Here is a 143,151-nt window from a genome sequence, read left to right as displayed (position 1 = left end):
AGTAGTATTGAACAACTTAAGACCTTCTGCAGGGGCACCTCTAAAAAGAGCATTATGCGGGTCACTCTGTAATTGGGCGAAATCCTGATGAGGGCCCACATCAAGAGAGGAACAATAAATAAATAAATAATCTCCTATTTTGACACAATTAATTCCTTTTTTAAATCTCAATTCTGCATAGAACTCCAGTGGAGACCAGATTCTTGAACATATGGAAGGATTCAAGTTTTACAGCTAGGAACTCTTTAATAAACTAAGCATCATTTCATAAACAAAAAATGTAAAAGCATTTCTATATTTCCAAATTAACAACCGGTCTAGTAAAATGAAATGGTGAGCGGTCTATTATAAAGTACCAACAGTAAGGATATAGTTACTAATGTGGCTTAGAAAGCTTTTCACAGCCACATTTTATGACAGAAAACACCATTTCGCAGTCATCATCAATATGTTCGTATTTCTGGACGCATTGTTTAGTAAGCTTCTTCGAAAATCCGGCTATATGCTCTTCGATTTTCTGATAATTAAATGTTTTTGTCTCTGGATCGTAGAAACCCCATCGTCGCCAAATGCACTCGCCAAAACAGTAGTATTCGTGGGTGTCCGGATAATTCATATTTAAAATTCCGGCGTATCCTTCCTCTACGCTCACATTAGCTTCAACAGAACATTGCTTAATATAAGGAGTTACCATCACAGCCCACGATTTTGCCATGTCGGGCTGCACTTTGAATTTCTGAAAAAAATTGCTTTTCCTCATAGAGAAGATTAATCAACGATACTTACAAATGCAGAACATGCGCAAAATATCGCAAAATACAAGATGGCAGTCTTCATGGTTCGGTCAGTTAACCTTTCGGAACGTACGTTACTAATATCATTGAATATCCAAGATATTCAATGCTAATATTTATACGATTTGCTTTATCTAAACTTCGAAAATTTCCTGGTAAATAATGATAATCGATAATCAATGTTTTTTAAGCTTTGTTCTATTTAATTGTTTATTATTTATTTCACCACACCAGATTTGGGTTTTCATTCAAAGGACTTAAACATTAATTAATTAAAGGCATAACGCATGAATTGATTGTTTATTTCCTCCTAGTGTAATTTCCTTCTAAAGAGGCAGCAGAGCATTATATTTTTATACTGAGGAGCACTACTGCTGCTCTTGATATCATTTTTTAAATGGGGATCTAGTGGCGAATAGGACGACAGGCACCGTGGCCCGTGGGTGCAAAAGAACAGATCTGTGGCGTTTCGGCCTGCAATGGGGCATCATGTCGATTTATCAAGGTTTAAATGGCACGATACGGTCTTTGACGTTTTTCACTTATCTGAATCCCGTTTCAACAACTTCACAATCTCAATCTCTTAATGCTTTCCTCCAAGACGTATCCGAATTAGCTAAGTAAGTGACGACTGACTGACTTGCTGGAAATATCCTTCTGTTATTTTGTCGTATCTTTCCGCAGTAACGGTATCATTGAACACCTATGATACACCTCCGAAACATGGTGACAATCTTCAAGAGTTCCAACCTGGTTTCTTCAAAATGAAGGTGTTTTACAGTTGCCAAGCTGTGGTAGTTTTGACTACTAACGTTTCCTAATAAATGAACCCATGCTTTGTTATAAACGTTGTTGCTGTTTAAGTAATTATTAAACAAGTAGCAATAGTTGCGCCTGCTTTCGTAACCACGTGCATGCAGTTGTTCTTGGTTTGAGCAGGACCGTGTCGAATCTGACCATGTACCACGTTCTAAACGTAGGTATAGTAGCGCTACGATAGTGCGATGAGCTCATCGTCTTTAAATAACGTTTTATGATTTATTATGCACGTACTTCGAAAGGATTGCTATTCTTATTGGGGAAAAGAACAATCACCCATATTTAAAGCGCCCTGATTCCACTGCAATCACTTCTGATTATCCGATATCGTTGATCGTAAACGGGGACGCTGATATGCTACTACAGACGAATCGAACTTGAGTTTGTCGTTTGCGAGGACCACCCTGTATAGTAAAGATTGGTTTGGGCTTCGCTACATAAAAAATCGTAACATTCCGAATTCTAATCAACAGAAATCCTATTGTTTTCACCGTAAGTCCATCTGTAGCGTTTTCCTTTTAATTACCGTTTTATTTTTGGCCTTTTGCACTTCCCCTAACTTTTGCCATCGTTCCGCCTAGCTTTATTTTGGCCTGAAGCTCAAACGTGCCGTTTTTATTTAGCTTTGCATCGGTTTGCCGCTTTCGCAATTAATAACCAACCGTTATTAATTAACGTAAGCGCGTCTTAACTTTCCTTACGTTAATTAAGGGGGGGGGGGGGGGAAATATATCTTTTTCCCACTTTTTCGCTTCTGTTTTCCCCTAGACACCGCTAATTAATTTGTGCTTTGTTGCTTTATTTTATTTAGGAAAATTACAGCCAGGGCCGTAGGCCATCGCCCCTTTGTCCAAGATTTAGGGAATGATTGATTAAACCTTGGTGGCGCCCAAGTGATCCGTTCGTCCCCGATGAGACACTTTGGGTTGTCAAATATTATTTTGGTCTGTAATTAAATGAACTTTAAGTAATTGCTATGCCTCATTGGTTTAGCTACCGGTTATGCGCGAACTCAGGCGGAAGTTCGTCGCAGGGTGTCACCTTTATCGCTTATCCTACGGCGAAGGAAAATTGGTGAGCGAAATTGCAGATTACTTACTGAAAAACAAAATAATAATGGACCCCTATTTCTCGTCTTCTAATCCCAGTTGACTTGTAAAAAAATCAACGCCTTTGCGTTGACTATAGCGCGGTAAACGTTAAAACAATCAAGGACAATTTCCAATTGTCGAGAATTGACAGATTCTGAAAAAATTAAAAGATTACCAACATTTTTTAGCGCATTTCCACAAAAAAAAAAATGCGCTATTGTGGCCACTTTGTCCGTCCGTCCGTCCGTCCGCTAACTTTGCGACGCTACTAGTTTTTTTATCTTAAGAGCTATTGTTCTACTTTTTTCGCTATTTGGTTCGTTATGGTGTCGAGTCTTGTACCAAGGAAGGAATTTTTTCTGTACCGCTTACAAAAAAAGTTATTGTAAAAAAAACAAAAAACCGTTTTTTACATGTTCCATAATTTTACACTTTTGCCGTTTATTAACGATCCTAGAGATCGTTTATAATTTTGCATTGCTATCTGTCGCCTGCCGGTTGGTCTCTCCGTCTGTTCCTTTGTCTGTCTGTCCATCTATCTGTCCGTGTGAACGATAACTTTGTTTTAAAATGTTCGATCGCTTTTACATCTTCGTTAGTTATGAACTGAATTGCATGAAATTCAATATGGGCATAGCTTTAGCCATATAATACGCAATGCCAAAAGTTGAATCGAATCGATTCAAAATTCACAGTGCCCTTTTCGCATCTCGACCATTTATAAACCGAATTGCAAACTTTTTTACTTATAAAAGTATTTGAATGAAATTTGATACATAGGCACTTGGAATAAAGGAAAATCAAACGCCAATTTCAAAATTTGGTTTTGCGCATGCGCAGTGCCAACTTTTTTATTTATGGAAGAATTTAAACGAAATTTGATACATAGGCACTTGGGATAAAGGAAAATCAAACGCCAATTTCAAAATTTGGTTTTGCGCATGCGCAGTGCCAACTTTTTTATTTATGGAAGAATTTAAACGAAATTTGATACATAGGCACTTGGGATAAAGGAAAATCAAACGCCAATTTCAAAATTTGGTTTTGCGCATGCGCAGTGCCAACTTTTTTATTTATGGAAGAATTTAAACGAAATTTGATACATAGGCACTTGGGATAAAGGAAAATCAAACGCCAATTTCAAAATTTGGTTTTGCGCATGCGCAGTGCCAACTTTTTTATTTATGGAAGAATTTAAACGAAATTTGATACATAGGCACTTGGGATAAAGGAAAATCAAACGCCAATTTCAAAATTTGGTTTTGCGCATGCGCAGTGCCAACTTTTTTTATTTATGGAAGAATTTAAACGAAATTTGATACATAAGCACTTCGAATAAAGGAAAATCAAACGCCAATTTCAAAATTTCGTTTTGCGCATGCGCAGTGCCAACTTTTTTATTTATGGAAGAATTTAAACGAAATTTGATACATAGGCACTTGGGATAAAGGAAAATCAAACGCCAATTTCAAAATTTGGTTTTGCGCATGCGCAGTGCCAACTTTTTTATTTATGGAAGAATTTAAACGAAATTTGATACATAGGCACTTGGGATAAAGGAAAATCAAACGCCAATTTCAAAATTTGGTTTTGCGCATGCGCAGTGCCAACTTTTTTATTTATGGAAGAATTTAAACGAAATTTGATACATAGGCACTTGGGAAAAAGGAAAATCAAACGCCAGTTTCAAAATTTGGTTTTGCGCATGCGCAGTGCCAACTTTTTTATTTATGGAAGAATTTAAACGAAATTTGATACATAGGCACTTGGAATAAAGGAAAATCAAACGCCAATTTCAAAATTTGGTTTTGCGCATGCGCAGTGCCAACTTTTTTATTTATGGAAGAATTTAAACGAAATTTGATACATAGCACTTCGAATAAAGGAAAATCAAACGCCAATTTCAAAATTTGGTTTTGCGCATGCGCAGTGCCAACTTTTTTATTTATGGAAGAATTTAAACGAAATTTGATACATAGGCACTTGGGATAAAGGAAAATCAAACGCCAATTTCAAAATTTGGTTTTGCGCATGCGCAGTGCCAACTTTTTTATTTATGGAAGAATTTAAATGAAATGTGATACATAGGCACTTGGAATAAAGAAAATCTAGCGCCAGTTTCAAAATTTTATTTTGCGCATGCGCCGTGCCAACTTTTTTATCTATGGAACTATTTAAGTGAAATTTGATACTTAGGCGCTTGGAACAAAGGAAAATCTTAGTTTATTAGTTAGTTATAGTAAATTAGTTTTAAAATTTAGGTCAGTTCCAACTTTCTTATTTAGAAAAGCATTGAAATGAAATTCTTCTCATAAACTGAAATTGAAGTAGCACGTCAACAATGGATTGCCCATGTGCAACGCTATCTTTCATATTTGTGGCCGGATTTTTACGATTTTAACAGAAGTTGCATCTTACAAATGGGAAATGAATGCAAGTGGAAATGCGCTTTATGTAAATCGTTTACGATTACTTTTTAACTTGACACTTGACACTTTTATATTTTTTTTATGGTTTTACCTCGGGTTTTACTTACCAGGAAATTGTTAAATCAACGGAATAACAATGAAATAATTAAAAAAACTTTAAAAAATCAGAGGAACTCACAGGAACTCCAAAAGAAAATCGAGGGAACTCCAAGGAAGTCAGAGGTATTTCGTGGAAGTTGGAGGAACTCGGAGGAAATTAAGGAAACTCCGAAGAAATCAAATGAACTCTGAAGAACTCGAAGGAACTCAGAGGAAATCTAATATTTATAGGAAATCAGTGTACAAAATTTGGGTTGCGGTTTACCCCTCGGTATAATCGTTAATTGAATATGTTACTGTAGAATTGCAATTTCTCACATTGGTTCGATTTTTAAGTTACAAACGTTTCAAGTAAAATTTAAGTGTGTTGAGTAATTGAAATTTGTACTTGTTTTAAACTCGAAACACCTCTCTGACATCGGAATAACCATGATATGTATAAAATTTGAAAATTTATTTGTTCAATTTAAATAGGAACCGACAGATAAGTCTTTTGACTTCGTCGGACCTTACTTGTGTGTCTGAAATAAATTCAAATTCAATTCAATCATTGAATAAAAACACTATTTTTATTCAATGATTCAATTCAATTAAAATAAATAAACGTTTCAATATAATCAGCCCTGTGTGGTGTATCAGGAACGTCAAACTTAACGTGCAGGTTATATGCCAAAAATGTTTTTTAGGGGCCTAACGTGTGACGATATCGTTATACACCTAGAACGTGGTTTTGCCTCTGCAAACTCTGGTTATAGTTATTAACGTCATAAGCGCCTCGAGATGTAATCTTGGTGCTCAGGCAATAATGCTGTACTTCTCTACCTTGATATATAATGTACTATTATTCAACATCTTCCAAAGTATCTGGATACAAAATAGAAGAGAATAATAATATATTCTTTGTATAGATTAATTATTTTATAGATAGTTAGAAATGTACAGTTATTTTAGAAAATAATCCAGTGGTTTTCCTTTTTCTTAAACCCCACCTAGAAAAATACTTGCCAATCCTGATACCTCATCCTGGTTATGAGTTTGCCGAATCAACATTCAATACTCTCGTATTTAAAAAAATCGGATAGGACTTCACAAAAGCATACTTTCAAATATTTGCCCCTAAGAGGACTTGCCCTATAGGTAAATTAACCCCTTATACGAAAACTTACTGTACCAGTACCAGTCTACCCTCGAAGAGAATGAAAGAAATGAAAAAGAATTTTGTTTACATTCATGTCTAATTCAATTCTGTATGAAACGCCGTTAAATCGCAATTTTTCCTCATATTAAAAGGTAGACTTGAGTAAAATTACATTTTAATACCGTAGCATTAATAGAAAAAATGGGATAGAGCTTCCAGCGACTCGAAATTTATATACAATCCTTGGAATTCATTACAACAAAATTGCGTATACAAAATATTGGAATTTCCACAATTCCTGGAATCGTTCCTGATGTAATCCCTCGATCGTACAACTTTCAATTTCTCATTAACTAGTCCAATTGGTACAACGATTATAGTCTTACTTGGTGATATTAAAATCCCGTCAATTAATTTTTTATATCAAATGATCGGTTGTAAGTCAGATGTCAGATGGATTTCTTGGAACCCAGTTACCATACTTTACGTGTGAAACGATTTTAGGTCATTAATATAATCGCACATTAATAATTCATTATTAAACTGTTTCCATTGTTTGGAGTCTCGCTTCCATTCGACTCAGTCACCATTCATATTTTGTAACATAACAGAAATGCATTTGGTGAAAGTAACTCATACGGTGCTTCGATCTATGTTGGCGGTTACGTAATTTCAGGAACAGAGCAATTAGTTTTGCTATTCGCTTGAAGTTTCAGATTTTTGAGTTACGTGTTCCAGTTTTACTCATCTCATTGTGATTCATTACGACTCTATAACAATGACAGTGTCGCTCTAGCTTATTGAATTAGAATTGGTTTGCTAATTGATCGACAAATCCAAACCGTAAACCCACTATTTGTGGGAACATCGAATTCAATGCGAAACCTTGGATTGCTGAACTTGAGGCGAAACTCTAAGTGCTTTCGTAACTGGAAAACATGGAGATATTAATATTAATTGCATCGGATATTAATAGCAATGTAATTTGAGGTATTGCAGAGAGATTGGGTACTTATGTAATGGATATTACACATCGCAGGTCTCGTCAGTGAAATACTTGTGGTTTAGTGAGTAAATGAAAATATTGCCCTGTACCGTTAAATCTGAGCTAATACTTTCGAAACTCAAATTAAAACAAATATCGCCGGCAGACTGTTCCAAAAATAAAAGCTCATTATAAAACGGAATTCCTGCATTTACCAAAAATGGTGTCATACCTTGAAGCGGCCAACAATTCATTTACGAACAACCTTCAAAGGTCGTGTTTCACGTAGACTTCTTGTAAACCAGTTTAGCTTCGACTGACAAAATAATCCCCGAATTTAACACGCACCCAATCCAAAACTTACGGTTAATGAACTTGAAAATTGATGTAATACGGCATTTTTTACCAGAACCATATATCGACGTTCACTTTCATGGTTAACGACGTGAATTTTAATCGGGTCTTCCAAAAAAAAAGAAATTTCTGTCAGAATTTGGAGAAAATTGTATTCTTAATAAATTATTCAGGAGATGATTTTGTAATCGAAGGTTTTGATCTTGCAAATATATGCAGTGAAAGTGGTATTACATTCTATTATTAACTACAATTTTTCTCTAACGAGTTTAATGCCTTCTAAGCTCCATCTTTATATGGAGGTCATAGCTACCGTTACGTGTTCCTAAGAATTCAGTTGCTTCATGTGCGAGAATTTAAAAAGGTAAAAAAAATGAGAACAAGTCTGTCATTAATAATTCGTTTTAATTAAATATACGTTGATTTAGTAAGGTCACCGATGTACGTAACATTTCCTTATAATGTCTTTGTTTGTTGTCCGATTGAAAAATTTGTACTATTGATCTGAACGCAGTTAATTCGAGTTAGGAGTGGCTGTGTGACAAAAGGTTTAATTTACAACTGAATCGAATTTGGCACAATTACTCTAATGGCGACGTCTTCTTTGGGATATTGTAAAACGTCCAGATTCTCATCAATTGGGTCACGTGCGCAGTTTTCTTTTCCTGCAGCATTTTTGGTTCAAGGTGTAAATGTTAGTGTATGTATATAGAATGAATAAGTATTTAATTAATTTTCGTAGCTTATTACATTTTTATTGCCTATTCAAAGGATTTGTAACAAGATTTCTGATTACATTAAGCGGAAATGTAATCAATTTGAAGGTCGTCAGAAATTTGGTAAATTAATTTCACTTCCTACTTGGATTTGAGTCATACTCCAATTAATCTGGGCAAATCATCTTTAGTTCAAGGAACATACTGGGTAAAATGGCAACCATTACCTCAGTTCCAGTGATTTACTCTGGTGTACTCCAAGAGTTCAAGACTTTTCGAAGGTAAGGCCCAGAAGCGAATCGGCATCGTAGTGGTTTCAGTGTTGTTTTGGTAGAACAACCTTGCGAATTCCTCTTCGCATCTCTTCCTACTGTGATGGCCATTTTCTGCTCGCGTAGTTTTTTCTCTCACAGCGTGTTTGATAAACTCATTGCTCGTGTTCTATCACCTTCAATTGTTGCATCGTAAAAACGCCCATTCATGGTTTTTTGTTTCAGTGCTGCGCCTTGACCTTTAAGTAGTTTTATGTGATTGCCATACACTTCTGTCACTAAACTCGCACTTCTTGCTTCCCTGCTCGTTCTCATTTGTACAAGTAACAAATTTTGCATCACCTTACCCTCAGATAGAATGGGATGATTACAATCTTCTTGGAATCGTATTAGGATCACCTATGAATCTTGGAGTATTCTTGGGGCCTTAGTCGAGTCTTCTTTAGACCATCGTCATAATGAGACAAAGCATTGTGATCGCATTGTTTTTGGAATAATTAACAGCCGTTCGGGATTGGTAGCAAAAAAGAGACTAACCAATGAAAAATCTTCGCCATCTTGAAAGTTAATTGGTGTGGAAAAATTACTCAGTAATTAAGAGGGGATTATTCAGTGAGAATTAATATACAGATGAAGTTTCTCAACCATACGGGAGAGATCGCAAAATTTTAATTAGAAAGGAATTTATATTTTTTGTTGTAAAAAATTGGAATTAGTTAATGTGTTTCGATATAACCAAAATTTGGAGCAAGTGCTTACAAAGAAGTTTTTTCGAATAATAAACTGTAGTAAAATTCATTAAATTGAGTGGATGCAAATCACGGTCTCAGAAATTATTCCTACTCACAAGCAGCGAAATCGACCCATTATAACCAAAGAAAAAATTCCCTAAAATACCCGTTACCAAAAGAATTCTAATAATAAAAGGCCAGCGAATGCACTTTCCCTGATCGAGAGCTGTGGACGGGGAGTCTCCTAAGTGCTCTTCTGACATTTCGTACACCCCAGTACTTCCTAGGAGGTGGATTAAGTTAGCATCCCTAAATCGGCACCCAAATTTGTTGCATCGCACATATTATGCTCATTTTGTGGTGTCCAAGTTAGGGGTCTACCTTAATGGTACACACCATCGACATGACACAAAGTTTTGTACATGCTTTATGTGGTATTAGTGTCATATGGAAACGAGAATGATGGTGTTCCAGCATTAAGTTGGACCTCAAAGGGAAATTTTGATTTTTGCGAAAAAAATTTGGAAATTGACGCACAAATTAGCACAATATTTTAGTTGTAACAAATTAGGGTGCTAACTTAACCCAACCTTTCCCGGGTGCCTTTCATACATTGAGTGCGTAGCCAGTTCTCAAAGGTGCCTACGATGCACTAGGAAAAACTTGAAAATATCCTAGTGCTTTGATCAATCTAGAACGCTTTAGAATGCACCTACATAAAGTTCTGAAGGAGTCCACAAATTTGAAAGGGGGGCAGACCGTTTCGGAAAAACGCTTTTAGAAAGTGTTGAAAATCTGTGGACTTTTGTAATAAATGTGAAAATATTGAAATAGACAATATACGATTAGCGAATCTATAACATTTAAGAGTAAATGATTAAATAAATGCGAAGTCCAAATCAATACCTTAGGGAAGAGGGTTTTGAACCTAAATCTTTAAATTTCTTCTTTTATTGTGGACAATCAAGCATCTAACCTTATGGTTGTTCAAAGAGGACAATGGCCAAAATAGCAAGCAAATTCAAAGCATATTTTAATAATACAACCTATTTCTACAAAGGCATGTTCAAATTACAAGGGATGTCGGATATTTAATGCGAAAGAAATTGGAATGAAAAGCAATATGTACACAAGTGTTTCGCATCAACTTCCAAAATTATTCAAAGGGCAATAAATCGTCTAGTATATATTATACCTTGACACCTTTCGAATTGTCAAATTAGGCGATTAACAAATTTCAAGGTACACCATTTTTGAAGCAGCAATTAATATCATGGGTAATAAACTGATTTAGTGAATGAAAGGTTTCGAGGGTGCTGCCTCCTTCTTGAATACTTCCTTGAAGAAAGGCTATTTGAAAGCAGAAAGATCAACCACAAGAAGAATGTTGTCAATAAATTACCATTTGAAGATGGAAAACTGCGCGTATTCAATTATGCATTTTAGCATTGATGTGGTTAAAATGACCGACAAACACTTTGTAAAGCGGCTTCAATTGTAGGACATAATGTACTCGTAACCGAATCATAAATAAAAACGCAGTATTTTTTCATCTAGAGTTTACAAAATTAGATTCAAATATCCTAAATAGTAATTATTGTGATTTAAGGCTGTGGTAGCAACATTGTAAATTCTAATTAGAAACAGGTTCATGTATTATTCAATTAAAATATTGTGGAGCATTTGACGTAGAACAAATTCCGGACCAGACGAAATTTGAACATGATTTTTCGGAAATTTTCAGCGATTCTCTCGTTTGTTGGGGGGTATGATACCCCCCGATTCTACGTTCTCTGCGGTACGGAGGATAAGATCTCTCAAATACTTCCCCCAACCACCTGAAGCATAAACGGTTTGTAAAAAAAAGTGTTACCGGAGGGTCTAAGGGGTATGGAATAAATAAATAAATAACAGTGCTGGGGGAAGTGTGACCCCAGCTCTACGTTCTCCTCGGTACGGTGAATAGAATCTTATAATACTTCCCCAGCGCTCTTATGGTGGTATTCTAAAAATGGCAATGGAACTATCGTATTCAAAACTGTAGGAACCATTTGGAAGATTTTCAGAAATCTATCCGGAGTTGGCACAAACTTGCTTCAAGCAATTTCTCGAGGTACCCAAATGAGATGGAGGTTGAGGCATCTTATCTGAGGTTGTATCTTTGGAGAAATCTTTTAGTGAAATGCTTAAGAATTGTCGCAAATCATTCAAACCTTGTCAAAGATTCTCAAAAATGGTTAGAGTTCTGTAAAGTTTGAGGAAATGTGGAGATCTTTTCGAGCAATAAAGAAACAAGAATTGTAAGTCACTCAAAATACCCAAATCATAATTTTTCTATTTGAAATATTGGCTCTCTCAGAAACATTTTTTGAATCAATTTTGATAGAATTTAAAAAAGTTCAAAGGGGAAATTCTTCCGGATTTCCCATATAAGATTGCCACTTTTAAGGAATTGTGAAAAGTGAGAAAGAACCCAGAAGGAGTTGCTGAATTGAGGTTTGAAAGCTTCTTCAAGCAATTTTTCAAGGAACTCCCAAAAAGCAGTTGGAATTTTTTTCCAATTCCCATCAAAATCGAGCATCTCAAGAAATTTCAAAAAAATTTGAAGTTCTTAGATTGCAGGACAAGATCAAGTATTGTCGCAAACCCAACCAAATTTGGAATTTCGAAAAATTTCACAAGGAATTCCAAGAAATATTTTGTTGTAGCAATTCTTGTGAAAACCGGTCTTGCAGCTTCCTAAGAAGTTCATGAAATCGCAAATCATTCATAATAACGGCATTCAGATTGTGAAATGGCTATCTTCGTCTATAAAATCGCTCTCACCTGCATAACAGGGTAGCATTGAAGGCAATTTTGTACATGCCCTTTCCTGCCAAAGAAATTTTTTTTCTCGGGCACCTTCATGAATGTCTAATTTTTGGCAAATAAAATGACAACTAAAGTGTCTAAAATCGTACTTGGTTAATCTTCTGCCAACTCGTACCTTGCTCGGAAGTTCTTTATCTACAAGAATGCGTACCGATATCTACGTGACTTATATTCCCTCCGCCATTTGACTCATCGCAATGAATCGAAGTATTCGCGTTGTTTACTTTGCTATTAATAATAATAATCATTGCCGAGCAACTCTTAAACAACACTTTAAGCCATATTCCCATTTTTCGAACATTAACTTTTGAAGAATCGCCTCAAGGCGTTCAAAATCACTGAATTTTTCCAATTGATAACGTTTCAGAAATCCATGGGTTTCGGACATTTCCGTCGTGCAATTTTTAAGGATCCCTAAAGTTCACTTTCAAATCCTAACTTTGTGATGAGCTAAAGAATTATCGAAACGTCATTTAGAGCTTTGCGAATAGCTCGTCCTCAAGTTTTTAATAACAATTTCTCAAGGAATTTCAAAAAAGTGGAAAAGTGGAAGGGTTGTTACAAACCAATCAAAATGCTCCCCTGATCTTTGGGTCCATAGTTTCACCAAATGACTACAAAAACCTATTTAAAATCATACCTTAGTAGTATTCTGGCAAGTGGTACCATGCCCGGGAATTGTTTATCACACACTTAATTTATGCAACCGAAAGGAATTCGCACTGATATCTACAGGCGTTATGTTCTTTCTGCCGTTTGACTCACCACATCGAATCGAAATATCTGCGTTGTTTACTTGCCTATATTATTCATAACAATCGTACACCTATTGACAGCCTTACGTGAATTGCCGAACAGGTCTTCAAAGTCGAGGAACATATCTTGTGAATGTAATGATAACAATAATTGGATTGCTGTTCACAATTTTGTGATGGCGGTTTTGTTTTTTGACCAACCAGGGTGTGTTCGTTAAGAAAACGCGCAAAAAACACATCGTATTGGCATCCGAATAGCAATACTTTATTCGTCGTGACCTCCCCAGTACCCAGCTCTTGTATCTCGCTCTTGTCCGTCCCTGGCGATTATTGCAATGTGCAGTAGCAGCAATGGAACGTAAAATTTTTTATGAAATTGTGAAAACATCGATCGTCATCAGTTGAGGAAGACCCACGCCCAAGAACACCTAGCATTTTAATACTTGTACAGAGAAAATCGAAGATTTGTAAATCGCCGATTGACTGTTAGAAAACTTGCGGGACCCAAAGACGTAAAAAACTTTTTGGTCGAAAAATTGAACGGGCAGCACAATTTGTTTGTCGTTTGATGGCCAAACAGAATGGTCAGAATCCAGATGATCACCAAGTTGTACGATAAACTATTTGTTTCATGGTTAAAAATTCAATTATAAAAATGTTTGGAAACGACCACGTACAATACTCGGAAAAACGCAATGTGTTTGTGGGGAAGTATTAGAGTTCTCCAGTTATAAACCAAAAATCAAATTGGTTTCATCATCGCTCCTTGCGATTTTACGATTTCTTAGCATTAGAAACAATTTTGAAAGGGACGTTGAAGCACATAAGACCAGGTCCCCCCTTCCCACTTCTGTGGAAATGGGGTAGACTATTTCAGAAACAGATCCCGCACGAGAAGCTTGGCAGTACCTCGCGTAGACGTAGACCCCCTGTTCTACGTTCTCTGAGGTACGGAGAAGAGCACCTCATAATCCTTCCCCAAAAAGGGGGTAGAGCTGTGAATTATATGCACAAAAAAATGATAAAATATGCGCATATATATGCAGACAATTAGAGCAAAATATGCAAACAGGTTTGATGTATATGCAAACATATTAAAAATTATATACCTTGCATAATTTCAAAGAAAACACTAATTACAATAAACACAAGATGTTTCTCTATGTTTTCTGCAAGAAATGATTGCTCCTGTCGCTAAGAATTAATTTATAAGCACTGAACAGAGAAACTTTTTTCTACATCAACAAAAGTAGTAGAAAGGGCCGAGAAAATATTGGAAACAATTTCCAAACCTTCCACAATATCACCCATCAACACTTTTTAAAATTTACTAGTTTTAATTACTTTTTTTAAAATTTTTAATTACATTTATAGAGTCAGCTCCAAAAATAGTTTGGAAATGAAGATATTAAAATCAATAAATCTTCCTTCCGGCGACTGTACTATGTGTCATGAAATGATCGCGTCAGTTATGAAAATCCACAAAAATGTATTTAAATTTCAATTTAAAATGTACATACATCTTAAAATATGCAAAATATGCAAGATCATAGTGTTAATGAAAAGAATATCAAAATAAGCAAGACATGCAAAGATAAATAGGGTTTAATCGCTTTTTTGCATATTTACAATTACACAGTGACCCGCGTAATGCTTTTTCACAGCTTTAGATGAGACCTGACGCCTAAACGCGATTCTCTCGTTTATTGGGTGTATGGGTTCTAGGTTCTCTGCGGTACGGGGAATAAGATCTTATAACCATTCTCTAACAACTGTCAGGAGACCTAAAGTCTAAACGGTTTCCAAAAGAAGGTGTTATCTGGAGGGGGTATGGAGTGCCTCCCCTCCTGTAGTGTTAATGAAAAGAATATCAAAATAAGCAAGACATGCAAAGATAAATAGGGTTTAATCGCTTTTTTGCATATTTACAATTACACAGTGACCCGCGTAATGCTTTTTCACAGCTTTAGATGAGACCTTACGCCTAAACGCGATTCTCTCGTTTACTGGGGGTATGGGTTCTAGGTATTACCGGGAGGGGAGGTATAATGGAATACCCCCCAGTAAATGACGTGTTCATTGCCATTTCCAGAATATCAGCATAAGAGTGTTAAGTTTTGAACATTATTTTTCAAAAATAATCGTCGACTCTCTCGTTTGCTGGAAGTATTAGCAAACCCCCCGGTTCATACGTTCTCTGCGGTATGATAGTCCTTTGAGGCCTAAAGCCTAAACGATTTGTAAAATAAGTGTGACCGGGGGGGTCTGGTATGGAATACTCTGCGGTGTGTCGAACTTTTTGAACCTATGTTGTGTAACAGTATGAGTATGGTCTTATCGACAAAATGTTGAGGTCTTCTATCTCCTCGAATGGTACCTCTAAGGTTTCAAGTATTCAATCAAAATCCCAGAAAACCGTTACCATAATTTTTCACATTTAACGTTTTCGCTTTGTTGGTGGTGAGCCTACTGCCTCGATTCTTGATTTTTTGATGACATTATTTGCTTTCGTCATTACACTAATCTACTTTACGGTGCACAGGATCCCAGAAGTAGAAAATTCTCGATATGGCTTAAGAAAATGATTCTGAAAGTAATGCATTTTAAAAAATCCAAATCTCGTTTAGGGATTGGCGCGTCTGCTTAAAATATGAAATGATTATTCGCTTATATTGGAACGAGTAATTCCGAATAAGCTATACTTTTTCATAAAGTACGCGGAACACAATTTTAACACTGTATTGCATCATCAAGTTACAATTCTACGAAGTGACTATGATGTTAATTACCCTTTCAGCTAATCCTTGAACTTTTTTGTAGGTCGATTAATCTTTATCGAACCACCCATGCGCTTCCTTTAGTAATGCTTCAATGATTGATTATAGTCAATTTGGAAAGGGATTTGGTGGTTTTGATAAAGGAAAAGAATAACACTTTTCTGTTGTTTTTTGACAACTGAGGTGTGTTTTGGCGAAAGTTTAATTCGCCGACTTTTAAATTAATTAAATGTAGAGCTTTTGGAAGCAATAATCCAAGTGATGGGATGAGAATTCGATTTGTAGTAAAGGACCTCTGTAAATGTTAAAATTATCATGAGACATCAAATTAATTGCCATTAACATGTTCACTTAGGTCACTGTACGATGCTAACTCGCTAAAATACCAAGATGCAGGTGTTTAAGAAATGGGAATACGCAAAATCGGCGGTTTTACTAAGAAAAACGTATGTTGCATTCCAGTTTCTTTTTTAAATCGGATTTTAGGAAGCGACAAGTTTTTTGTCGTCATCTTGCTTCGGTTATAACCATTTTGAGAACTCAGCGTACGAGGGATATTCCTAGATTTGTTGGAACTTATCTAATTTATTACTGTTACAGCATAATTTATTTACCATACCTTAAATTGGTCCAAAATGGTGTACAAATTGCAATATTTTTTGTAATTTTGGTCGCGGTTTGAATGTTGGGAAATGAACACAGGAAGGAATAAGAAGAATTGAAAAGATGATGTTGATAGATCAAGAATTAAAGTGAGAAAAATTCACTGGTTCTTCACACCTGGATGGCTATTCTTAAGTTCATACAAATAGAATTAGCGAGAGAAAGGAGGCGGAGGCAGAGCATAAAAATTTGGGAGGAAAATTTGGGTGCTTTAAAACAAGATATTTTTTTTTAAGTTATCACTGGCAATCAAACCTGGGTGTATTATTGGGATCGTCCAGTGAAACAAAAGTCGATGCAGTGCAGGCTCCAGCGGGAAAATTAATGCGGTCTCAAACCACGAACACAAACCTTGAGCATACCCCTATATGATAATAGGACAGGTTTTCTCCTGCTCGAAATGGCAGGCGCCTGAACTCTACCCATATTTTTCGTACCATAAGCCCTTGGTGTGAATGTCGGACGTTACATAACAGTCTTAGTAAATAATTTCATGTCCGTAAAAGAGGGTGATGCAATATTTTAAATATCGGTGTAGAGTTGCGATTAAGAGTGAAATAAAATTCTCCGATGCTTTCGTACACGTTGTTAACCGAGTTGAAAACTATTATAATGTAAAATTGTTAAATGCCAATTGGGAAAGCCGTAAGAAAGTAAGTAATCAATGAAGTCCCTAGAGCTATTCTCGTGTGATTAATAGAGGGCAGCCCTGATTTGAATTTGAATTTGATTGTTTGTTATTCACGTTTTAATTAAATTTCACTCTATCCATTTCTTGCGTTTTATGTATGTTGGTTGATCCTTACAGCGATACACATCAGTCATTGTAAGAGTTTCAGTTAAAATTTCTAAAGTTTCAAACCTACAACGTTTTCCAAAAAACATCTTTTAAGAATATTTTCAAAAGGATTTCCCAAATTTTTGAAATAAAAAAAATCTTTCTGGGAAGATGCTTTTACCTTATAAGAGTTGAGGGATGCACTCGGCTCTGATTAATAACATTTTCGATAAAAGCTGCGGCTAAATGCCGCTCTAAGAAAATTATTTCTAAACAGTCATTGAAGGTTTTGAAGCGTTCCAATGACGTATTTCAAAGGAGATCCCTGCCACGTATTCCAAGAGCAAAGAGAAGAATATTTCCAAAAGAGATTTTTCGGAAATCCATTTCTAAGAAGAGGCGTTTACCTTGAAACTTTCATCGAAACCTGCAGAATATTCATATTTTATAAAAGGCGAATGCCGCTAAGAACATTTTTAGCACAATTTTCCAGAAACTCTTCTAGAATGATTCGTAAAGCGTGACCACTCTTAATTATAAGATTTGCAGCAGATTCCTGTCGATTTTTCCTATACGCCTTTGATTTGTAGGTAATTTTTTCCCTAGGAACGTTTAGAAATAGTCTTCTATAGGATTTTTCGATGGAAATCTGTAAGTCAATATCGCTACTACTAAAAATGCGACCCTTAAATGGTTCGTTAAAAGAGACACATAGTTGTTCCAAATCTCCAACCAAAAAAAAAAGTGAAATTTAAAAAATGGTCCACGTCTTCCGTCGGTTTAATCTAATTTTCTCCGTTCCCTGACTGATTTTCCATTGCCGAAATTCTCCCATTGGAATCTACTATGTGTTGTTCATGGTTCATTAGAAAGGAAGGTAACTATTCCTCTGGGATAGTTGAACGATTCACCATAAGGTCGTCGGACTGACGTCAGTTTTATTATTTATAATTACAAAGTTAAGACTTTGAACTTTCAGTGCAGTATTGCAATATGTTAATGCATTAAACCTTGTGGTACCTACACCAGATTTCTCTTGCGATTAATCCAAACTAGATTACATTGTTCAATCGGCACTAATTGTAGTGTATTGTATGGGACCTTGATTATCGTTTCTATTGATCTATACTCGATTCATAATAGCTACATGATTCAAAATGTTTTAAAAACAAAACTCGAAACGTTTTTAATTATTACTCATTACGTAGAACCTTGACTATTTGTCATTCTAGAATTTGTTCCTAAACTACTACTTTTATTATACTTATAATTATTCAACTTTTTTTAGAATTCTAAAATTACCATTATTCCTTTAACTACCGACTTTCAAAGTTTGGATCCAACACCGCGCGTGTCCTACTTTTTGTTTAGTTTTGCTCGCCATTATTTGGGTGACAACAATGTCACAATTTATTGCAAAAGTGCGCATTCACTTTGTGCAATTGTAAGCGGTAGGTATGCGTTAAATGCTCTTGACGTGTTAATGTCCGTCTACCCTCTGCCGTTTCGGACCGTTTTGCAATTGTTTGTATTTGCATAACACTAAACTCATCGTACAACTGTTAATAAATTTCAATTACTTATGCTTTCTAAGAGTTAATGTATAATTATATTCCTAATTGCGTGTCCAAATTTAATGAGTGACCGAAGATGCCAATTGTGACGTATACGTTAATGCTTATTGTGGATTACGCCGTTGAAGAATACTGTGGAACACTGTTTTTCTTTAAAAAAAATAACGGTATATTTTTAAAGGACATTAAATAGATAAATCTCAAAGATATTATTTAAATAATTTCAAATATCTATAGATATTTTAAATGCAGTACGAAACAAAATTTAAAAATCAACTATTTTCGGTCACAGAAACTGTACTAATATTTAAATATTTGTAAATATCGCTTAAGATGTTCTTAATTATATTAAAATATCTTAGATATTGTTGGGTAAACTACACCATGCGGACGTTTCGATTGGCTTTGGCGCCTGTAATAACGATGGGGCACGCTGTAAGTCCATTTCAATTATTATTAAAAGAAGTTTTGTTATCACAGCGTAAGCTAATTAGTTTCAAGATAAAAAACACGGATGCAGTTTATCATTCACGAACGCGTTAATTTGTTAAGGAAGTGGAGGCGGAAGTTAAAAGAAAAAGGAATTGTTTTAAAAAGAGGAGACGGACGTTAGTCGTGGCTAGTTGGAAAAACAGTCAGTCTTTATAATCGTAAAGTTCTTGTTACAGAAGAAAGTTAGTCGAGTGCTACGAACATTCCTCGTGATAAAAGTGAGTGTCAAATTCCCTGCCGTCTGCAGTATTACTCTTAGAGATCTGAAAAACTTCTTTGTTTATCACAAAGAGTGAGTTTATTTGATCCCGTTTTTTTATTTGAAAAGCGCTTCTCCGACTCTAAAATGTTCCTTGGCGTATAGTTTGCCACTCGTAACTAAAAGGCCGTGTGCCGAATCAGGCTGTTACAAAAAGTTTTTCTTCGTCATAATACTCTCCCGTTACCGTACTACCCCTACTCATATAATTCATCAGCAAAATACCCAAAAAATTAGGAATCTTTCTCCTAAATCGACTTTGTGATATTGTCGACGTTTTTGAAAGGGGGACTGATGGTTATTCGAGCTTTAAAAAGGTATTGCATTGATAAGTGTAATACTGATAGGTTCCAAATTGGTCACCAGTATAATTATCTGTAACTTTACTGATATTTAAAAACGGTCGACCTTAATTGCAAGCCTTGAGTGCTTATGAGAAATTCTGGCTAATTGGTGAGAATAAAATTGAAAATTTTTGAATTGCGTGCTGGAACCCGTTTCAGTTGTAATGTTAACAACTGCATGCGTTTAAATTTCACATTTCCACATCGCTCTTTCATTTGCTACTAATTTCCTCAGTGGCACTAGTACATTTTGATTAAGATTTAGTCTGCACTATCAACAAATTAGACGAAAGGACACGATTCCGGAAGTAACGAAGGTAATTTCCGTGCCATTTTAAGTTGCCACCGCTGATGGCGATGCAAGTGATCACATGAGGTTGACATTGGTATAAACATTGAGAGAAAATTAGGGCCATTGATCGGAATCAATTAGCATTGACTGGAGGTAATGACGAGCATTTACCCGCACATACGACAAATCTCTCAAGGCGACTCGCAATCGCACCCTAAAAAATACGTCAACAGAACGGTATTTGTAATACCTCCTCATAAAGTGTTGTAATTTTGGACAACCTCAATTTCGCTATTTATTGCGATAATGTAAGTAGCGATGTTACCTGCCGTGCAATAAAAGAAGCATTCGTGAGCACTTTAAAATCATTTTTAACCAAACGCGTCTAATTTTAGCGGTTTTTGTTAACAATTCTCGAGAAACTTAAACGGTCCCTCGCCTCAAAGATCAAAATTTAACAAATCTTTATTTGGGAGGTCTATAGTAAAACTGACAAACGTTTCAAACGTTCACTTTACTGTCAGAATTAGAATATTTCTGCTTGGGCCTAAGAAAATCACATAAAATGGAAGAAAATTGAAAGCGCATTTCCACGTTAACCGCCTTTTTTGCGAAAAAATAGTTACCCACCAACCTAATTCGTTTTTAGTTCGGGCAAAATCCGCCCGCACTGCATTTTCTGACATAATTTGCTTTTGCGAGTAGTTTCTAATTCAGAAAAAAAGTCAATGCGTTCGTTTTCCTACTATGCGAAGCACCTTTTTTAAACTGTCGGAAAAATTTGGCTACAAATAGGAAAGTTAACACTCTGCGATATAACTAGCAGAAATTTTGCTGATATATCTAAAGTTATACTAGAACCCCCGAATTAAGATATGAAGAGTAGTTTCAATTTTAAATTTATTAATTTTCGTTTATATTAATTTACTGATTTTCCAACTATTACTTTTTCATAATATATTATTCATAAGGTTATAGTTTAACTTGTGTGTATCTTTGTTTAACTATATACATGGATATTCTATTTTTTGAATTTTTTTATTTTAACTGCATTTTATTATTAGGATTTACTATTATTACTTATTAGTCATGATAACTCTTGTTGCTGTTGCCTTGCCAACGTTTGCTATTTTTGTTTGTTTGTTTTTCTTTTTCATTTAGCATGTACTTGATATTGTAGCTATGTACATTCATTGTCATTTTTCTCTTATACATTGTCTTAGATTTATTATAGGGTTTAGATTGGGTGTCTCTATTTCTCTATCTAAGATTAATAAAATAATTAACAGCAGGGGTGTAAAATTGTGATGATTAAAAAACTGGTTTTTGCTATACTCTTTTTAGTAAGCAACCTAGAAAAACTCCTTCCTTGGTGCAAATAGCAAAAAAAGTAGAACAAAATAAAAATCTAGTAGCGACACAGCCGTATGGTTCGTTAAAACCTTTTAAATGTAAAAGGTTGTGTGGCATTAACTAAAAAAATGGATATGGTGATTGTTACTCCGTTACTCATGGAATGTTACTATTTACCTCAAGAACCTTTAGTTTATTTATTTAAAACCCATAACTGCCAGATCTCTGTGTTCTAAAGGTAAGGTCAGATATTAATAAGTTCTAATCCATTTGCTCAATCGTGAAATGTCAACGATCGAGTTTCAAAGGCAATGTATTTGTTAATTAATTCAGTTTTAAATTATGTATTGTGTAATCGTTTTCATTTCAATGATAGGTTTTAATTAGTAAAGGAATCTACAACTTTTAGGAATCCTGATAGAAACATTTTCTTATCTAATTAACGGAAAAGTTGAGTCATTCACTAAATGTAGTACAGCCAAGTTAACGTTGATTAGGTGATAAACTTTACCAATTAGTATAGCTTTACAAAAACTGTGTAAATAGTAGTTTATGCACCAACAGACTTCGCTTCCTGACTCAGTACTTTCGTTAATGACTCGAAGAAACACTTATGTTATCATTATGTGTGATTTCTTTAATGACGTTTCGATTTTCCTGATAGACAATTAATGAGACTTTTTTATTGGAATCGTATCCATAGAGATAACGACCGGAGGTAGCATGCTATACACGGTGTCCATTTTTCGAGTGCCACTATGGGGATCTCACTTATCTTAAGAGATAGAACGTTGGTTAAATGGGGGCAAAGTTGCCAATTTTCGTGCTGAATAAGAATATGAAAAGATATTTCAAATATCTTCAATAGTTTTGAAGATATCTCAAAAAAACAAAAATTTCTGATTTTCGTTTTTATTTTTTTTATGATAAACTAATCGTAGTAGACATTTCTAATTAACACATTATTCGAACACTTTTTAATGGTATTTCAAATATGGCATCCTGATTTTAATAACTCTCCAGATGACGGAGAAACACGTGGCAACTTTAGTTTTTCTTATGGGCGCCATTTTGAATTTTCATATTTTGAGATTACGTCTTTTTTTCTCTTTACAACGATATATCACACATGGTGGTTCAGTATCACATTTCTCCTAAAAATACAATTTTTAATTTTTTGAGAAGCGTGCTTTGGAAAAACAAAACGTTCTTTTGTTGTGAACAAAAGGTTGTTTGTTTGTTGTGAACAAAAGGTTGACTTATTGTAGTGTCATTTAGTTTTATGCTAGTTGTAATGCGAAAATGCCTTTTTCAAGTGCAGATCAAAGAGATATAATCCAAATTTACTACACTTCTCATCGAAATGCCATCATGACTGCTGCAACATACTTGCAGCGTTATCCAGAGGGGCAACAACCTAGTTTGAGGGCGAATATCGTTCTTTTAAAAGATGTAGACAGCAATATGGTGATAGACCCAATTAATATGAGCAGGCAATTTTGCAAGCGGTTGAGATGAAAATCGAATTTCTACTTTTCTCACAACGCTGCAACCAGACAGATGGATCAAACTGTCAAACTTTTGTTGACAACAAAAGAACGTTTTGTTTTTCCAAAGCACTCTTCACAAAAAATGAAAAATTGTATTTTTAGGAAAAATGTGATATATCGTTGTAAAGAGAAAAAAAGACGTATTCCCAAAATGTCAAAATTCAATATGGCGCCCATAAGAAAAACTATAGTTGCCACGTGTTTCTCCGTCATCTTGAACGTAATTAAAAACAGGACGCCATATTTGAAATCTCCATTAAAAAGTGTCCGAATAATGTGCTAATTAGAAATGTCTACTACGACTAGTTTATCATAAAAAAATTAAAAACGAAAATCAGAAATTTTCGTTTTTTGTGATATCTTCAAAAGTATTGAAGATATTTCAAATTTCTTTTCAGATTCTTATTCAGCACGAAAATTTGCAACTTTGCCCCCATTTAACCAACTGTCTATCTCTTAAGATAAGTGAGATCCCATAGTGGCACTCGAAAAATGGACACCGTGTATTTATCGCTGTTCATCTTCTTGGTAGATGATTTAAAGGCCGCCTGGTGCACATTTAAAATCCACGCTATACAGGGTGTATCATTAATATTGCGAAAAAATTCAGGGTGAGATTCCTTGCATAAAACTAAGAATAAAAGTTCATATAAACATGTTTCCAAAAATGCCTCGTTTCCGAGATACAGGGCGTTGAATATTATGCAATTGAAAATAAAACTTTTTTGTTTCCTCTACATCATCACTTGTCGGATCACTCTATCGAGAGTGCCATTGACTTTTTATATGAAAGTCGTTACTTTACAGCGATTTGACAGTTGTTAGGTTTCTTTTTCAAAATGAATTACGCAAATAGTGAAATGTGCGATATGCATTTTTGTTACATGTTTATATGAACTTTTATTCTTATTTTTATGCAAGGAATCTCACCCTGAATTTTTTCGCAATATTAATGATACACCCTGTATAATGCAAGAAGAATCAAGTCCACACTCCATTTTCGAGACATTCAAGTTTTTACATAATGTCTCCTCTACGCTCCAATCACCTTTGGAAAGTACCTTCTTCCGGCACTCTCTTCTGCAGATATTTGCACTGAAAGTTTTTTCACCGATAGTTGTATCTCGTCCCGACATTCCACTTGCCTTTCATGAGTACACTCTTCGGACACTTCGTTTTCGAGATATCCGTTTCGATTTAACGTACAGACGATTCATTTTGCCTTACTAAGTACTCTCCTCTGACAGGCGGTTTTCGAAATATATTTGCTCTTAAAGTTTTGACAGCATTAGATATATTTCTTCAACACGTCCCAATCGCGCTTTGTGTATACTCTCCTCCGACACTCCGCTCTTGAGATGTGAGTAATTACGACCGATCACGATAAGGAGTAGAGGAGGAGAACTGTGGTTGGTAGAAATTAATTCCTTTTGTTGAAACCCTTTATTAGAGTACCATAAAAGACAAAACTAATTTCGTTCCCCAACCATCCTCCCCAGATTTTGATAGGGGTTGAGGAGCAGGACTGTGTACAATGAATGGTACAACGTGTGTTTACTTCTTCCTCCAAATTGATCAACGTATAAAATGTTTCATTTTGTTAAAATATAAAACTGTATGATCTTAAAATGAGCCCCTTTACACCCTTAATGGCCTAATTTTGGCTTTCTACTTGAAGTATGGAGATTCATTTCGGTCTTAAAATAAAAAAAGTTTGATCCCCGTTCAACTCGCGAATTTTGATTATGAAGGCCTTAGCTTGAAAATAGTCTTTTCATGATTCCTGTTTTAAATTAATCTGTGTATATTTTTGTGTAAACAAAGTCATATAGACGTTATTTCGGTTTAAATACCAAACATAATTATGGGACACACTGCATATGAGTATATTTCAATTTTTAACTGTAAATCTGGGGGATTATTATGAATAAGCACAAAGTTGGTTTATTGTACTTGAATTTGTTATCTCAGTGTTTATTTTTCTTTTTAGAATTGTTTCTAATTATGTATTTTCTTGTTTAAATTTTCTCTCTTTTGTAATTTTTCAATTTAGTTAAGATGCTTTAAGTTCAGCCCGTTTTACATGCTCAAACCTATTTCATGAAAGTCGAAAATAAAATAACTTTCCGAAAATTTTTGAAGTGACAGATGCTGCAAATCTATTTCACTTTCAAGTGAAATTTTGCTAATACCAACCTAAAAAATATAGGTTAGATCGACGCTTTTCATAACTTGTGTCCCTTTTATTTCTGTGCAAGTTTCGATCAATAATCAGCCTTTACGCCCAGTTGCGGCGCACGAGCCATCAAGGATAGACTTAGAATGATTATGCGCACAAGCCGAGCGCCTTTCGAAGAGACGATGTCGCAGAACCATTAACAATGAACATGACTGTTAAAAAGTACCATGTCATTTCGCCGAATTTAATTTGTCTATCACCGAGAAAACTTTCGTCGTGCTCTTCATTGCTTGTATCATGCAAGCAAAGGAAAATTCGTCGTTCTTGCCGCTGCACATCATTTTATTTATTTATTTTATTTAGGGACAATTTTTGAAAGAAAAAATCCGACTCTTCGGATCTTGTTTTTAAATGCTACCTACGTACTTGAGTTTTAATAGATGATTTCAAGATCCGTGGATCCCTTAATCTTTAATACTTGCTCATATAAAGTAATCTGCAATTTAAACCAGTGATCTAACATCTAATCAAAAAATCATACCTCTTAAAACGTAGTTAGGGTGAAAATATGCGACGTAGTGTTTCGTAGATTTAGTACAACTTAAAACGTAGTTAAAATAAATTAATGAATTAAGTCACCCAGTAACCATTTCAATTTCGAAACAAAATCATGAATGGTTGGATGATTTTGATTTAAATTCTCAAACCCATAAATCATTGTTGCTCAATTGTCAAAATTATGAAATCACTTAGTTATTCAAGGATTTTGAGATTATAATATTTGATTGGTTTTACGACCTTCTGAAATCAAAAATGAAGGAATTTAGAAAATGAGGGAATAAGTTGAGTTGGACAAAAACTATAGTACTTACATCTTAAGCAAATGGAGGGGAATTCAGAGTTAATTTGGAAAAAAATCGAAAACGTTATTATATGCTTCAAGTATGGAACATGCATCTGCCTTTTGTTGCCGAAGCTGTCAGTAACGGGAAGCAGTAATTTAATTTTAGTAAAGTCTTTCCTTTACACTGAAGTGAAACGAAAAATTGTTTATGCTTTCATGATGGTTTCGCGTATATTTACAACATACCGGCAAAGAACTGTTATTAGAAAACCGCGAACTACGGTTTCCTTGCGGTTATGCGTATATGCAATTGAGGCTTGACAATATGAAGATAAAGGAACACTTAAAACAAATTGAAACTTTAGATTTCGAACAGAACTTTCGAATGTTCGAGCTTCTTCCAGAGGAAGAAGAACTCGTAGAGACTTATTAGATACCAATTAGAAAACTTTCAACCTTTTTTGACCATCGGCAAATTCGCTCAAACGCCGTTCTACTTTTTAATAAACGTATAATTAATACTGGCGCGATTTTTTCCATCGATTTCAGCGGAAGTTAATCGATCTATTCGCATCATCACGTTTTATCAAGCATAAATTATAGTTTCCAAATTATATAACACAATGCGGTGATTTACAATTACAATTTCTAAAACGGGTGCAGCAGAATGAATTGTAGTATATTGTTAAATAAAGAATTCGTCTGGCATTTTAATATCTCGCATACAAAAACCAATAAATTCATTAGGAGAAAGGCTATTCGTATCGAAGGACTTAACTATTGTCTCATTTTTCTAAATCTCTAGTAATAGTTTTGAAAGTGAAAGGTTCACTAATAGTTTTTCTATATTTAAAAAGGTCACTTTTTGAGTGAGCGAACAATGCGTTTCTACTCACTTGCATAAAATTTTCCAAAAACACCCAAAAGTACTTCCATTCGGAACCTCCCCATTATATGTCACAGTCATTATCACAGCAGGGCTAAGCCCAAATATCACACAAGTGCACCATGAAACTCCTTGCAATTGTAACGTACGATAAAAAGTGGAAGCACTGCACACACACCACACGCGTTCACCTGTTACCTGTTTTAAACTTGAACTAACAACTACAATCGCCGTACCTTGTTCCGTTCCATGACCATTGGTTCACATGGATTAGTGGGGTATGATAATTCATTGATAGTAATTCGAACATATCGTGTACTGTTCGAACAATAAGTTTCGAATTTGTCGTTACTCGAGTGCGTCAAATTTTAATTAAAAATTAATTGCTGTAATTAAAATTCTCTAAATTGTGCAGTTTTTTCGTTTAAGCGTTTAACTGAAGGGGTGGAAATTTTGATCGCATGAACCTTATTCGTTGCAAGAAGTGTTTAATTTTGGCTACAAAAGTGAAAAGTAGATAGTACAAAGACATCATTGAGATAAACATCCCCAATGCTGTCTCTCAATTTTGTTACATTTTTATGCGAACAATCCTACTTTCTGCTTACCAACAAAAACATGTTTTACGCAATTTGGGAGACCTACTTTCCATATATTATACTAATACTAAAATCAACAAAATTTTAATTGATGGCAAAAAATGTAGAAGGAGATTGGTTGATGTAAATGTAAAAAGGGCAAATGCTGTCGAAGTAATTCTTTTTTCAATTTTCGCCTGCTTCACATAATTTACTTGCACAATCTATTTTTTTATTTTAGAAAATGTTGTTAGGGTTGCGTTTGAGGTAATTTTAAAAATACAACTTCTGCCATAAATTTAATGCTACTACTCCTGCTAATGATAAAATTATGGGGATGTTATTGCCTAAGCATTAGGCAACAAAAGATACACAGGTGTCGATTCTTCGTATTCGTTCGATTCTTCAGCTTCTTCAGATATGTATTTCTAAATCCATTTCCTCGACTTCTTTTGATGGTCAGATTATTCGAATTTTTCAGGTTCTTTAATTTCTTTGGATACTTCACATCTTTCGATTATTCAATTCCCTTATTAGTTCTTCAAATTCTTAAAATTCCCCAGGTCTATACCGAGGTCTATACACTCTTAAAATTCTTCGTATTCTTTAACTTTAAGTTTAATCAAAACCCCTTAGGGACTTCAGCTGCTTTAGTGTACCTACTTGGACTTATCCTCTACTCAAGTTTCTTAATCGACCATATACCACATATGAATATTCGAAGTAATTATTAGCGAGACGCGTATGCATTCCTTTCTTCCAATCATCCGGGCGCTCGCTCCCTCGATGGCTTCATGACAATCGACTTAAAAGAGAACGGATGATAAAATGAAATTTTGCAGGTGGATTCTTTATCAAATTTGTAGATCGGAGTTAGTGAATTGGCAATGTGGGCCAAAAAATAAGGAACATATCCGTTAGTTATGAGCATAAAATTTATTAGGAAAAAAGGTAGCTTTTTGGCTGGCTGGCTGTGGCCGTGTAATTACCAACTTTAGGGACGGGGCTACCGGCTACATGAGGTGGGGTGGACGACATCTGAGCCTCATCCCGAGCGTGGTTTACTAACGTGGTTTTTTCTTCTAGAATTTTGGTCTGATTGTTTTCAAACTCGTGCGTGACGGAATTTTGTTTTTTCCTAGGGGCGAAATAAACCACCTTTTCAAGGCGCGCGTCCTCGAGGGGTAGTCGACTTCGGGCTGCAGCTAATTTTGTCACACGGTTTCTTAGAGCGGTCTCTCTTTCTCGTGTCGCCAATAAAAGCTCGAGCTATAAGTGCCCCAAAAATTATGTACTATTTTTTTAAGTGTCTTTAGCAAAATCCACCAAAATGTCCCATTTATATGTAAGGGCGTTAGAATAGTGGGTACCGATAAAGGAAGTGTGGTAGCCCCCGACCCGACCTTATCAAAATAAGGTGTGATGCGGAACTGGTACTCTAATAAAAGGTCTAGACGAGAGGAATTAATTTTTACCAAAGGGCAATTCATAAATTATCAACTTCGAAAATAATCTTTTTAGTTTTCGAACTAAGCGCTGTAGAAATACCTCGATAGTAGGTACGAACCTAATGCTGAAATCCCGAAAGCCATGGATGTTCCGTTAGCGAGATCTCGATCGATATATGAATCCTTATATCTCGAGAGCGGATTGTCGGAGGAGGATACTTACAAAGGGCGATTGGGACGTCTGGACTAGGCATAACGAAGCGTGGGAAGATGTTAGGTACTCACAAAGAGCGATTGGGGCGCAGGGGTGTTGAAAATTACGCGTATCTGCACAAAAGTATTGCCCAATTTGTTTTTCGCTTTCGAGGAAAATTCAAGGAAAATTATCGTCCTTACCCCCTTCAAAGAATCGCTCCAAAGAAAAATAGAAGTTTGAGAAAAAGAGTGCCTTGTTCATTTCTTCATAATTTTCTTTAACAAAGCTCTGTCTACAATTCCGAATGACCTTTATAAGGTTAATCCATTATGATTCAAAATTAACCGGAATTTTCGTCAAGAATAAAACTCTTTACAAAAAAATTCATCTCGCTCGCCCGGTGAACTACATACAAATTTAAGGGAGATTCGTAGATTATCGACTTCGGCTTTAAGCTTTCAGACTAAGCGATATAGGAATTAACACGCTAGTACTAATATAATGCTGAAAGCTCGAAAGTTCTACGATATTCCGTTGTCTCTAGATCCCGATCGATTTAGAAAAGGCGCCCAAACAATCGATAGTTAATGAAACAATCTTCGGAGATTGTTAAACACTTAAAAAAATCTTAAGGTTTTTCTCAAAAGATTTAAGAGGATCTTATGTGGCCTCTTGGAAGTGTTTTGAAGCCCTCACAAGGATGTTAGTTATTGTTAAATGCAGTTAGAAATCCTTAGAGATTGCAAAGCTCCTGTTAGAAGCTTTACAGTTTACTAGAAGGATGTGGGCAAAGAATAATTATTAGTTACTCTTTGCTGTGGGGACCATCGAAAACTTTTGGAAAAGAAACATACGACTCTTACAGGCCAATAAAGCCCTCATAAATTCTGGTAAGACTGGTAAGAGGTTTTAATCAAGACTTTGACGTGCTTTTAAGGGCTTCTAAAGTCTCAAGAAAGCTCCAAAGGACTTCTCCAAGAGGCCTTTGTAAACTTTTGATGTTTATTGAAGACTCTCGGACCTTTTGCAATCTCTTAAATTTCTAAAAAGACAAAAGAATATTAATAATTCCCCTTGTAGGCTCTTGGAGATTCCTCGAAATTTTTATTTGCAATTCTTAATCATCCCTAGCGACCTTTAAAGACGCATAAAAGCTTTCATAGGCCACCAAAAAGTCCATAGAAACTCTAAATGATCTTTAATAAACGGTATTAACGTTTGAACGATTTATAAACCTGTGACTCGAAATTTGAAATCAAAACTTGTAGCTTGAGACTTGAAGCAACATGTCGAGTTGAAAGTGTTGAAACGTTAATTTTAATTTTGTTTCAATATTGAGTGAACTGAATCGCCCACATAAATAACAAGTTAAAAAGTAATCGTAAACGATTTACATAAAGCGCATTTCCACTTGCATTCATTTCCCATTTGTAAGATGCAACTTCTATTAAAATCGTAAAAATCCGGCCACAAATATGAAAGATAGCGTTGCACATGGGCAATCCATTTTTGACGTGCTACTTCAATTTCAGTTTATGAGAAGAATTTCATTTCAATGCTTTTCTAAATAAGAAAGTTGGAACTGCGCATGCGCAAACCTAAATTTTGAAACTAATGTTAGATTTTCCTTTGTTCCAAGCGCCTAAGTATCAAATTTCACTTAAATGCTTCCATAGATAAAAAAGTTGGCACTGCGCATGCGCAAAATAAAAGTTTGAAACTGGCGCTAGATTTTCCTTTATTCCAAGTGCCTATGTATCACATTTCATTTAAATTCTTCCATAAATAAAAATGTTGGCACTGCGCATGCGCAAAACCAAATTTTGAAATTGGCGGTTGATTTTCCTTTATTTCAAGTGCCTATGTATCAAATTTCATTCAAATACTTTTATAAGTAAAAAAGTTTGCAATTCGGTTTATAAATGGTCGAGATGCGAAAAGGGCACTGTGAATTTTGAATCGATTCCATTCGATTCAACTTTTGGAATTGCGTATTATATGGCTAAAGCTATGCCCATATTGAATTTCATGCAATTCAGTTTTTAACTAACGGAGATGTAAAAGCGATCTAACATTTCTAAACAAAGTTATCGTTCACACGGACAGATAGATGGACAGACAGACAAAGGAACAGACGGACGGACGGACGGACGGACAGCCGGACGGACAAAGGGGCCACAATAGCGCATTTTTTTTATTTTTGTGGAAATGCGCTAAAAATGGTTTTACGTGGTATCTTAAAGAAGACCTTGTACTGTCCTGTGACACAACAATTTTTCAAATTATTTCGATTCTTTGGATTCGTCCGATTCTTCAGTTTTTTCAGATTCTTTTAAAACTCTCATCTTTAATTCATTTTTAATCCTTCACATTCCGCCCATTCTTCAGTTCTTTCCTAAATCTACGGTTCTTTCAGATACCCCCGGGGTTTTAGCGCATTTTCCAAAAAGAGAAAGAACGCTATTGTCCGCAATTTGTCCGTCTGTACCGCTACTGGTCCTACAGTTTAAACTTTTTCGTTTCTGGCACACACTTTGACGTCCCTGAAGCGGGAAGGACGAGTATAGACTAAACAATTGTTCAATGTTTTATTATTTTAAGCTTTTCAACGGTACCGTTTGCAATTTTTGAGTTCTTATATAGTTAGTTCACAAATCAATTTTGAAGAAATGCTCCGTTAACTTCAATTATAATCTGATCAACCTTTATGAGCTTTTAAACGAGACCATTTTCAATTTTTGAGCTCTCATTGTAATTTCAAATCAAATTGACAAATGACCTGCTAACTTCACGTCAATTTGACAGCTCAAAAATTGTAAATCGGTTAATTTTTATGAGCTTTTTTTGAACTTTAAGACGGCAACAAACCCAATTTTTTGGACTCCAATAGTTCAATGTTGTAAAAATGCACTACTAACTTCACGTGACAAATATGAACTCAAACATTTAAAATAAATTACTATTTGTGACTTTTTTTTAGCATCGACTCTGTGGTTATCTCGTAACTCCAATTTAAAGGTCTCTTGCTGCAGTGCGATCACCGCCTCCTACAAATTAACGAAGTGCCACGACCACGAATAATAATGTTTTAAGTAATTCGTATACAATCGTACCTACAGTAATTTATTTATTTATTTATTGACCCTCTTGTTCTAGGCCCTCAACAGGATTACGCCCAATTACATAGTACAGAGTAATGTTAAGTACTACTTGTTTTAAATAGTATGTCAGGTTCTGCAACAGTGTGTTGGTCTTTGCTAGCCTCGCTCATACTGTGTAAAAAATATAATAAAAAAAAGATTTCTGCAAATGTTTAGGTACTTTCTGGCATTGTTTAATTTTTTATTACCACGGCCTACCCGCTGCATAAACATTTAATTAAATTAGATGTGTCGCTCGACCCAACGTTCAAAATTATTGAAAGGGTGACAACCCTGCTTAGGAAATGTTTAAGTAATATATGCCCTCCTACCAACCAAAATCGACTTGTTTCTGCGTTTATTCCAAAAACTATCTCTTTGCGAGTTATTCAGTCTGTTTCGTTTGCGTTGTGACACTCTGTATATGCTTATATATCTAAGTTGCCCTCTATTTCTGGGACAAACCTCATTCATTAGGCCCAGATCTGAAGTTAATGTGGTATTTTCAATTTAAATATCGATCAGTCATTTGGCTTACTACCAAAACCGTTATTGATAAGGGCGAATCTCCTCTCTTTATGGGTTTTGCTAGCTGCTGGTGGCACTGACGTTTAAAACGGCACAGTAGTCAGTGTAATTTAAATTATATACATAATTTCACTCTTAATAATAAGAATATTTATTGTCACCAACAGATTAACCAATAAGTGACAATGTTAAGTTACAATGTACATTCACTAGGGATAGAAAGAAATATAACATTCTTTAAATAAAATATGATACCAACCAAGTAACAAAGGTAATTGTAGTAGATTATTCCATAATAATAATTAAATGAACATAAACAGAAGCCTTAAAAATTAAATACTTTCATTGATGAATTGTAATTCTTTAAAGTAGTGTTAAAAAGCTCAATAGAGTTACAAGTACTATTATAATAATAACACATCTCATAAATTGGGGAGTTGAACATAACATTCGTTCGATATTTTGGCAACTTAAACACAGTCGCATATCTGAAGTTGAAGGGAGGCACAGAAAATCTTATTACGGCTAGCAGCGATGAGGCAGTCGATATTATTATGTACTAAGTTGTATAGGAAAGAATAGTTGTCTTCTAGTTTTAAGAGCCATCAAGTCAAATTGCTTTAGTAGTAGGGAATACCCTTGGCTGGATAATAACCATTTACCCGAAAGTGTAGATATTTTACAAATCGTCTTTGTACTTTTTCAATATCGTTTACATCTATAGCAGGCAAATCATTAATAAAGACCAAGAAAAGAAAAGGGCCCAATTGACTCCGATTCGTTAAATAGGATCTAATGAGCTGAATAATAAAGGAACTAAGCCCATATATTCTTCAAGCTTCCTTAAAATAATAAGGTGGTAAATTTGGTCAAAAGTTTTACTAAAATCAGTAAATATAACGTCTACTTGTCGTTGTTGATCGACAACAAATTTCTGAACAAATCCATGTTGATACTCTGATAGGTCCGGTTTAAATCCATAATAAAGTTTTTCATACAAGACGATTTCTTAAACCTTCGAAAAATTAGATAATATTGATATTGGCCTATAATTTTCTATATTTGTTGCTACGCCTGATTTTAATATTGGGCAAACTTTACGTTTTTCCAAAGAGTAGGAAACGTACATTGGTTTACACTAAAGCGAATGCGTCTTTGGATTTTGAAATAATTTAGTACATACGCAACTCGCTTTTTTTTAATATTCGGGTTCACAAATATTATCAAACCAATTTGTTTTAATTTGTTGATTCTATTACTTGCCATTGTTGCTACCTACGCCAGACTTGGGCAATGCGCAACGTTTTGCGTCACTATAAAATCATGAGAAAATATTAATAAAAAGACGATTTCGGATAAAATAAGTTTCAGTGTTATAAAAAATCTGGAAGACACGGTTTTACGTAAAACACAAAAGGACCTTGCTTTAATACTATAGGTACTATCGTTGAGTTAAAATGATTTCTTTATTCAATGGTACCTACTATACGAAACTTTTGAATATAAAATTCAAAGACGAAACTACGCATAACAAGTGTTTTGAATGCAAATTTATTTATGCTTTCAAGATACAATGGACAAAGGACCTTGTTCCTTTTGTATAAAGTAGTATAAGGTTGCAAATTAGGCACTACAGCACACAGTCTAAGCTTATGTTTGAAATGGGTCGAGGAGAAGTGTATATACAATATGGGAGCCTACCCGAAAAGACGGCGGTCCAGATTTTGTCGAATTTTAAAGAGGCTGCTTTGTGGAAGGAAGGCTGTAAAGTGCTCGATATTGGTTGTGGACCCGGCAATGTAACGCACGACATCCTCTATCCAATCTTACCAAAATCCACAAGTGAAATAGTGGGTGTGGATAAGTGCCCTGAATTTATCGAATACGCGAGAAATAACTACGAAGAAAAACCAATATTTTCCTTCCGGGTCTTGGACATAGTGAACGATGAAGTACCGGAAGAGTTGGAGCAGAAATTCGATTATGCCGTTTCGTTTCTCTGCTTTCATCAATTCAGCGACCATAAGTAGTGTACGTTCTCAAGGTTTGTGAAAATAAAACGTAATTCTAGGGCCGCTTTCGAAAATGTGAGCAAAATGTTAAAGCCTGGTGGAGAAATTCTGTTTTACTTTGCGGCGAAGGCATCCACTTTTCAGTTATATGAGACTCTTGCAAATAATGAGAAATTGTCGGGGTACTTTCCCGACTGGGAGAAGTACTGTAGTCCTTACAAAGACTCTTTAAACATCAAGAAAGACATTGAAAACTTTGTGAATAAAATGGGATACAAGATACTTTCACTGCGCATTGACAAAAAACACCATTCGTTTCCAATGAAATATTTCCAACGTACGTATGACTTCTAATCTATAAATGTTTATTGGTCTTTTTCAGAGCTTCAGCAGTCATTAGTTCCTCTTCCACTCCCGGATGATTTTTTTAGTGAGATAAGAAATGATATGCTTATTGCGATAAGAAATTTGAAGTTGTCTAAGATTGACGGAAATAGCGAGGAGTACTTCGAATTTATCGGAAATATTGCCATTCTGCACGCTGTAAAAGCATAAAATAGGTTGTCCTTAAATTAAATATCAGCTGAAAGCAAATCACTCGTAAATACTCCTTAGTTGTCCAATTTATATCTTAAACATTACCACTTTGTTCCAAATGGGTAAATTTGTAACCGTGAAAAATTATGTTATCTTTGACCTGAATCAATTGTGACACATCGAGCATATTTACGTACCGAACATCAGCCGGGAATTGACTGGTCACCCAGTCTTTCATCCTGGCTCTGACAACGAAGGAGGGTGGGGTCTGGTCCGACGAAGACTCCACCGCTGCCGTCGCGAGTCAGCTCGTCCGTCCTTTCGTTACCCCAAGTTCTGCAGGGCGCTGGCACCCAGGTCAAGCTTACTCTATTAGATCACCGTATATACCCATGCCCGTTCCCCTTTCCGTTAAGGACCCGTCTGTAAACCATATACCGGTCCCTGAGGAACGGGAGATTTGAGTTTAGCTACTGCTCCCTGTCTGGGAGAGTGATTTTGTAACTCTTTGCTCTTAGTAAGACATCCCCTTTTTGCGAGAAAGGGATCGAACATTCCTTCCACCCGTGCCCAAGGCTGCCTCGATCCTTCCACTCGTCCCAATCGTTTACCCGTATGGAAGCCTTCCGATGCTCTGGTTCCAGAGCTGGGCAGTATTCGATTTTGTAAATATTTTTTAGTATTCAAATCCTTTAAAGTATTCAAATACTTTGTAATTAAATACCTTTATGGAAGCAGTATTTGTATTTGTAACTCAAATACTTTCACAAATATTTAGTATTCGAATACTTCGCAAGGTATTTGAATACTTTGAGAAGTATTCGAATACTTCGCATAGTATTTGAATACTTAACCTTTCTATTTTTATCAAAAATCGACTACTCCAAAATTTCTCGGGAAAACACTTTTTCTTATTAATTTTGGTGCGTAGAATCCAAAACAATTCGTACTTTTTCGATCAGACTTCTCAATCAAAAGTTATAGACAAACCAATTTCGAAAAAAAATTCAAAGGGCTGTAACTTTTGAACTAGTAGCCCAATCTTGGAACTGTTTGAAATTATGGATTCTACAGGCCACATTCTATAAGAAAATTTTTTTTTCCGGGTCGATCTGAGACAATTTTTTTTCGGGGCTCAAAAAAAGGCAGTGTATAACCTTCCTTTTTTACCAAAAATCGACTACACCAAAATTTCTCGGGGAAACACTTTTTCTTATTAATTTGGGTGCGTAGAATCCAAATCAATTCGTACTTTTTCGATCAGACTTCTCAATCAAAGGTTATAGACTAGAAACCAATTTCGAAAAAAAATTCAAAGGGCTGTAACTTTTGAACTAGTAGCCCAATCTGGGAACTGTTTGAAATTATGGATTCTACAGGCCACATTCTATAAGAAAATTTTTTTTCCGGGTCGATCTGAGACAATTTTTTTTTCGGTGCTCAAAAAAAGGCAGTGTATAACCTTCCTTTTTTACCAAAAATCGACTGCACCAAAATTTCTCGGGAAAACACTTTTTCTTATTAATTTTTGTGCGTAGAATCCAAAACAATTCGTACTTTTTCGATCAGACTTCTCAATCAAAAGTTATAGACTAGAAACCAATTCGAAAGAAAATTCAAAGGGCTGTAACTTTTGAACTAGTAGCCCAATCTTGGAACTGTTTGAAATTATGGATTCTACAGGCCACATTCTATAAGAAAAATTTTTTTCTGGGTCGATCTGAGACAATTTTTTCTTCGGGGCTCAAAAAAGGGCAGTGTATAACCTTCCTTTTTCACCAAAAATCGACTACACCAAAATTTCTCGGGAAAACACTTTTTCTTATAAATATTGGTGCGTAGAATCCAAAACAATTCGTACTTTTTCGATCACACTTCTCAATCAAAAGTTATAGACTAGAAACCAATTTCGAAAGAAAATTCAAAGGGCTGTAACTTTTGATCTAGTAGCCCAATATTCAAACTGTTTGAAATTATGGATTCTACGGGCCAAATTCTATAAGAAAATGTTTTTTTCTCCAACCACCTGAATAAGACGCTATTTTGTGACAGTGTTCGGTACGTAAAATTGACGTTTTGCGGATTAATCGCTTTCACCATGGCAACTGTACAAAAAGTGGATACTTTTGGTCCTAGTACCAAAAAGAAATTGACCTTGAAGGTGGGCCAATTAAAAAATTACAATCACGGAGATATGTCCCATTGACATCGTTTTACATTGCAGGTTGTAAGATATTTCTATACATACAAATCAAATATTTTTGCATATTCAATGCAAATAATGATGTTACCTATACGTATTGTACATGTATTGAAAATGATTTACGCTCCCTATTTTTATTTAAACCATGTGTAACGTAATTTACATATTCGATGAACGTAATTTTAATACGTATACAACCCGCCGTCGCGCGTAACGCCATCTACTTCAAACCCATTGCACTATTATCTGTCATTTTGAATTCAAAATTTGAAAAAGTTAATTGCAATTAATTTTAATTAAAAAACTGTATGGTAAGTTTTTTATTTCAATACAAAATATAACAATATTAATTGTGTATACACTAGAAATGACTGAAACTGATAGCGACATGGATTGCACTCCGCCAGAGTGCTAACGCGTCGTCCAGCAACTATCTTCCTCGTCCCGAAAACTGACATTTTTTGTACTAATGAAACAAATAACTATTCTCGGTCGATCTCAGACAATTTTTTTTTCCGGTCTCAAAAACAGGCAGTAGGTACTTTTAAGTTATTCAAAAATTTGGGAACAATTTAGAAATGTTTAGGGAAAGTTTCCATTGTCACAAAATCAAATATAAAAATCCGATACATCTGAATACCGAACTCGATAGTCTACGTACGTAACTTAAAAACAATAAGGACTTTTCTTATATCCTTAAGGCCATATGTACCAATTTTCAAAGCGATCGCACGTTTCTAAACAAGTTATCATGCACACGGACAAACGGATGGTCAAAAATGGATCTGTTCCAAAATCGCTATAGGATTCATTTCAGAAAGGCGTACGTATCATGTGCACGACGTTTTCTTTGTGTGACTTGCCTTATCTATTGTAAAATAGCTACAAAGGTCTAATAAATTATTATTATTACGATCGCTTTGAAAACTGGTACAGAGTGGATACAGTGGACAAACTAAAGTACTTTATAGAAGACTAGGTATATTCTTGCCTCTAGCATTAATACGAGTAGAAAGTCTACTAGTCCTAGATCGATCGAAAGACTATAACTGGAGAGTGGCCAGAAGTAAGAAAAATTGCGATACTTTCATTATAGGTACTTGCCTACCTATAAGTATATTAAAAGATACATTGGCTAAGCTATAAGACCCAGAATAACTGAATAACATTATAAATGTAGACAAATTACAATAATAAGAGACACTTTTGTTAATGTCCATGACGCGCTCGCCGTGAAGAATTTCAATATGAACTGTAGGTATATTATTGTCCGTGGACCAGTGAAGACCATTGAGAATTTAATTAATTGTATTTTATAGATGTTAAATAGGTTTGAATGAGTAAGCTTTAACAGTTAGAGTAGATAAAAGTGGTCACTTTAACGGCAAGTGTAGATAAAGTGGAATAAATCATTCCACATTCCAAATTCCCAGTAACATCTGTCATTCTAATTAAAAATGGGAAGCGGCGCACGAAATAAAATGAAGTGCAGAACAGAATACAATAGTTTCCATAGAAACGACTGGATAACCTAAGCCTGGCTATTTTGGACGTCTAAATTAAATACCTACAGAATTTTCAAGTTTTATAATTTCTATGGCTTCTGCTATACAATAAAGTTTTGTATTCTACACCACAATAATGGGTAACTAACCATCTGGTGAAACTCGATGACTTTACGACCTTGTATAACTATTAAAACTTGAAATGTGTAACTCATTTATTTCGTATTTGACTTTTTCTCAAAATTAATCCAGAACCAGACTATCCTAATTTTATTGTCGTCAGAGAATTTTTGGCCTTTAAAATGTCCCTGCTATCAAAATCGCACATTACATTCAGTGGTTAGTTTTGAAATAAGAGCTCTGGGCATTAAATAAGGAAAGTATCATAAGAAATTTAATCACGTAAAGATAAGAGTGATTACAAAAGAACAGATAAATAAAATACAAATGAAAAATACATTGTGCCATAGCCGTAAAATGTACTTACAAGAAATGTAAAATATCACCTAAACACCATTGCTAAGCAAATTGTGGAGAATGCAATAATTACTCTAATTACAAATAAATGTGAAAATAAGAGCTACCGAAATGTTTAGGTCGCATTGTAATAATAAATAACCAACAAGTTCAAAATCCAAACGTGATCAAGAGATAAAAAATTCTGCTCCTTAGATCCTATTTAATTTATGTACAAATTTTCAATCTTAATGTAAAAATTATCGTTTCTTTTTGTTTCAAAATTGCACACCGCAATCAAAACAATCGCTAACTTAAAAATGTTATAAATCTATCAACTTTCGTAACATAATTCTAGAAAATATCACGTTATCAAATATAAAACTTAATCTACTGTTGCTCGGCACTTTCCACTATTAACATTATCGACTGCTGAGGTGCAGCATCGGATGAGACCCCTCTTACGCACTCCACTTGATGCGAGGCCCAGTCTTTGCGTTGGCAGAATGTCGAACAGTAAGGTGTACGCCTGCAGAGGGAACATTCGGCCAACGCTTCGCGGTTGCAATTGGCACACTGTAAAAAAAAAGAGATTACTACCTTGTCTCTTTTGATTTGTCATTGGTCAATGTGCTGTCCAATGAAAATATAATACTGTCAGTATGCATCAAGCAGGCCGCATGTTTTAAGCACATGTTCAGTATAATTACCTTCTTTTGGTGTTCGTTGTCTAACGCCGGCTGCAAGGTGGAATCCGAGTTGCCATCCGGCTGTAAGGCCGCTACCTGTGCCTCCACTCGAGCGGCGAGAATTGCCGCATCCTTTTCCCGTTGAAATTTATCGGACTGATTCTTCCAGGCCTCTCGAATTTCCTCGATACCTCGCCGGAACTCGGCCGCCTGTCTGTTGATATTGGTGGCGATCTCCTCCAGCCTTTTCAAGATGATGGTGGGATCGACGCTACCGACCGGCTCCATGAGCTGATACTCATTTGAGTCCAAGCCCTCGGCGAGATTCTGCCAGGCCTCCTCTTTCGTTTGTATGTTGATCTGATTGTCCTCGCTGTCGTCGCCGCTGTGCTCGCGCCGCTTCATCGAGCCGTCGTTTTCTTTTCTGCGTTTACGTTTGTAGGGGGTGAAGAGCCGTACCGGGCCTGTTGCGGATTCGTCGTCGCAACATGCCGCACACGTGCAGCTGGTAGCGTGTGGTAAAATTATCGCCTCGTCTATTAGGGTCTGCAAACTCCGTCCGCCGAATCGGATACTGCGTTTCCAGTCTTTACTCGATGCCCGTCCGCACAGCGCCTCGAACTCACTCGGTGTGTACCAGTTGTTTCCTAGTTTGATACAGCGGCCCCTTCCACCCGACCCGAAGCGGTTCTTGTGTAGCTCTGCCGAGGTGTTTTTACAACGAATGGGTAACACGGGCATACTGGCGGCTTCGCTCCACGACCCCGAAGCGGAGGTGGGTGTAACAGTAACGGGGGTAGCCATGGTGCCCCCTCCGGTAACATCCTCCTGTATCACAATGGTCTTCAGCTCACCCCCTGATCCGTCAGTGGCAATGTAGCCATTATTATCCACGCACAGCATCGGTTTAAAATGGGGCAGCTGATCCTGGGTGATGACATTGAACGCACCAGTAATGAGAGAACCCACGGGCAGCGTAACTGGAACCCCTGCATGTCGAACTGTCTGCACGGAAATTCGTGGATTTTTTGTTTCCACAACAGTTTCGCCATTCTCGCCGCCATCGTGCTCACTCGCAAGATGTTCGGCTTCGGAAATGTCCGGTAGGACGACACCGTCCGAGTTTGAGTTCTCCATCGTTAAAAAGAAATGTTACACATCAATTTCCGAATTATTATTTAATTATATTTCGATTATTGCAATCGGCAACTAATTCGAGAGTTTCTACGACGCCAGCTGCTCCATTACTTAACGATGCCGGATGCACTATTGGTTACTGAAATGTCCGAGATCAAGGGCGGCGTGCTTTACCATATAAAGTTATGGCGCCAAATTTAAATTTACGCCAGTTTTACGACCCGAGACGAAACTCGATTACATCACTTTTCTTATTGACACCACATACTGTATATAAATATTTTGATTTTCTACAAAACCATTTCTAGTCCTACGCTACACTAATGTCTGATAGGGCGTTGGAGTATTAAAAACATGAGGATAGGAATCGTAAACCATGCTTCCAGTGACTCTCTAAATGTATTTTCTTCCTTGACGTCCTACTTACTGTCTCTTTAGTTGTAGCATTGAATTTATTCAATGGTTGTAGTCACAATTACCTCTACATACCTACTGTTTGTGTATTTCTTTAACAATACACCGCTTATATTTCCGACTTCTAAAATAGCTTCCCTATCCGCAAAATGCCATCCATCATAGCACACCCTCCCATATTTCGCACTCAAAAGTTGCATGTCCTTCCTCGTTACGTTTTCCACAATCCACGCACCTACCCGAATCCCTAATATGAAAGTTTTTTCCTGACTCTCCCTGATCACATGTATGTGTGGTTCAATATATTCGAGAATACCTGAGACGCAGAAGGGTAAAAAAAACTCGAGCAAAACCGTCATGTAGAGATTGAAAGTTTGGATAATAATTTCCATAATGAATGCGTTGGAAGCCACTTGGCCACTGAAGTAGCAGAAAAACTCATAGAAAGTGTCCCGGTGGCACGAGGGGCTTACTAGGATGTGGTCAAAACAACCACTGAGTAGGAAACATGTACTTCTCCCACAATACAGAACATCTAGGACTAGCATAGGGAGGATTCTGAGGGGAAACAATGAGAGAGAGCGCATCAAAAAGTATGTCTGAAATAAAAAGAACCCAAAGAGGGCTATTTCAATGAAGCGCGAAGGGAAAACGAGGAACTTTCGGAAAAGTAATGGGAGCTACACGGAAACCGGGAATGGTATAGGTGTCGTGACGTATCCTGCACAAAGATTGCCCCCCGTTGTACTAGAGGACTCACCGCGGATGCCCTTTCGCCCTGCATCCTGAGCCTTTGGATTCCTTGAAAAGCGACGGACGTGGGCCCTTCGAAAGAAGGCGTAGATTTCTCCTTCACCTCCCTACCTATCCATCGTGTGAAAGATGTTTTTTTTAGTTTTGGGCAATGTTGAGTGTTTTGGATGAAAGTTTTACGGGGTGGAAATAGCTTTGAACCTGTTGCCAAGGAATCGGCGGAGATTTTATACGCCTACTGTTAGCATGGACGAAACCAGGAATCGACACTATACTCCAAAAACAAAGCTAGAGCTAAACTAGTGTAGACTGAGAGAGGCGAACCGCCTTCGAAGACTGCGAAAACGATTACTTCGGCCTCAAAGGGTAGTAAAAATTGCCAAGAAAGGGTGCATCAATTAATTTTACGAGAAATGGGTGTAATTACAAAGAGCCAAATAAATTGCTTTCCGTGTTTTTGTATCCTGGTACAGGAATTCATTTCGTGAGCTCATTAGAGGCACAAATATAAAAGATGTGTATAATGTGTTGCCTATCCACGAGCAAACTGACAGTAGGTCATTTCTCTGCAAGTAGCTCTACTGCAATATTTATCAAGTAAACGTCACGTAACGGTTTCTTAACTGTTTGAGGTTATGTTTTATGTAAAATTTCGAAAAATTCTCCCGAATGATTGAGGCAATTATACAAGTTTTTAATTTTGTGAAATATGTCGGTTACCTCTGCTTCGCCTTGAGCTTTAAAACGGGACAAACCATCGTGAATGGAATTACTATTTTTTTAGAATACACCGGAAACATCACAACTGGTATACAAACGATAACGAAGATACTGACAGAAGACTTTTCTATCTTTTGGAAGGATATTTCGCACCTCACTCAGTACATCTTTAATGTAATCGGTGCAATATTTGAGTTTGTATTTTGCATTTATGACGTTATAAAAACAGTCATTTCTAACACAATATTGGGAGTTGTGGGAATCTACAATGGTTTCTTCAGTGTTATGGCCAAGCTAATAAGGCTTACTGCGACAGTGTGTGTAACAACAAAGGAGTGGATATTACTGATTGGATCCGGAATATGGTTTGCTCTTACCTTGATTCCTTTATTCGTGGTCTACTTGTGTACGATGACAACTTACTATGTGGGCCTGCTTACCAGTGAAATCTTTAATTTAACGATTCACTCAATTGACAGCACGAAGAATGTGTTGCATTGCGGATATGATTTCATTACTGATGTTCCTATCGATTCCTTAGCTGGATTAGTTTTCGGATTTTTTATTATTGTAGTTTTTATCAAATTGCAAGGGATCATATACCAAAAAGTGCAGCTATTGCTCCAAATGATCGGGAGAAGTTTCTCACGGTTTCAATTACCAGTTAGACGTGCTCAATACAGAAATGCAAATCCTCGACCAGTACCTCCACCATCTGACAAATCGGAAAGCAGCAGTTCGGATGATGAGCTCGATTACCAGTCCAATAGAAACTTGTGCTTAGTTTGTCAGGACAGCAGTAGATGTATGTTACTTTTACCCTGCCGTCACTTGTGTTTGTGCGAGCAGTGTGTCGGTCGTATACGAAATTATGCTTACAACTGTCCGCTATGTCGATCTGCTGTAGAAGAGACAATGAAAGTGTTTGTTTAGTCTTGATCTACTGTAAATAATATTGTATCAATATTTTTACATTTATATCAAAAAAATAAATTATTTAAAACTCGGCAGGGTTCTCCATTATTGTTGCTCTCAAGAAAGCTTATCTTCTGCAAGGAGTGTTTCTTTTGTGGTGCATCAAAATTTTGTCTTCTTTGGTTAATTACCCTTAAAAAGACATATTTTTTGGTAGCTTATCCACTGTACCTCTCAATATAATCAAAGGAGCATAATTTTTTTCACTTCTGACAGCTCTTCAGGCTATAATCTTGGAGAAAAGTCGAGCATTTCTGAATTTTAGAGGGAAGATTATAGTTTTTCAAGCATTTCACAGAAGAGATAACAGCCTGACAGCACCCCACCTTGAGGGAATCCTCTCGCTGCCATGCATCCTAATGTTTCGTCGCCGACGTTGGTATGCAGCCAGCATTAAACCGGCAAGGTCGTGCAGTTCAAGGAAAATATGATAAGTGATAACAGATTAGGCCGCTTGCCCTCACATTCCACAGAAGAAAAGGGCATTGCTGGATTGCCGAATTTGGAGATTTCATTCCGACTATTTGGATAAGTATAATTAACCGTTGTTTAATTAGTTGAATGGATTACAGCCTCAAATTAAGTCTATTAGGTGCTTCTTTAAAAAACGTGAATTTTGACACCGGCACCGTATTTTTAAGACGTCTGGGAAGGACGTAATTAATTAAATTAAATTAAAAAAGACGTAACTTTTGGATGTAGATAACCGAATATGCTGTCAGTTAGAAAAACCGTCGTTCTCCCCATGGCGAGGTGAACGCTTAATTTTAGAAGGATTTTTTCCTTTGGGGGACCACCGCTTGCCCTTTAGAATATCATCAAAATAGAGTAATTTTTCCCACTTCTTATAGTCTCGTCCGGCGCATAGATCTCGATCCCTAATTGGACACCCCTCAAAATCTTTCTTCTGCCTTTTCAGGGCCCCTTTCATCTCCTCAGCTTTGGCACCACCGCCACCAGCACATTTCACCAACTCCTTGAATTAGCGGAGTACAAGCGAGTGCGATGTTCTTCCCCCAAAGGCCCTTAAAAACCGGAAGAGCTGCCAAAACTGGAGCATAAACCCGCAAACACCTCTTTGTTTTGCAGTATTACAATGTATACTGATTACTGACTGTACTGCTTGCTATCAATGTTTTTGGCGCGCTGCGCAATTGGTAGATATCATAATTGATAACTGATTGACCGACTACTTGGTTATTTCGAGACGAGCCTTTTAAGTAAATTTGTATCACTTCCCCGAGTTGACGCAGAAGAGACTTAGATAAGATACGCGCATATAGTACAGACAGACCCGATAGACTGATAGAGTATAGGTACTTTGAAACAATTAATTTTATTGTTTATATATTATTGTTGCCATAGACACGTACGCACCGAATACCTGCAACCTCATTCATCAACTTTGAGCCGCGGCCGAAAATGATAGGCTATCGCATGTTACGCCCATGGTTGGGCAACCAGCTGATAACCGACCTATTTAAAGCAAGACCGGCTTGCGCTCCGTCAAACGCGGAGTTCAGACCGAAAAGTTTAATTCAGTGTTACTGCAACATGGCTTCCTACGATAAGGCTGCAAATCAATTGGTGGATTGGAAAAAGCAAAATGCGGTAAGAATTTCGCTTATTTCAACTCTTGATATTCAATTTGCACGCGAATGATTATTGATACTGATAGGTCATGTCACGTTGTTAGCGTTTGCTTTGTGCCAGTGGCGTACTGATTTTTTTTATGCCGATCCTGCTTTGTCAGCTTAGGGCTTCAATTATATATTGTGCAAGTAGAACGTTGGATTTAAATTAGGAAAATAAGTCACAAAGGTCATAGGTTGTCGCTCTAATCTAACAGCTGAGTAATGCTGCATAATGATAAGCCTCCCCCTTTTCTTTAAATTTCACAAAATCGGAAAGTGAGGCCCCGTATTACATTTTGTTGCACTTTGTGATCAAGCGTCTTGAGAACGGAAACTAATTAACATAGAAATCCAGGTTAATTAATAAAGTAATTACCTGACTTATATGGGCAAAGTAGGCTTTGTGGGAGTCTACCTTCTTTTGGTTTTTGTTAGGGGGACACAAATTAAATCCCAATAGATTTTATCAAAAATATTGCGTCTATCATCGGCTATGTAAATTTAATAAACAAGTTATGGAAGCTACTTAGATATTCAAGGTTTTTTATTTTTAACTTGTTTGTTAAGCGACAGTAAGTATTTGAATGGAACTTTTAGATTCTTTCCGTTTCTTAAACGCCTGATCGGTTTATCTAATTCAAAAATGACTTTCAATTCAAATGCTTACAATACAACATCCTGATGAGGTTGCATTATTAACTAATCATTAGTGATAGGAATGTTGATTCCCTGTATATTCTTTATGTAAAAAGTGTGTTAATTTCGTCCTCCTGAGATCTCTGCTTCGAGATATGATCAAGGAAGAACAGTTTCATTTAAAAATGTCGCGAAAAATTACTGATGCAAGTACACTCGGATGCACAGGAATAGTCCACACTGAATACGCGATACAGGGTGGGCATGAAGTAATTGCCCATTCTTCGAATATTGAAATGTCCCTTTTGATTCATACAAAGTTAATGGGGTGTAAAAACATCACGATCTAAAAAAATAAAAATTCGCAATATGGTCTCCATAAAAAAATAGCATATTCACGCCTTTTAAAATTTTCTTGTGGCGGGTAAATGACACAAACTCGAAATTTTTGCAGAGATTATGCCGACAATCTTGACCTATAAGTATTTTGGTTAGGAAAACGCTTAAACGAGTTGTGTTTGTTTGATTCCTGTTCTGTAAATTCATCCGGGAACAATTGCCCCCCCCCCCCCCCGGAGCCTACCTTGAACGCGAACGTCCCGTAGAACAAGTTCCTAGTGAGTGAGTAGCTCGATGGGGAGCGGCTAATTTTTTTCTTTAGGCAAATTTTGCCCCCGAAGTAGAATTTTGAAAATAATTATTTGAAATTTAAAGAAAATCTACGTAAAGGTGAGAGACTGGAAGCTCTTGAAAATGTGAAGAATTCAATAGGCAATATGTATGGAGCAATAAGAATACTTCAATAAATATGCAAAAATATGCATGTTTATTACAGAAGTTTCATTATAGTGATTGTTAAATAATCTGCCGTTTTCAAAATATGAAAGTATACGGGGTCAGGTAAAAAAGTTATCGGCCTCATTTTTTACCCGGCCCCGTAAACTTATTTTGAAAACTGCAGATTTTTCAACAGTCATAAAGACACTTTTGTATAGTTATTCTGAATTTTTTTTGTTTTCTCCTGTATCTCTTCAGCAAGCGAATATTTTCAAATTTTGATGTTACCATTTTAAGTTTGACTCCAAAAGCAAAATGCCGATTACTTTTTCCATAACAATAACAATTACGGAGATACTCTAGAAATGTGCTGACACCCTGTAGGTAGATAGTAATTATTCTAAAATCGAGAATCGACAAGTTTTTTGGAGGGTTGACGTTTCTTGAACGTGAACGTTGACTCATAATGAGTGAGTTGCTTGATTGCGGCGAATTTTCGTTGGAATTGAAATTCTCAGCGCAATAACAATGTCTCAATAAATATTCAAAAATGTGCATGTTTATGACAGAAGTTTCATTATAATGATTGTCAAATAATCTTCCGTTTTTAGAATAAGTATATGGAGCCAGGTAAAAAGTTATCGGAGTTAATCTCATTTGTTTAAATGGAAACACCCTATATATTTTCATTTAAAAAGATAGCATATTAGATTCTCTTTTAAAACTTACAAAAAATTCAATATTGATTCAAAAAGATAAAAAAATTTAGAAAAATTAAAGAAATTCAACAATCATATTTGTGTATTTTTCGAATCATTGGGCCCTTTTTTACTCTGAATTTTTTTTGGAATGTTTATTTAATATCATCCCGGGTTGCGTTACATTTTTGAATTTAATATCACATATTTTTAGCTGATTAGATATAGAGTGGTCCGTTAAAAAAAGGTCTTTTTTTACTTGGCCCCGTCAACTGGTATTAGTTAATAAAGTATGGGAGTATTAAACGGGTTTAGTGTACAAGATTAAATTAGGATCCTGTCCTCTTTTTAACATGAATAATTTTGAATTAATTTGTACTTTTATAAGTAGAAAACTTTCCAAAATGTCTTGAAGCTTCGCCAATGTGATATAGGGTGTTTTATTTCAAATAACAAAATGAGTGTAAATTTCGTACGATGTTGGTTCAAGACAATTCTTTCCATGTCGATTTTGAGTATTATTGAACCGTAGGATACAACCTCACTTCCATCAAGTGACCTTATTTGCGCGAGAAGAAAAGTCTACCTATTCAATGTTAAATATCGCGAAACTGGTCCACATAAAAACAAAGTAAATATGTTAATTCCCACAGATATATTTAAGCTATATTTAGTCGCTTTTAGTGTGACCTTTATTTTTCTTATCACTGGGCGATTGCAAATGTACTCGTAATAATTATAACGAAAATACTAAATTACGCATTGCATACTTTCATTATGTTCCAGTTTCGAACAAGTTGGAAATTTTGCAATGACAGGCCATGACAACTTTCTCATCTTCCAAATGTGGGCCGTTTTCATTTCGCCTTTATCGCTTCCATTATTTATTTAAAATTTCGCCGACTCATCACGATAACAAAATGGCGGGTTAATTATACGAATTAATATAAGTACCTACTCGTTTAACTTTGAACCCTTTTACATTAATAGGTATTTATTCAAGAGTGGTGAAAATGTCACCGCCACATACTTAGGTCCAAAGTGCCATTATGATTATGCAGAAAATTGTACTTGCGTAGGTACACTTTTAAGTACCTAGGTAAAAAACTAATGGATGGTAGGGACATATTTGTTATCTTCCATGGAAACGTACGATTGAGTAACATTGAAATATTGAACTTCTAGAATGTGTACCACTGATAAGGCGTACACAGTTCAAAAAACTCCGTCGATTAAACAATTTTTCGTTTCTGTATCAACACCAGATAAATTTACACGTGAAAATTTTTGATACCAAACCAACACTTTTTGAGATTCCTTCCTTTTAAGCCCTCTTAAATTAAAGCCCGAATTTATGAATTTGTCATAAAGGATACGTGGCCGGTGGCTGATGCCTGATGGCATTTCTAAAATTGCACTGAAATAAATCTACTTATCTCTTAAATGTCGAGCTGACCCCCCCCCCCCCATGTGCCTGCTCTTGAATCTGAATAATATTCTATACGCAAATTGGACCAAATCAACCAACAAAAATTGCACTCAATTATTAAGTACGAATAACCATTTCCTTTGATTAATTTAATTACTTCCGCTGTGCCGTACTAAAATATTTTCGATTGTTTTAGACTAAGGAATCAGCAACGACGGGAACCGGATGCCCCTTGGCCGTAAAGGACGCCACATTGACGGTGGGCCCGCACGGACCCATCCTTCTGCAAGACGTCCACTTTCTCGATGAAATATCCCATTTCGATCGTGAACGCATTCCCGAACGTGTGGTGCACGCGAAAGGCGCGGGTGCCTTCGGATACTTCGAAGTAACCCACGACATCAGCAAGTACTGTGCCGCGAAGGTTTTCAAGGTCGGCCAGAAGACGAGAATCGGCGTTCGTTTCTCGACCGTCGGCGGTGAGTCGGGTTCGGCCGATACCGTGAGAGATCCGCGTGGTTTCGCGGTAAAATTCTATACGGAAGATGGTATTTGGGATCTTGTCGGAAATAACACCCCGGTCTTCTTCATCCGTGACCCAATCTTGTTCCCGAACTTTATCCATACTCAAAAAAGAAACCCCGCCACCCATCTCAAGGATCCGAATATGTTCTGGGATTTCTTCAGCTTGAGGCCGGAAGCCATGCATCAAATGATGATTATGTTCTCAGATCGCGGTATTCCCGATGGCTACAGACACATGAATGGTTATGGATCACATACATTCAAAATGATTAACGATCAAGGCAAAGCGGTCTACTGCAAATTCCATTACAAAACTGATCAAGGTATCAAATGCGTGGATACACAACGTGTCAATGATTTGATATCGTCTGATCCCGACTACGGCATCAGAGATTTGTACAATGCCATTGCCGATGGACGTTATCCATCATACACAATGCACATTCAGGTGATGACCATGGAGCAGGCTGCCACTTGCAGCTTCAATCCGTTTGATCTAACAAAGGTTTGGCCTCACGCCGACTATCCTCTGATCAAAGTTGGAAAACTAGTCCTCAATGAAAATCCAACCAATTACTTCGCCCAAGTGGAACAGATTGCATTCAGCCCCGCCCACTTGGTGCCCGGAATCGAGCCATCTCCAGACAAGATGTTGCTGGGCCGTCTCTTCTCATACGGAGACACTCACCGTCATCGTTTGGGCCCCAATTATCTACAGTTACCCGTCAACTGCCCCTTCAAAGTTCAAAATTATCAAAGAGATGGACCACAAACAATCCACCACCAAGGCGGTGCGCCTAACTACCACCCCAACAGCTTCGGCGGTCCCACCGATGACGCCCGCGCGAAACGACTTCTTCCACCTTATTCCGTATCTGGAGACGTACAGCGCCACGACGGCGGAGACGAAGATAACTTCTCCCAACCAAGAAACTTCTATCGTAATGTGCTAGATGCGGCACACAAAAAGCGACTAGTCGCCAACATCGCCGATCACCTCAAGGACGCGGCGGATTTCATACAAAAGCGTATGATTGTCCATTTCTCAGAAGTAGACAAAGATTTGGGCAAACAAATTGCGGATGCCTTGCAAGCGAAAACTAAACTTTCAGCCAATTTGTAAATGTGTCTTTTTTACAAAACATTTCTATTTTGTACCAACGATCATTTATTTTATAAGGTACGTTTGGTTATAATCTACCTGGTATGTTATTAATTAGGTAGTTAGTCGTGTATTGTCTGTTTTTTTACACCCTGGCATGGATGGTGAAATAAAAAATTTATAAAAAATCTTTTATTTAGTACTTACACCAAAGAACCATTTAGAACATTACAAAAGTGAGGTTGTAAAGGCCACCATGGTTAACATGTCCCTGTTTTTGGGCTTGTGAAGAAGCACTTGAAGGTCGCTGTTTCATGTCGGACGTAGAGGCTGAGAGCGAGGCCAGGCAATGGAATTCAGTCACATTTATATCAAAACGATTGTGGAAAATTGCATCAAAATACTTCATATGTGCCAGCAGAAGCATAGAGGGCACTTGCCCGATATGCTATTCCATACATACTCCTATATCGTATATAGTTACTACACCCTTTGTATTATAATTCCATAAAACTATTTTGTTATAACCTTTCTTTAGTTAATGTGGTACCTGTATCTATTTTTTCCCGTTCCTGTGGTAATTTCGGGAAGTGTTTTCGAAGTAGACCTTTACGCCTGCGGTCTCATTACTAAATGTCAAGCCTCTATCTGCAGCAATTTCGATTGTGAAACGTAAAACCCCTTTTTTTCCCGTTCCCATGGGGGTTTTGATAAGTGTTTTCCTACATCAGAAAAATTCGCGGGCATACGTCGAACCATTCCTCAAAGTTTCCTTGCAATCTGATAAAAGGTTTAGAAAAGCATAGAGACAGACAGACAAACATTCATTATTATTTGTATAGACTACATCAACGATCATCATTATAGTGGTGAATCGAACCCGCGGGCAGCCCATTTTTTACAAATCATATTCTAATGACATTGCGCATTGTTCACCTGCACTGTAAAGTCAAGGTGAGACGACCTGTATAGCAATAAATAAAGGCAGATCGATTAACTTTTTTTTTTAATTTTCATCTAATCATGCTCGGGAAAATGAAAAAGCTCTAATATTTTTAACCGCTATATGAAGCCTTCTAGGCAATTGACAGAGTTTATTCTATACTTGTTAGAATAAGAGCCTCTGAGCTCTTTATTGCAGTATTTCTAAGCTCACCTAGATTTAAAATGGTCCATTTAGATCAGCCTGCTAACGTCTTACCAGACCTATTTCTATTTGCACCCTTTCCACCAGAGGGTTTTTCTCCATTCCATATAGTTGTTTCTAGACAACAACAGGCCTTTAGGGTTCAGTAATGAAAATTACTGTAAGGTTACATCGTCCATCATATATTAGCCTCCCCCCCCCCCCGTGATATTGCGATTATTACCCTAATGTTCAGAGCCAAAAAAACCGCCACACAAGCCAAAAGTTCGTCGACATCTTCCTCGACCTCTGAAAGCGCGTCGGTAGTAATCCTCGGCGTCCTCTGGAGGTCGACAGCAAAAGGGATTGTGCCCCCTCTGTCGCAAAGTTGCAAATGTAACTTGCGAGACCCCTGCGTGCGCTGGGAATGCCCCATAGTATGCTTCATTGACACCAAATGCAAGGACTCTATCAGGTTCTTCCCTGCAGAAGAATGTCCTCCATACGCTCGTTCTGAATCCAAGGATTAGAGCAACGGTCCGCTCCAACCAGTCCGATATGCATAGCCTTCGCATTCCGCCACAATGGCACTCTGCGGATTTCAGTGGAACCCGTGGCAGCCGGGGGAAGCGTCCCCCCCCCCTTCATCTCGTCAACGACTGCATTCAATGCAACCATAATGCACTTGGACTGCGAAGCTCTATGATGTTTATTTATTTGCCTTTATTTTTGAGTGGGCAGGGTTTCAGCCAAGGATGCTGTACCAACCCAGCTCACTATACATTTACAAATATCCATGCCCGAACCCAGATTCGAACCAGGGAACCCTGGCACCACAGTCCAGGTTCAACTGAACTGCGCCACACGGGCCGACGTCCACCTCCGGGCAAAGAATGTATAATTCTTTGCTCAGGGTCAATCCCGGAGCAATCGGCTATATAACCTACTACCTCCCATTTCCATATTGGTTCATATGGAACTGATTACACAAAGATACTTTCTTATATTAGCACTTAAAATACCAATGTGCAAGAGCAGTTAGAGAGAATAGCCAAAGTCTGCGAGGTGTATTGGACACGAATTCTAATGGCAGACTGTATCTCGGATACGGTATCCCCGTGTAAAAGAGCTCTTATAGTCTAAGATCCCACATAAGATCAAACTTTGCCCATCTGCTTAGGTACCGAATGCAATACATTTTTTAGTAATTTTGATGTGTAAACAAACACATTGCAAATGAGTTGTCTAAAAAAATTACGTCAAGTTGCTCATGGTGTAGGCAACGAATGAAAGAGGTGCGCATCTGCTCTCTCCATGTGATAGAAGCAGACAGAGAAATTAATTTTAATTCAAGCCGGCCCGTGTGGCGCAGTTCAGCTAAAGGTCCCTGGTTCGGGCATGGATATTTGTAAATGTATAGTGGGTTGGTTGGTAGACCAGCCTTCGCTGAAACCGCGCCCACTCAAAAATAAACGCAAAATAAAATAAAATGAATTCATAGTAGTCTTTGACTTATTTTTTAGGCATTTTGCAATAACATACAGATGAGCGAAAATTGACGTTATGTGGCAATCTTGAATTAAAGACCAACCCTAAATCCATTTTTGTCAAACTTCTCTAATTACAGTAATAAAAACAGATTGATTTGAAATAGAATAAATCGAATTCTATTTAAAACAGAAAATGCTTCCACCACCTCACATTTAATTGATCCAAATAAATTTAATCGAAATAGATACACCTTTATTACATGAAACAGAGAAGGATACACACAACGAAGGCAATCTAACAAATTTTTGTTAAAAAAGTTTTAATTTACAATAATTTAATTATGAGCCAATTATACAATACAATTGTCACAGGAATGTCACATTACTTATCAACAAAAAATTTTAAAGTTGCAGTTGCACTTTGCGGAATGCATTGTTTTGTAAGTACAGCTTTTAACGTGGACAAACACGCCTCCGTATTCCATTTCGGTTTAAATTTTTTATCTTCACACTAAAACATATCAATTGCAGTACTTAAAACGCAAATAAAACCACTCGCATGGGAGCTTGCATAGAAACAATATTAGTGAGGAATAATTAGGCATGAGGACATAGAGACTCCCCACCCTTATTTTTAAACATGAGACAAGTACATTTACTATTGATGATATTCTTTTGTTAAAATTCAAAATCTCTGTGCGCGCCCATGACCATACATACCTTAATTAAACCTAAATGAACCAAAAGATTATTGTTAACCAGGGATACTGTATCATTCTTCTCAGCCCATGTGTAAAGTTCGCGATATAATTGTTCACTACATCCAACAGCACATTGCGCTACTTTCTCCTGTTTATCTGCACCCAAAGCACTGACGTGCATTAGAATGGGAATCATTGTACTATGATCCTTCTTCACTTCTCCCAAGATAATATTATTTCGGTCATTACCGAGATTATAAAAGTTAGCGGCATTAGGGACATTAACAAAGTTCTCGTAAGACACACTTTCTTGTACAATTTCTTCCACTTCCTCCGGTTCACTCTCTTCGTCCTCGCTATCGTCCTCTTTTTCCGAGTCGCACTCGTCCAAGCTGTCGAGCGCGTTCAGTTTACCAATCCTCTTAAGTGCGTCGGTAATTTCTGTTTTGCCATTACGATCGAAATGATTCCCATCTAGCACTAGATTTCTTAATTTCGGTTTACCGGCCATCGCTTTGGCAATCTCCGTCCCGCCCGCAATGTTAATCTCGTTAAAACCGAGAATGAGCTCTTCGAGGTTTTCATGTCCGCTACGCAGACTCGCGGCTAAGGCAATTGTGCCTTTGGTTTTGAGTAAACAGTCGCCGAAATTAATCGATTTGAGCCTCTGAAGATGTGGGAGGGCGTTTGCGATAAGCTTGGCGCCCTTAGGCCCGATGGTGTTGTCATTCAAATTTAAAATTTGTAAGTTTTTGTTGTGCACGAAAGCATCTGCAAGCGCTTCAATGCCTTTGTGATAAATACCATTCTGAGGCATCGCTACTTCCTCCAAAGTTCCAATGGTCTGTGAATCGTGCAGTGAATTTAGTTTAGAATAGGTACAGCTTCCCACAGAATTAATGGCCCTTGCATAACAAAACTGTAGCATTTTATATAAATATCCCCACTATCTCTTTTTCGCATTCTAAAATTATGTACATATTACTTTGTGTGAAGGTATATTGGACCAGCCTGCAGAATTTGCTTTGAGAATTCGAATTAGTAAGCACATATCCTCCCCTACACAATTAGCAATATCGAGGTCCTGGGATGTACTGTTATATTGGTTGCCTATGCTACAGTTTTGCTAGTGCCACACAGTATATCTACTTGCCTACCTTAAAAACTTGCGCCAAAGCCTTTGCTCCATCGTTTTCGAGTCGATTCCGTCCAGCAACAAACACCTTTAGAGCCATGGGTTTACCAAGTTTATTGCTACAAGTGTAACATTCAGTTAACGCATCCGCTAAAAGCTTCCCGCCGGTAATTCCCAAACCGTTATTGTTTAACCTCAACTCTTGCAGGGCGTAACAGGACGAACTGCGAAGCAGTGCAGCTAAACCTTGCACACCGATCGGGCCGAACGCGTTGTCACTTAGGTCAAGCTCAGTCAGCCGCGCACCGGCCTTAACGAGCCCGGCTCCGAGATACTCCTAAAATTACACAAAATACAAACCCTAAGTCCCAGTAACCGACTTACCAACGCTTTCGGTATTTCAGACTTCATGCGACCAGTAAACATGTCTTTCCACAGCGCACGGTGCAGTTTACTTTGCCTTTCTAAGGCGGTCGCGATCGCCTTAGCCGCTTCGACTCCAAGCGTGTTACCCTCAAGGTTGAGGCACTCCAGATCTTTACAGCCGGCGATCGCGTCGACAATAACTTTAGCTGGGAAGTCGGAAATGAATGTGAGCCACTTGTGTGTTTGGAAAACGCTTACCATTTTCTTCGGTGTCTAACTTTAGAGATTTGCCCTCGAATGTTATAGTCTTTGGTGTCACCCTCGCTTTTTCTAGCGCGCCGGTTATAGATTCCAGAGTGGACATTATTCAGTAATTAATTAAAGAGATTATAAATAAAACCTTTGAGAATTGTGAAACCTAACCTATACTTTCGATTTGGACCGGTTGAAGAACCATTAGCGGTACCGTAACCACAGACCAACTTCCCGTAAGTGTAAAGGCACGTTTACACGAAATATTTTGGATAATGTCAATATACAGTGAAAATTAAAATTAAATTAATTTTAATCAAATTAATATGTTTAACGCTTTCTTCATGTCAAAATTCGCAGCCCTAATTTCTTAGTCCGCTGCAACACTGACTTTTCCGTAACCTTTACAAGCTGCACCCCTAACTATATGTATTTCGAAAACACGTTTTTGTTGGTCTTTCTCTCGTTGCTAATAGTTTCCTTAGGTCTGACTCTTAAAAAAATATGTAGAGTTCCATTCGCGTCGGAGGCAAACACGGACGGAACCATAAAAAAGGGAAGAGAGGTTATAGTAACAGAAGCTAATAATTTTCTAATATTTAATCCAAAGACAAGGCTTGGTCATATGCGAACCAAAAATTGCCCCAATTGCACTATACGTTGAAGCTAATCCTCCAATTATTCCAACAAGGATCAGCTCCCAGAGATATATTCTAATGTAGAATGGTATATGCCTGAAATGCTGATATCAGGTTACTGGCTCAAGTCTTTGCGCTTTCGTACCTTTCAGGCCAGTCATTGCTTTTCTGACTGCAAAGTCTCATGTAAAAATACGGCGGTAGTACAAACGTTAAAAGAGTAATAGTAGATCCTCCTACTAATGATACAATCTTGCCAAAATCTGGTATGAATTCGCCTATAACAGTCATAATGAGTATCATAACTGTACGCAAAACACATCTTTTCCAATGAAAATCTAAAAGTTAACTATTATATTGCTGAACATTGGACGATGGGCCTACTATGAGGGACATCAAAGATTTCTTCCAATTCCTGGCATACTGGGTTAATGATGATTAAGAAAGCGGCTACCAAATGAATGCCCATGAATATTTCGGCGAAGAATGATAAAGGTGATCTCGACAGGGACAGTATCACATTAGTGTTCACGTGCTCCCCATATACCATATATCCACCAATCGTTACCGGTAAGTACAATGCCATAATTACTGTAACAAATGAAGTTAGCGAGCTAAGTGAATCTTAGTACGTACTTACCGGTAAAAGCAATGCACACGCTTGTCGTGAACTTCTTCTTATCCTTCATGTCATTTTGAATAGTTGGAAAGGTTGACGCGCCTCCATAGGAAAAAAGCAAAATGCCAAATGCGAGAAAAAAATCATGAAAGCTGTGTATTTTATGCGGAACTCGGCTCGTTCCATGCTTTCCGTCTATTATAGATTGCGCAAATATAAAAATGCACGCCAAAACTGTAGTGCTTGTTGCAATAATACCAGCTAAACTGCAACAGTCACATAGAGAAATTCTCCATTACAGTAGGCACTTTACCTAAAATCCTTGGGCGATCCCAACCACATTGCCGGCGTAAGCATTATGGCAATAATTAAAAACCAAAAACAGAAACTGAGATCAGGTAATAAATACTTTAGAAGCTTTTGCAATACTTGCGACGATAGGAGTAGGTAGACGGTTCCGGCTCCAAATAAAGTAATTTGAATACTGCACGAGACTACAACGCTGCAAGCTTGTGTTTAGTTAAATGTTGCCTTTGAGAGATGTAATAGTGAGTACTACCTTCCCCATCTTCCAACTGCTTTGGACGCGATTGTGCTGTAGGGGTTTCGTGTACTGTTGCGACACTCCGAGTATCTTTCCTCGAGTATGGTCCAACAGTGGCCTAGGCATATTCCTCCGTAACACGCGTTGAGGCAGAATACTATGAGCAGCACTACTCCTATCCAACCTATGAGAGAAATTAAAACTTTATTAATGTTCTTTTCGGTGTTATTGGGAGGAGAGTATGTTATTTAATGCGTTGTTATAAGTTTAAATGACTAAAGACATTATGAAAATCTGGACGGACCAAAAAGGCGTGGAAAGGACGTGCAAATGTTTCCAAAAGGCCTTAAAAAGCTCTCAAAAGTATTTAAAAGGCGCACGCCTGTTGAGGGCCCAGGACAAGAGAGGAATAATAAATAATAAATAAATAAATTTCGCCAGCAAAACGACTACCTATATATTTTCGAAAAATTTGTTCTGACTTCAAATTGTTGAAAGACTGTTATAGAACGAAAATCAAATTTTTTTAACATTAAAGGTGGGTCGGCTGCGATTATAACACAAAGGAGGGATGATCATACGCGTGATAGGTACAAAGTATGTACTGTATTCAGTGTAGTAGGATAACAAAATGGGTCATGATCATGAATCACCACATGTATAGAGTGTAAGGTTGTGATGAAGTCAAAGTATATCTTTCTTGTTCTCGATTAAACTAGACAGTTGGGGATGTGATCGCAAGAAAACCCCACGTACACAGTACCTATCAGATTATACACATTTTAGATAGTGATTTTCCCATGTTTTGTTTTTAACAGTTCACAGTTCACACTAACGCAAGGAATAGTTGCTTCTTTCCCAGCAACTTTATCAATTAAAAGATAAAAATAATTAGGAAAATGATACAATTTATACACTATGTCATATTTTTGTAATTTGTTATACGTAAAATTGTGTTGAGTAAAATACTGGTAGCTTCTTCAGCAGACACCATACTCGAGAATGCCCATGGAAAAGGTGCTTATATAAACAGCCTTGAAAATGCAAGGATCTAATTCAGATTTTAAGTACTTTATGGTTAAAAATGCTGATAAGTAAGTGATTTAAAATGAGTTCCTTGGTTCATTGCTAAAGATAAACGTTACGTTTTATGGAATTGCGAAATTTTACAAAAACAATCTTACCGTTGGTTACCCTTTGGTCTTTACCGAAGGGTCTAAGGGTGCCCTTAATTTAATTTTTTGATAGTGCACTTACCTCCGGAATCGACAATGGCTTTTGGAAGTGCCAAAATACCACTTCCTCCCATTTCACCAGTGATAAACAGGGCGGCAGTCAGCGTTCCAATTCCTTTGCGCCCAATTTCCGTAATCGATTCCACCGAGCTCGACGATTCCTTAAACATGAACAGGTATAGTACTTTTCATTTAAAACGCGCACCACTCACAATATCCGTAGATTTTCCACTTTTTGGCTCGTTGTCATTTTGTGTATCAAACGTACTGTAAGACTTCATTTTTGAAAATGTGGAGAGGTATGCCCGAATGGTGTTTCATTCACTTCGTCAATCACAGCGCAAATGCACGCGCTGGCCAAGACAACGTTTTGACGATAACTGATTGCTCTCCACAAAAAAGTGATTTATTTACTCATCAATCGAAATTTTCCATTCTTTATGTTGTTCTGGTCAATGGACCCACATTTTTTCAAAAGTAGGTATGTTATCACTTTCTATAAAAATCTCATAGGACATGGATACATTGAACTGAAAGGTCAGTAACAGCATTTATCTGCAAAATGGTCCATTTTCTCAAGTACGTTATGTAAATTGGTGTCATTGTCTTGAAAAATAATCGCCATGATTGCTCTACATTAATATTATACAAGAAATTAAAATTAATTTCTTGTGGTATAGCTAAGTATACTACCTAAGTTACCTAGCAGGAGATCAGGAAACTCAGATTAACGCTTTAAAAGAAACCATTTGCGAAAAAAGGCGATAATATAAAATTTAATGCTTTTAATTGGAGGACAAATGCTGCATAGCTTGAAGGAATCATAGTGCAGGGTCATTCAATTTTAGAAAACACAACTTTTAGATTTTATTTGCCAACTTGAGATAAGAAGCTTATGCACAAAAGGCTGTGAAAATTCCTTTATCAAACTTTTATTAACAGTTTAGGGCTTTATTTAATTACGAGATTTATTTATTTACAATTACTAACAATAAATTTATAGTAGTCTTGAAAAGGATTAATTTATAGCAGTAATTATTATTTATCACTCACAATATTTATAACATTACAAGAACGCATCGATGTGGGAACTGACTCGAAATAAAATTCGATTTGATTATACAGCAAACAACAATTATTCTCTAACGTTTCAGTGAAAACAACTTAACTTTAAAAACCCTCCTAGAAAATTGTATTCATTTTCTAATATGGCGATCGATTTCGGGCTTTCCCTCATTTTTTTTCTTAGATTGTGGCAGGGATTTACAAATAATGGCACCATCCCAACAAATAACCAAGTGATACCTGTATAATACCGGTACTAGATCCACGTGCACTTTCGGTTATCATATAAGTTCAAGCAGAGGGAGCCACCACGAACCACGATATATTTGTGTTGTGAAATAATCAAAAATAAAAATTCATCAAATTCGACTTTTCTTCACTGCGATAATCTTCAGAATTATTCTTATCACGATATAACTAATTAACTTGAGTGTTGTCCTCCACATTCGGTAGATATCCCATTTTGAATGACCTAACATAAACATAACCTTTATCTTTGTTGAAGGGCAGCACCATGATCATTCCTGTTCGCTGTTTTACGTGTGGAAAAGTTATTGGTAACAAATGGGAGGCATATTTAGGGCTCTTACAGGCGGAATATACAGAGGGTGATGCCTTAGACGCCTTGGGTTTGAAACGTTACTGCTGTCGACGGATGCTCCTCGGACATGTAGATTTAATTGAAAAGTTACTTAATTACGCACCTTTAGAGAAGTAATAGGATTTCATGTTGTGTTAATTTTAATAAATGTATTAATTAAAACGTAATTTATTGTAAAGCTGTGTGGGTATAAATAACGTCTGGTTTAAGCTAGAATTGTGTGGCTAAAACCATAACGTTGCAAATGGAACGCACAAAAAGTCTCGTGTTCAAATGTAGGTATCACGAATGATTGGTTAAAAAAATTCACAAATGAGTGGTTGAATGTTGATTACTTTTATTGTAACATAAATTACTCCAGATCTATCGCTAATAAAATTAAAAAAAGCGATTAGCTTAGAAATTTATTTTAAATTTGGAGAGTAAAAAACAAACATGAGACGAGAACTGGTAAACTACACAAATCAACCTTAATGTTGCATCAATATAAAATACAAAAGGAATATTGAATTAGTCAAAATTTTACGAAAACTTATCTTAACATTACTTTCTAACTAATTGGTATAGTACATAAATATGACATTCTTAGAAACTACAATTAAAGTTCGATAAAAGTAGTTCCTAAAAACAAACGATTCATTCTTAACATACAGATCCCCCGGTTTGCTGTTGGTATACTTCGATGGTGTCGCCCTCCTCCATATCCAAAGTGGTGGGAGTGTCTGTTTCGTTAATTGGACTGCCGTCAAAGCGAAAACGTACCACTTGCATACTTAGACCCTAAAGAAACCAAACGTTAGGTACACCTAATGGAACGGGTCGTCTTGAAACTTACTGCACGGTCACAGTATGCGCTCATCAACTTTCTTAAGGGAGTGTGTTTTTTAATCTTGAATTGTACTACGGCATTATCTTGGCCGAGAACTTTAAGATTGATGTGTTCTGATTCCGTATTCTGCAACAAAACATGCTTTTCAATCACACAAAAAACAAGGGGATTAAATGTACGGTTAGAAACGATAACAAGCGACACTTACCTTCTTTTCATCGCCCATTTTATGTAAAATTTAATTTACGTACGTTTGTTAACACAAAGCACAACTGAGTGGATAATTTGCGACGGTAGTTGCAGCGAAAAATCACCTTTTACGAGACTAACGCCAAAGAGTGATTCGAGCCGTGCTAAAATGGCCGCACCGGTTAGCTGTGAGTGCTACGAAGAGATTTACCGCGCATTCGGTTGCCATTCGGCTTGCGTTCGTAGCGGTTTCGTAGTAAAAATTTAAATATGCGTCATTTATAATTTATTCTTATTTACCAATTTACAATGCATGGGGCATGTTGTCTTTTAGAAGCAAAAACTTATGGAAAATTATATATAATTAAATTTTGTGAATTATTGTCTAATAGTAATTAGTTTCTATTTTTCATGTCCTAAAAAAACTCACTACGAATTCCAGTGGCGGGTCACGAAAATAAAGGAATAAGGATAATTCATTAGGTCATAAGGTCAGTGAGGTACAATACCCGTATTTTTGTGAAATATGATAAATTTTGTGCATTTTTATCAAGGTTAGCATTTTTATGTCTATATAATAAGCCCGTGCGCCTGTTTTTGGGCCACATACTTGGCGTAATAGGCAGAGGCAATTTTTATTAAATTTGTTTTCAATACCAGCGAGAACTAAACATGTTGTCTCTGTTCAATATGCATATAAGACGTTTTAATCTATGAGTCTAAGTCTTTTTCGAAACTTTCCAGAGGCTTGGCCGATCTGTCAAAGTTCTAGTGACTCTTTAAATGACTTAAAAAACGCAAAAAAAGTACAGAAAAGTTATATAGAAGACCTAAAAATCGACAGCATTACACAAAGTTGGAAAACATACAGAAAGGTTTCCAGAGCTATCGAATGCGATCCAGATATACTTTTCAGACCCTTCTATTGGTTTTCCAGTCGTCCCAGTGCTTTTAGAGCCCAGTTAATGTTATAAATGATCCCCTGTAAGCTGTAACGAAGTTTAGCATGTAGAATACTTTTGAGAGCGTAACGCTTTCCAAAATTTCTCGTGCTTTGTAAAAGTTCCGCAAGCCCTTTCTACGGGTTTAGTAATCAGTAAAATTTCGGGGAAGTGCTTAGAAAAAATTAGATAGAATTCTGGACCGTTTCTAGAGCTTTCTAGCACCCTTCCAAACCTCCCTAAATTAGAGAAAGACAATAAAAAGTTTCGGAAAACCTGGAAGGGATTGATATTGTTTTAGAAAGTTATCGAAAAATCTGGACAAAACATTTGTGTGTTGATGAAACTTAAAAAAACTCTTCTTTGTGACTAAACTTTCTGATAAGAAATCCAAATTGCGCACGCTTGCCACGTCTACGCACAAACTCATATAATTGACAACATCGCCTTTTACTGAAAATCTAACCTATAATTTATTATCAATTAAATAATGAAGGTCAGTCTCATTAATTAATTCATTCTCTCACATTTCGCGTAATTGAGTACTTAGCAAACATGCAGTAGTACTTACTTTTGCATTATTTATTTATTTTAGCTCAATTTTTATTTATTATTAGGTAAGAGTTCAACTTCAATAAATGGGATCCTGTGCTTACAACCGCATTGTTTTAGCCTTTTCGATTATTCGACGACTGTAAAACAATGAATTTAAAAATAAACAAGGACCTTCTGCCCATGAAGGGCCACTATTTCTTATGGAACGCTGGTAAAATCCTAACGGAACGATTTAACCTTAGCTTAACATGTGAACTTACAGGTACCGCACCGATAGTACCTTTCATGAGCGTGTACGCGCGACAATTGGGCCTTTCCAGTTTTATAGTCGGCATTATATACACGGTTCTGTCGTTTTCGGGAATGCTCGCAAAGCCACTGATGGGATCGCTCGCCGACAAGTTCCAGTGCAGAAAGTTGATATTTTTAGTAGCTCAGTGCGTGGCGGCTGCCGCTTTTTTCTCGATGATTTTCCTACCCCCGATTCCGCAAACTAAGAGCCTCGCACGGGCTCACTTTGTCTGTGATGCGGCGGAAGCGGGTTTCGAGATATGCCGTGATAATTTAGATAATTACGCGCTGACAAAGATACAGAGCAATGTTAAGGAGAAAGACGTTATTTGTACAGTGAGTATTACATGTGGGAAGCGCAAATTTTCCCAATAAGGATGCTTATACACAGTTGTTTTTGATTATTATTAGTAGACTGATCGTTAACAATGTTGTAAGGTAGTATAAACGGCTTCTGTATTTTGGATTTAAAAAAAAGAATAAGTCTTTGGTCACTTCGAACTATCTCGACTAAGGTCATTTTACAATTTTAAGTGTTTGGAGTAGGGTTTAAGCTGGGAGAAAATTACTTTGGGCAAAAATGCTATAGGCACTTAGAAACTGTTGCAAAAGTAATGTTCTTGTAGCATTTGTATCATTTGATACTTATTTATTAGATGTATAAGTTACTTGTACGTTGCTTTTGTTCAGCAAGATGAAATAAGCTCAAACTCATAAATTTCATTGATTTTCCTTGTCGCAAAAATGCGATAACCGCGACCAGAGCTTAATCCCTGATTTGGAGAATTGTTGGTATTTGCTGATTATTTACCCACCTCTTTAGAGTTTTCTATAATCGAGTCAATCACCACACCGTGTCCAGGGTTGCTCACATAGCCTCACAATTTAGTGGGCACAAAGTGTATTAAGTTTCCACAAATTAATAAAAATTTAAGAGTAAAAACAGTTCTTTTGAATTTGCTTACATATCGAACCAATCTCTTTCAAAGAAAAATACAAAGTTTTAAAAATGGAATGATGACTGTTGAAATATTGCTTTTACCATTTTTTAAAATTTTGTGTAGAATAAAGGCTCATTCTCGGGCTCATTTATTATCCCTTGTGCGTGTGTGCCGATGTTTAATTCAGAGATTGCAATAAAATAAGTAGGTACGAAATTTTCAAATTGTAAGTAGCATTGGTTAATAGCCGCTATTTAAAATTGATCTAAAATTTCTAATTCTTTGATGTGGTTTAAATAGACACTTTTAAATAAAAGGATACAGAGCGAAATTCTACATCAATTGTATATTTTAATAGCGTTTGACCAAGCGTACAAAGATCGGTTATGACTTGACAAATAAATGAATACTATTTTCCATGCCAGAATAGTTAAGACACCTATTGACTTTTGTGTTGTCGTGCCAAGTATCGTAGTTGAACTAAATCTTCAAAATTGAACTTTGGATTTGTTATTTTCAGCTTCTTAAATACCCAGATATATTTCTTTGAGGTCAGAATAGCTTTGTGCACTTCCTTTAAGGGAAGAATGAATTTTTTACAAAATTATGAAGGGCATAAGTAGGATTTTCCTTAATTTGCGCACACGTCATTGATGTATTATGACGTCATGACTAAGTATGTTTACATAGCATCATGAAATCAATATCCATTACATCAACGACTTTTATTGACCAATTACTAACAAAATGTTTCGGTAGTTCTTTGTAACAGGTTGTCTATGTCGCGATCTTTTACTAAGAAGGTGGCCATTATTATTTGGGCATAAAGGAAAAATTAAAAAAAAATCATTGTAATTGTTTTTTTGTAATAAACCACGCCTTTGAATCTGGGTAGCAGTCGGTGTGAAAACTGGCAGTTCTTTCATACACAAATGAGAAAAGAAAACTCATAATTTTGTGCGAAGAAAATAAGAGAACATATAAAATATATTACGCACACAATCAGGCGCTGTCAGGGAAACCTTCAGGAGAAAAACCCTGGCATAGCCCCCACAAATATGAAATACATAAACTAAATTAACAAAGGCAACAAATGAAAAAGAAAATCCATGAAATATTTCAAATTTTGTAACAATAAAAATTAAGTCACGAATTTGTAGGTTCTAGGAACGTCACATTTTTTCAAAAACATCAACGTGCATCGTTCCAGCCTCGGTTCCAGCTGGTCGCAAGGGCGATAAACTTTCGACCTAACATTAGGGATCTTTCTGTTTTTGTCCTGGTAAAAATCGAACCACTGCCTTTTTTACCGAAGACTTGTTTCTTTAGGACTAGGATCTCCATGCATTTTAAACCACCACAGGCGCCGTTTACCGGCCATTTTGGTGACTTCAAATGTTGAGCAGTGGCGTATTTACGGGGGGGATGAAGGAGATATATCCCCCCCAGAAGAATTGAGTTATTATCATAGCTATTAGGTATTTAGGTAATACTCCGCTATCCGCTCCGCCCACTTTAAAATAAAGGTATATACAGGGTGTCCCTAAAAGGTCTGTACAACGCGCTACCAGGAGTTCTTGGTATCAAAATAGGACGATTTAACTCTACTTACCTCTATCCAAAAGTGCTTCGTTAAGGCGCTATCTACCGCCAAAGATTCAAAAAAGAAATCGTTTTTATTTTATCAGAAAATGGTTTTGCCGATTAAAATGAAAGTCGGGATGTGAATGTCTAATGTAAAAAGGGTCTTTGTCATATCATCGTTTTGATTGTAGTTGCTATGTAGGTGGTAAAATACTGACCATCCACATCTGAAGAGGTCTAAAACTTTTTAACTACTATTTTGACGGTTCTGAATTTTTAGACACTGATAGACAGTTTACTTGCAAGCATTTTTTGTCTCTTGATGAATATCGCTATCTGTGATGGTTTACGAAAAAAAAAAAATTTAGGCATGATGAATGGCATGCACCATACATGCGATTGTTCCTCAAAAAATCAGAAGATGGCTGTTAAACCTTAGAGTGGCGTAACGTTTGTTTGTTGTTTCTTAAACTTTAACAATTTACGTTTTGCTTGAAGACTTAAAACTTTAAAAAATAACGTACCAATGTTGCAAAGGGCACAGTTTAATTTATTACGCCGTATAATGCTTTGTATGCGTGAAAATGGTGGTCACTTTGAACATTTAGTACGTTTAAATTAATACATTACATTGACTTACTCTGTTGTGTTCGTTTATTCTACATTACTTGCTTGCACTACGGTTTCATAGCCTACTTCTTGCTTGCACTTATGGTTTTTGAGGAACAATCGCATGTATGGTGCATGCCATTCATCATGCCTAAATTTTTTTTTTTTTCGTAAACCATCACAGATAGCGATATTCATCAAGAGACAAAAAATGCTTGCAAGTAAACTGTCTATCAGTGTCTAAAAATTCAGAACCGTCAAAATAGTAGTTAAAAAGTTTTAGACCTCTTCAGATGTGGATGNAAAGTACGAATTGATTTGGATTCTACGCACCCAAATTAATAAGAAAAAGTGTTTTCCCGAGAAATTTTGGTGCAGTCGATTTTTGGTAAAAAAGGAAGGTTATACGTAATAACTGCCTTTTTTTTGCCCAGAAAAAAAAATTGTCTCAGATCGACCGGAAAAAAATATTTTCTTATAGAATGTGGCCTGTAGAATCCATAATTCCAAACAGTTCCAATATCGGACTACTAGGTCAAAAGTTACAGCCCTTTGAATTTTTTGTCGAAAGTGGTTTTTTGCCCATAAATATACCTATTATTCAGTGTTCGTTGACTAATTAAAGCAAAAGCAATAAAGGGGCCTGTCAGCAGTAAGAAATAAAATACCATTCTAATCTAATCTTTTTCGCCTGTACAATAATAAATAGATAAATGACTACCAGCATCAGCAACCTGCAACCCAATTTCTATTTCTTAGCCCTAGCCCCCTCCCCCCACCTTCTAGTACGCACTGGGTGACTGTATGTGCCACGAACTTGTTTAATCCCCCCCCCCCCCAGAATACATTTCTACGTACGCCACTGATGTTGAGGTTGATATTTGAATAAACCGGGGCAGCACTAATCTGAGTTACAAAAAATGTCATCTTCCAAATTAAGTAATTATTAGTGGGGCCACTTCTCGGTCAAACTGAACTTCTCTCTGCCACTAATCTAAAATAATTTTGTTGGTATGCTTTACAGTGCGTATCTAAACAATTTTTTCTGCCATACACGGTGTCCATTTTTCGAGTGCCACTATGGGGATCTGGCTTATCTTAAGAGATAGAATGTTGGTTAAATGGGGGCAAAGTTGCCAATTTTCGTGCCGAATAAGAATCTGAAAAGAAATTTGAAATATTTTCAATAGTTTTGAAGATATCGCAAAAAAACGAAAATTTCTGATTTTCGTTTTTAATTTTTTTTATCATAAACTAATCGTAGTAGACATTTCTAATTAACACATTATTCGGACACTTTTAATGGATATTTCAAATATGGCATCCTGTTTTTAATAACTTTCAAGATGACGGAGAAACGCGTGGAAACTTTAGTTTTTCTTATGGGCGCCATTTTGAATTTTCGCATTTTGAGATTACGTCTTTTTTTCTCTTTATAACGATATATCACACATGGTGGTTCAGTATCACATTTTTCCTAAAAATACAATTTTTAATTTTTTGAGAAGAGAGAAAATTGGCAACTTTGCCCTCATTTAACCAACTTTCTATCTCTTAAGATAAGTGAGATCCCCATAGTGGCACTCGAAAAATGGACAGCATGTATACTTTTCCTACCAATGTATCGGTTATAGTGTTTGCAATTTCTTCATATATTTTCGTTGGAATTGAAAACGCAATGGTAGGGATGCAACCGTAGTACTGCATGACCATTTTCTAATGTCACCTCATCAGCAGAATACCGCATTGAAGGTTTGTTTCTAAAATAACAAATTTTTTGTTAGGAAACTTTTGGACTCATTAAATACGTCTCTTCTTTTACTTACAAAAAGGATTGAAGCATAAGCTGTTCTAAAATACAAACGTGAATTTCTTATATCTACACAAATATTAATATAATATAGGGTTTTTTAAAAATTTCTTTTTTCGTTGATGTCGCACTGTGACAATTGATTTTACTTTTAAATTCCAGAGGAACGGGTACCTGTTTAAAATTCGAGTACACATTTGTTTAATGGAACTATTTACTAAAAGACCAATGGTGCAATAAGTTATTTCATATATCTATCTTGTTCGAAAATAATGATAGAAAATGCTTACTGGACTTTTATGTCATTTGAATGCATTGGAATAGTAGCCATGTTGATTCAGTAAGATCTAGTTACCTGTGGATGTTTTGTAGCGAAATGAACGTAAAACATTTGATTTTGAAATTTTTCTTGTAAATTTATGTGTGACACGCCATTATTTCTCTTTTGTGGTCCTCTATCTCATTCCGTAAAAATCCAATATGGCGTCCATAAGGAATAATAAAGCAGTAGCCTGTTATAGAAATTCTAAAACAGATTCGGGTTCTCAGAAAAAAAGTGCCTATAGAAGGTGCTAAATGCCTCTTTCCGAACATTTAAGCTGGGGAAAATGAAAACGAAATTTGACATGTTCAGTTTTTCGGTGCGTTTTTTTAAGTCACAAAAAGGGGCAACTCAGTCCCAATGGCGAGTCACGAATTTGAACCACCCTGTATGCTGATTATTTTCTCGAGGCAGGTCTTGATCCCAATTCTCATTTTCAGATGGACTGTCCCTTCAAAGCGAGAGATTGGGACATCGCCTGTAAATATTGGAACATCTCGTCGTCTTGCGAGCGTAAAACATCGCGAATCACGTTCGATGCGCGCGTACCCTTAAACCATTCCTTTCAAATCGACACCTGCATTTATTTCAGAACGCCTAGCGTTACAATCAAGCAAGCGCAAGACATCGAACCATTTTGCCCACTTTACCATCAGATCACTACAGACTGCGACATCAATTGCAATGCCCAAGTCATCGACAACATGATGACGACGACTGAACAAGTCACGAACGTCAGCGATTACCACCAGTTTTGGCTGCTCCTCATGGTCTACCTGATCGCGTGGATCGGACAGGCGGTTACGGTTAGTGTGGCAGACACCCTTTGTTTTCAGCTATTAGGTAAGACCCCCCCGTTTTAAACGTATGATAACTCCTGTTTAGGTCATAAACCGCACAAGTACGGCTACCAAAGGATGTGTGGCGCTTTGGGGTGGGGGATTTTCTCGATTATATCCGGAATCCTAGTTGACCAGTTCAGCAATGCGGATGAGACTGACAAAAACTACGTACCGGTTTTTGGCATGGGCGTCGCGGTGTTATTACTGTGCGTAGTTGTTTCTTACCAAATACAGGTAAGTGTTCGGGTTTTTTTAGAGAAATTTGATTGGCTCGTTTTTTTTTAAGTATTCACATCAGGCGATTTCAAGCAGTATTTTAAAAGATATGTGTAGGCTCTTAACGAATATTCGTATCTTAGTATTTACGTTGTGGTGCATTTGCATGGGTTTGTGCACGGCAATGATGTGGAATTTTTTGTTTTGGCATTTGGAAGATTTGGCGTCCAAACATAGCTACGAAACGCAAGCTTGCATTAAGACAATCGAAGGTTTAGTTATGGGTATTCAGTGTCTTGGAGGAGAACTACCCTTCTTTTTTCTCTCCAGTTGGATACTGAAGCGGATCGGCCATGTGCACGCGATGAGCTTAGTGCTTTTGGTCATGGGAGTGCGATTTATGTTTTATTCCATACTGGTAAACCCATGGTGGACATTACCGATAGAATGTTTAAATGGACTTACGTTTGGACTGTTCTATGCCACCATGGCCTCCTATGCTAGCATTGTGGCGCCACCTGGAACTGAAACAACGACACAGGTTTATCTCCTTCATTAAAGTTGATGTGTAACTTTGTATTTTAGGGAATGGTTGGTGCAGTATTTGAAGGTGTCGGAGTTTCACTGGGAAGTTTCATTGCGGGATTATTACTTGAAGAGATTGGTGGCTCAAAAACGTTTAGAGCGTTTGGCATCTTTGCTCTTGTTGCATGCCTCATCCACGCTTTGGTGCAATACTTAATACAAGGCAGTGAAAAGTTTCGGAAAGGTGCGTCTAAACCCGCTTAAGTGGCATGCTATACAAAGTATTTTCTCGTACTATGCACTGTAAATAGTCATGTATTTCCAAAAAATTAACTGGTGGTGGGATCTTGTTTTAATGAAGGTTCAGGTACATCTATCGCTTTCTTTTCTTAAATTAACAACAATAACATTCCTCTTGGGTTGAATGTAGATGGCGCTAGTACATAAATGCCTGGCAACTGACATTAATTTGATAATTGCTAACATTGAAACGACCAGCGAAGTATTAGTGCTATAACTTCATATGGCATGAGAGCAAAGATTTTTTACATTAGATAGCCAATGTATTGGAGTAGTTTCGTGTTGAGATAGTTTGAAAACATGTAATAGGAGGTATCATGAAGCACAAAATCTTCGAGTGAATATTACCTTACTTATTTACATAGGTAAGTGGGTCGCTAATATTGTATTACATGAGATTGGGTAATTAAAAACATAATTGGAGAGGTTTACGTTTTCTATTCATATTCGTCTATTCGTGTCTCATTTGTTTCAGGCTTTATGCACTATTTAATTCTAGTTACTAATAAACGCCGAGATATGTCAGTTTTAGTTCGACAGGAATACTTTTTCCAATATTTATTTTTTATTTTGCCAATAATTCTTTAAAAAATGAAAAAAAGGTTTTCGCCTTTAGCGCATTTTCCATGAATTGATCAGTACTTCCCGAAAGGTCATGTTACCGACTATTTCTATGTACTATGTGTCCTATTTTAGTGCGGACTGCAGTGTATCTCAGCTGTTAAAGATGGACCCTTGCGGTTTCGCGGCCCTGTGCCACTCTTTTGTGAAACTTTTAATACCACAAACAGTATCGATCTAGTTACGTTTGTTTCTGAGATACAGGGTGAAAGCGAAAAGTTTGACTTTTTGGTGGTATTGTATCTTACTACCCATGTAAGATGTAGATAGATATAGGTTAAAAACTGCCAATTTTAGACATTTTTATTTGGCCGTCTTGAAATTTCTAAAGTTGGTAGTCCAGTAAGGCTCATTGTTAATTGAAATTTCTCAGGTCTACATAAAGGTCGCTTATCAAAACTGATATCGGCGTAAACCTGCATGGCATGGTCTTGTAGTTTTAATGCTCGATTTAAATTACCATATAAAACAAAAACCCGCTAATAATGGCTTAACGTGGCTGAAATTATAAAATATCTATGTGCCCTGGTCTTCTTCTAAAATCTAAATGATACGAGCTTGCAGACGCAACATAAGTAAGTGAAATTACTTGACGGGAATTGTTGCAAATGGCGAATTAATTGCAGCTATATTTACGGTGGCACAGTCGGAAACACAACTCTAGAAATTAAATCATTTATCTTCATTTCGTAGAACCAACACAAATACTCTCAGCATGAAACATTTTGTAACAAACCGCCCAACTTACAACGCTTCTAGATACCGGGTGTTTATCTACAGAGTGATCACTAAAACTGGCAAACGTCAAGGCGAAAAACGTGAAGACGAATAACGGGTGCTTTGTTACACTTTCTTTAAAAAAAAGATAAAAGAAACAGGTTGGTTCGCTGTTTGAAAAATTTTTTGGAAGGTTGATTTTATCGAATATTCACTTTCAAATTATCTACAAATATAATTTGCACATATCACTTAAGAGTCTTTTACTCATTAGTAGGTTTTCAATGTTGTACCTAAAGAACATACAAAGGTAAATTCGTTCAAGGGTGTGCTTCCTTGGGGTAGAAATTTTGGAAACAATTTTCAAAATTTGAAAGGGCATATCCAATAATATCCTATCCACAGATCTGAATTCAGAAACAAATGCAAACAAATCAGAGGTGCTAATTCGAGAAGGGAAGTGATAACAGATGGCGCTACCACAAAACAAAATGGGCGGTGTAAACGGGGTTAAATTGTGTTTTGTATGTATCGTATCATATCCAGTGAAACACTGAGGCACACAACAATAATTCTTGCTCTTATTTTTTTTAAAGAGGACGAATTTAACGTACATTCAGCCATAATGCTTATTATTTATCCCGTTTAGGTTAGTTACATATTTCTCCGCCACGTGTCGCGTCGATCTCTCCCCTTCTCGAATACGCTTTTGTTACCAGTTTGGTACCAGCAGTCACAAAAAAATTTAAAAAAATAGGAGAATACTTTTCGCACGCTGAGGATAAAAGGAGCTCACTTTGTTTTTTATTTGAGGGAGATTAAAGGGTGGGTGGAAATGCTTATTTTCAGTCTGGAGCGCTTGGCTGTTTTAATAAAATTGCATGAACTTCTCTTCTTTTTCTTTGCAGCTCTGATTGAATGTCTTCTTAATTTTCAGAAAATTCGCATGAGCAATACGGCACTTTTGAAAGCACTGCCCACAATTCTTGAGGTGAAGGTCTTAAGTCACTGTAGCTCTGTCTCATTTCTTCATCTTGTATCGTTGCACTTTGCTCGTTGCCCATCTCAGAATTAGTTTATTTAGACAATTACCATTTAATCTTTTCATTACCAGATTCTGTAGCAAGATACGCAGCTCCTCAGGATGCCATGTTTATGTTCACCGAGTTTGACGAAGATCTGCAAGATAGTTGAATTAGAACGTGGTGCAGCAGGGTAGTTTTTTTTCTTAGTGTGATAGCCAAATAGTAAGATGTGTTAGAATTGGTTTTTAGTTTGTGATTTAGGTTAGTCAGTTGAAACGATTTTACAAAACTGTTCTAAATTCGAAATGGCATACTTACGCATACGTCCCAACATTAAATTGATCTCAGCTATACATGTACATTAAGTAATGTTACTTACAGTAATTTACCTGAAACAATAAAAATTAGTCATTATCATTGGATTTATAAAGTGACATTTTATTATCTCTAAAACGTATAACTTATTATTTAGATAAGCCTAAACGTGGATAATTATTGTTGCTATCTTGAAACAATTTTGCATAATGATAATATTAATTTATTTGATACATTGTCACAATATACTCTACAGATACCACTTTTTATAAGTGTATGAGTCTTCTTTATACAGGGTGTGTACAATAGCATAACATTTGCGTGCGGGTATTAGATTCTTAATCGCAGGTAGAGAAGTAGAAATGAGATCATGATTCATCAGTCTAAAATATATGTATGGGGGTCGGCACTGTGATTGAATTGACAGTTATAATTATAAGGTTTTGTTCCTCTTTCGCACTTATAGATATAAGGTCACTATTTTAATTGTTCCAAGCAAAAAACGGTCGAATTTTATATTGTTGAAAATTATGCAAGGTTTGTATAAATGCTAAACTGTTGATGAATGATTTGATAATTATATTTTGTAAAATTTGTTTATAATTTATTCTTTTTTTTTCCTTCCGATCCATAGAGTTATGTAGATCGAACTGCGCATGCTTGAATGGGAATCATTAAACACTTGATGTAGACCTGACTTCACAAAAACTGTGATTTATAATTACATTTATCACTTGTATCGAATCTCCATTTCTCTGGTTCAACAAGGACACGTTTTACTAGGTGGTAAATAGATTGCCATTTATGATGGTATTGCATAAACGAGAAACGCTGCCACTATTTTTCAAATTGATATAAAATATGAACTTTGATAATATTTTACATAATTATACCATTTTAATTAATAGATGAATTTTCGAGGCGCACTGCTTTTACCGACTCATAGATAAGATACCAAAGTGTTCTATTTTGTTACAAGTACTTGCATAAGCTAGGATGTCTATAAATAAATCTATTAAGCCTTTTGTAGAATTTAGCCTACATTCTATTTGCGTAAGCCAAGCACCCCCCCGCATAGCTTTAATTATATTTGAGTAAAACAAAGGAGAATGTAAACAATTTTTGACGCAAAAAGGAAGTTGGAGTCACGCTCAAAATATTTATTCACGGCAAAAATTGCGTATTGAAGGACGCAATGTATTCTTAAAATATCTCATAAAAACCACATTGGGAGATGCATTCTATTTTTAAACTGTAAACACACTTACGCAAGTTGAAATTTTGAACGGAAAACTTACTCATAATCATTCATAAACCAACGCGCAAGTCTTTAGAACGCAGCAGATAATCTCAATCAAAGTGAGAAGAGCAATCGCTCATTAAACTCGAATTCAACATGTTTGAAAACATTTTTGAACAAGTAAGTGAATTGTTATCATAATTCAGCCGGTAATAATTACTTTCGTAGTTTCACAGAGATGGATACGTCCTCATTGACAACTTTTTATCGTCTGAAGAGACTGAGGAGCTCAAGAATGAAATAAATAAAGTAATCGACGAAATGCCACCCCAAACCGAAACGGCGATATTCAGCACAGATGATAACGAAGCGGTAGGTGCGGATTTAAATTATGCTGCCTAAAGTTTTGTTTGGTTCCAGCTTAAAAATCAGTACCTTTTGGATAGTGCGGATAAGGTGAGTTTCTTTTATGAGAAGGGGGCCGTTGGAGGTGACGGTGAGCTGTTGGTGGATCCACATTTGGCTTTTAATAAAATTGGTCACACACTGCATAGGGATAACCAGCTGTTTAGGAAGATTTCCTTCGACGAACGCGTCAAAGAAGTTTGCTTCCAACTCAAAATGGCAGAGCCAGTCATTGTGCAGAGCATGTATATTTTCAAAAACCCAAAAATTGGTGGCGAAGGTACGTGTCGTTCATTATTTTTTAATACTTTAACAAATAGCCTTATCTGCTCTAATTACGATAAGAAGCAGAGGGCAAGGTTTACAACATTGTTTTGGATATAGTTTTACGAAACAATTTATTCAGGAGTGGGTACCTTATAGAATTTTTGGATTGTTTTAGTATTACCCCATCAAGATGCCAGCTACCTATATACGGAACCTTTAAAAACAATCGGTTTTTGGATAGCACTGGACGATGCAACACTCGAAAATGGCTGCTTATGGTTTGCGAGAGGTTCGCACAAAAGCGGCGTACACAGGCGATTCATACGAAATCCGGATCCCGCCGCCGATCCCCCGCTGATGTACACCGGCCCCTCTCCGCACTATCAGAAAAGCAGTTTTACCGCAGTTCCGGTTAAGAAAGGTGTGACACGCTTGTTTCGTGTCATTTAATGTCACCTTCTGTTTCAGGCAGTTGTATCTTAATACACGGGCAGGTGGTTCACTCCAGTGAGAGTAATAAATCGGACAAACAAAGAAATGCGTACACTTTCCACGTCATTGAGCAAAAAAATACCAAGTATTGTAGCAAAAATTGGTGTCAGGCGAAAGATGGGGTCTTCATGAATGTATATAGAAATGTTTAAGCTAACTACTAATTAATAAATATATTTGACGTCCATTTGTTAACTATAAGCAGTAGCTTATTGGGAAGCATTTGCGCTAGGATTTGATGACGAGACTGATTGTCTTGGGACGTATCACTAACGGTACTATAATGAGCCTTAAAAGAGCTTAAAAATTTAGGGAAGGGCTTGATAAGACGCACAGAAAATACGCTAGAAACGTTTTGTAGAAGGTATAGATTGCTATGTAAGATCGTATTAATCTGAAAAGTGTTTCAATGCTTCAGAAGCCATTTATAAGATTCGGGAACGAGAGCTAAGTGTCGATAACCTTACAGACCCACTATAAAACTACCTAAGTCATTTTTAATAATACAATAGCCTAGAGACGTCTGAAATGAAAAGTTGTGGAAGAGATGTACGTAACTTCTGGTTTCAGGAAAGGTCTTTCAGAGTTTTTAAAATTTGTAAATGAGCAAGGGCGTACCTGGACCGTACAAGCTCGCTCACTACCTTGCTATGACCTTGGAAAGTAGCGCAAGGTGAAGTTCAAGTCATCTACCGCAGCGGTCACCTTGGAAAGTAGGTCAAGGTGAATGAACACCCGCTATTCTTCCTTTTTTGGAGCGTGATTTTATTTTCAAGGTCAACTTTTTTATCATATCATTTTCAAGGTGAAGTGTCATATTTAATGTTCAAGGTCAGCTCTTTTTGGTCTCGTTTCATTTCCAAGGAAGTTGAGCAGTTTTATCCTGTAAGTACATATGACGAAGACGATGCACACATTTTGGAAAACTGGAAGCCACGCGACGGGGAAGCGGTACCTGCGGCGCCGTCTCAACAGCGGGAACGCTTTTTTACGTTAGGGCTATCTTGGTTTGAGCTGTCGTTGAGATACCATTGTGCAGTTTGTTGGTTTTTTGTGTTATTCAATACAGGTACAGTAAAACCATCGTAACCTTAGAAAATTTGCGCATACATGTTCGGATTCGTCCGCACTTGATCGGCGTTTCTTACCAGGTTCGGTTATAATGTACATTCGGAACAGAGAACTACAACCAGAACAGAAGTAGTATTTGCACATTACTCATGGTATTAATGTCAATATAATTAAGAAAGTTATCGATTATTTATTACTAGTTAATAACACATTACTCAATTCTACAATAGTCATTTAACTTAACATTAGACTGAGCAATAATCAATAGCGCACTGAGCCTACAAACGAACTACTTCTTACTGGGAATGTAGAATCCCTTTCCATGCCTTCCAGACGCGTATTCAGAGGGGGGGCTGAAGGGGCTGCAGCCCCCCCCCCCCGAAAAGTTGCCAATCATCTTAATATTTTCTGCCAATAAGGAAAGGATATGTAAGAACGGGAAAAAAAGAGTGGGTATTTAAAAAGACATATTTTAACAGTTTGGGTTACGCTTACCTACCTAATTTTCCGAGAAAAATATAGGAATGCACAAAACGGGCTAATGTCAGGTACCTAAGCTTACTGAACTGTTTTTAGGGTTTTTAATCGCTAGTGTATTATGTTTCCATTTCCATAACAAGCAATCAGCGCACTGCGCAATTGCACTGCACTGTTGTACTGCGGTTTCACATTTCACGCCTTCGCAATCCATAGAGATATTGTGATTGCCGATGACATGGTAATTGATAAATTTGTAGAATGTAAAAAAAATAGGAAATTAAATTTCGTCTTGTAAAAATTGTTTTATGTATTTAAAAGTTCGAGCCCTCCCCGAACAAAATTTCTGGATACGCCACTGATGCCTTCTATATTAGCTGCGCAAAGCATACTTTTTCTAAGGTTACCGTGGTTTTACTGTAGTACTCTACATTTATTTATTTATGTTCTTTTTTCATTATTCTTGTTTTTGAAATTTGACATGATTTAACCTCCATTGCATCATGTGTAGGTATAAAAAATGCCGTTGACTTTGATTGTTTGAAATAGTTTTCATTAGTCTATTAGTAGTCTATTAATAAAAGTGAATTTAGATCTTTCCAGTTTTTTTGCCAAAACTGGCCATTTTAAAGAAATACCCTGTACAACATCATTGTAAACGCCCTTTCAAGCTGCAGTTTGTGCGTATCGTTAGACACATCCAAACATAAAAAATATCAACAAAATAATTAAACAATTTTATTTATGGCCCTTTTGGGCTTAATTAAATTATAATTAAACGTAATCATGTAACCGCCTAATTAAACTGTGCATTTAGGAGAATCGAATTTGTGTAAAAGGGAAACGTCCTAGCCAACTTAACCTTAAAATGTCTCTAGCTATATTTAAATATTTATTAACAGGATTATAAGGGAATAGCGATGACTGACAACGGTATTGATTACACAGCAGGACACGACAATGCGACTGGTAAGAGGCTCATGTGCGGTATTACCTCTATCTACTTGTTTTTAGATGTCGCATCAAGTGGTCCCGATTCCGATGTGGATTCCACACAGAGCGGGTCGGATACACACAGCGGTCACACGTCCTTCTCTGAAAAGTCGATCATTTCTACCTATATAAGTTCGTCAACGTTCACGACAGAGTGTGCGAATACTATATTGGTTACAAACATTGGAATGCAAGGTACACATTTCACAGTTATGTGAAGGGGAAACCACTCACTATAGTACTATGAATTAGCTGATTGTTTTTGTATTTATGAGGAATTACAAGTAACTTTGGAGCAAGCCAGTATTGCCAGAACAATGGATTATCCCCTGTGGCATTAAGTGGTAACGAAAGGCTTTAAGGACTCTAAAGGCTCAAAGCTCCATCAACCCCCCTGTTAAAATTATAATATGCACCAATCCAAGACTCGGGATCTGTGTATAATAAAAAAACTACACAGCCGAGAATTTTGGACGAAGTGTGGGAAATTGAGTAATGCATTGTAATGTCAAGATAGTGTGTATCCCTTGAGTGGTTTCCCCCTTGCAGTTATCTGTTAATACTCAAACGCCAATTTGTAGAGGTTGACAAGCTCACGAGCAGCAGCACATCAAGTACGTTCAACATTCGCGGCACGTTTTTACCTTGGGGTACCCACAAAGACCGTTCGCATCAGCCCAGCGGCCTTTCCATCGACATGGAGATTCGTCCCGGCGAGTTCGTCATGCGCAATTTATTCGCCGATTTCACCATACAGGCAGAAAAGAAGATCGAGGGCGTGATGACCGAATCGTCGGTACGTTATACCTTTCACTTCTTTGCCACGGATTTTTTATTGTACGATTAGGAGAAGCCGCTCTCGAAAACTCTGCAGAGAGGCGAGGATTCCCAGTTTGATCAGTTGCTCAGCGCTTTCGGATCGGTCGCCGAACATTGCCTGCCGTCGCTACTCAGAGCTTTGTTCTCGTGGTATGAACGGCAAATGTCCGAGGTTCCGGGTGTCGAGCAGAAAAAAACCGACCAGAAAGCGAAAAGGTTTGCCTTCTAATCATTTAATGTTGTTCAACGTGAGTTTTTAGTATCATGTATATCGTATCAGGGAATGCGCCCGAAACAATTGAGCGTAGCGAGGCCGACATTCAACAGGAGAGGCGAGATTTGGCTGTCGAGTTCATTTTTTGTTTAGTTTTGATAGAAGTTTTAAGGCAGTTGTCTTTCCATCCAGGTCACGAGGACTTGGTGCTTTACATCGAGAACTTAGCTTTCAAACATTTTAAGTACCGCGAAAGGTGAGCTCCTTGCCTTTAGTATTTTTATTATTGAAGCTATTATACAGAGTGAGTCAGAGTTAACGATTTTTACAAAATAAATTTTGACAAATTTATGGGATCATGATATCTGTCCATCAACTGGGGTGCAACACACAAATTGTCCAGATGTCTTGACAAGTTTCTTTATTTTGCAGCAGTCGGTATTGTCTCTTGTAAGTTTCCTTATCAAATCCGGCAAAACATTACATTACAACGTGATTAGATGGCGCAGGCAGTTCTTGTCTTGATGACAAGATTGCTTTAATGCTTTTGTGTTGTAGTCATCTTTGTCTTCTTTATTACAACAGAATTGGGAACTTTGCTTTGGTTAGGGAGATTTTCTTTTTCCTTTTCCTACTAGTCCTTTTTCTTTTTACTTGATTGTATCCAATGTGGTATTAGCCTTTCTTAGAATTGACCGTTCTTACCAGTGGCGACCCGCACTCACCTGGAGCGCCAACTACGCGGAATTCCATTGGCGATATTTTTTGGCCAATTCTAATAAAAAACTGACATTGGGATATGGGTGCAAAGGCATGTTTGTTGGAAAAAACCCGAAAGTGTAGCTCTGCATATTTTTTTATACAAACAACAGATTGCTAACCTTTATGGGTAACACAAATATACTATTAGATATAAAGTCCCTAGATTACAGACATAAATAATAATAAATAATAATAAATTACAATAAACATAAAGTTCCTAGATTAATAATTTAGGTTATATGTACTATTATTACTCTATAACTTGAACGGCATCGAGCGCCAAAGTCGCGTGCCCCTATGATTTTAGGTAACCATCATAACGTAGGTATTGTCATCCTTGTCTGACACGTTGTTTTGTATTGCATGTGTAGGACCAATCACATGTATTTGGTTAAAAATACAGATAAGTAAATATAGTGGGAGGTTGGGGCCTTAGAGAGCAAAAGATAAATGCTTGTCGATGCTTTTATAAGTGCCCATATCTATTTGTTAATGGAATAGATACTTAATAATGTGGTAAACTGACCCATTTCTCACTCGCACACTTGATTCTTGAAGTATACAGTTCAATGGGTTTCACTTAAAAGCGTCCTCTATTGAGTAGCAGCATAAACATGTTTACTAAAATTACGCTTATGGATTGATGCATTAGATGATGATGGCAAAAATTTAAAGCTACAGTGATTCTATACTCTATAAAGACCCTGTATTTAAAGCTACAGTGACTATAGAGACAGAGACGACAATATAAGAGCTCAGCCGCCATGTTGCATCTAAAATTAAGATTCATTGCTCTCCGTTCATAGGTTTCCGTTTGTTCGTTAGCCAATCACAAGACAGTACATTTTTAAATCGTACGTCGTCCGTTTATTCGGAAAAGTTGGTTGAAGTTGAACATTTATGTTTCCGTTGGTCCGTGTTTCACAAGAGTAAGGTTATGTTTGTTACATTTAACAGTACTATGTCGACGGAATGTTAATGTACTATCCGTTTGATTAACGCAACGGATGAATGGAGAGCTATGAACCCACTCTAAGTAGGCAATGCACAATACAAGGTCCCACAAGACAGCAGAGCCATTTTAGAAAAATGAAGGATGAAATACATCAGAATTATAGGCTGATTATAGGCCCTTTTTGGACACTTTAACAAATTTTCAGGCGGCATCCTTTAAAGAGAAAAACTATGCCACTGCTGGCTAAAGACGAAGCTAGCTGACCACTTGTGAGATTTGCTTCGAAGGCGAAAAATTCAGATCACAAAATTATAGGCTATTTATAGGCTTTTTTTAGACACTACAACAAATTTTCAGGCGGCATCCTTTAAACAAAAAAAACTATCATTCAGATCAGTTTGATTTTGCCCCTCTCGGAGATGTAGTGGATAAATAAAAATTATTTATTTATTGGCTATTTATTGTCCCTCTCTTGTTCTGGGCCCTCAACGGGCTTTCGCCCAATTAATATACATATTTATTTAAACTCTAACTTATATTTCAAAAATCCGATACAACTGAATACCAAACGATCCTCGAGATCTTCACACATACCTCATTTTTACAATACACCCTAAGGGGTTGATTCTGTCCCACCTGATCAGCATAGCTTGTAACACAAATTTTTTGAAATGGAATTAGTTTTACTTTTATTTGAGGTGCCTGAATACAACATTTCATTTAAATACCTTAACAAATAAAAGAAAACCGACTGCGCATGCGCAAAACAAATTTTTTGATTTGGCATTAGTTTCAGTTTTATTCGAAGTGCCTAGATACAGAATTTCATTTAACTATATTAACAAGTAAAAAATTAGGATTGCGCAAATACAAAAGTTGTTATGCGCATGCGCAGTATTTGTTTGCATCTGCATAGTTGCCTGAAGTTTAAGGAATATTTACTAACACAGAAAACCGGACATTCTAATGTTCTTTGTAACAAGAGTTAGAAACCCTTTTTGGAGGTTTGCGCAGCTTTTGGTCTGCAACTTTTTGGCCCGTTGGTCTACGTAGCCGAAAAACAATTGCGAACTTTGTTATATCCTGAAGAACATGTGTATATCAATTTTTAAAGCGATCGGACATTTCTACACAAAGTTATCGTACACACTGCCAGACAGACGGACAGACAGACGGACAGACAGGCAGCAATACAAAATTATAAACGATCTCGAGGTTCGTTAATAATATAATGAGACGAATAATTTTAATTTTTTTTGTACTTCTTTCCAATTCAGGAATATCGTTTCAACTTTTCTTCTCCTATAATATAAGAGAAGATGCATAGACAACTAAGACACTTTTAACATTACTTTTTTTAAAACCTGAAACACAACAACTTGCTATATATTTGATTTATTAGTAAAAGAAAATTCAAATTTCAAATACCTACTTGACAGTGATGTCTCCAAACAGGTGGAACAATCCCTAACATTGAAGTTACTAGAATCTGGTAACTTCCGCAATTTTTGGGCAAAAAACATGCGTTCTCTCTCTAACAGGGAAAAACATGGCGGATATAGAGCATATGACCACACTGTCTTTATTCAGTCACTGACTGTTATTGGATCGATATTAATTACAAGGCACAAATTTTGGGCATGCGCATAACGTATCGCACATGTGATCAGCTAGCTTCTTCTTTAGCCAGCAAAATCATAGTTTTTTTGTTTAAAGGATGCCGCCTGAAAACTTGTTGTAGTGTCTAAAAAAAAGCCTATAATCAGCCTATAATTCTGATTTATTTCGTCCTTCATTTTTCTAAAATGGCTCTGCTGGCTTGTGGGACCTCACAATACACGTATGGCATATGTTGCGTACACTACAATACAATTTTACATACAGGGTGTTCGAGATTAGTTATTATTTGTGTTGTATGTACTATACAAATTTATTCATATGTACGCATGCATGGAGCTATCAATTGTAAATAGATAGTTGTCAAGGAAGAAGGCGTCATAGAGATTTTGGAACACAACCGTAAAAGGTTAGTTGCATTTTGTTGTGGTTTTGGAGCGCTATGTATTATGTAAGTTGCCCTTGCGAATACTCGCTTTTAATTATAAATTGGAATTTTCGCTACTGATCTAAAACCTCGTCTAAAACATATTCGAGCCCAATCTGGACGCTGTGTTAGTGTTTGCGTTGGGTGAACATTTTCAATATTTTGTCGTTTAAGGTCAAAACCTTTTTCCATTTTTTTAAAAATTGATACCTTTTACTTTTATAACTGTGGCTTCACACACTGCCAAATAATATGCATGTTACATCTCAGAAATAAAAATATGAAACATGTAACATCTCAGAAACTACCACTGAAATATGTGTCACACATTAAGTACGTCGGGCAGCGTACGCATTTAAGAAATAAAAATAACAATTTAATATTTTGTTTATACTCGAACGTGTCGCCGCCATTGCTTAGGCGCTGACCCATATCACAACCCATTCAAGATGAACCTGAGCCTGAACTGCAAAAGTGCAAAAACGGAAACCAGTGAAAGTGAATCTTTTGCGAACGAATCTTAAAGAACAAGTACATCGGATGAGCTTACGTTAGTAGCTCTAACTTTGGCTACAAGGGTCCTGGGTTCGATTCCCAGGTAAGGCATGGCTGTTTGTGATTGTATAGTGGGTTGAGTGGGAAGACTAGCAAATTGCTAACACTCCGCCCACTATAAAATAAAGGCAATATAAAAAAAAATTTGAGTTCTACGGTTTTGCAAAGAAAGCCGTTTTTTATATTAGATGTAGGATTGAAAAGTGTGTAGTATGTGTTTGGCCGTTAATAAACGTCGTTTGCGACCGTAGATGGAGAGGGGCGAGTTTACGGAAGAGCACGAGTTATGCCGAACGAGCCGAATTGGTGCGTCCTGTATTTTACCTTCATATCCTCCCTCTATTTCACCTTCAAATTTGCCGTCTATTTAACCTTCAATTTTGCCCGCTACTTGACCTTCAAGTTTGATCTTCAAAGACATTGGAATCGTCGGCTGTACGTTTCATTTTCAGGATCCAGTTTAGGAACGAATTCCACTGCCTTCTGTGCAAAAAGCAATTCCAAGGCAATCAAATTCTCACTATTCTATAATTTTACAACAATCTACAACAGAATTTGATTGAAAGCGTGAAAGTATTTTGGAAATCTGTGTGCTCATACACCTAGTCGGACGGACAGACATTATATACAGTCTCTTAATGCACTGAATCTTAAACTTAAATGGGAAACTGGTATAGGAGGAAAATTCACTGGACCCCCTAATCTTGTCTACTTGCAGTACACAAATGGGCCCCAACTCGGCAAATATACACATTATCGCCGACTTATACGCGGAAGTCATAGGTGCGTTGGCCCAGTCGCGATTTATGTCAGTTCGCAAACGATTCATGGTCGAATTGAAGGAGTGGCGATCGAAAGAACCCACAACTCACACCACACAGTCGATAATAAGCCTGCTAATGGGTATGAAGTTTTTTCGCGTCAAAATGGTACCGATCGAGGAATTTGAGGCTTCATTCCAATTTATGCAAGAGTGTGCGCAGTATTTTCTCGAGGTTAAAGATAAAGATATTAAGCACGCGCTTGCCGGTTTATTTGTGGAAATACTTGTACCTGTAGCCGCCGTAAGTATCGATATTTGTGCTCTCGAACTTTATTCTAGGTATCTGTACTTCCAGATCGTCAAAAATGAAGTAAACGTTCCCTGTTTGAAGAATTTTGTCGAAATGCTGTACTCCCAAACGTTGGATGCCAGTACTAAGTCGAAACATCGGCTAGCTCTCTTTCCTCTCGTTACCTGTCTACTGTGCGTCAGTCAGAAGACTTTCTTCTTACAGAGTTGGCACTATTTCTTAGCGATGTGCTTGTCACATCTTAAGAATAGAGATCCTAAAATGTGTCGGGTAGCTTTAGGTAAGTAACCCTAATGGTACAAAAATGATTTAAAATGTTATGTTACTGTTAGCTAATTACTTCAAATAACAGATTTTCCAAATTTTTAATTTGTTTGAGGTGGTGGACTGTAGCTGGCGCATTTTTTAAGCCAAACGGCATGCGGATGTGTTCCAAACACAGTTTTATCTCTGTCTGTGGGTCGCACGAACACATGGTGGTACCTACCTTGATTTTAAGTCTAGGGTTGGCATGTGATTTGTTCTCTTAACTTCTCCACCAGCAAGAGTTATAATGAGATCTTCGGTGTATGGTGCTCCATCGGTCTCTCGCCTAAGATCAAAATCATCGTTTGATTCTTTGTCGGGTTGTTCAAAAAATAATATGATGGTCGTAATACGAGTATAAATATTTTATTTTTACATACACACGTTAAACAAGTGTTGGTAAACAAGCTTGGTAGTAATACAATTTTGACATTAACTTACTAATAAAAAAAATACTAACTGTGTTACGACAAATGAACTGGTAGTCATAATGCGTGTTGATTTGAACCGGAACTAATGGTCCAGACAGAATTTCTGCACGTCGGAACGTATTTGGATATTTTTTCTCAACAGGTGGAGCAGTTGCTTTTCACGTACCCAGAACCACCGCAACCATAGCATGTGATCTGCCGTTTATTTTTGTTGTTGATCGCTTTAGAAGTTGAAGGGACCGCGTTTTTGAACTAGTAGGTTTAGATGTACCCTCACAACTATCGCGTGCTTGGCTATGTTTTGCAAGTTTAGCACTCTTCTTTTAAATGTCCAACATTTTTGCAATACATGCACTTCTTTTTATTGTGAACGGTAGCGGTTTATCGGCCGAAGAATCGAAAGTCTCTCCCTCTTTTGGGATCAAAAGTGATTCTCAGTAAATCGACCGCGTTTTTCCAGTCGTTCAGGGTTGTTCGTACCCCTTGGAACCACGTAGCGGCGAATCCATCTAAAAGCATGGGAAGACAAAAGCGTGTTCGTCCAATCTTTGTATATTTCCACGGGGTCAATAAAAGCCTTTACGTCGCTGTCCTTTGATCCATCAAATCGCGAGGGACATTTTGAAAAGTCGTCAGTCATCTCCGTCACTGGCCTATTTAAAGTCAACTATTTAATAGTTCTCGGAATTGGTCATTTAACGTAATCCAAGCGACGACAGAGTATTGAGCGCATTTCAAGTACAATTAATCACATTTGAATCCCCCATCAAACGATTTTGACAAGTTTAATTAGTGGCAGCCTAATGAATGTGCATGTTACAGCTTCATTGTTTTTTTCAGAATCATTGTATCGACTTTTATGGGTTTACATGATACGAATTAAGTGCGAAAGTAATTCGGCGACCCAATCGCGCCTACAGAGCATCGTCAATTCCCTTTTTCCGAAGGGATCCAAGGCGGTCGTTCCGCGAGACACTCCTTTAAATATATTCGTTAAGATTATTCAGTTCATCGCGCAGGAACGTCTGGATTTTGCGATGAGGGAGATCGTTTTCGATTTGTTATCCGTGGGGCGTCCGATTAAAATAATTTTGACCCCGGAACGTATGAGTATTGGGCTACGTGCGTTTTTGGTCGTCGCCGATAGCTTACAGCAGAAAGAAGGGGAGCCCCCTATGCCCAGATCTATGGGAGTTTTGCCCAGTGGAAATACTTTGAGGGTCCGGAAGACGTTTCTTAATAAAATGTTGACTGAGGATACGGCGCGTAGTATTGGGATGAGCGCGTATTTTCCGCATGTGCGCAGGGTGTTCGTGGATATACTCAGGGCGCTCGATGCGCAGTACGGGCGCCCGCTGATGATGACGAGCACCCAAAATGTAAATAAAGAGCCGGATGAGATGATAACTGGCGAACGTAAGCCACGCATTGACTTGTTCCGGACGTGCGTCGCTGCCGTACCTCGCTTGATTCCCGATGGAATGACCGGCGCTGAGTTAGTCGATCTTTTGGCGCGTCTGACAGTCCACATGGACGAGGAATTGCGAGGGTTGGCGTATCAAAGTCTTCAAACTTTAGTCATCGACTTTCCCGACTGGCGACAGGACGTCGTTTGGGGTTTTACCCAGTTTTTGGCCCGCGACGTTTTGGACACTTTCCCTCAGCTCGTCGACAATGGCCTACGCATGCTTCTTCAGCTGCTAACGGCGTGGAAGAACACTTTCACCGGGAACATCACAAACACTTCCACCATGCGTTTGGGCAAAGACTCCAACAGCAGCGAGCACACGAAACCAGTTTTCCGCGACATGGGCAACCCAAAGAAACCGGACTCGCAGAAATCGGAGCCGATCTCTTCCGTACTCCATCTTGTCGAAGCATACGCGCTGGTTATGCTCTGCAATGTCCGTCTGTCCCCACGCCGACTTTCCGTTCACATTTTAAAGGACGTCAAAATTTTGCTTAAAACCATCAACTGCTCCGAAGACGTTCCCGTTATCGACGTTATTGATCGCTGCTGTCCTCAGATCCTCGAAAAATGCCTACCTCATCTCCCAGCGGCAGAGAAGGCGGCAGCGCAGGCGATGTCATCCATTGACTTACAGTGGCTCGCTGACCGAAGCGCCTGCATCTGGACAGCCGGGCTCCACGAAGATGGCAATCTGAAAAACGGGTCGAGCTTCAACCTCAACGTGTTCGATCCGTGGAGCATTTACTTGTTTGGATTTTTGGAACGAGACAGAATCTTGGGATTATGCCCGACTGTAGTGAATCACAGTTGGCCTATCATATTCACGCGGGTGAACACGCTTTTCCCCGTAATTGACCCAACGTAAGTTTATCGGTGTGTTTTGTAAAATGTCTGTGATTGTATCGTTACAGCCCTGTCAATGATAATAGAGCGTCCCTTTTGCGAAGTTCGGCCGCCGTTCGGAAGCCCACGAACGAACGTGACGTTTACATACACCTCTGGAAGAACTACGTGACGTTTGCATTTCGAGTCGTTCCCCCAGTTCCGAACCCAATCGTGAGATGCGCGAGTCCGGACTTAAGTTTGAGGTAAGTTACAATTGATTTTCGTCGAAGTGCTTTCGGTGCAGATTGTTCGCTTAGTTACATGTATGCGTCCGTGTCTGTGCGCGGTAACCAATTGTAAAATATCTTTACTTTTTGTAAGTTCGCTGGAGAATATAGTTGAATCGAGCGACCTTAGTACGAGTCTCGAAAATTTGGTACAAGCCCAAGGGTTGATTTCTTCCGGAAGATTTACCTTACCACTTTCAGCCATTCGGAAACAGCCTAAACGCATCAGGTGACGAACATTAATACTAGTTTATTGCACCAAATTGCAAATTACACATCATACATTGATCACACACACACACACTGCAACAGGAGCTCCACAGTTTTTAGGTTCATCGTATTTGTAGTGGTAGCTTTAGTTGTAGTGCTAGTTTAGATTCCTAAACCGTTTGTCACTATTCTACAGAAGCATTCAAAGTAAACGACAGTACTTTGGAATGAGGGTTTTCACATCTGTTTGTCATCCTAGAAATTGCGGGGATATTGGAAATTGTACAATTGGAATATTTGGATTTTCCCTCTTAGTTGTCCTTGATGGCCCACACATGGTTTCCTAGTGAACCGTTGCTCATTTTTCATTAAAAAAAAGTACCCCACAGTTTGAGTAATTTGATTTGTGATCGGCTGAGGGTACAAGTTCTTGAGAAAGGTAAGTGGATTTGTGGACAATTATTCAAAAGATTCATTCATACTCGTCGCTTTTGATGAACCTAATCGCGACCTGAAGGTTGTAATTAAAATTACCATATTGCGCCGATATCTCAAACACGGACGTTTTAATAATAGCGTTTTATTTCTTCAATGTAGGAAGTCTGGATTGTTTATGGAATCGATTTCTACTCTGTGCGCTTTTAAATAGCAAAAATTCAATTTTGCATTCTTTCGTGTTGACATTATTCGATTTATGCTGAAATTCGAACTTCTGAGGGTTTGTTTTCAACCCCATTGCTATGTTTAAATTGCGTTTAAATTGCGTTTAAATTCCCTTTGACACGTGAAGTTTAATTAAATATTTATTCGCATGTACGAATAATTACGCTCTTTATTCCTTCTGTCGTAGCTTTTATAGTGGTACTTGTCCATTTTTAGCGTATTTCCACAAAAATAAAAAAAAAATGCGCTATTGTGGCCACTTTGTCCGTCCGTCCGTCCGTCCGCTCGTTTTGCAACGCTACTAGTTCTTTATCTTAAGAGCTATTGTTCTACTTTTTTCGCTATTTGGTTCGTTATGGTGTCGAGTCTTGTACCAAGGAAGGAATTTTTTCTGTACCGCTTACAAAAAAAGTTATTGTAAAAAAAACAAAAAACCGTTTTTTACATGTTCCATAATTTTACACTTTTGCCGTTTATTAACGATCCTAGGATCGTTTATAATTTTGCATTGCTATCTGTCGTCTGCCTGTTGGTCTGTCCGTCTGTTCCTTTGTCTGTCTGTCCATCTATCTGTCCGTATGAACGATAACTTTGTTTAGAAATGTTCGATCACTTTTACATCTCCGTTAGTTATGAACTGAATTGCATGAAATTCAATATGGGCATAGATTTAGCCATATAATACGCAACGCCGAAAGTTGAATCGAATCGATTCAAAATTCACAGTGCCCTTTTCGCATCTCGACCATTTATAAACCGAATTGCAAAATTTTTTACTTATAAAAGTATTTGAATGAAATTTGATACATAGGCACTTGGAATAAAGGAAAGTCTAGCGCCAGTTGCCAATTTCAAAATTTGGTTTTGCGCATGCGCAGTGCCAACTTTTTTATTTATGGAAGAATTTAAACGAAATTTGATACATAAGCACTTCGAATAAAGGAAAATCAAACGCCAATTTCAAAATTTGGTTTTGCGCATGCGCAGTGCCAACTTTTTTATTTATGGAAGAATTTAAACGAAATTTGATACATAGGCACTTGGGATAAAGGAAAATCAAACGCCAATTTCAAAATTTGGTTTTGCGCATGCGCAGTGCCAACTTTTTTATTTATGGAAGAATTTAAACGAAATTTGATACATAGGCATTTGGGATAAAGGAAAATCAAACGCCAATTTCAAAATTTGGTTTTGCGCATGCGCAGTGCCAACTTTTTTATTTATGGAAGAATTTAAATGAAATTTGATACATAGGCACTGGAATAAAGGAAAATCAAACGCCAATTTCAAAATTTGGTTTTGCGCATGCGCAGTGCCAACTTTTTTATTTATGGAAGAATTTAAATGAAATTTGATACATAGGCACTTGGAATAAAGGAAAATCTAGCGCCAGTTTCAAAATTTTATTTTGCGCATGCGCAGTGCCAACTTTTTTATCTATGGAAGCATTTAAGTGAAATTTGATACTTAGGCGCTTGGAACAAAGGAAAATCTAACATTAGTTTTAAAATTTAGGTTTGCGCATGCGCAGTTCCAACTTTCTTATTTAGAAAAGCATTGAAATGAAATTCTTCTCATAAACTGAAATTGAAGTAGCACGTCAAAAATGGATTGCCCATGTGCAACGCTATCTTTCATATTTGTGGCCGGATTTTTACGATTTTAATAGAAGTTGCATCTTACAATAATGGGAAATGAATGCAAATGGAAATGCGCTTTATGTAAATCGTTTACGATTACTTTTTAACTTGTTGTACGCTGTATTCAATTATGTATAATCTATTCATCCCACAGAAATAGTTAAACTCCTCTCAAAAAATTCCTGGAACATTTAAATGAACATTTTTTATTGGTCGAATTTTTAAAACCCGCATTATAGCAAACAATATTGAAATTAGCACAAGATGGGTCCTTCCCTTCATAGTGGGGTGAATAATGTGTTAATTTTCCTTTAAATAAAATGTTGTGAAACTTTTGTTTTTCTTTCCCGCATTCTTCAGTCTATCGTGACGACGTTTGATCTGTACCACGAGAGTGGTTCATGATTAAAGATGTCCGATTTAATTACTTAGCACCTTTTTGTCGGTGACTTTTTAAATTGAAAAGATGAGTAGGGATTAATCCAGGAGAATAAGAGCATTCGTCTCGGAGTTCACTGCGGGTGATCAATAGAAAAGCATTCCGCCTTGAACCACGAGAACGTCATCAAACCGTCTCGAATAAAATTTGGTTGGGGCAATTTTTTAATATTTATTTTGGTAGTAGACGGTTAAAATATCGGAAGCAGATTAATTACGGGTCAATTTAACCAAAAAGAGGTTTGATTGACCCAGTTGCTGAGTGTTTTAAAATCGAGAGAAATTATACGTATAAAAGTAAAACCGTGACAAACCGTTTTTTTATATTTTTTGATTATTGCGAAAAAGGAGGGAAAAATCAACTTTAATCGCCCGGAGGTTTTCCGACGTATCAATTTAAAGCCAGTGTGGCGGTTTTGGAATATTTAAAAATTTCCTCTTTTCAAAGTTTAAAGTTTTAAATTGTTGCTGTTTTGAATTTTTGAATAAATTCGTAATAGATAGTATTGAGCAAGCCAGTTATTTGACGGCAGACCGTAAACGCAGACAGTCAGCCGCATCAATCTTTAAGAGAATGGTGAAATGCCGACTGCGGCCCTCTCTTAGATGCAATTTTGCCTTTACATTGGTCAATTTCGAAGGTAGCATCCCTTTACAAATGGCCGTACTGAGTTTGGATTCTATGAAAACCGTCGTTTCCTCAGGAAGCTCTATATGAGGTACTATGATTTTTTCTTGGTTTGCATAAAATTAATTCTTTAAGAAATTTGCGTTGTTGGCATTGTTAATAATTAGAAATTTGGGTTACATGACATTACACGGACCCCGAGCTGCAAGCATGAAATTGATTAAAAAAAACTGTTGAAAATCGTTAACTGATACTGCAACCAATTTAATTATACTTACTTAATTGGTCGGCTTGAAATTCCGAAATTCGGTAGTTGAATTAACACCGATCGCGTCCCGGAGTTTTGGGATCAAGCGACAGGTTACTTTATCAGGTTTAACTATGTTTAGAACTTAAAACATTATTTTTACCTTCTATTTCTCACTCTTAAAAGAAATAATTAAATCTGGAAGCTATGGGTTCTTAGTAACGAATTACGTCACATATAAATTTATGAATGAGAAATTTTTCGTATCTCGCCAAATAAATGTATATTAAGGTGACCTTTTTATCTTAAACGGATTGTATACTTTGTGGTCATTAAAGCTGGTAGATTTCATATACGAAATAGGCGATTCGTTATACGCTTAGTTACATCGTAATATTTTGAACGCCTAGAATGGCGGGATATCTCCCAAAATGGCGATGTCTAATTTTTAATTGGTTAATGTCCGGTGGAACGGAAGTGCTTCGGGCGCCACCAGAAATGTTCGGTCTTTCTTGCTTCTGGACAATATGCGGTCTGCGATGCTAAGCTCCAGGTAACTCGAATGGAGAATTGCGGCCACAGTCATTGTAAAGAGTAAGCGACCGGCCAGTGGTGAATGCTAAAACAAATTTAAGTGCACGGCAATTTCCATAAGCGGAAACTTTAATAATCGGATTTTGAAGCGGTTTCTACGGGAAAGTAAATGCAGGAAGCGAGACAAAAAGCTTACCTGGCAATTAAGGAGCGGTAGCAATTACTGTTCATGAAAAAGCAAAAGCTATAGATTCGGTACGGTAAATTAAATATGTAAATGCAAAAATTAACCGGTTTGAATGCAAAATAAAATCTACTAGGTAATTTAACGTACTTATGACAAATAAAAATGGCAAAAAGATCCTTAAATTAAGCCTTTACTTTATATAAATTGGGGTTTTCCACCTAGACGATGTCTTAAAAATACGAGATCGGTGTCAAAATTCAATTTTTTAAGGGCGCACCTAACGGATGTAATCTCGACTTAATCGGACGCGGTTACTGTAACCCATTCAACCAATTACGATTAATTATACTTATCCAAATAGTCGAAATGAAATCTCCAAATTTGGCAGTCCAGCAATTCCCTTGTGTTCCTTGGACTAAAGTCGATTAATGGGTAATTAACGGCCTTAAAACCGAATGAGATTGATTCTCTCTCTTCTTCCTGACAAGAGAGCTTTCGGCGGCTGTAAAAACAATTTAAATATTGCTACAGGAACGGTTGCAAACGGCAAATTACATACGGCCTCTTATTTTTGCTTAACGGTGCTTAACGACAAATAATTTCTACCGTATATTTCCAACTCCTACACAGAAATAAATATTTGCGGGGCGACAATCTTTCGTAACTAATCGCCCAACTTAAACGTTTTTCAATACCGGGTGTTGATCTACAGAGTGATCACTAAAACTGGTAATTTTCAAGCGGAGATCGGGTGCTTCGTGACAGCAGGATGGTGCACCTGCACATCATTCTACAGCCACACAGAAATACCTTTGAATGGGATTTCCAGAAAAAGGGATTAGCACGCATTCGGAAACGGCTTGGTCCGGGCGTTCACTCGATACAATCCGCTTGATTTCTTTTTATGGGGGTTTAATTCTAATTATATCTTCTGTTAATTTAATTAGATTTGTTTTTATGTTTTTTTTCCTATTAAATTGTTGTTTTAATCCACTCATTGGATTTCTATTAAATAGGTTGTTGATATAAACCGTTAATTGTCCTAGCTAATTATTTATTTAATCAAAAAGCTAATACAGGTCCGTAATAGGAATTTTTGTAATTAAGCTGGAAAAAAGCTAAACCGCAATAAAATCATAAAGGCTATACATCAAATGAAAAGAAACGAAAAGTAAAGAATTTTACAAATGATTGGAATTAAATCACACCAGCGGGCAAAAGTAGCGGCAGTCGGAGGCAACCTGGATGCGATGTGGCGGAACGGGCGAACTAACTCGAGCGCCACCAGAAGATTAAAGTAATGCTTCCGGGCAAGGTCGGCGGTTTCGGATCGGTCTCGGAGGTTACCGGAAAAGTATTGTCGCAATAAAAAAATAGTGACATTCTGTACAAAAATAGACTGTCTAGGCAATATGCTTTTAGGGATTTCTTTAGCAAAAAAAAAGGGAATATGATGATGAGGTTCCGGATGAAAGTGGATGGAATGGAGTTAGATTAAGTTTTACGAAAATTTCGTTTTTATTCTGCTTCGTAACAGCGGCGCTAAAAGGCGCTCGGGCGTATCTAGCTTGTAGTCTTTCGCTAAATTACATCATTTAATTGATATCATTCATGTGCGAAGAGTTCCGTTTATGATTACCACGAGTTCAACCCCTTATTAAACTTCTAGCTCATCGCCTGATAGCTTAAGCGCCGAACGGAGCGACAATAAAGCACCAGGAGTCAATATATCTCCCGTTTCGCTTTACAAACTTGTCGTTCCACTTTTGCGATGCGAAATTGCTGACGTCAGAGACACCGCGGTTTTGGCTTTAGGAAAGGTGAACAGCGACGCGCTCAAGTATGTATTGTACCTGTGTAATTAGAGGTCGCGTTATCGTGGTAATTTGCAGAGATTTAATGGAGGAACTTTTGATCTATATTAGGGAAGCTGTCGATCGCAAACAGGAGAACGTGAGGCGAAGGCGGCGTAGGGATGCGTTACGATTGCAATTAATACGCGTTTTGGAGTTAATTGCGGAGTACGGAACATTTGGCGATAGTCCTTGCGTGTTGGACAGAGACGCCCAATCTCTTCATCCCACGTTTGTCGAGTACATGGATGGAGCGAGATTATATTTGGAAAGCGAACCTGATAAAAATTCCAGCGCTGTTAAGGAAATTACGCTTCATTTCTGCAACTTTATTAGAAAAATGATTAAGAGCTTCTCCTGTAAGTATAAGCCGATGCGGGAGTTTTTATTACAATTTTCATTTAGTGGAAACCTGTCAGACGCTGCTGAAGAGGGACTTACGAAGGAATTTATTCAATCTTTTTTCGGCGTGGTCCGGTCGTTATGGCACTTTGGTACGGCACGGAAGCGGCGATCTGGAGCAAGCATATAAGAAGTCGACGGATCTCCAGCTGGCCGCTTTGCAAGCAATGAGCGCCTTGCTGTGTTGCGGCCCATGCTTTGACCACCAAGGACTTGCAGAAGATGGACCTTTTTACCACTGGTTGGATGTAATGCTGGAAAGCACAGAGGAGAAGGTAAGTTCTTGCAATGTTAGAGCGAAGTTTCAATCAGATTCGGAAGTTTTTGGCGATAGTTGCATTTGAAATGGAAATTTTTGTCGTACATGTCCGGTGAAAAATTCGAACGCATTCATCCTAGTTAATTGGCCTGCTTTGTAACCAACAGCAATGTACAATATAAAATTAATTTGTGCAAGTACGCATCGACGCAATGAATAATTGCATTATTCGTTGATTTGGTTTTTAAAGGGTAAAGAGAGAGAAAAATTATATTTTCGTTTGGAGAATTTTTTGTTTTCTCTGAAAAGATTTGATTTGAATGCGAGTAAGTAAAAACAGAAAACGAGATTGCAAATGGAATGTATTTTTTAACGAAACTCGTGAATGTGACTCGATGAACGCGGTCTGTGACTGAAAGCGAATCTTTTAAATCATGCGTTTATTTAACAAAAATTTACAGATCTCGCAATTCATGCAACTATCGGAAGGTGTTGAAAACAAACACACTATTACATAATATAATAGATATTGCTGTGTGCGTTACCTCCCAATAGACTTAAATATCTCAAATTACCATTATTTTCTTCTTTCTTTTTAAAATTCCTGTGAAGGCATGACTGGGTTCCGACACATTGCATTGCAAGAAAACTTACTCGTAATACATTTAGCGTAACATTGACATATACTTCTTTTAAACGATCCGCAACACCCGCCTTGCTAGTTAAACCCCGTTTGTTTTTTTCCCCTTCGTACTTAAAGGGCGTAATGGGCAATGCACCTCCACTCATCCGATCCATCTCCTAGTTTCCTGGTGAGACTCGAAACACCGCTTCATTATCTCGCACATGGCGTGGTTAGTAAATAAAGCCAATTAATTTGTCCGATAACGCCTTTACAAAACATCTGACCATTACGATTGATATTCTCTCATTGAAGCGTTCTAAAATATATGATACTTAACGAATAAACTTACACGACTTACACAATTACTAAATTTGTAATTAAAAACAAAAACTAATATTACAATGGCAGTTTAACAAATTTTCCAATTTTTTGTCTTTTTGGTCGAATTTACCCAGGTTCCATTAAATAAATACAAACATTTTACATACTACTATTTCAAAGCGTAAACCGGAAACCACAGAATACGGCCTTCTCAGAATAGAAACAGCAATGCTACAAATTTGTATGGTATTTTGGCGGACCCTGGTGGGTGTACTGTGAACTAAAGCATCAAAATCAGAGTAGCGCCATCTGGTAATCAGCTTCTAAATCCATGAAGTAATTTCCCCAATTCGATCTAAATCACAAATATAGATAAAGAATACACAGTTGTTAAATTGCAAGTATATTTAGATACAATCACATTACATTATTTAACACAAACATCTTAAATTACATGTTTACAAATTACATATAAAACTCAGAAGCGAGTGGAACTTACGTTTTGTAGATGTTAACACTTTGAAGAAAGATCCTTACATAACGATTTGTCGTACGAAATATTTGGTTTTAAAAGCTGTTTGGACTACATATTTTTGTTAAAAAATATCTTTAGAACTAAATTTTTTTTTCCAAGAGGTAATAAAACCGTTTCAGCAAATTGTCACACAAGTTTTTGACAACAAATGTTAACTTGATTCTGGTGCTTACTTGTTACTTGAGAAGCGAGGGTGGAAGTTGTTGAATTATCTAAAACGTATTTTGTATTCATTGTCTAAAAGGAATTACAAAATAAGTATCTACGTCTATATAAATAAACTCAAGTCTACACCCTTTTGCGCCTATACCGTTGGTATTTTATAAATTCCATACCTTGCATAAATAGGAAAGAAATAACAGCACATTTCAATCCTCTTCGCGTTTCAAGCACAAAACAGTCTGTTTCAAAATATGGGAAACGATGCCTTTTTGATATTTTATCACTTATAATTGCACAAGAGGTTTGTATTTTACCGAGTAAATTTGGGTTGTTTAGGTAATGAAAATCTGTTGCCTAGCAATTAGACGAGAAAAACTGTCAACTAATAAAAATGCGACACCGCAGGTGGAGCATTTTTAGGTTGACAGTTTTTCGAGTCCAATTGCTAAAGGAAACAGATTTGAATTGCCACAGCCCAAATTTGCTCGGTTTAAATACAAACCTCGAGTGTAATTCGGCAGGACAATTTAACGAACAAGAAATTCACCAAACTAATCAATTATTGACAGACGTCAAACTATACTCTGTTTTTAAACTAAGAGGAGTAAATTGAAAAGTCTGATTTACATCCGAAAAAGTTACTAAATTTAGTAACTTTTGGGCAATTGTTTTAAGTATCATACATACGTACACATGTGCATTATGGGTTGCCTACTACATAAGGCATACATTATAAAAAAATGCAGTGTTGATCATTTTTATGGCTTTTTAATACACTTTACCCTACACAATTTGGTTGACAAGAAATTTTAATTATTATGTAGACATAAATGCAATCATTTTATAAAATCAAAAGGTGCTAGCTACAATATATTGTAAAGTTACAGCATTTTCAGGAATTTTCACTAAGAAAGATGCAAACCATTCTTCAGACACTTCCGCATTCATTTCTTCGTGATAATGGATGTTTTTCTTCCTTCAAAAAGTAGTAGACCCTCGTTTACGAAACTGTTTTCAGAGCCAACATGTAAAATAATGAGACGTTTCCCTTTTCCAGAAGGATTTTTTAAACCGGTAGACAATCCTTCCTCAAACGCTTGTCGTCGAGTACGAACGTTATCATCAGTCCACACTGTTTTGTATGGCCTTCATTTAACCATGTTTCATCTAAGTAATATATGACTCGTCCTTGGTTCCTATATTGTTTAATAGATTTTAAATGCTTTCGTCTCCATCTTATTATGTCGTCACGTTCAAGTAGATGAAGGACACATTTGTGATAAATCTTCACGACTATTGATTTTGTCCAACGTGGGAAGTTCATTGAGGTAGAAAAAGTTGTGAATAATTTGACGAACTGATGATTTTATGCTTTCGTCAAATTGCGATACCAAAGGTGGGCGACCCCCCGAACGTTTTAGAAGGTGTTACAGCTCCCGTTTTCTTATACTCCTTTATTGTTCGGTAAACCGTGGATTTTGCAATTCCTATATAAAAAAGTGTGTGTGATAAATTAACATTTAATGTGTATTTCGTTTCTTACCTGCGCCTTCATCAATTTTTGCAACAATGGTAACCATCTTTGTGCCAGGGTCGTCATTTAACATCTGTTTATATAAGTCGAGTATGAACTGCTTTTCTGAGATCGATAAATGCGCCAAATTAAGACGCGTACGCTTTTTTACAGGTGAAATGTTCGCTTTACTAAGTACTTGGCATGGAATCCATATTTCGAAGTATTTGCACCAACAAAATCAAGTACAGGTACCCGGTTTAGTTCTAATAAGAACTGACTGTTTAATTGAAATTTGAACAAGAGTTAAAACACACGAAAAGGGCAAAATTAAATAAACTACGAATAACACAATTGTAAATGACACAGCGAATAAAGATGTCAACTGAATTGTCAAGATCCTCAAATTGCGTCTGTGTAAAAACGGCGCCGTATAAGCCAATCACAATGCAGATTTTTCGCGGGAGCTATTTAAATCACTCCTCTTAGTTTAAAAACGGACTATAGTCATATGGCAAAGGATAATGCGATAATTGGATCGAAAATGAATAAGTGAAAAAACCACTAGTGCATTTGTCGCTGGAAAAGGTGCAGGTAACTTTTGCCGCTGTCAAAGTGACAATTTCACTGCGGCTTATGCGATTTTTTATACATGAGTTGAATTGTCGTTACAATCCGCCACACAACACTTTTTACCGTCACATAACTTGTTCATATTTTAAATCTTTCAAAAGTCAAAATTGACATGAAATTGATTGAAATTACAGGTTTTGCAAAAAAATATTTGAGTTTGCGATTAGTTATTTACATATGAGTATGGTAAATCAAGGTTTACGTTAACGAGTGAGATGTTTACTGCCGAAGCGTAGCTGAGGCAGGAATTTCGAAACGAGTAACGTTAACTGATTTGACATACAAATAATGTAAAACATTTTATTTCATACTGCTCTATTTCTATTAAAATACCATTTTGATTAGAATGTTGTAGGTACACATTAAAATAAAAGCAAAAGTCGATCACTTGATTTGTTTGATGACAGTAGTTTGACAAATATCAATGCATACGTTTAGATGGATGTCAGTTGCGGTTGCTAGGCAAAATTTCCAGTCTGGTAAAAATTTTCAGTCTGGTAAAATACGATTTACCAGACTCAAATCAGTCTGGGAAAGCGGCGATTACTAGATAGTATGAAATAAAAATAGTTCTCCGTACAACCACGGGAAACGCTGTAATCATTGACAATTTAAAGTCACTAAATATAGAAAGTACCGCAATCCATTGGGCCCGTGAGTTAGAGAGAGAACGCATGATTTTTGCCCAAAAATGGCGGAAGTTACCAGATTCTAGTAACTTTAATGTTAGGGATTGTTCCACCTGTTTGGAGATATCTGTGTATATTTTTATAAAACATGACAGTACTATGAAGTTAGGTTATAAAAAATTACAGCTATTCAGATTTTATTTGTAAATTTTTTTAAGTTGGCAGCAAATTTGCCCAAAAATGGCGGATGATTGCGGTACTTTCTATATCTAGTGACTTTATGACAATTTAGCGCCATTTATGTTTCTGTTCTGTGAAGGTCTTATTCTGTGCCGGAAACTACGTTGGCAACACGTACATTTACACCACAAGGTGGTTCGCTCTCATCTTCGGTATTATTTCAACCTAGAGAAACGAGACCCCCCTGCAGTTTACACAACAATATACAATTAGCTAATACAAGAAGTTTAAGGTGATAATGTATTTTTTCTTCAGATGTCAAAAACGTCACTGTTCGAGTGAGTAGTAGACGCCAAAGTTTGACATTATCGTTAGAGAAAATTTTACTTTTCTCTTTCCTATCTCCGCAGGGAAAAGTGTTGTTATGGAAACACAACAACTTAATTATTCAATGAGTAGTAATGTTATTTATTGCGTTATCAGAGAAAATCACCTAATTATTCATGAAAACGAAATCAAACTTACCTACTTGACAATGGCGTTTAATTTAACGAACGCTATTAATAGCCCTTTGATACGACTAATTGAGCATTTCCGCACGCAAGTTGCTTTTGAAACATCTTCTTCCAACAATTCATATTCATTTTGAGATATTCGCACTTGAAGCTTTTACATCACCCATACATATGTCTCGTGCAAACGTTCCAATCGCTCTTTGTCAGTAACCTTTTTTCTCGATGTATTTCCATGTAATGGCTATTAAGACACTCGTATTCATTACTCGCCAAGGCTCGTTTCGTAATTCTCATACTCGTGTCTTAATAGTGCTCATTGCATAATATCGTTGAGTGAAGGATTACTCAATGATAATATACTATTAACCACAGATGCTTCTAGTAAAGGCAAACATATCGCACATTGTAAAAATCACGCATGCGCCGACTGCGGTAACTGCGCAATGCCAAGCTTATAGAGATTTCTTTGAATTTTAACCATAGATGACCTTTTGGTAATTACTGATCAATGCATGGAAAATGTGCTAAAGTTACTCACCTTAGGGCGAAAACGTTTTTACTTGTTTTACGTTTCCCACATGCCTTTGATGCATCTCCTTCTACTCTTATTCATTCATTCTTCAAGCGTACACCTTGCTTGCTTTACATCTCCCACCCTGCTTCTTTTACAACGCATCCTTTTTAGCACATTTTTCAAGAAATAAAAAAATGTGCTATTGTTTGCGTTTTGTCCGTCCGTCTGTTTCGAACTACTTCTAGGGGAATGGTCCTAGAGTCCTGGAATTTTTTTGCAGTAGGTAGCCTATACCTTGAACGTGTGGCAGACGGCCATCACATTTCGCTGTCTAAAAGGCCACCTCCCCCACTCCTGAGATGCTGTTTTTGAAAGTAAAACGTGCATAACTTTTACATACGACAACCAATTGGCCTCAGATTTTGATACGAATGCCTTCAGTGGTGCCAAGTTAAACTTTAGAAAATTGGGGGGGGGGGGGAGTAAACACATGTGCTCCGCTTCATGGTAAACTTTTCGAGAATCAGTGAGCGACGGAGCCTGAGGGGGGGGGTGAAAATTAATTTTATCTCTCATTGTATTATAATTAAAGGTCTCAACGAAAGGGACCGTTTTCTACCAACTACTGCCCTTTCTTTCTGTCCTCTTATCAAGTACGGCGAGGAGGGGGGGGGAAGTGGAACTTAGTTTTATCCTTCATGGTACTCTAATGAAAGGTCTCAACGAAAGGAATTAATTTCTACCAACCATAGGTCTCTTCCTCGACCTCTTATCGTGCTCGGGTATATTCCCTTATACCGGATTGTCGGAAGAGGGTACTCACAAAGGGCGATTGCGACGTCTGCAAGAAATATATCCATTGGTGGTGTCAAAACAAAAGCTATTACGGTTTAAAAAATGCGCTTTATCTGCACAAGAGTTGTGCACAATTTATACTTGTTTATTTACTCCTCCTTTAAGCCTTAATAAGGTGTCTTGGCAAGTCTTATGAATGCTTTCAAGTTTTCTTTACGTCCGGGATTTTTCTAGGTCCTCCTTCGGACTTTTTGACGTCGTCTCCGAGCTTTTTGGACATCTCTATCGAGCCTTGTTCGCACCTCCTTCAGTCCTTCGTACCTTCTTCACGTGTCCTTCGCGCTTTCTTCGAGCCTTCGCCGGTCAACCTTTGTCTTTTCTACGCCCGCTTCCGACCGTATCGATGCATGGCTTCGAGCTTTCTCGTGTCCTCCTTTGGGTTTTTCGATGTTCGATGGCTATCGAGCCTTGTTGGTCCCTCCTTCTGACCTTCTTAACGCTTCCTTTGTTGTTTCCTCTAGCGTTCGTTATGAAATCTTTGTCTTTTTTACGCCAACTTCACACCGGCCGTGATCCTTGGGGCCTTATGGGCGCCGTCCCCTCCTGGTGGATGTAGAGCTTTTAGGTTTTAGCAATATGTCCGCACGTACGTCCATTTAACTAGTACAGTTTTCAATATATTTAGTTCATTCTTTTTTAATTTGGTCTCTTATAGCTCTGGCATCTGAGCCATGAAAAATCTCGACGATAGTGCGTATGCGCAGACTACGCAATTTCAACTTTAGTATTTATGGCTATATTTTTTTGAAATTTTAACCAACGAGGGTTGAAGTAAAGGCAAACATATCGCATATTACTAACATCAGGTATGCGCTTGTACAGAATGCGCAATTGCATAACTGGTTCTACTAAAAACAAACACACGAAGCGTCAACTTTCTTATTTATGAGGAAACACTACTCAAAACTTAAAGTACGCATAGGTCTGCAAATTTCAGAGCGCACCAGACGGAAATTTATGTTATCACCTTTTTTTCAAACGTTTTTTACCTCGGATTGTTGATATGGGAAGTCTGCACCTTCGGTTGACCATCCCATGTCATCTCTTTTTCTAACTGTTCAACCGCAAATAACCGTACGCCAGAAATTTCACGTAGTGTAATATATCCCTTTTTTTCAAGGTGTACAATTTCGCTCGCGAAACTGTGGTATTACTATTGGAATGTAACCCGGACATCGGACACCTTCTGGACTGGGTCGTCGATCGTTGTTATACGGGCACGCAGGCCGTCGCCGATGGTTGCTTTTTGGCGTTGGCGACAATATTCAGCGCAAAGTAAGAGCGTAAGTTAGATGCGCAATAATTAATTTTCACTTGCAGAGAATATCCTTGCGATCATTACACCGCTATTATCAACGTAACCCTTATGAACACGGGATGCCCCAGGCCGATCGTTCGCGACACCGCCCTACAACTTCTGCAGCTTTTGGATAAAAGATTTTTTGGCGCTGTTGGACCGTTGGCCGAGGGGGATTTAGGTGAGTGGTTTCAAGTTTTTACCTCTGGGCAATTGAATGTCGGTAAAACTTCTATTTATCTTCTGTTTGCGCATAAATGTAATATTTCATGTTCTACTCGTATTAATAAACCCCCGACAGCGCTGAAGGAAAATCACAGTTGGTTGAACGCGATGTTTGCTGGAGTAATTGGCGCACGTGTGCAGTGCATTTCACGTGTGTACTTTGCGAATAACGTTTTCCAAGCAATGCTCACAATTTTAGTGCTGCACCGATGGGCGACAGCTATCGATATTCTGTAATATTACAATAGGCAGGTACTTTAATGCTATAATCCTTTGCAAAATGAGAACGCGAAATAGGAAAATGTAATTATTTATGGTGCTCTCATTTTGAAATTGCAATTTTTCATTGTATTATAAAAGAGATTAATGATTGTTTCCAAAAGTGGTTGAAACTTTCACAATGTGGAAACCTTTCAATAGATGCTAAATTTGATACACACCGTGCGTGCCTTCTTTTTGTGTTGTACAATATGAAATGCGCAGCTGTCCTGCAATACATATTAAAAGCGTTTACAAAAGAAGCACTCGCTCGTGATCAAAAATAAAGTGCAAAACCATCTTTACTACACGAACCAAGGCGAGTTTCTTCGGTGAAAACGGAAACGTAATAAATAATGCAACTAACGTTGTACATGGTACGAGTATAGGTACCTACCTACTTCGTTTTCTTATTATATGTTTGCCCATTTGTCCGTAGATACCTTTTATTCAAGAATGTATTGCATTTCTCTCTAACATTTTACGTGCTCTTGCATAATATCGGAGCAAGTTTAGTCACTTTTGGAAAACGTGTATATAGAGATTTTCAGCTTTTGATATCTTCGAGGGAGATTCGTCAGCCAATGCGAGAGTGATTTCAATAAAGGTTAGTGCATATTTTTTTGTATTCGCATTTTTCCTAACTTTCACTTCTTATTTAGAGGAATTTTTCGAAAGAAATTCTCCTTATTGAAGTATTCGTAGAACAAGTCAAGAGGAATGATAGTTTATTATAGAATACTTTATTATTTAAGAAAACGAAAAACGTGTGTTTATAAACGTTTGACATAATCCGAACTATCACCCAAAATCAGACCCGCCTGCTTGTATTAGGTGTGTTAAATCACTTATTTGAAGATTTTGTCCGTCCGTCGGTCCGTTGTAACTAGAGAACTAAAAGAAACGGCGATGTCAAACCTCTGTAGATCTTTCCTTATTACAATCAAAGCTATGTGAAATTGGTATTTCAAGGAAAGTAACGGGCGATCAAAAATGAGTTGCTGTCGAGTCGCCTTTGGAAGTTCAACTTAAATACGATTTTCCATGTAAACAAAAATTTCAAAGGCGACTCGACAGCAACTCATTTATGATCGCATAGTATCTTCTACCATTCCTAACATTTTCTCTAATCGAACTATTTATATTAGAGATCACTTAAACCAAATACACGGACCAAGAATATCCCATATAGGCCTACCACAAGGATCGGTTCTAAGCCCCATTCTATTCAACTTATTTTCAGCAAACTTACATTATCTGTTCAGCGACTCTATAAAATGTGTGCAGTATGCGGACGACATTTGTATATACATACAAAAAAAAAGTTATGATGATTGTGTGGAGGCCCTGCAGCACATCATGCGACTTGTCGATACATGGACTATAAATCATGGACTGACCATCTCTCCTGAAAAATCGGCCATTATGATATTTACTAGGCACAGATTGCGTACGCCTAATAATATAATGCTATCAGGATATGTAATTCCTGTAGTCAAAGATTACAAATATCTTGGCATTATCCTCGACTTCTGTGGTCAAAACATGTCCAGTATGTAAAAAGCAAATGTGATGGAGGTATCAATCTTCTCAAATGTATTACAAATAGAAGATGGGGTGCAGACCCCAAAGTCGCCTTGATGTTTTACAGGAGCTACGTACGATCTATATTGGATTACGGTTGCGTGTTTTATGGGGCTGCAAGCAAATGTCATTTACTAGGTGTCGACCGCATAGAGTACAAATGCCTAAGGGCCTTGGATCTATGAAATCCACTCCAACATCTGTTTTGCTTGCTGAAAGTAAGGAAATTCCTTTGCAAAGTCGAAGAGAATCGTTATCGGCCAAATTTGTAATTAAATTAAGGTCTTACGAATCTAAATTAATCCAGCAACTATATGGGTTATTAATCGAAACTTTAACAAACAAGTATTGGAGAATAAAAACCTCCCCCCCCCCCATTAGTAGATGCTTTCCTGGCAACCAACAGTACTCCCAATATCTACCTAAGTAGCAAAAAAATGCCTGCTTACAACATGGATTATAGTTCCTTGATATCAATTACCAAAATCATTACTCCCCAATACTCGGATTGCTCTATACTAAACATTATATTAAAATCCATATTGAGTGACCACTTGGAGAAAACAATATTATATACGGATGGGTCAAAACAGGAAGATGGCAGCACTGGATGTGCAGTATATATGCCTCACACTAATCAGTCCTTGAAGATTAAACTTCCTTCAGTCTGTTCTATATTTACTGCAGAAGCTGTGGCAATTGATAGAGCGCTACATTGGTTGGAGGATAATAATATACAAGAAGCAGTTATTGTATCAGACTCAAAATCCGTTTTAGATGGTTTAAAAAATATTACGGAAAATCCAAAAAGATGTAATCTATTATGTGATATAAAAAACAAAGTAGCAAGTAAAGATATCACATTTATTCGGACCAAAAGTCATACAGGGGCAATGAGATGGTCGACCATCTTGCAAAGGATTCCATTAGAACTGGAAAAACTAAAAACATTTCAACAGCATCTGATTTAATTAGGTGGCATCAGGCAAGCATTGAGGAAAAGTGGCATCAGAAATGGGTGGAAAATTCCCATAGTTCTTATAACCAATACTTCCTCCTTCATCCTTTCTTACCAAAAGACATCCCACATATATTCACCTTCAACTTCTCCAAAAAGTCAGCTGCTACTATATCACGCTTAAAATGTAACCACGGTAGATTCCCAGCTCACCTCGCGAAGCTGCACATTATTCCATCTGCTGTGTGTTCATGCGATAATGCTTCTATATGCGACATGAACCATATCTTCTTTAAGTGCTCAAAAAATAATGATGAAATTGAACTACTTTACAATGGATTATTACTTAATAACGTTCAATTACCGGTTAATGTTGCTCACTTACTTTCTCTTAACCAAAATAATATTTGAGTTACTATGCAACTTCTTGTACAAAGTTGACCAGCTTATATAATCAACTTAAAGTTATATAAATAATATATATAATTATATAATAATAATTATATAAACTTATATAACCTTGTGGCAAATGGATAACCTTCCATGCCATTAAAAAAAAAAATGTCAAACCTTTGCCAATCGATTTCTACGAGTTGGGGAATAAGTGCTTGAATATGAGCCGGATTAAAAGTCGTGTATTCGAATGCGAGCTGAGTGCCTTATCTCGTTTTATAACTTCCATAACTTTTTTGTTAGGGTTTTGTAAATTACCGTAAAATTTTGAAATGTAGTGCAACCGATGTCGTGTTTTTGAATTTTGTATTTATATTTTTTTAAACAAAAGTCAAAAACAAGACTTCAGAACTAAATTTTAAAAAAGTAGTTAACTAAAAAGTATCAGTTTTATTTATATCGTAACTTGAAACCGCTTTTCCACGACTACTTGGAGATCTTGGGCCAGTTTTTATTGTTCTACAGATTTCTTTAATATGGACTTCACTAAAATGAGTTTTATTTCCATGTAATTTATTATGACAATTTTGGTAGTATATCATACTTAGATTATTTCATCACGTTTATAAGTAAGGATAGGCGATAACTGTTTTCACCTCTCGATAAGTATCGGGTACTTACCTATCGATATATTTTACTTATCGATAAGTATTTTATTTCATATTTGTGAAATTCGGAAACTGTCGTTTCTTTTATAGTGTTTGGTTCAGTATAATGGCCAGTGTCCAGATGGTGTGTTGCTGAAGAAGATGTAGTATGATGTTTAATTGCCAACAACTGCTCTTGTACTCTGACATTTAGACTCCTATTAGTCTGACCTATGTATGATCTCATACAATTAGTACAACGAATTTCGTAAACTCCTTGTTTTTTACCTGGGATATTGTCTTTGGGATTTCTAAGGAGATATTGTAGAGAACGGTGAGGTTTAAAACATACGCTAAATTTATCTTTAGGAAATGTGTTGGCGTAGCGCTTCTCTTGAGAAAGGGAGCAAAGTGAAGTCTCCGAAACGTCGAGCAACTAAAAATAGTAACTTTACACGAGAGTAAACCCGAAAATGGATTTTATTAATAAAAATAGTAGCGCTCGTTGAAATCTCAATAATAACATAATCTTATCGTACCAATAGGTATCGATATATCGATATATCAATAGTTATCCACATATCGATATATCAATAGTTATCGACATATCGATATATCAATAGTTATCGACATATCGATATATCAATAGTTATCGATATATCGATATATCAAAAGTTATCGACATATCGATATATCAATAGTTATCGGCATATCGATATATCGATATTTATCGATTAGTATCGATATATCGATAGTTATCGATCTATCGATATATCGATTTTTTAGCTCTACCTATTGTTATTCGATATATCGATAACTATCGATACCTATCGATATATAAAAAAAAATTCCCATGCCTATTTATAAGTACAATGAATCGACTTTTAAGATCTTGCAATAACTATTTTACGGTTTTATTGCTTCAGGGGTTTGCTATCGGTTTTCATTCAACGGACCTGCTCGCAAACTTGGGAAAGTTTTCGGTTTTTCGCTTAGAATTCGAAAAAAAAACTGTAGGTATTGTACAGCTGGTAAGGATTTAGTTTCCTACTTCCCAGATATTCTTTTAATTACTTCTGTAATAGGGGGGGTATTTTATATAACAACTAAGGAAATCGCTAATTAATTGGAGCTAATTGTTGGTCAGAACTCATTATTAAGATGCGACAAATCTACTGTAAACTCACCTTTCATTAGAAACGTCCTTCTGTAATCTACGCATAAGGGGTTGGCATGGCAGCATTCAGTCTGACTGGTCGTCTTCCGCGCTCAAGGGTCATGTAAACAAATATCGCGACTGCTTAACCGCGATCCTCGTTAATTAATTAAGTAACTCACCGGGTGGCGTTAGCCCCGAACTGGCAGTAAGCTCTCCTGGACCTCCGAATACTCCGGTTGGCGATTGGGGTTGAATGCGTCTTTGGAGATGGCTTCCTGACGGGTTAAGATGGAGCTCATACCTATTTGGGAAAGGGTTACGCCGCGCGTACGTGTATTATTTAGGATACACATCCTTGGCCCTCTGACTAGGACCCTCGGCCAATAGATCAGTAACGTCGATCTATGTCACTCATTGCCCTACCTGGGAACGACATCCAGGTCGAGCTCACCCCCGAACTGTTTGTGTTAACAATGAGGCCTTTATGTTTCGTATTGGGTCGACACCATGATCTACTCGAGCGAGTAGATCACTCAGCGGTATAATCAACGGGAGCTACCCGCGGGACCGCGTCATAGGCACATGCACATAATGCACTCTAAAAGCCTCCGGATATCTGCCAGGGGTTTTACCATAGCCCAACAACAATGCACGACCAGCACGATGGCCTGCACAAGACACTCACCACCTACACGTGGGAGACACTCACCATCTACACGTGGGAGACACTCACATTAAAGGGCTATTACACCAAACTCACTAATACGTCCGATGCTCTAATTAGCATCCCTTATACGATCGTGACCAGAGCGCGTACGCAACTTAACTGCCTTAACACGATCCCGTAAGACCCTTGCACCCATCTGTGCAGAATCGCGCATACTTGACCAGCCAGCTGTTAAGGATTACGCCACATTTTACGGTCAGGGGTGTGTTTGCGTCCCGTTAGGGTTATTACTAAAATACGGTTAAAACCAATCAATGTAAAAAGTTAACTAAAAGGATTTCCAAGGCATTAAACCTAATTTCCAGAAAAAAGAGAGAGTATTTCAAATAGTCGGGTTTAAAAATGCATCAAAGAAATCACCTGTTAATTATTGTTTTGTCTATTTGTATTTTTATCGAAAGAAACCCCTGAATTTGTGACCAGTCGTTTCAGACTTTTTATTTTACGGAGTCAAATCGAATTCCAAAGGCAACCAAATTCAGGGGCTATTCACACAGCTTAAAATTGCGTTTGAAGTGTAAATTTTTGATGTTTCAATTCCCAAATTGTTGGGCAATTTAATATTAGAGGAACCAAACTAAAGTAAGAAAGGTAAAGTAAAAAGAGAACCGATTGAGCTAGTCGCCGGCGTAACTAATTCGATTTAATATTTTTTCTGATACAGTTTTCTGGTTGCAATTTCTTCTTCAATCAAAAGCAAGGTAAATTGCCATTCAATTTATTGCCAGATGCACATTGCATATCATAGAAATTTTACAGGTTGTCGAAATTTAGAGGGTTGATTTTCCACGGTTTTAAACCGTGTTGGAAATGAAGTTTGTGCTTGCTGAGTATTTCAGTTCAAGAGACACTCCGTTTTCCAGATATTCGCTCTTAAAGTTTTGACATCAATGGATAAATTTCTTCCAGACGTCCCAATCGGCTTTTGCGAGTACCTCCTCCTACAATCTGTCTGTGATTTGTAAGGAATTATATCCGATCACGATAAGAGGTCGAGGAGGAGGACTGTGATGGGTAGAAATTAATTCCTTTCGTTGAGATCTTTCATTAGAGTACCATCAAGGATACAGCCCCCCAGGAAATTAAAAAAGGCCTCGTACTTCAATCGCCAGCAATGTGTCATTTTCCTGACTTATGTAAATGACTATTTTTATGAAACACCAAACTAAAAACAATTATTCCTTGGTCACCTCACTTATGGCGCCGGCGTCAACAAAAATTATGTTACACTATTGCGAGTACTTACGTCATTTTATTTAAAGGCAACAATTGATGATAACGTTTTCAAAGCGATCAATTAATGAAAAACCTGCAAGTGCTCATTTAGGTCAATTGTTGAATCTGAATTTTTCATCTTTCAGACGCCCAACGTGAAATTGACCTCTAAATAGGCTCTAGCTTTTGAATTCTTTACGAAAGACCCGTCAAGAGAATGTAACTTCTATTTTTATTCCAATGTGATAGTTTAAATTTGGGATAACGAAGTTGAATTTCGGACTGAGCCCTTAAAAACATTAAGAACGAGAAAAATACATAGTTCTATATTTTTTCCGCTTTGACTAAAGGTTACGTTAATTAATACCTACCTACCTCAGTTTGTTCAAGAAAGGTATTTTAAAATCTTTCAAGAGGAAATTATCCATCAAACACAAATGTTGATGATGCTCCCTTTAAATTTTTTACTTTCTTTGTCTGATTAAGCCAACTGCGTAGGGCATTATTAAATCTTGTTTACAATTCACAAAGATACGTGTAATTATGCAATGTTTATGTAAAGGTGCGCATTTATGTTTCTGTGGTAAATATGAGGAAATTGCGTCTACGCTCTCATCGCCTTAGGGAAGGAAAAATTACAGATTCCCGGCGGGTATTTAACAACTAATTAACGTTCACATTTGAATAGAAAATACGATTCAGACCTTTTAATTAAGGTTTAGTTACAGCATACATTAAACATCGAATTTCCATTATTCCTGAAACATTGATTAGTTTTGAATATTGGATTACATTGACGTTTATAATTGTACGTTGGATTTTTATATCGGAACATCTTTCACGTTTGCGTTTCCTGCCTCAACCTGAGAGATACATAGAGGGGACCACTGGGATCATTTAGTTGTACACATGAATCGTCATTAGTTCTTGCTCTATCCCATTATTTGTGGTGTTGGTGTTCTTCCTTTTTTTCGTAATTGATGACGCGCTCGATTGAGTTCGACTTTCTGAAACTGAAAAGGAAACGCATTATCAACTTGTCAGAGCTTTATGAGGCTTTTCCATATCATTAGACGGCGAGTCCAATTTATTAACGAGCTCCTAGCGAGTTTATAATTTTGTTGTGTCCGTCCGTCCGTCCGTTAGCACGATAACTCATAAACGAATGGACCGATTACGATGAAATTTTGCAGGTGGATTCTTTATCAAATTTGTAGATCGGAGTTCGTGAATTGGCAATGTAGCCCAAAAAATAAAGTAGACCCTTTTGACATCTCCGTTAGTTATGAACCGAATTGCATGAAATTCAATATGCGCATAGCTTTAGCCATATAAAACACAATTCCAAAAGTTGAACCTAATCGATCAGCATTCACAGTGCCCTTTGCGCATCTCAACCATTTACAGACCGAATTGCATACATACCCACTTGGAATAAAAGCAAATTTAACGCCAGTTTAAAAATTTGGTTTTGCGCATGCGCAGTGCCAACTTCCTTATTTATGGAGGCAATTAAATAAAATTTGATACATAGGCACTTGGAATAAAACCAAATTTTACGCCAGTTTCAAAATTTCGTTTTGCGCATGCGCAGTGCAAACTTTCTGATTTATAGGGGGATTTAAATGAAATTTGGTACATAACCACTTGGAATAAAAGAAAATTTAACATCAGTGTCAAAATTTGGCTTTGCGCATGCGCAGCTTATTTATGGGGGCATTCAAATGAAATTTCATACATATACACTTTAAATAAAAGCAAAACTAACATCAGGTTTAAAATTTGGTTTTGCACATGCTATAGCCATACCCAGGAGCTCGTTTGCTATATTTGTTTAATTTATTTTTTACCGTTTCGCTTTAAATATCTTTCTTTGGTCTCGTGTTAATAGAGAGCATATTTAATAATTAAAAATTAACTGAAAAATCCTAACAATGACTCCAAAAAATCTACCTAAAATAAATTTCGGGTACAAATAAAAGAAAATCTAAACATGAGAATTCTATTTGGATCGTCAAATGGATTCGAATAAGCACGCAAGTAATTGATTGACAAGGACAAAAGAATTTATTAACTCTTACGCAAAAAATAATCAAGTAAAACCTGAAATAAAGAGCAAATGCCCGTTACATTTACCCCACACTCAGGTGGTCGACAAATAAAACTTCTTAAAATTACTTACAGTAATCTCCATAAATGCCCTAGAATGCTTTTGAAAGCTATTAGAGTTGAGGAGAAGCCTACTACATGACTTCTAGAGTCTTAAAAGTTTTTCAAGGCATTACATCGCGCTGTCGAAGCTTTTAGGTTTTCCCGCAGTCCGGAACACTCTTGGGGGCTGGATTGATTTAAATTTAAAATAAACTTTCAACCTATTTAATTAGTAGACGGGACTATACAAAACAAAAAAAGAACAGAAGTATAGAGGCGGATTAATAAACACTGTGTTATGCAGGTCACGGCCCAGCTTTTATTATTTCGGAGTCGAAACGTACCATTTTGGGTGCGTTAGAAATTGAATGCTAAGCTGGTTTTCGCGAACGGTCACGTACTTCGTTAGGTACGCGAATTTTAATTCTTAGAGAAGGAGCGACTCGTATAAGTAAAATAATAAAATATAACAATTATTTGCAAGAAAGATCTTCGAGTATTTGTGAAGATTCGCGTTTCGATTTCAAGTACTAGAACTCGAAATTAGTTGATAAAATCTATTCCAGTCGCTGTAAAGAAGAGCATTATGACTTCGAGTAAAAAACGTATTAAGTGGCGAGACCTCCTAAATTTCGAGTACGTCGATCGTGGAAATGTTTATTTAAGCAAATTCGGATTTGTGAAAAATTGTGGGTTATCTGCAATGTTATACGTGAGTAAATACTCGACTTGTAGTGGATTTTGAGACGAGAAAAGAATTTTTTAGCAGCCTGAACTTTATCTGGTTTTTAAGTACACATCCAGCGGGAAGTGGTACCAAATTCCTACATTTCAACATTTGACGTTATGTCCAGGTCCGTTTGATATAGTATATCTCAAAATGGCGCCTTCGCTTCAGAATATGAGAAGTGGGTTGGCAAGCATCCATGAATTTAATTGGCAGTTGGTTTAATTTTACGCGAACTTCTTGTTCAAAGCGAAAATGTAATATCAGAATTTAACTTGTAATAAACATGTAAGAAGCAAAAAGTACGCAACAATTTAAAGGGCTTATGTTTGCGAAATTGAGATGCATATGAATATCAATTTTAGCGTGAAGGGCACCTAAGATACTTCAATTTCAAATTAAAATTTTCAATTTGATTAATTTCTTATGTTTGGATCTCATTATAGCATCTAGCGAGAGCGTATAGGATTTCTCCGTATTAATTAAATTTAAGAAAGTTGGCGATTTAGATACACGGTGCGAAACAAGATGTTCAATAGAAAAGGTCACCTCACTCACCTCAGCTTATACTCCTGAATAAGCGTACTACAGACCGAGTTAAATATGACCAAAATAAGATGGTATACCTACACTATGTACAAGATAAGGCGTAATTCCGATTACTTTCGAAGATATACCAGAAAAACCGAAATTTTCCGATTTCGTTTTTAGTTTTTTTCTGGTGATATTTGACCAGATACAAAAAAAATTAAAAACAGCTTCTCATTGCCACTATTTGAGGTCTACAAGATAGCGTTGAGAGATTTTCAATACAACGTTTCGTTTCGGAGAAATACAGTGGATGATGATTTCCCCGAAATGAAACGTTGTATTTAAAGTCTCCCAACGATGTCTTGTAGAGTTCAAAAAATGGAAATAAAAAAGTGTTTTTCCGCGTCTATTTAAATAAATATCGCCAGAAAAAAATAAAAACAAAATCGGCAATCTTCGGAAAGCATCGGAATTTTCTGGTTTTTCTTTACAACATAACTATTTAATTGCGCAAATTTTCCCTAATTTGACCATCGTCGTATCTTCTATGGTTTTGGAGATCACCATGATAGACATTTTTATCATGGACACCGTGTATATATTACTTATGGGTTCTTGAACATTAACCGCTGTTACCATCTTTTGCGAAGCTGTGTAGAAGGGCCGCGTACACATTTTTCGGCTTACAATACCCACCTGTAAATGCCGTGGTTCCTGTTCGTCCGAGTCTTCTTTTGCAAAACAGTGACTGCATGGCCTTCCGGAAATTTTGACCGCTTATGCAGTAAAGAACGAAGTTAATTCCGAAGTTCGTATTAAATAGTTGCAGGCAGCAATGTTGCACTGTAAGAAATAGTGGAATGTTGACGTCTTCGATTACTCTCAGCTGTAAAAAGAGAAAATAGTGTTAAAGGTTACAATTGGATGAAAGTGCTTTTCAAAGATTGTGAATTTGATTTTTTCTATTTTTTACCGTGTGCAGTTGGGTCTTATAGAAATGTAATTTAAAATAATTCATAATTTACAAAACCGGGAACTTTCTTTTAGATAACCGACCTAGATTTCGTCCGTACGGACCTATCACTGTTTGTTTTTGTTAGCAATTGCCGTTTATTATTGTTTTATTTCCATTTTCGATGGGACTATAAGACATCCGACGGCCCAGAACTCAATCCCCATTCCAGTCGATATAGGGTAATTTAAGCTGTATCCGTTGTACAGAAGAGACAGACATCCATTTTTTAGTATCTGTCGGAAGACATCAATTTCAAGAAACACTGTTTAAACAAAAGGCGTCCTTATTGTAAAAAATTAAACGCTCTTTAGTTGGGTTCCTTTAATAAGGTAAATTAAAAGGGAAATGATTTTTCATTGATGTATTTGATAATTGTAAAATTTTACGTATTATTAAGTAAACGACGCCAATATGTGTAGATTTGATATTGGAAGTAATTATTTATTTATATTTATGTGTATTTGGCCATTTAAGGAGAGATATTGACGTAAAATTGTGAAATTCTTCACATATTTTGAGGTTAAAAAAATTATCGTGTACGATTCTGCCCAAAAGCTTTTCAGCTCTTTATATGTCTAACAATATGTATCAAATTTGATCCCAATCGGTTCAGTCCTTTAGCTGGAAATGAGAGTGCAGATGGACCGAGATCATCGAGATTTTGTTTGATTCGGAGTCCTGGTGCTTCAAAACGTTAAAAAAAACGGAGGGTTATTTTTATCCCAATGCAATAGCGCCTTTACTAACGTGCGGGTGATAAAAAATTCATATCCAAGTAGGAAGTTTGAGATCGAGAAAAACTCAACCCTCAAACTCGTTTTGTGTGTCCGCTCTTCTATTCGCTCGTCGTTTACCTCCAGAGCCGAAAGATTTAGCGACCTCAAACCTTTGCCAATTAAGGCTGGACTAGGCGAGTGGGTGCTTAATTAAAGAGGTGATGCACCTCTTTAAAATACAATTGGACAATATGGGGCCCTTAGATCGATTGTGACAAATTATGTTCCAGTAGGAAATAAGCAAATACATGCATACTGCAACGGGACTGGTATTAACTAATAATCAATCGCATAAGGGGTGTTTTTCAATTCTATTACAGTTCATCGCGTGTCATTAGCTACACGACAGAAAGTGACGCCATGCGTTCATCCTCCCCTTAGACGCCTCATTAAGGACGCTTGCGGAAATGTACAGACTCTTAACATCTCTTGCCCGCAATATCGGTCGTAGCAAAGCATAAAAGCAGGATACAGACACATGTCAAAATTATCTGTCTAAGAATTTGATGTAGCGAGTTAGCGACTGAATGAATTCATTCATTCGATAGTGAAGTGTAAAATTCTTTGGACGTGGTTCTCCGTCATGAAGCATTTTATTTACTAATGCATCCTTCGATATTTAGACATGTGCAGCGTAGGTAACTCAAGATTTAATGAATAATTCATTTTATTTAGATATACATTATTGTTTTATTGAAGTGCTTGAAAATTGCGCTTTTGTACTTTTAATTGTTATTTTTACATTTTTGCTGTAGGTATGTACTCATAAAGGCAAGATCTAACGCAACACCAACGTTATAAGTAGGTGTTTAATTAGATACTTGAAAATTAATTTATTCCGCATGACGTTCTTCGGGCAGACAACAAAAGTTCAAGTTATCGATTAATGTTGCTGCCACACCATAGCCCTGATTTAGCACTTTAAAGATTTTTTTAATGATTATGATTTAATTATGTGTTTGTAATAGTTATTTGTACAACTAGAGAAGAAAGTGGAGTTTTTCAATTCGAGTTCAAAGTTTGACACACTCGCTACGCTCGTGTGTCAATTGATCGAGAGTTGAAAAACATTGCGCGCATAGGCCTTTGGGAAATACTGATAAATGCATGTAAAATGTTACTCAAGACCTTTATTTTTATTTTTTGGATATTCCCTTGTAGTATCAACTCTAGAGTCAGGTCTCTATCGTTGAAAAAAATTCAGTTATATTATTTTCCTTTATTAATTGTCTGAATTGGACGTTGCTGAATCAGAAGAATGAGCGTTTTGTCGTTATTTTCCCGAATCATTTTATTTAATTTTCTTCGTTGCCAATCTATTATGTTCAGTGGTGTTTGAAAAGGCTTTAATAATATGTCTATATATACCAATTCATTTATTCGGATGAAAATGAATCCGTGTGTACTATTATTATTATTGTATTTAGAAAATGTTTACAATCGCTTTAGGGATGGAAATCAATACCAGTAAAATAAACAAAATCATATTTTTAGCCAATGACGAACATAACGCAACATTCCAATTCAGGTGACTGTTAGAAATTGGATGCTGAACGAACTTCAATGCGTATTGTCAATATCTCCACAGGAAACAACATATTACAAACGTTTTCCTCGTGTGCAGTTTCGAACTTTTCTTGGAGACGCTTGACTTCTTTACATAACCTCGTTATTCGATCAACTTTCCTGAAATACAAATTTAATTTACTTGGCAATTTGCAAAGAGGTTAAGCATAATACGAGGGTTCGTGTTTCCGACGCGAAGTTGATTAGCATGTTAATGTTGCATTATTTTAATTTAGCCTGCCGGAATCTATTGAAAGTGTCGCAGTAATTTTTTCGCTACTTAACTCTCAATTCAGAATTGTAATACCTACATAAAATTTCCTACAAATGTTATTATTTAGGTTTTTTTCTCACAAGGACCGTTCGGGGTAAAGTGCCAGTTGCAGAATTTTGGATTGTATAATAGGCATATTGTACACTGGTTTGAACTGTTTATTCCATCTCCACCATAGAATTACCAGTGATTATTAATTCTATGACCTCCACTATTAAAAAGAAAAGTATTTTTACAATAACATTATACAAGGGCGACATTTTTATGTAATCTATATACCTGTATGAATATGAATATGAAAAAGGAATGTTTGTGATCGAACTCCTCCGAAACGGCTCGACCGATTTTTATAAATTTTTTTTGCTGTAAAGTATATGTCATCCCGCTAGGTGATCATGCAGTGTGTTCAAGATAAGAATACACAGCATGGGCAATAGGAAACCATAAGAGATACACAGTCTGTTAAACAAAAAAAATTGCGTATTTTAGGGTTTAGTATAATGATATTTTTAAAATCCGGAAATTCCGATCGGTTCCGAAGATATTCGAAAAAAACTTAAATTAACCCTGTTTGAAAAGAACAAAAAACAAATAACAATTCCTCATAGGCACTTTTTAAGCTCTACAAAATGATGTCCACACATTTTCACCGCAACGTTTCGTCTTTGAACAAACCATCATCAACTTTACATGTTATATGTACCGGAAAAAGAAGTACATACTGTATTGAGTAGTATTTTTTATTACGAATCCAACATTATGATTCTTTATTGTCATTTAAAGGAACCGCCATTGTATTATTTTGACATTTGGTGAACGCCTACTACACCAAAATGTTAGAAATTGTTTATTATTTAAGTAGTTTTTGAAAAGAGCATAAATTTTGATGCATGTATGAATATGAAATATTATTTGCAATATTGCCTTTTATGCATTAAATGTTTTTATTACAGACATCTAAGTTTTTATTGCGAACAAAAGATGGCAGGAGTGGAGAAATCGACAACGAACATTTGTTGTTCGCCATGGAAACTAGATTTCTGCAATAACAATATCTTAATGCATAAAATGGAATGGTATTACAAATAATATTTAAGATAAATAGAACAAGTGATATACCAAAATTTAGGTAATTTTACGCTAATGAAAAAATGTAGTTTAGGATCCTACAAGAAAAACCAAACCCTCTGTATAAAAACTATGTATCGCGATGGATTCTACATAAAAAAGTGCTGTAAGAAAGATTTTACCAAAATCAATTATCATTAATAGTAAGAAAGTTATGGGGTATCAAGAAAATCGACTAAATTCCAGAAACGCCCCCTAGCGGCCTAACCATTAGAGATAGCGGAATTCGTTTTGCGTCAGCGATTTTCTCATTTTTTTTTAATGGAAAGAAAGTGTCCAATCTAAACCACTCTGTACTATTTTTCGGTTCATATAAAATGGTAAGTTGATGATGGTTTGCAAAGACGAAACGTAGCAGTGAATATCTGTGGGCACCATTTTCTACAGTTTACAAAGTTCCTATGAGGAAGTGATATTTTTTTGATATCTTTTTATACGCCAGAAAAAAAAACGAACAATATATTCGAAACTGAAAGGAATTTCCGAATTTTTAACACATCATTTTACTAAGTCCTAAAATACGCAATTTTTTTCTAATTTAACCGACTGTGCTCTTATGGTTTCTCATTTCTCCAGGTTGTGATTTCATTTCTTGGACACTGTACAGTTCGCTGGATGCGCGAGGAGAGGCGACGCAACCGCCTAAACCTAGAATATGTCCCATAATATAAGTGAATGTTACGTTACTATATTTTACTTTTATGATTTATTTTATCGACAAACCAAAGCGGCGACACTGTATCAAAGGGCGCCGAGTTTCACTCCGATTTCAAAATTCCATTGTGAACTGACTTGAAAAGGGCACCATAAAGAAAATCACATGGGGGAGGGAAACCAAAAACCGTTAGGTATCTTACGAGATATTGTTTTCTGTGGCTTTTCAAATCTAAATACACTAAAACCATTTTAAGATCAAATTGATAACGTTTTGTATAAAAATGAAACTGTTTATCTGTGAAAATTCGCGTTGTCACATTGACATTTGGCCATCTAGATCATGCATTTCAACGTTTTTATAATGAAATTGGTGCATAAATAATTATATTATTGATAAATACGTAATTAAATACGAACTGCCAAGAGGCAGACCTAAGGCACTGATTGCCGAAAATAGAATTAAAGAATCTATTCTGGACGGACGGGCAGAAAGTAAAATTTTCAGCCTTTCACTTCTTAATAATGAATGCTGGATGCTGTAGGTAAAAAAAAACTAGTGATAATTGTGTTAAAGTGTTAATATGTTTTGTTTGATGCACGGTGAACATTTTGTCCGGAACACTAGATATATCTTCAAAGCAAGATTTTTTTAAAGAAAGTTGAGGGAATCCAAAATTATAAAAAATTTGCTACCAATCTACGTACTTTAAATTATTATTATAATTATTATTAAATACTATTAGTTTTCGTCATATATATAGCAGCATAAAAAACTTATTATATTAAGTAATTAAAATAAATTAATTTTATTAATTTTATAATTTCACTAGTTTGCGTTGAAACAAAACCGTTATTCTTTTGTTACTTATTATGTTAAAGCAATTTATTGTATCAAAAATCATTAAAAATTTATAAAAATTACTTACAGTGGCGTGCGTCTACAGAATTAAGAGGGCTACTTTTTTAATAGAAAGCACTATTCTTCGTGAGGTAGATACAATTAAAGAATGAATCTTTTTTAATATAACAAAACAAAAATCACGATCAAACTAGTAAAATTATAAAATTAATTAACAAATTACCCTTAATTTGAGTTTTTCTCTTACTAGAAGTTGCCCCCCTTGACCACAAATTCAAAGTACGTAGATTGGTAGCAATTTTTTCATAATTTTAGATACTATAGAAATACACAATGTGTACTTTTTCAGCACGGCCTGATGATGGGGAATAAATATTAAGCCCGAAATCGATCGCCATTACAGAAAATAAAATAAGATTTGCCTGTTGCCTTCTTTATACCCACCAGAAAATTACTACAGAAAGCTTCTTAAAAAAAATTCTGTTTTGAAGATATGTCCAGTGTTCCAGACGAAATTTTCACCCTGTATCAGAATGTATAAAAGTCTCTTGAGTGCCTTAAATAATTTGCACAAGTCGGCGGAATGATTTTCTTGGTTTATCTGTATACGATTTACTGCATTAAATTCTTGTAGAAGAATTGCAAAATTGGCCGAACCTTTGGTTACACCAATTGAAACAATCAGTTAGGATATATTTCTTTGGTTTTTAAAAAAAATATGCAATTAATGAATAGAATAGGGTATTTATTGGTTTAGATTGGTATTGAGATATTTACACTCAAACTGGAAAACGGACAATACGCTAGGGATTACACTTTGATGGGTTATGGTGGTCGCTTATGCCTTGTAATAATATTAACTTTGATTTATTGCGAGAGATTAATTTACTTTTTTAAATTCACAAAAGAAGTGTACCATACCAAACCACCCTTACTGCTCAACCACCTCTTCAGCCACTCATTATTTTTTAGCATTTAAGTGGATTCCTAGGCGTGTAGTGCAGGCTATTTAGTTTTTTTTTAATATGTAATGGCATATTTTATAGATTACGAAATAATATTGTTTATTTTCAAATTTTGGCAACAAGTTACTCTGAATCATCCACCGATTTGTTTATTTACGAAATATTGACGTTTGAGGCAATAAAAGGTTTCTATTTCCGTCGTAAATTATTTACTTTGGCGTATTCTGTATTTGCAATAGCCTCAGCTTCTATCATCTTTGGGACAAATGTTTCAAAAGAATTTGTCATTCGTCAACAACTTACCTCGATCAAATATGTGAGCACTCTCATTAAATAGCTGGGGAAATTTAAGCACAAGCATACCGTGGACACCACTAACAACATTTTTGTTATTTTATTCTGAGACAGATGGACAGACGGTTTTACGCGGCAACCTTTCGTGCTTTCTCTCTTGCTGTGCGTTGGAACCTCAGGAAGGGCGCCTCGATATGTTAACTTTCGGCGTACGCTGCCCAATTTCCAAATCGTGCGGCTGATGCAAGTGTTTAAAATCACGATTACAAAAACGGGAATCACAAACGTGACAGCCGTGTCGATTATATTAAAGACGGTTGCGAAATTTTCGAAATCTGAGTCGATCGTGCACAATTCGGTCGTCTTCTGAGGCACCACCTGGACGCGTGCAAATAACAGGAGGGGCGAAAATATTAATATCGATAACACTACCAGAATTGAGATGATCATTTTTGCTCGCGAAACCGTACAGACGGACTGTCTTAGTAAGGGGTAGCGTACAGCGATGAAACGTTCAACTGTAAACGCCAACACCAACCAAACGCTCAAAAAGCTGCACGCTCCAGTCAAGTAAACCATCAACTGGCAAACACCATGTTGGTTGAACCAGTTGACATCGACCATATTTAACCAGACCACGAAGAGCGACAACAAGAAAACACTATCACTCAGCGCCAAACTTGCCAAATAGTACGACGAGGAGAGCTTCTTCAGCTTGGTCTTGAAAAACACCACCATCGATAGCGCATTTCCAATAGTACCCAAATAGACGAGAATCGGTGTATAGTACAACTGCACCAGCTCGATTGCGCTAAATTCGTGCAGCGTGGTCGCATTTGTTCCGTTAAACAAAAAATCTGTGAAATTCATGATTTCGTTTCGTCCATCGGCGAAAAGCGCGCGCGATTTTCGGACGTCTTCTTTTCGCGAGGGTTGTTTTCCGACTGCGTAAAGTTCGTCGCGTCGCTATCTCCGGCCTATGACAAAAGGCGCGTCGTTCATTCTAATGTTCGTAAATTATACGGACTCACTTCCAAATTTTTGGAAAGGGGGTGAAATACAACTGTCGCGTACGTGACCTTGTGAGTTTCCTTTCATAAGAAAGTGTCGCAGCAATTTTATTTTTCGTTTGTATCATTTTCGAGTTCCCAGACAACGTTGGGGGGTATAAAAACTTCTTAACACTTGAATCGACTTTCTTTAATTATTCAGAGTTGCCAATGAAAACAAACCGTTCCCTCTTGGCTGTAGTTTACAATGCAATCAATTGCCGATGCATTAGTTATTCGTTTTCCACGCTGTGGAGGTAAACCGTTTTTGTCGTGCTTTTTTCAAACTTATCCAATTACTAATTAGATTGCGCGAAATGCAGATTCTTCCATTCGTACTGATAATTCCCCGCAAGCTTTTCCGAATGAATTAATTTTCTTTTGAATAATTAATTATAGTCGATACTGGGTGTCTAACACCGAGCTCAGCGGCAAGCAAGGTTGTTTCATTAAAAATGCCACTTCATCTCACACGACAGCCTGTATATAACGATCGTATAAAAACAAATATTTTCAGTGGTAGTTGCGTAATAGAATTTATAATCCAAACGATTAAAAGTTGTGTTTGTATTTAATTAATTATCATCTTTATTATGCGGAAATTCTGTTGGGGGGTGCTACTTCCATGCTAATTCATTCATATTTATTCGCTGGAGTAATAGTCAATAACATTTAGAAAATAATCAGCAGTTGTTCGCTGATGATGACAGGTTCGCTGATGAAACGTACTTATCTACGAATTTAATTACGTTGGCAACGAAGACTGACTGTCGTCAATTCCGTAGGTAGTGATGTTCATACGTTGAGAAACTTTTTCGACCGTTCCACACCAAGGTCCGTATGCGATCATTAATTTAACGAGTGACAGATAATCTCTCCAAGATCTTTTTGGCTTTGTTTGGGAGTAGCGCGAGTATTATACGCATCGTCAAATAGTCTGACGGTCTGACCGACCCCCTGTCAATCCGGCCGTTCGCACGAGAACTCAAAAACGCTTTGACGTATAAAGCTCCAATTTAACCATGAAGAAGTCATTAAATTTTGGGATTAGTGAGATAACCTCTGTATTGTATTGTATACTGTGTATGAGGGTAAGGGAGTGTAGTCTTTAAGCACCTAATCCTCTATGGATTTTTGGACTGTCCTTACCCGTTTTGGAGTAGTCTTAGTTGATTGAAGAAACTAATTACTACTCTGGGATTTAGTCCCGATATCTCGTGCGGTTGCAGCTTGTCCCCGCCGAGGTCATTTAGCCCTTGCCCGGCAGCAGGTTCGCATCGGCATAGAATGTCTTCAGCCGTCAGTGCACCTTGACTGTGAGGATATCTATTTGTGCCCCCTTCTTATACATTTCTAGGTTAATGAGAACACAGAGGTTTATGGTATAGGCATCTGCTTGAAAGACAGTGGCTTTTTGCCCCAGTGATTCCGAGATTCGACAGTTTGGGCCGCTAACCCCGATCCCTGTTTTATCGCCTTTTTGTTTTGAACCATTGTACTTGCCATGCAGTATCCTTACCTGTTGACCCTCTATGTCTATAGCCTGTTTATAGGATGGATTCACAGGGACCTGTGTGACCGTGGATATTATTTTATATCGGAAGTGATGTTCCCTTAAATACTGGAATCAACGTAAAAACGAGGTTACTGGCTGCCATTGCTATCCGTTAGTTTTAGCGAGGGTAAAAAGAGCGTGCATTTTTGTTTAGGTTAATTTCTCACACAGTTGGCCCTATTTGTTTAATTCAAGTAAGTTTTTAAAACGGTTTGTCCGTATTCCGAAAAAGTAAAGTTTCCTGAAACTGGCAGCGAGATTTTTTGTCTCTCAGGGATTTAAAAAAAATTGTTTCATATCTTTCGGAATAAATTTTTGTTGTTGCACTTCTTGTATGACAGTAACTCTCCGTCGGCCGGCCTACACTACCGCGAAGGGATGCAAATATATCTTTTATACAAGCTTATGTGCTAATTGCAAAACTGGCGTGTCCGTTCTCATACATCTTTTTGGTTTCCCTTGATTTTGCTTTACAACTTCTGTAATAAAAAGGTGACTTTGCCCCCTTTTTAATATGTTCGAAAAGTACAAGGGAATTACGAACTTTTTTTTTTGCTGTTTTTAAGAAGCTACGGTACGGTTTCCCAAATTCCCACGCGACGAAAAGCATCAGAATGAAAAAGAAACGCAAAACATTTTCAAAGCACTTCACTTTTCCGGTTTCTTAGTAACCGATGTAAATTTATATTTGCTCGCTGATTCCTGTTTTACTCATTTAAAGAACTTACTATCCTAGATTTATTTTATTAACGTCTGTCAGAAAGCTGGCTCGCTTTTATTTATCGAATTCGTTACGGAAAGGAGAAATGGAAATATAAAGTAAATGTGTTGGAGATGGGAGCTTTTTTTCTCTCTTTATTCGTTTTTTTACAAATGTATTTCATTGCTTGGTTACATAAATAGGCAATTAAATTATACCTTGCAGATGCACTACTTTCCTTTAAAAACCATATTAAGGTTGCTTTTTATTAATTATCTATATGAAAGCAGATCCCTTCAGTTTCGATCGATTGGACGTAGGCGGACTATTCCTTGTAGATCTTCTGAAGAGGCTCGTTTTTTTGTCATTTTCTACCCAATTAGGAAGGAAACGGTACAAAGCGTAAATAATTTATTTCTCTACGTAACTGCTATACATATGTAGGCTGTTTCACACAGCCATACCTAAAAGTTTTCAGGCTCTCATTGATACATTAATAGAATCACTAAAGTGCACCCATTTTATTTTATGCTGCTATATCTAAAAAAGTGTGCTCTCACTCATATGTAATGAAAACTAGTAGTGGCCGTTAAAAAATATGCCCCTCTTGACAATCCAGAAGTACGCCACTGACCACAGATTTAAAGTACATACGTAGATTGGTAGCAAAGTTTTTATAATTGTGGCTACCATAAAAAGCTTCTTTGCAAAAACTGTAGTTTTGAAGATATATTCAGTGTTCCAGACAAAATTTCCACCATGTATTTGCTGCCATGGATTTATAGAAATTTTGAAAATGTTTAGACAATTTTGGAAAGTATAGGTCATTTTGGAAATGTTTCAGAAATATTTTGGAGAATGTTGGAAATGTTGGAGAGTGTCGAATATAGATGGTGAAGGAATATAGAAAATGAAACAAGGTGAAAGAATTCTGAATTTAATAATAATTATTTATTTATTATTTTTGGACTTTTTAAATGGGCAGGGTTTCAGCCAAGGCTGCTCTACCGACCCAACCCACTATACATTTACAAAGATCCATGCCTGAACCCGGATGCGAACCAGGGACCCTTAGTACCGCAGTTGCCCTTTTACGCCCCTGCGCGACACACGCCGGTATTAATTTGTACTTGCAGAATGTGTTGTTTAGTCTCAAACCGATTGTTGAAGTGGAAGTGCTAGCTTAAATTCAAGTTAGCACTTCTGCCATTCCAAATTAAGCTCTTGACAAGTGAACGTAACAGCTGGATGCAAATTAGCTGTGTGTTTTTGACATTTTTTTGGGTTGTACATTTTATTGCAGAAAAAACATGGGTTTAACCACTGAAAATTTGGAGTAATTTTAAAACATGTTGGGCTGCATAGACAAATTTTATTTTTTATTTTATTTTGCCTTTCTTTTTTCAAGTCCGTTTCCACTTCCTTATTATTTTGTTAAAATACGCACATCTGCGACCATCTGTTCACAAATTAATTAACGTTTAACGATAAGCGCAACTCTTTTGGCAGCGGCCGACTTATCTTAAAATTAAATAAACTTTTACAAACACCTAATATAATTCTAACAAATGTCCCATATAATTACAGTGCGGCCTTTAAACAAAAATTAACCGATAACCATCGTACGTTTACACAACAGTATATTATATGCCATTTGGAATGAGATTCTTTGTTCACACGAATTCTTTTGTTTCAGCTGAAGGTGATAAAGGCAGGAGCACTCTGGATACACTTCTGGCCACCACGTATTGTCGATCGCAGATACATCTTTCGGAGCAACTAGCTCACCTCCATCCTGAGCTTACAATGCCAATGTTTTCAGGTTAGTGGTGTTTGATCCTTCACCTAACATTTGGTATAACAACCGTGGCAATTACTTTCATTTTTACTGTGTTGAACTATCATGCGGAAATCAAAGCGAAAGTGTTCCCTTCCATTTCAGAAATCACTCATCGTTTTCAAACTGCAAGGCCCGAACTCCGTCAGCTACTGTTGCAGTACTTGCTGCCGTGGTTGCACAACATGGAGTTAGTTGACCCTAACGTTCCACCGGCTAATCCCCTTTTTTATTACCAGGTAATTACATTTGATATCTCTGTTTCTTTCTGGCAAACTCGCCTTGTCTTCAGTATCACGCCAACGATATGGGTCGGGCTGGAGGTCGAAGAGAAGGTTGGGGTTCTGCAGAAGCAACCGAAATGGTACTGAATAACATTTTTTACATTACTGCGAAGGTAACTCATCGCTTGTTGGGAAAGGTGGTAATTAAACAGTTTTAGTTCGGCGACAACCATCCGAAAGAAATGGAAGCAGTTTGGGCGACTTTGTGTACCTCGTGGCCGAACAACATGAAGGTTATAATTCGGTATTTAATTATCGTTTCTGGCATGGCGCCTTGCGAACTCCTTCCATATGTAAGTCCGCTCACGTCCAAAACCCTTCTAACCGCACTCATATAGGCAAAACGCGTCATCCTATACCTGGCTAGAGTACAACCCGGTCGTTTGCTGGACGAGATGATGATCGAGTTGCAAACAGTCGAAACCCTCAACTGTTTAATCGAGCGAACGGAAACGCCCCCATTTTATCGCCTGACCGTTATGAGAAAAGCGTCCAGCCATTCCGATGGTACCGGAGGCGTAGGCACCTCTGATTACAATAACCGAAATGATATCGGCGTGGAGAAGGGCACGATTCACACCAAACGTCACAGCGGCGAAGACCCGATGAAATCTTCGTCCCCCAAAACTGACTCGACAATCAAGGGCATGCCCGAATTCTCCTCCCCTAGGCTAGACAAAGTGCGCGTTATCGGGGGAGCGAATCTATCGGAAGATGTATCGACGCCAACGACAGAAACCGATGTAAGTGTGGTTTGTCGCGCTCTTTCAGTGTGTTCACAGGGATTTTACAGTTGTTTCAGTTGCAAGGGTGCGAGGATCTCTTCTCGCTTTCTCGCTCACTCAATGCCGGTGATAAATTTGACATTCCAGTACCCCAACCCCATCCGCTACCTATGCCGGAATATGGTGGATATTTTGCACCTTTGACTGAATATTTACCGGATAGTTCGCAACCAATATCTGGTTTCCATAGGTAAATTCAGTTCCACTAAGTGTGTATTTCGATTTTGGATGATTGTAGATGCAACGTGGCTGTGATGTTACTTTGTGATGTAGTTGTCGATGGTCTCGAACTAGACTGGACTATACACGTTCCTTTAATGTTACATATATTATTTTTGGGTCTGGATAACACCAGGCCGTTAGTGTACCAACACTGTAAACAACTTCTCTTAAACTTACTCATTGTTTTGGCACAACATAACGACCATTTAATAGTGGCGCATATTATTCTAAACAGCAAAACGAGTTTACTAGGGCTAGGTCTGCCGACCCCCGCATTGCCAGTTCCGCAAAATATTTTTACAGGTATGAGATTCCCAGTTCTGACAATCAATAACACAACATTTTAGAAACGAATCCTGCGTTCGATGTTTATCTTCAAGGGCCGGCTCCTAATACGTCTTCCTCAGAGTCAATTGCTACCAATAAAGATACAAGCAACATCGGTAAGTGACAAGTTGGGATCTTTTCCTGTAATTTTGGGGTTCTTTTGAAGATAAAAAAGAACCAAGTGCGCCCCCTGTAATAGTAACTTCAGAAGAATCGCCAGCGTGGAACGCCTCAGAAACTTGCCCAAATATCACCATAGCGGACGTGATAAAATCGCTCATCGACTTTTTGGCTACGCGCCAAAATCAACCGCTGTGGAACTACGAGGATATCACAGCGAAGGTGTGGTTGGTAAGGAGTGCCGATCAAATGGACATCTTCCTTCAGCACATCCTGCGTGTATTTCGAGAGTCGTTACCCAACGCCCACATAAACGAAAGGTGGGCACAAACTGCGCTGCAACTAGGACTCAGTTGTTCATCCAGGCACTACGCCGGCCGTTCGTTGCAAATCTATCGCTCGCTCCGAGTCCCAATATCATCCCGAATGCTCTCCGACATTCTCAGCCGGCTAGTCGAGACCGTCGCCGAACAAGGCGAAGATATGCAAGGCTACGTCACCGAGCTCCTTCTCACGCTCGAATCAGCAGTCGACTCCCTAGAATCCGATTTCCGCCCGTTCGACTTGAAGAAGGACATTTTTAAATCGACGCCCAATTTGAACAACAAGGAACCGTTGGGTAAACGCTACCCATACGGCAACATGATGGGAGCCGACGCAATTCCGCCGTTTTCGTACCTCAACCAGGTGGGACACATTCGCAGCACCAGCTACTCCGTATCGTACGTGCTGCGGAAAAATTCCGGGTCCCCCGCGACGGACAGCAAAGATTTGCGCAATCGCGGAAATTGCGAGATTGATAAAAATAAGTTCGGATCGAATTTGTCCCGGTCAAGATCGGCGCAGAGCTTGAAAATGCTGAGCGATTCGGCGACTCAAGATGACAAGCTCACGATTCTTGCGCAACTGTTCTGGCTGTCAGTCTCGCTGCTGGAGTCTGACTATGAGCACGAGTTTCTGTTGGCCTTAAGACTTTTGGCGCGCATTTTGCACCGGTTGCCCTTAGATCGACCGGATGCTAGGGATAAGGTGGAGAAATTGCAAACGCAACTGAGGTGGAGTTCTTTTCCGGGCGTGCACGCCTTGTTGCTAAAGGTAGGTACGTCACGTGGTGCTATCAACCCATGCGTTCTTTTAGGGGTGTACACATCCGAACATTTACGAACCTGTGGTCGCGTTACTGTCGCAATTTACCCCGCTACTTGACCTGGTCGTGGTGGATCCTTCGCAGAGTATCGCATTTCCGATGAACGTCATCGCCTTGCTTCCGTATATGTTGCTCAACTACGAAGACGCTAACGAGCTCTGCATTCGCAGCGCGGACAACATTGCTCAAGTGAGTACCTCCGGCAATTTCTCGGCGATTTTGACGATTGCGATATAGGTTAGCGTGGAAAAGAGCAAAAAGTTGGAAAATTTGAGTACGGTGATGAATTTGTACAGTCGAAGAACTTTCAGCAAGGAGAGTTTCCAGTGGACCAAATGCGTCGTGAAGTACCTCTACGATACTTACTCACACCTTAGTTTGAACATGTTGGCGTTTTTGATTGAGGTATTAGAAAAAGGCCCTTCAACGCTGCAGCTGCCAATTCTGAATATTGTGCACTGTATTTTGCACTACGTGGATCTTGCGTCTGCCGCCGCACAACCGATGAATGCAGATTTACTGCGAGTCATTGGGAAGTACATCGAAGGACCGAATTGGAAGGAAGCTCTGAAGATACTTAAGCTGGTGGTCACCAGATCGAGCACATTAGTTGCACCGCCCGCATCCGTTCAACACAGCTACTGGGAGGGCTCAATGACGTCAGTCCCTCATCCTTCTTTTACTGACACTGAAGTCTTTACGAAGAAGGAGCTGCCAGGTTGGACCATTCTAAATTGTTTTAGCACATTCACAATGGTCACTTACAGGACGGACAATGGAATTTACATTCGATCTCTCGCAAACGCCCGTGATTGGCCGTCGGCTGCTAGTTAAAAATGAGGACAGTGGAGTTGTCACTAAACCGGTCGCATCTCCTAGACGGTCCTGTTCATTAAGTCCTGCCGATACAGCCCCTCTATCTGGATGGAAGCGTCCGTGGATGTCACAGGTTTGACATATTCCAAAAATTCCCACTGAACTTGTGTGACCTGTTATAGGGACGTGTCCGGGAATGCCTAGTTAATCTTCTTACAGCATGTGGCCAACGCGTTGGTTTACCAAAGAGTCCATCAGTTAGTAAACTCCAGCGTAATTCCATAAGTTTATTTTAAAACCGTCTTGTTTAGGTTATATTCAGTCAAAGCTCCGACTTAATGGAAAGACAATCGAGCATGGCGTCAAGCACGGAAGAGGTATCTGTCGCCAACAACGACTTCAGCGGTGGTTCGCGCAGAGACGACACGACGACCGATTTCGGCGTATTTAAGGACTTCGACTTCTTAGAGTACGAAAGCGAAAGCATTGAGGTAAGCACTTGGAACTGCTCACTGTTTCGCCTAATGCGTTTACGCAGGGCGAGAGCACGGATAATTTCAATTGGGGTGTACGTCGACGGCCGCTAAGCGAAGGCGAGGAGGAACTGCCAAGTATCAAGCAGCACGATGAGAGTGTTAGTGAAAAAACGCCCATATTAACTGTTCGAAAGGTAAGAATTTTTCTTAATTCATAGATATTTTCCAACTCATGTTTTATGGCCACTTTCTCTGTCCGTCCGAGGCCTTACTTAACTACTACAGTTTTCAAGATATTTAGTTCGTTTTTGTTTTTTGCATTCGGTAGCTCTGGCACCTCAACCAGGAAAAATCTTGAGGATTAATGTGCGCATGCGCAATCCCAACTTTCTTATTTATAGAGATAATTTTTTAAAATTTTAACTAAAGAATCTTCTAGTAAAGACAAGCATATCGCATATTGTAAAAATTAATTGTGCGCATGCGCAATGTCATCTTTCTTGTTTATGGAGATATTTTTTTAAAATTTTAACCACAGATGCTTCTAGTAACGGCAAACATATCGCATATTGTAAACATCGGGTGACTCAGTGGCGTACGTAGAAATTTATTCTGGGGGGGGGGGGATTAAACAAGTTCGTGGCACATACAGTCACCCAGTGCGTACTAGAAGGGGGAGGAGGGAGGGGGTAAGAAATAGAAATTGGGTTGCATAGGCGAAAAAGATTAGATTAGAACGGTATTTTATTTCTTACTGCTGACAGGCCCCTTTATTGCTTTTGCTTTAATTAGTCAACGAAAACTTTGAATAATAGGTATATTTATGGGCAAAAAATCAATTTCGACAAAAAATTCAAAGGGCTGTAACTTTTGATCTAGTAGTCCGATCTTGGAACTGTTTGAAATTATGGATTCGACAGGCCACATTCTTTAAGAAAATATTTTTTTCCGGTCGATCTGAGACAATTTTTTTTCCTGGGCAAAAAAAAGGGAGTGTTACCTTCCTTTTTTCCAAAAAATCGACTGCACCAAAATTTCTCGGGAAAAAACTTTTTCTGATTAATTTGGGTGCGTAGAATCCAAAACGATTCGTACTTTTTCGATTAGACGTCTCAATCAAAAGTTATGGGCAAAAAAAATTCCTGTCCTCATACCTACTTGTTATTTTGGGCATCAATGTAGCGAATTGCCGATCGATGCCGAATAGCCAAATCGTTGACTGCCAACACTGATCACTCACTGAATAGTGAATACTGAGTACTACAGAATATTTAGATTTTAGTGACTTTAGACTTTAACCAAAACCAAAATTGCTCTCTATTATATACCTATATAATTATTGCCTTTATTTTAAAGTGGGCGGAGCGGATAGCGGAGTATTACCTAAATACCTAATAGCTATGATGATAACTCAATTCTTCTGGGGGGGGGGGGGATATCCCCTTCATCCCGTAAAAGAGTTTGGAATATCGGAAAGACAAAAATGTCACAATGACTCAAGTCAAACGAGTAAAGGAGGATGCAGTGATGCAGTATGGGTCTTATGGATTAATTGCCTCTTTTACTGATTTGTGTCATTCTTCGGGAACGCTATCCTTCTTCCTCACCGCAATGATGCCAAACGTACATATGATTGAAGTATTAAAATACAACATAATCTCCTTGTGGTATCATTGTCACGTTTGTTAATACGTTTGGTAAGCATGCACTGTATGTTCATAAGCACAATGAGCATCTGGAGGTGCGAACACGCTGTGGTAATGACACGTTCCAAGAAATGGGAGTCATTTTCAATCGATGTTATGTCTTTTCTCATGATGTGTTGCTCTTGTGAAAGATTTTTTGAAACCATTTTCGTACAGGTCTTTCTCTTCCCCAATTCGTTGGATATTTGTATTGGTTCTGACAGCTGATTGCCTTCCGCTGCGTGCTTTGTCTTGCAGCGATTCTTTTCCTTCTGAAAATGCAAATTTAGTGTACGTTTTTCCCACTCCTACGCTTGAAAGTTGCCTAACCAAAATTGACGTTTCAAAACGATGCCAGGACAAAAATATAAACTTCCCCTATGGTAAAATCCTAACGAAATTGTTTGTGGATTCTCCTTAACACTTTTAGACCGAATGACCTCCAAAACTTTCCATACTAGTCCCTTCCAGTTCTTACTTAATTAATTACACTTTGATTCCTGAGTTAAAATCCTGCTTTACTCTATTTATCGCTTCCTTAACCCTATCGATTGCCTTTTCTAAATTTACGAAAGCCAAAAGTTTTTCGTACTCGTAAACCAGGGGCGCCATTTGAGGGGGGCAGGAGTGGGCCGTGCCCCCTTTCCAAATTATTCGAAAAAATAATCAAAATATTCACGTAGCTGTTATAGTAAAAATGTAATGTATGCGGTATGCCGCATGGACCGTATCTGTTTATAGTAACGGGCGTTCAAAAATGAATGGCGTGGTGCGCCTTTGGAAGTTAGTACGATTTCCCATGTAAACAAAAATTCCAAAGTGACTCGACCGCAACTCATTTTTGATCGCAAATGTACCTAATAGGTACTAGTACCGAGTGTCCTATTTTGATTGAGTCTGCAGTGTATATCAGTTGTTTTTAATTACAGAGACTAGCGGTTGTCGCGACTTGTGTCTTTGTGAAACTTTTAATACTATAAATAGAACCAATCTAGTTACGTTTGTTTCTGTGATACAGGGTGAAAACGTTTGGCTTTTTGGGATGTTATATCTTACTACTCATGTAGATGTAGATATTTTTACGAAGAATCCAGTGGCGTAGTTAAAAAAATTTTTGAACCACCGTTTCTGAGATTTGGCCCAATATTGCTATTTTTCAAATGCAACATCCTATATATTTTAAGGTCAATTTTTTTCATTCGTTTTCCTGATTACTTTGATGTATCACAACCTATATTTTTTGTATTATATACATAGGTAATTATTATATTATATCATATTTTTCAAAATTTTGAAATCGCATATTTCTACAACTAGCCACTTTTATTGATTGGTATCGGCTGCCATGGATACAATAAACAAAACAAAATCTCCATAAATCCATGGCCTACTATTTCAAAACGGTACCCACATAGCATTCGATATCTTATGTATATACATTTTAAATCCATAATGTACAGGGAATATCCTGTCCATCTTATGTCTATACTATGTATATTCATTATAGGATAGGCATATATATTTTATGTTTTTTTCTATTGTTATATACAAATTTAAGGGGAGTAAAAGTAATAATTTCAAACAGTTCCAAGATTGGGCTACTGGATCAAAAGTTACAGCCTTTTGAATTTTCTTTCGAAATTGGTTTCTAGTCTATAACTTTTGATTGAGAAGTCTGATCGAAAAAGTACGAATTGATTTGGTTTCTACGCACCAAAATTAATATGAAAAACTGTTTTCCCGAGAAATTTTGGTGTAGTCGATTTTTGGTAAAAAAAGGAAGGTTTGTACACTCCCTTTTTTGAGGCCCGAAAAAAAATTGTCTCAGAACGACCCGGAAAAAAAATTTTCTTATAGAATGTGGCCTGTAGAATCCATAATTTCAAACAGTTCCAAGATTGGGCTACTAGTTCAAAAGTTACAGCCCTTTGAATTTTCTTTCGAAATTGGTTTCTAGTCTATAACTTTTGATTGAGAAGTCTGATCGAAAAAGTACGAATTGTTTTGGATTCTACGCACCAAAATTAATAAGAAAAAGTGTTTTCCCGAGAAATTTTGGTGTAGTCGATTTTTGGTAAAAAAGGAAGGTTATACACTGCCTTTTTTTGAAAAAAAATTGTCTCAGATCGACCGAAAAAATTTTTTCTTATAGAATGTGGCCTGTAGAATCCATAATTTCAAACAGTTCCAAGATTGGGCTACTAGTTCAAAAGTTACAGCCCTTTGAATTTTCTTTCGAAATTGACTAATATTTGTGAAAGTATTTGAGTTACAAATACAAATACTGCTTCCATAAAAGTATTTAATTACAAAGTATTTGAATACTTTAAAGGATTTGAATACTAAAAAGTATTTACAAAATCGAATACTGCCCAGATCTGGTATGGACGCTAGGAAACTTCCCGAATGTTAGAGGAACCTCTATAGAACATCCATTCTGAATGTATACAACATACATAGAATATCCTATTGAACATCTTTTGCATATTACAGGAATATTCATGATATATCCAGTTGTCAGTATACCAATATACATAGCATGTCTGATGCATATACATAAGACATCCAAAACGTATATACTATGTATTATGTGAAGTCTGCCAAACTTATATCGCATGCACATACATCGGACATTTGCGACATACTTTTCCACATTCTATGGATATACAATATCCCACGTTGAATGTACATGGTATATACTATGAATATAGGTCTGCTATGTGAGTAAAAATAAGGTAAATTTATTTTTTTAGTAGACTACTATTGACTTAGGATTGTCATCAAAAGAGCTTATATTATGCAGTTGTGCCAATAGAACCCTTACCCTCACATGATCTAATTACGTGCTTTATTTATTTACAATTAATTAACAATAAATTTATAACAGTCTGGAAATAAATTTATATCAGTAAATTAGTATTTATCACCTATTTGTAACTGATATTTCATTTCGAATCGATGTTAGAACTGACTCGAAAATTCGAAACACTCGATTCGATTTGCTTATATAGCAAACGCCTATCTCTCTTGAAAGTTCTCGAACGCTTTCCAATATTCCAGAATGTTCTCGAACAAACACGTCATATTTCTCGGAAAGAATCCGCCACATCAGCTTTTCTTTTTTATCGCGCCTCGGTGTCTATCGGGATTTCTAGAATATTTGCTACAGTACTTATCTAATGGCAAATAGTTTTATGGCTATTATTTCTGATTTTTAAGATGATTCTTTTTTTTTAATAAAATCATGGGAAATCAAAGTTCGGACACCGATTTACTCCTGGATGTGTAATTTATTGTCGACAATGCTCAAATGTACTGACCTGTTAAAACTCGCAGATGTACAAATGTGTTTGCTGTTGTTGATTTTACCTTGAACTGATTGATTTTTACGACGTTAGGCCCTCATCTTCGTAGCATAATTTTTGTGGCGAGTAGCAGCTTAAAATTTTCTCCTCGTTTACCAGTAAAAGGAAAACAGCAGTATAAAGTAAGGTTTATCTTTAATAAAAGTATATTGAAGCATTATTTTAAATTAAAGTAACGCAAGTAAACAGAGAATGTTGATTAAAAAATGTTTAATATTAGCAGTATTTTTGAATGAGAAATGCTAATAAATTTTAATTTTGTAATTATAAAAGTTAGTAACCCAGTACTTTCATGTTATACATCTAATTAAATTCCAAAATGCAAATACACTTTGTCAAGGGTTACGTTCTCACCCTCACCTTGTGTTTCCCTCCCCGAAAAACAACTTGGCACGTGTATCACTGTTTATTAACCCAGTTGACAGTTAAGACAGTGTAGGCGTTTAACGTTGTTAATTATTTATCAAAAATTGTTGGCTGTTCACGAAAATAGGTAGGTAATACGATAGTATAATAGAGCACATGTAGGTTCCGGCATGGGAGAATGTGCATGCATATTATACAATTTTCTACCCCAGGCGACTGGCGTTGTTCGTATGGACCCCAACTGACAGATAACGTACACTGACAGTTGCATTGCACGATATTCTCATTGCACCTGTCTATTTAGACTTTTTATAACATACTTCACTTTCCTGTATAAACTACGAGTAAATTCTCCAGAAAAACAACGAACGCGTTGCAACTGTACCTACATATGTATTGTACGTAGTATACAACAAGGTGTTCTAGTAACAATAGAATTATGTAGGTGTGTGTAAAGAATATAAATACATTAGAAAGTTCAATGGATTTATAGTACACAGGAGGTTGTGCAAGAGAAATTGTGACAAAAAGAACACTTTTCTGCATTTAGATTCAATGCATCTTAAGACAAAGTTAACAAAGGAGTGAATCCCTTACTTTTATCCAGTCAAATAAATTCGGTGATGTTAAATAATTCTAATCAGTGGCGTAACTCTAGGTATTTTTCGAAGCAGTGCCGCATCAGGTTTTGCCGTCTTATCAGATACCATTGAGCTCTAATAAATAAAACACTGTATATTTTTGAAAATATCTTTACAGAAAATTTAAATTTTCACCTAAATTTATACACCAAATTGCATAAATTTTAGAAGATTGGAAATACATTTATTTATAATTTTTTCAATTCGTGCGCCCAATTTAGGTATGACATAGGATCGAAGAAATGATTAGGTTTTAGAATAGAGATGCAAATGCTTGAATATTCACAAAAGGGTTGCGAATTTCAAATTAAATGGAGTCCGGAAAGTAATTTTTTCGATCTTTATTTGTTATTCGTGCATAACTTTTATAATTTTGTGAGAATAGTTATTGTGTCTTGTTTTTAGCGTATTTATTTATAAAAAGGCAGTTTTCACCTCATTTTGACCGGTTAGCTGGCCGGCTGGCTGCCTGGCTGACAGAGAATCAAGGTTCCTAGGAGAAGATAGCTTGTACAAAGACAATGAGTTTATGTGTACCCTACCCAGTGGCAGCGTAAAGGGGTGGGGGCCCAGGCCGGTCCGCCCCGAGCGCCGACAGTTCTGGGGGCGCTTTTAGAAATTTAAGTTGATTATTTGCACCCTACGATTAGCAAAAGCAGATTAAACAGTCTTACAATGTTTTCCACAGAAGAAGAAACCTCCCTAGAAATAAATCGTATTGATGTAGTAGACGTCATCATGTTACAGAGTGTTCCAAATTGCCTGTTTTCGATGTGTTTGGGGGATATCTAAAAACTAAAAAAGACAAAGTAATAAGGTATAGACTTCTAGTAGTCACTTTTCCAACCTGCATAAATCGACGATGTCAATTTTGATGTAACCGGCGCAAACGTGGCAACAGCGCAAAAGTGCAAAACTGCAATAAAGAGTTTTTGCTTTATAACTCAAATATTTGTGGGAATATCAAATAAGTGTCAAAAATAACCGTTAGGGCGAAGAAGTCTGTTAGTCAGGGGACATTTTTTAATTTTTCAGATACAGCACCAAAGTTTGTTTTTTCAAATGAAATGTATAATATTTTTTGCACCAATAAAATATTATACAATCTATTTGAAACACTTTGGTGCTGTATCTTAATCACTAAACAGGCTATGGAGAAAATAAAAATACCGCTTTACTAAGAGACTATTTTTACATAACGTTTATCCTTTATACTTTTTTGATATTCACACAAATAACTGGGTTATAAAGTAAAACTTTTTATTGCATTTTTGAACTTTTTATTATGATACTTGGACCAATGCTTAGTGATTGGAAAAGTGCTTGTTTGGAACCCCTCTATCACCCATTTGACATACTTATATGTAACACTCTGTCTCGCAAAATGCACGCAAGAACAGCACATTTGGTGTGCTTTGAAAACTAAGTAATTTTAGTAGAAAACAGGTTTTTAATTAATAATTCCAATTTTTTAATTGATTCATAAACTATACACGATAGGATTATTTATATTAATTATAATGAATAGCATATCGGGTAAAAGGCCTCCATCGCTCTGCTGGCACATACGAACTCTTTCGATGAAATTTTCCATAATTTTTCACACTAATTCCATTGCCTCGTCTTATCCCTTATCCGTTTTTTGACAATTGTAAGTGCTTTGCACCCCAACCTGAACATGAATAAATAAAAAAAAAATAAAAAATAAATACTCTCAGAATTCCCTTGTAGTATACAGGAACTTTAGCTCCTCGGGTAAAAAAAATAATTCATAACATCTGATAATTGATATTGGTTCCTTAGACGATGCTTATTAACAGGGGACAAAGTCCCTAAAAATTACCGCTACGGAAAATTTACAGGACCCAATCGAAATATGACAATTTTAGTATTGAAGTTTGAAAAGGCACACTAGTCTTAGCGACGGTCTTACTTCCACTCGCATTTTTTTAATGAAAACATGACTGTTCGAACCGATGGGAACAGAAACACTACGAAATTGAGTAAAATTTCGGGAAAATGGTTGAAAATGGGACAAAAATATCGGAAATCTGGGCGTATTCAGCGCATTGCAACAAACATGGAACACGAGTCTGAGTTTGTTTAAGTATGGGGGGGGGGGGGGGGGCAATGTGTGTGTGGTATAATGGTATAATTTTCCTTTTTACCACGTTTAGACACATATATTAGAATCAGGGACCCGGACCAGACCGAAGAAGAACCGAAACCGGTATTTTTTTCTGGACCGAAAACCGTTATTCCTGCAGAAATGGAAACGTATTGAGAACCGGAACACATATTACTTTTTTCGGTTCTTTTCGGTTTTTTACGGTTCTTAACCGGTTATTGGAAGTTGAAGGACGCGCCGGCAACCACGTTGAACCAATTGATAAAATATTACTCTATGATTGTCATCGGTGGATTATAAATGTTTAATAAGGTGTCGAAATTGAAGGCATTACGAGGGCGGTGGTGCTAATTTAGCCACTACTGTAAATGTAAATAATAAAAGGAGGGGGTTTTAGAAAATAAAAATAAAAAACAATGCGTATTTTTTTTATTTTTTGAGTATTTTTTTCTGTTTTTAGTAATAAATTAAGTTTAAATACATATTTCCCTCTTCTTCCTTTTTGTCGTTATACATTAGCTACACTGACGATACGTCACGTTTTGGTATTCATGACTTCTTTTTCACACCCATTAATTAACAAATCACGTTGTTATAATGAATTTTTTTGAATGCCGTACTTTCTGAAAAACTAGAACCGAAAATAACCGTTATGGACCGAAAAACATGCGCAGAACCGAACCGTTATTTCTTTTTAGAACCGAAACCGAACCGGAACCGTGATAAATATTTTCGCTTAAATATAAACAGAACCGGAACCGATATTTCATTCGGGTCCGGGTCCCTGATTAGGATGTAAAAAAACATGATTGCCACTTTGAAGTGGTAGCTAATAGAAATGGCGGCCAATCCAAGATGGCGGATGTTGAGTTTTATAAAATCAACTATATCTCTAGAACTATTGGTCCGACTGCATTTTCTTAAATGAAAGCTGTAGTGCGTGCTACAATATTGTCATAAGTCATAACTACCTACTTTTTCGATAAAATCAACGATTAGTAACTAATGCATGAAGTAAACTAACGGAAATTTTTTTTAACTCTTAATATTTAATGAAAACTTCTCCGATGTATCTCCTAGTTTAGTAAGACGGTGAAAATTCTTGTAATGCAACGTTGTGTAACACTGCCTAAGATTGCCTGTATGTTGGAGAGTGCAATTTACTAAAAGGTGAAATCTCTCCACATTGATACATATATTTTTGAATATTTTCACCATCTTCTTGATGTTTGGAGGCACTTATTTCATTTTTATTTTAATTCAATATGTTGATCAGCTAAAGCTGTGAATACTTATATGCAAAATGAATATCGTTTATTTTTGGTTGTACTTCTTATGATATTTTGTGTATATTCGATTTGCATCATTTGCGACTAAACCGAATTTGTTTGCATATTTTGATATTCTTTGCATTTACATGATAGACTTGCATATTTTGCATACTTTAAGATGTATTTAAAATTTTGTTAGATTTAATCGATTTTAATTTGAATTTTTAATACACTTTTGCGGATTTTTATAACGGACGCGATCATGAAACATACTTACTGGAATTGCCGGAAGGAAGATTTATTTATTTAATTGATGTTTAATTTCATCATTTCCAAACTATTTTATCTTTCTCTACGGTGACGATGGGTGATATTGTGGAAGGTTTGGAAATTGTTCCCAATAGTTTGTCGTTTTCTAATGTACCTATTACATTTGTTGATATAAAGAGAAGTTTCTCTGCTTAGTGCTGATGAATTAATTCTTAGCGACAGGAGGCACTTATTTCGTGCAGAAAATTTAGAGAAACATGTTTATCGTAATTCCCTTTTTTATTGGAAATTATGCAACATATATAATTTTGCATATGTGTGCATATACGCATCAAAACTGTATGCATATTTTTCACTAATATTCTGCATATACAGGGTGGTGACTTGCGTAATGCACAGGGTAATGCATCATAGGGATTTCAATGTAAAATTCATACCATGCGATTATTGGCTCCCCAAATGTATTAAGGTTTTTTGTAGGAAAAAATTTTTTACGTCAATCAACCGTATTAGTTTTCAATTTTTTTGCATAATAAAGACGGAAAATTGAAAAAATAAAACCCGCATTTTTTCAATAATCTGTGATGCCATGGAATTTTATAATACAAAAACTACGCCAATATCCGTCATGCCATGGAATGTCTGCTATAAAACAAATGAAATTCTATCAAAAAGTATTATATTTAGAACAGCGAATTCAACATAAAGAAAGACGAAATTACTAAAATCGGTTTCCTAATATAACAATTTACAATAAACGTTCGAATAAGTCACCATTAACTGCAAGACAATCAATCAATTTCGAACTGCTGCTAATTGATAACTGGATATCTTCTTGTTTTAGAAAATTCCATGGCATCGCAGATTATTGAAAAGGATGAAGGTTTTATTTTTCCAATTTTCCGTACGTTGATACTCATTTTCCAGATCAACACAAATTAAAAATGGATCAGCACAAATTAGCACAACCCTAGCACTATTTAAAAATTTTCTTAACACTTTTTTTTTAATTTGCCGGGGCTAACTTGATGGGTCTTAATATTTTAACACTCTTTTGCGTGGAAACTCAACGACGTGCAAAAAACGTTAAGTAATTTTCTTCTCTTTATTTTAGAATACCACTTTTTGCGTAAATAACTTGCTTTGTTGAAAGGTTATAAACTGAAAACCTCTAAAAACCATTATTTCAGTTGTTTTTTATGATTTCTTATTCTTGCGGGAAAAATTCTTGTTCGGCAACTTCAGATTCGTGTTCAGCACACCAAAAAAACATAAAATAAACCACTAAAAACAATGACACCAGAACTGTCCACTTCCTACTACCTTTTAACTGGGCTATACATTTATGATATACCGGCGGAAAAAAATTATGGTGGCATAAAGAGAGAATTAGACTTCTTGCTGCCATTGTTTTATAATATGTAAAACCTAAACTTATTATTGGCAAATGTAACTGTCACATTTAAAAGCAAATAGAAATTGTAACCTCGTTTAATTTTTTTGTATAAAAACTGAAACCGTGCACGCACAACTGCTTGTAAAGACAGATGGTGTTATACGAATGGTAATTTGAGTATCATTTTTCTCGATATTATTTACGATACCCGCTAAATCAAACGCTTAATTAGTTGTAGGTATAACAAATGCATGTCGGCACCTGCACGGCGCATACATTAACAATTGCAATAAAATTAATTATCCATTACAGGAGGCAAAGCCTGAAATTTGAAAATTTATACAATTTTAAGTAACCTCGTTTATCGGGCGGTTATTGGCCTTTCCCTCAGATCGGTATCTTAAAAGGACGTCGAAAAAAAGAAGTGTGTGTGCACATTCGGCACGGTCGGCAATTCGAAATTTGGTCTTCAATAAAAACAAATTGCACCAATTCATATACAAAACTATTTTATTGCGGGTAAAGTATTAAAACCCTTACTTAACAGAAAGACTTTATTGCCCATTATTAAAGATTCTCTCGAATATTCCAAATTTCCGAACGGTTTCTATTTTTAAGTTTCTCCAAGTGGGAATTACAATTCAACGGAGGAGACAGGGGATTATATTGATTTATGATTTTTGTCGCCGAATTCTGCACATTTTCAGGGGGGGAAAAGAATTATTTATTAAAACAAAGCCTATCTATAATGTGCGAATGGACATTGTTTAGATTAGAGATTTCTATCGAGTCAGTTGTCGAAATTAAAATACAAACGCATGTCACAATCTACGATATTTATCAATTTTGGTCAATGCATGGTGCTGTGAATATGAAACTTTGCAAACGTTAATTTGTCATCAGTTTCTTTGGCAAAAATGTCAAGAGAACATTTACTATGCATTCCTGTTAAAACGAGCCACCCTCATTGTAAAAAAAATCGTAAGACACACGTTAACTTTAGTGTTCAGGGAAATCTACGTAAAAATCAACCGCGTGTCAGCCACCCCCTCCTCACAACAACCCTCATGCCAAAATTTTCAAATGGAAATAATAGTCGAGTGACACTTTATTTGATAGGTTTTTCAATTCTGTATCATTTAACATTTTTAACATCACAAATACTCGTATAGTTAATGTCAGGGTTGGATACAGAATTGAAATACCTTTCAAATAAGGTTGTCACTTGACTAAATTTTGAATTTTGAAATTTTGGTATGAGAGTTGCCGTGGGGACGGAGTGGTTGACCAGAGGTTTATTTTTACGTAGAAATGTGCCCCCTCTCTGAAACTGCAATATCAGTTGACTTATTCGTCGTTTTACCTGGAATGCAGAGTAATGGTGTTTTTGTTAAAAGGGCGCACTTATGGTATACCTATTAATTGCTATTTTATGAAAAAAGGCCCCTATGTTAATAAAATTTGGTTTTGTATTTTTAGACCGACTATAAAGTCAGCGTAAAAATCATGTCCCATACGTTTTTTCGTCAATAAA

The 143,151-nt window shown here is 36.9% G+C and overlaps 11 protein-coding genes and 2 long non-coding RNA genes across 17 annotated transcripts; 6 read left to right on the top strand and 7 right to left on the bottom strand.

Annotated features, from left to right (window-relative positions):
* Positions 1 to 279: 279 nt before the first annotated feature.
* Positions 280 to 909, bottom strand: LOC116173089. Its single transcript, XR_004145860.1, has 2 exons — positions 787 to 909; positions 280 to 736 (listed from the first exon to the last, which is right to left on the bottom strand). It is a non-coding gene; the product is annotated as an uncharacterized LOC116173089 (long non-coding RNA).
* A 33,626-nt stretch (positions 910 to 34,535) lies between these two features.
* LOC116174292 (juvenile hormone acid O-methyltransferase-like) lies at positions 34,536 to 35,795 on the top strand. Its single transcript, XM_031492184.1, has 3 exons — positions 34,536 to 34,961; positions 35,007 to 35,284; positions 35,330 to 35,795. The coding sequence occupies exons 1-3, from the start codon at positions 34,588 to 34,590 to the stop codon at positions 35,500 to 35,502; spliced, it is 825 nt and encodes a 274-aa protein (XP_031348044.1). The 5' UTR covers positions 34,536 to 34,587; the 3' UTR covers positions 35,503 to 35,795.
* A 3,777-nt stretch (positions 35,796 to 39,572) lies between these two features.
* LOC116174737 (deformed epidermal autoregulatory factor 1) lies at positions 39,573 to 41,614 on the bottom strand. The gene is made up of 2 exons (XM_031492711.1): positions 40,359 to 41,614; positions 39,573 to 40,224 (listed from the first exon to the last, which is right to left on the bottom strand). The coding sequence occupies exons 1-2, from the start codon at positions 41,472 to 41,474 to the stop codon at positions 40,039 to 40,041; spliced, it is 1,302 nt and encodes a 433-aa protein (XP_031348571.1). The 5' UTR covers positions 41,475 to 41,614; the 3' UTR covers positions 39,573 to 40,038.
* A 1,617-nt stretch (positions 41,615 to 43,231) lies between these two features.
* LOC116173321 lies at positions 43,232 to 44,368 on the top strand. The gene has a single exon (XM_031490705.1). The coding sequence runs from the start codon at positions 43,311 to 43,313 to the stop codon at positions 44,292 to 44,294; it is 984 nt and encodes a 327-aa protein (XP_031346565.1). The 5' UTR covers positions 43,232 to 43,310; the 3' UTR covers positions 44,295 to 44,368.
* Positions 44,369 to 45,548: 1,180 nt separating this feature from the next.
* Positions 45,549 to 51,327, top strand: LOC116173320 (catalase-like). The gene is made up of 3 exons (XM_031490703.1): positions 45,549 to 45,652; positions 45,702 to 45,947; positions 49,707 to 51,327. The coding sequence occupies exons 2-3, from the start codon at positions 45,759 to 45,761 to the stop codon at positions 51,156 to 51,158; spliced, it is 1,641 nt and encodes a 546-aa protein (XP_031346563.1). The 5' UTR covers positions 45,549 to 45,652; positions 45,702 to 45,758; the 3' UTR covers positions 51,159 to 51,327.
* A 2,662-nt stretch (positions 51,328 to 53,989) lies between these two features.
* On the bottom strand, positions 53,990 to 56,770 carry LOC116173375 (ran GTPase-activating protein 1-like). The gene is made up of 5 exons (XM_031490813.1): positions 56,214 to 56,770; positions 55,974 to 56,161; positions 55,612 to 55,926; positions 54,474 to 55,298; positions 53,990 to 54,264 (listed from the first exon to the last, which is right to left on the bottom strand). Exons 1-5 carry the CDS (start codon positions 56,317 to 56,319, stop codon positions 54,136 to 54,138), a joined length of 1,563 nt encoding a protein of 520 aa, XP_031346673.1. The 5' UTR covers positions 56,320 to 56,770; the 3' UTR covers positions 53,990 to 54,135.
* Positions 56,771 to 56,792: 22 nt separating this feature from the next.
* On the bottom strand, positions 56,793 to 59,718 carry LOC116173376 (amino acid transporter AVT1A-like). Its single transcript, XM_031490815.1, has 8 exons — positions 59,456 to 59,718; positions 59,266 to 59,404; positions 58,024 to 58,192; positions 57,778 to 57,966; positions 57,486 to 57,730; positions 57,230 to 57,436; positions 56,991 to 57,183; positions 56,793 to 56,941 (listed from the first exon to the last, which is right to left on the bottom strand). The coding sequence occupies exons 1-8, from the start codon at positions 59,522 to 59,524 to the stop codon at positions 56,800 to 56,802; spliced, it is 1,353 nt and encodes a 450-aa protein (XP_031346675.1). The 5' UTR covers positions 59,525 to 59,718; the 3' UTR covers positions 56,793 to 56,799.
* A 1,581-nt stretch (positions 59,719 to 61,299) lies between these two features.
* Positions 61,300 to 62,128, bottom strand: LOC116173379 (small ubiquitin-related modifier 3). Its single transcript, XM_031490818.1, has 3 exons — positions 61,947 to 62,128; positions 61,745 to 61,864; positions 61,300 to 61,689 (listed from the first exon to the last, which is right to left on the bottom strand). Exons 1-3 carry the CDS (start codon positions 61,962 to 61,964, stop codon positions 61,552 to 61,554), a joined length of 276 nt encoding a protein of 91 aa, XP_031346678.1. The 5' UTR covers positions 61,965 to 62,128; the 3' UTR covers positions 61,300 to 61,551.
* Positions 62,129 to 63,327: 1,199 nt separating this feature from the next.
* LOC116173374 (major facilitator superfamily domain-containing protein 6) lies at positions 63,328 to 74,144 on the top strand. Of its 3 annotated transcripts, XM_031490812.1 has the most exons (9): positions 63,328 to 63,485; positions 63,541 to 63,634; positions 63,686 to 64,050; positions 69,421 to 69,823; positions 69,866 to 70,056; positions 70,109 to 70,579; positions 70,624 to 70,807; positions 73,139 to 73,192; positions 73,316 to 74,144. In XM_031490812.1, exons 2-8 carry the CDS (start codon positions 63,571 to 63,573, stop codon positions 73,189 to 73,191), a joined length of 1,731 nt encoding a protein of 576 aa, XP_031346672.1. In that variant the 5' UTR covers positions 63,328 to 63,485; positions 63,541 to 63,570; the 3' UTR covers position 73,192; positions 73,316 to 74,144. The 3 variants fall into 3 exon arrangements, 2 of the variants coding, with proteins under 2 accessions (XP_031346672.1, XP_031346671.1); XR_004145930.1 differs by lacking the exon at positions 73,139 to 73,192 and having other exon boundaries at positions 70,624 to 71,228; XM_031490811.1 differs by lacking the exon at positions 73,139 to 73,192.
* LOC116173380 lies at positions 71,302 to 74,505 on the bottom strand. 2 transcript variants are annotated; one of them, XR_004145932.1, is made up of 2 exons: positions 74,435 to 74,505; positions 71,302 to 73,615 (listed from the first exon to the last, which is right to left on the bottom strand). It is a non-coding gene; the product is annotated as an uncharacterized LOC116173380 (long non-coding RNA). The 2 variants fall into 2 exon arrangements; XR_004145931.1 differs by lacking the exon at positions 74,435 to 74,505 and adding an exon at positions 74,267 to 74,424.
* Positions 74,506 to 74,572: 67 nt separating this feature from the next.
* On the top strand, positions 74,573 to 76,132 carry LOC116173378 (phytanoyl-CoA dioxygenase domain-containing protein 1). The gene is made up of 5 exons (XM_031490817.1): positions 74,573 to 74,961; positions 75,010 to 75,153; positions 75,202 to 75,466; positions 75,629 to 75,874; positions 75,922 to 76,132. The coding sequence occupies exons 1-5, from the start codon at positions 74,938 to 74,940 to the stop codon at positions 76,095 to 76,097; spliced, it is 855 nt and encodes a 284-aa protein (XP_031346677.1). The 5' UTR covers positions 74,573 to 74,937; the 3' UTR covers positions 76,098 to 76,132.
* Positions 76,133 to 76,257: 125 nt separating this feature from the next.
* Positions 76,258 to 130,736, top strand: LOC116173373 (protein furry). Of its 2 annotated transcripts, XM_031490809.1 has the most exons (30): positions 76,258 to 78,462; positions 78,508 to 78,681; positions 79,068 to 79,282; positions 79,334 to 79,521; positions 79,566 to 79,775; positions 84,554 to 84,899; positions 84,954 to 85,188; positions 86,486 to 87,977; positions 88,028 to 88,204; positions 88,323 to 88,457; positions 94,445 to 94,615; positions 94,668 to 94,987; positions 95,034 to 95,305; positions 102,892 to 103,046; positions 103,092 to 103,249; positions 126,178 to 126,303; positions 126,424 to 126,557; positions 126,611 to 126,715; positions 126,761 to 126,895; positions 126,941 to 127,345; positions 127,396 to 127,577; positions 127,626 to 127,912; positions 127,957 to 128,052; positions 128,103 to 129,151; positions 129,195 to 129,392; positions 129,441 to 129,921; positions 129,971 to 130,152; positions 130,202 to 130,276; positions 130,331 to 130,510; positions 130,558 to 130,736. In XM_031490809.1, exons 1-30 carry the CDS (start codon positions 78,414 to 78,416, stop codon positions 130,711 to 130,713), a joined length of 8,088 nt encoding a protein of 2,695 aa, XP_031346669.1. In that variant the 5' UTR covers positions 76,258 to 78,413; the 3' UTR covers positions 130,714 to 130,736. The 2 variants fall into 2 exon arrangements, with proteins under 2 accessions (XP_031346669.1, XP_031346670.1); XM_031490810.1 differs by lacking the exon at positions 88,323 to 88,457.
* LOC116173377 (neuropeptides capa receptor-like) lies at positions 111,033 to 122,093 on the bottom strand. Its single transcript, XM_031490816.1, has 3 exons — positions 121,187 to 122,093; positions 114,340 to 114,529; positions 111,033 to 111,247 (listed from the first exon to the last, which is right to left on the bottom strand). Exons 1-3 carry the CDS (start codon positions 122,045 to 122,047, stop codon positions 111,132 to 111,134), a joined length of 1,167 nt encoding a protein of 388 aa, XP_031346676.1. The 5' UTR covers positions 122,048 to 122,093; the 3' UTR covers positions 111,033 to 111,131.
* Positions 130,737 to 143,151: the final 12,415 nt, after the last annotated feature.

The sequence above is a fragment of the Photinus pyralis genome, unplaced genomic scaffold, assembly GCF_008802855.1.
Source record: "Photinus pyralis isolate 1611_PpyrPB1 unplaced genomic scaffold, Ppyr1.3 Ppyr1.4_LG6, whole genome shotgun sequence".
Taxonomy (NCBI): domain Eukaryota; kingdom Metazoa; phylum Arthropoda; class Insecta; order Coleoptera; family Lampyridae; genus Photinus; species Photinus pyralis.
The sequence above is the reverse complement of the archived record's forward strand: the minus strand, read 5'-3'. Positions and strand labels throughout refer to the sequence as shown.

Bases quoted from the DNA above. Each gene is read 5' to 3' on its own strand.
- LOC116174292 (XM_031492184.1), top strand. From the start codon at position 34,588: ATGTTTGAAATGGGTCGAGGAGAAGTGTATATACAATATGGGAGCCTA. The intron at 34,962-35,006 runs GTAGTGTACGTT...ACGTAATTCTAG, and splicing joins CATCAATTCAGCGACCATAA to GGCCGCTTTCGAAAATGTGA. The intron at 35,285-35,329 runs GTACGTATGACT...GGTCTTTTTCAG, and splicing joins TCCAATGAAATATTTCCAAC to AGCTTCAGCAGTCATTAGTT.
- LOC116174737 (XM_031492711.1), bottom strand. From the start codon at position 41,474: ATGGAGAACTCAAACTCGGACGGTGTCGTCCTACCGGACATTTCCGAA. The intron at 40,225-40,358 runs GTAATTATACTG...TTTTTTTTACAG, and splicing joins ACAACGAACACCAAAAGAAG to TGTGCCAATTGCAACCGCGA.
- LOC116173321 (XM_031490705.1), top strand. From the start codon at position 43,311: ATGATTGAGGCAATTATACAAGTTTTTAATTTTGTGAAATATGTCGGT.
- LOC116173320 (XM_031490703.1), top strand. From the start codon at position 45,759: ATGATAGGCTATCGCATGTTACGCCCATGGTTGGGCAACCAGCTGATA. The intron at 45,948-49,706 runs GTAAGAATTTCG...CGATTGTTTTAG, and splicing joins ATTGGAAAAAGCAAAATGCG to ACTAAGGAATCAGCAACGAC.
- LOC116173375 (XM_031490813.1), bottom strand. From the start codon at position 56,319: ATGTCCACTCTGGAATCTATAACCGGCGCGCTAGAAAAAGCGAGGGTG. The intron at 55,299-55,611 runs GTAGGCAAGTAG...CACGATTCACAG, and splicing joins CTTTGGCGCAAGTTTTTAAG to ACCATTGGAACTTTGGAGGA. The intron at 54,265-54,473 runs GTATGTATGGTC...GATATGTTTTAG, and splicing joins TTCATTTAGGTTTAATTAAG to TGTGAAGATAAAAAATTTAA.
- LOC116173376 (XM_031490815.1), bottom strand. From the start codon at position 59,524: ATGAAGTCTTACAGTACGTTTGATACACAAAATGACAACGAGCCAAAA. The intron at 57,437-57,485 runs GTAAGTACGTAC...CATTTGTTACAG, and splicing joins CGTGTGCATTGCTTTTACCG to TAATTATGGCATTGTACTTA. The intron at 57,184-57,229 runs GTAGGCCCATCG...GTTAACTTTTAG, and splicing joins AATCTTTGATGTCCCTCATA to ATTTTCATTGGAAAAGATGT.
- LOC116173379 (XM_031490818.1), bottom strand. The intron at 61,690-61,744 runs GTAAGTTTCAAG...TGGTTTCTTTAG, and splicing joins GCGCATACTGTGACCGTGCA to GGTCTAAGTATGCAAGTGGT.
- LOC116173374 (XM_031490811.1), top strand. From the start codon at position 63,571: ATGAATTTAAAAATAAACAAGGACCTTCTGCCCATGAAGGGCCACTAT. The intron at 63,635-63,685 runs GTAAAATCCTAA...GTGAACTTACAG, and splicing joins CTATTTCTTATGGAACGCTG to GTACCGCACCGATAGTACCT. The intron at 70,580-70,623 runs GTTTATCTCCTT...TTTGTATTTTAG, and splicing joins GAACTGAAACAACGACACAG to GGAATGGTTGGTGCAGTATT.
- LOC116173378 (XM_031490817.1), top strand. From the start codon at position 74,938: ATGTTTGAAAACATTTTTGAACAA. The intron at 74,962-75,009 runs GTAAGTGAATTG...TTACTTTCGTAG, and splicing joins TTGAAAACATTTTTGAACAA to TTTCACAGAGATGGATACGT. The intron at 75,467-75,628 runs GTACGTGTCGTT...GGATTGTTTTAG, and splicing joins CCCAAAAATTGGTGGCGAAG to TATTACCCCATCAAGATGCC.
- LOC116173373 (XM_031490809.1), top strand. From the start codon at position 78,414: ATGACTGACAACGGTATTGATTACACAGCAGGACACGACAATGCGACT. The intron at 94,988-95,033 runs GTAAGTATAAGC...ATTTTCATTTAG, and splicing joins AATGATTAAGAGCTTCTCCT to TGGAAACCTGTCAGACGCTG. The intron at 126,304-126,423 runs GTTAGTGGTGTT...CTTCCATTTCAG, and splicing joins TACAATGCCAATGTTTTCAG to AAATCACTCATCGTTTTCAA.
- LOC116173377 (XM_031490816.1), bottom strand. From the start codon at position 122,047: ATGAATTTCACAGATTTTTTGTTTAACGGAACAAATGCGACCACGCTG. The intron at 114,530-121,186 runs GTAAGTTGTTGA...CTCTTTTTACAG, and splicing joins TGCTCACATATTTGATCGAG to CTGAGAGTAATCGAAGACGT. The intron at 111,248-114,339 runs GTGGGTATTGTA...TTTCCTTTTCAG, and splicing joins AGGAACCACGGCATTTACAG to TTTCAGAAAGTCGAACTCAA.